The 141,436-nt window shown below is 46.8% G+C and overlaps 5 protein-coding genes across 17 annotated transcripts in view; 3 read left to right on the top strand and 2 right to left on the bottom strand.

Moving 5' to 3' along the window:
* Positions 1-34,750, bottom strand: part of LOC116871086 (protein DDI1 homolog 2) — a 37,594-nt gene extending 2,844 nt beyond the window's left edge. Inside the window, exons 1-9 of one of the 9 annotated variants that reach the window (XM_032863492.1) lie at positions 34,416-34,749; positions 26,723-26,852; positions 23,846-24,079; positions 21,844-21,970; positions 17,525-17,652; positions 14,202-14,330; positions 6,693-6,796; positions 4,560-4,749; positions 1,811-1,873 (exon numbers count right to left, since the gene is read on the bottom strand). In XM_032863492.1, the coding sequence (XP_032719383.1) occupies positions 1,857-1,873; positions 4,560-4,749; positions 6,693-6,796; positions 14,202-14,330; positions 17,525-17,652; positions 21,844-21,970; positions 23,846-24,079; positions 26,723-26,852; positions 34,416-34,553 (1,197 nt within the window). In that variant the 5' untranslated portion in view covers positions 34,554-34,749 and the 3' untranslated portion in view covers positions 1,811-1,856. Of the gene's footprint in view, positions 1-623; positions 823-880; positions 1,436-1,810; positions 2,220-4,530; positions 4,750-6,692; positions 6,797-14,201; positions 14,331-17,524; positions 17,653-21,843; positions 21,971-23,845; positions 24,080-25,074; positions 25,439-26,722; positions 26,853-34,415 lie in introns of those variants that run through there. The other 8 variants (XM_032863484.1, XM_032863491.1, XM_032863485.1 and 5 more) reach the window with 8 other exon arrangements.
* On the top strand, positions 17,793-18,152 carry LOC116871399 (ubiquitin-60S ribosomal protein L40-like; the record flags this gene model as incomplete). Its single annotated transcript, XM_032864077.1, has 2 exons — positions 17,793-17,883; positions 17,959-18,152. Coding segments are annotated over 2 exons (285 nt in total), but the record flags the coding sequence as incomplete, so codon positions are not given.
* Positions 34,751-53,590: 18,840 nt separating the features above from the next.
* On the top strand, positions 53,591-63,333 carry AGMAT (agmatinase). The gene is made up of 7 exons (XM_032863483.1): positions 53,591-53,862; positions 55,380-55,582; positions 58,631-58,679; positions 59,729-59,924; positions 60,699-60,878; positions 62,250-62,334; positions 63,098-63,333. The coding sequence occupies exons 1-7, from the start codon at positions 53,591-53,593 to the stop codon at positions 63,169-63,171; spliced, it is 1,059 nt and encodes a 352-aa protein (XP_032719374.1). The 3' UTR covers positions 63,172-63,333.
* Positions 63,334-65,912: 2,579 nt separating this feature from the next.
* On the bottom strand, positions 65,913-106,264 carry DNAJC16 (DnaJ heat shock protein family (Hsp40) member C16). 3 transcript variants are annotated; one of them, XM_032863480.1, is made up of 15 exons: positions 106,126-106,264; positions 103,954-104,138; positions 100,183-100,249; positions 98,176-98,518; positions 87,663-87,847; positions 85,621-85,725; positions 84,788-84,946; positions 73,387-73,517; positions 71,839-72,022; positions 70,790-70,972; positions 70,559-70,635; positions 69,056-69,136; positions 68,853-68,951; positions 68,113-68,283; positions 65,913-67,610 (listed from the first exon to the last, which is right to left on the bottom strand). In XM_032863480.1, exons 2-15 carry the CDS (start codon positions 104,118-104,120, stop codon positions 67,211-67,213), a joined length of 2,352 nt encoding a protein of 783 aa, XP_032719371.1. In that variant the 5' UTR covers positions 104,121-104,138; positions 106,126-106,264; the 3' UTR covers positions 65,913-67,210. The 3 variants fall into 3 exon arrangements, with proteins under 3 accessions (XP_032719371.1, XP_032719370.1, XP_032719373.1); XM_032863479.1 differs by lacking the exon at positions 106,126-106,264 and adding an exon at positions 105,966-106,080; XM_032863482.1 differs by lacking the exons at positions 103,954-104,138; positions 106,126-106,264 and adding an exon at positions 105,966-106,073.
* A 1,813-nt stretch (positions 106,265-108,077) lies between these two features.
* CASP9 (caspase 9) lies at positions 108,078-122,402 on the top strand. Of its 3 annotated transcripts, none has more exons than XM_032863477.1 (9): positions 108,078-108,270; positions 110,141-110,534; positions 113,266-113,300; positions 114,194-114,370; positions 114,812-114,901; positions 116,099-116,246; positions 119,359-119,538; positions 120,170-120,279; positions 121,850-122,016. In XM_032863477.1, the coding sequence occupies exons 1-9, from the start codon at positions 108,139-108,141 to the stop codon at positions 121,937-121,939; spliced, it is 1,356 nt and encodes a 451-aa protein (XP_032719368.1). In that variant the 5' UTR covers positions 108,078-108,138; the 3' UTR covers positions 121,940-122,016. The 3 variants fall into 3 exon arrangements, with proteins under 3 accessions (XP_032719368.1, XP_032719367.1, XP_032719369.1); XM_032863476.1 differs by having other exon boundaries at positions 110,141-110,537; positions 113,269-113,300; XM_032863478.1 differs by lacking the exons at positions 114,812-114,901; positions 116,099-116,246 and having other exon boundaries at positions 110,141-110,537; positions 113,269-113,300; positions 121,850-122,402.
* Positions 122,403-141,436: the final 19,034 nt, after the last annotated feature.

Raw genomic sequence — 141,436 nt, 5'->3', positions numbered from 1 at the left:
TTCTATTTAATTCATTTCTATCCAAACTTCCTGAAAATCAGGATACAACTACGTCAGTGTAGAGGCAAAGAACAAAAACAAAACTAAAGGTCAAGCATATTAAGTCCAATCATCACCTTACCAAATAGGGCAACTTTAGAAAGGATTATCTGTTACTTTATCAGGTTAGCAAAGTACAACTAAGTGAGAACATTTAAGTAGTTTAAGGGCACGGTAGGGGGTGGGCCTGGCAGTGGAGGGAGATAGGTGGGAACAGGTTTTCACCATTTTCACCAGGCAAGGACAATTTAGACAGACTGCAAAGGACCGAGTGCTCCCAGGAAGGCAGGCTCAACCACCTCGTGACACCATTAATCATGAACTCTAACGCCTTCGCCACCGATCCAGTTAAACATCCACCTCCACGCAATTACTGTAAGATCTTTAATTAAATGTCAAAGGCTGGTAACAAAAATTACTTCCACAATACAATCTATCAGGGCAGATGTGACTCAAATGCTTCATGCTGATTAACATCCAATATGGGGGGCCTGATCTTCCGAGGTCATGAAGCAATCCAGTTAGGATTCAAACAGCTCTAAATCATGAAAATGGTTCACAGCACGAGCAGATAAAGCACTCCCTACGTCAGAAGTTACTGACTTCTTGCAAAACAATCTTCTAGCTTAAAGGTAAATGGCGATTAATTTTATTTCTCAATCTCTAAGGCTGACTGAAGGAGGTTCAATTGTGAGTTAATGCTGACAGAGAAGATGCGTTACTGCCCAGTGTCCGTGTGAGTGGCATGGGGGATATGATACCGGCCTCCGGGCACTGGCATGCCAGCGAGGACAACTGTGTGAGGTCAGGAGAACATGGCCTCCAGGTGTCTGGTACTCATTAGGAAAGCAGCACACAGTCCTCCTGCAGCCGAGATGGTCGGTCTCACTGGCCTAAGTCCTAACTGTAGGGGAGCACTGGGTCAGTACTACAGGGTAGAAGGGGATGAGGACAATGGATATTAAGACGAATTAAACCATGCCTACTTTACCCCACCTTTGTAAGGAAAAAGGAAAAAAAAGAAGAAATTGAGTGCTAGGTATCTAATTACAACCAGCCTGCAAACCCCTATGAAGTCCCAGGTTGGGAGTTTAAAGAAAGACTGTCTTTCTTCCTCTTGAGAAATCAGCCGGGATGCCCAGGCTGCCGTCTCCCAGATTTACTCTCCAGGGAAACAGGGGGCACAGCGCCTCCGGGAGAGAATGTGTCAGGCTAGGGAGAGACAGAAGAGCCAAATGTCAGCTCTTCTTTCTGGGAGAATAAAACCTCAATCCTGCCCGCATCAGTGAGCCTGTGTCACTAGACAAGTCAGCTGGTCTAGGCTTCCATTTCTTCCACAGTGGACTGGCAATTTCTACCTGTCTCTACCTCTAGGTGGCCGTGTGCAGTGCTAGGAAAAAAAAAAGGAACTTTTCAGGTTTTCCGAGGAAACAGACTCACAAAACCCGATGGTGTGGTCCTCCCCAACGACAACGCGCTGTGGCGCTGACATTCTTGATCTGATATGTCCACCACGGCCAGATGGGCCCTGTTTTGCCTGGGGTCTCCCTCCCCTCCCTGGGCTGTTCCAATGGCTGAGAATTCTTTGCATAGGAAATCGTGCTCGGATATGTACGTGTGCCAACACACAGATGCATATACAGGCTAGTTGTAACCAGATTAAACAAGGTGAAATGGATGGCAGAAGCTAAATTCCAAAACTGCAGATACAGAGACTTTCAGACCACAGACGATAACTGGATGGAAGGCTTAACGTGGGGTCTATAAATACCTGGTCTGGGGCCCACTCCAGCTGCAGTACACACACACTACATGCATCATGGCTTCTGACGCTCTGTTTGAATTAGGAAACAGACAAGCAAACTTGGGTTAACAATGCAAACCACACAGCATGCAGGGTTTTGTCTCCATTCCTCTGCCACCTTTACAATCAGGAACTGGTAGAGTCAAGCTTGGGGAATGTTTCCGTAGTCTGGCTGGTTTAATTCTCTCACAATACATAAAGCAATGTGTCAACTTCAACAGATTTTTCAATAGAACTTGGAAAGAAATGAACTTCACACACCCACACACATGGAATTCATGGGCAGACATGTGGGATGGGTGGAGAACAGACTCAGAGATGGGATCACACGGCATGGAAATCTTAAAAGGTGAGCGAACATTTGTAACTGTCACTTCCCAAATTTCCTTCTCAGATGAGATTTATTTTTAGAAGAAAAACAACTCAAAATGGATTATCCTGGGCTATCTTGCAGCCCGTTTTTAGAAGATGTATTAGATATAGCTCCTATCCGGGTTTATTGTCCCATTGATAGAAAAGATAAAGACACTCTGGTGTAAGTACCCACGAAAGAAACAGTTTTTAACAAAAGTACTTTCACCTACTATGTCCAGAGTTTTGATTTTGAGGATACCGGGAAGTCGGTGTTCCAAACAAACAGGACCTGATGTAGAATTATTTCACTATTTAAACATTACAAAAATTAGCACGAGCCACATATCGTCAGTAACAAAAACAGCACATGGGCACAAAACCCATTTTTTAAATCCTTTTTAAAAGTTTTTATTTTTTTATTTTGCTTTTAATATCCTTAAAGTAATCTCTAAGCCCAACATGGGTCTCAAACGCATGACCCTGAGATCAGGAGTCTCACAGTCTACTGACTGAGCCAGCCAGGCACTCCTCCTTTTAGTCTTTCCAATTGGTACATTCCCTTCACTATGCCTGAAAATACCCGTGGTTTCTATTTTAATTTCCTAAACTTTTTATTTTAAGAAGGTAATTACCCAAAGAGGGTAACTGTTAGTAGGTTAGAAAGCATTGCTATCATCAGCTAGTGCTTCTCAAATAAAAACACCAAACTGTGGGGGGAAAACAGAGATTTCACAAGATGGTTATACACCTTCATTTTATGAATACCCAGTATTATGACTAAGCTGACAAAGTTACTAAAACAGGTAAAACCTTCTAAGTGGGTATGTCAAACTCAGTCAAGCTTGCCTTGCAAGGAAGACTAAAACTATTAATTTAGTCTCTGTCTCGTTCAGAATTCTCCCCTTCCTGCAAAAGTCAAGTCACAACCAAAGCTGTACTTTACATATAAGACTCAAAGGTGCCAAAAGGTGTAGTGGAGTGTATTAAGAACAAGGCCAGCTTGGAAAACTGTCTGCAATCCACACCCATTTTAAAGAGGCTCAGGTCTAGACCTCTGGGTGTTCTCTAAGTGAAAACACTGGCAAAATCTGGTTGTTTATTTTGTAAAGATCCTATCTTTTTTTGTCGTTAGAGGACAGCTATTTCCCCGACTTGTAGCTCTAATACATTTTACTATACCAGAAAACACAGCACATGGTATTAGTCACTGATGAATGATTACAGCTCAAGACTTTAAAATAACCCCACCTTGAAAGTTAGTTCTCTTCAGCTTCTAGAAAATGTATCCCAGAGTCACTATTTTATAACAGATGGGGAAGAATTATGCCATGGAGGTAGATTTCAGCAAAAATGTGTTCTTCCATTTAGCCCAGAAAACGTGGCTTGGTCTTTAGATTTAAACAAGCCACGACAACTGAGACTTATGAAAACATGATTAGGTATCCCCATGTCAACGGCTAACCCACTGTTCTAATTTGGCCCAAGAACGCACTATGCAATCTCATTAATAGCATAAACACTGTAGTTTGATTAGTGCTCAATTATGCGTCTTTGTCGTCGGTTCCTCTATGGTGGCAGCACTTTCAGTAGGTATTAAAGAGGCCAAGACTGCTCAGTCACCAGGACAATGTACACTTCAAAGGAAAATGGGCCCAAGAAAAGGAAAAATAATTTTCAGGGAAACTGTAAAACTCAAAAGGAAATGGTCTGCTTACTGTATTTTTTTTTCTTTTTTAAAGTAGACTCCATACCCAGCATGAAGCCCAATGTGGGGCTTAACTCACAACCCTGAGATCAAGACCTGCACTGAGATCAAGAGTTGGACCTTCAACCGACTGAGCCAGCCAGGTGCTCCTATAGTAATTTTTGTCAGGAAAAAACAAACTAGGGAAGCCTGGGTGGCTCAGTCGTTAAGCGTCTGCCTTCAGCTCAGGGCATGATCCCAGGGTCCTGAGATCGAGCCCCACATTGGACTCCCTGCACAGTGGGAAAACTGCTTCTCCCTCTCCCACTCCCCTGATTGTGTTTCCTCTTTTGCTATGTCTCTATCACATAAATAAATAAAATCTTAAAAAAAAAAAAAGAAACAAGATTTTTTAGGAAGCCTACCAAAATGTGCCTAAGCAAAGTAACTCCCTGATGCACCTACCTAGTGACACAGCAATGGGTCTGTCTAAACACCGAGGTTTCCTGGATTCAGAGATAGGAGAAGGTGGTGAGAGGACAAGGAACACATCCATGACAGGAGGATGACACGGATTAGAAATGGAAAAGGCCCCCATCCCTCTGAAGCTCCACCCTCCCCAGCCCACGGACCAGTAACAAGAAAAAAGTCATTCGAGAGCTTGGCCGCTGAAGATACCTGCGTCCTCTACGGACTTTTGAAGAGCTTCTGCTAGTTCATGGTCCGCAATCTCCTCCGGCCGCACGTCCTCTCGCCCAGCCCCGTATGCCAACCGGGCACACTCCGGTAACTCTCCCTCGGGGAGGAAGGTGGTCTGAGAGCCGGTGGTGCCGATCACGAGCACATTTTTCTTGAGGTCAATGGAACACTTAGAAGGAAGAAACCAAAGACTGAGGACAGTGGATAAAACGCCATGCAAAAAAATTATCATGAATTTAAATATTTAAGTTTTATTTCATCTTGAAATATTTTAAGCATTTAAAAAGTTCATAGCAGAATCATCTTCATAGGACACAGTTTACTTATTCATCTAACCCAAGCTCTATTCATTTTTGAACTTAAATGTAATACATGTTCATTGTAAAAATTTGGAAACACGCCAGGCATAATCAGTGGCCCCACTTTTTAGAAACATGTAAGTGAGGGGCGCCTGGGTGGCTCAGTGGGTTAAAGCCTCTGCCTTCGGCTCAGGTCATGATCCCAGGGTCCTGGGATCGAGCCCCGCATCTGGTTCTCTGCTCAGCGGGGAGCCTGCTTCCTCCTCTCTCTCTGGCTACTTGTGATTTCTGTCAAATAAATAAATAAAATCTTTAAAAAAAAAAAAAGAAAGAAAGAAAGAAAAGAAACACGTAAGTGATTTTCTTATAAAGCTGAGACATACTATTTATACATTCACATTTACATTACTATTTACATTTTGCTTATTGCATAAACTACAACTTATATTTAAACTCTATACCAATGGTTTCAAAAGTGGTATATGGGCAAAGCCATCTCTACAAAAGTATTTTTTCTTTTTTAAGATTATTTATTTATTTATTTGACAGACAGAGATCACAAGTACTCAGAGAGGCAGGCAGAGAGAGAGGAGGAAGCAGGTCTCCTGCTGAGCAGAGAGCCTGATGCGGGGCTCCATCCCAGGACCCTGAGATCATGACCTGAGCTGAAGGCAGAGGCTTTAACCCACTGACCCACCCAGGTGCCCCAACTGTTCTTTATTTCATATTTATGCTACCCTTTTTTTTTTGTCTGTATATCTGTGTATTTGACATAGCACAGTACACACATACATGTTTCATATCTATCAAGTTGGAGAATACTGGTCTACACCATGACTAACAAGCAGAGAAAAACAGTGACAAGTTAAAAACTAGGTTTTATTAACACATGCATTCACTCATCCCTTCCACTTAAAATTCTGCACCTTAATTAGACTATTCATGCAATGTTTTATAGGAATTTAGTAATAAAAATCTTTTTAAAGAGTATTAGTGACATAAAAATATTGACTAGATGTGAAATCTTGCTGTGAAAAATCTTACTACCCAGTGGACACTAACTGCATCTTCAATCAGAAGAGGTTATCTTTAAACAAATTGTTAGGCTTCAGAGTGGAAATACAAATATCACTGCAAGCTAATGTATTTACAAATCATTCTCCCTGTACTAAAGAAGCATTTCCATTCCCAACATCTCACGTACACCTTCCTCAATCCCACAGCTCTTCTGCCTAGCGAGTAGGGACTAAATGTATACTTGCAGCAGAAACATCACCATCATGGCAGCCTTTGTGGCTCAGTGAGTTAAGTGTCTCACTCTTGACTTTGGCTCAGGTCATGATCTCAGGGATGTGAGATCAAGCCCTGCATCAGGCTCTGTGCTGGGTGCCGGGTCGGCTTAAGAGTCTCTCCTCTTGTCCTTTGGTCCCTCCCCCACCTCTCAAAAAAAATTACCATCATGTGTTGTCCAGATCCCTACGAACCCAACAAAAATTACCTGAGTTCCTATCAGAAACTAAAAATAACACACGAGAATAAAGTTGCCCAAATAATCTCAAACAGATGGCAAGATTAAAAAGATTCAGAGGGGAAAAAAAAAAAGATTCAGAGAGATTTCACAAGAAGAAATTCTATTTCCACTGATACATAATTTCAAACCATGCATGATGACATCCTCCACTTAGGACCTTTTCAGACTGGAGAAGCCACGGCTTTTCAGTTTTCCAGGATACACAACCGAAGGAGACAACGCGCTGATAACCGCGTAACACACGAAATGCCGACCCCGAGATGGAAGCAAAGCCCTGATTACCTGATGCCGCTTTAGCATGTCCAGTCCCAGAAGCATGTCCATGGGCTGCTCCTCAAGTATAGAGAACGAACAGGCCAGGAAATCGCCTTCAATCTGAACCTGAGCTAAAGCACATTAAGAAAAGAGATTATGGATTTTTATTTTAATCTGACTGACTTACTTATTTATTGTCACTGATTTTTGCTTCAAAAGCCTCACACAAGCTTTTGGAAATGTATCTACCATTCTGGGCCTTGCGTCCTGTAATCAGTCACAGCCAAGGCAAAGCATGAAACAGGTGAGTTAAGTATGAAAATCCAGTAAGCGCAACCATCAGTTTGAAAGCCAGTGAAGGCACCAGCTTGTAAAGTGGATAGAGTAGAACCACGGAGAATATCCGGCTTGATGCAGGATACCATCAGGACACGTGGTCAGCTGGTAAGGACAGCTGGCACTAAGGATGGCGACGGGAATCAGTTCCTCCAATATTAACCGCTTGCTTCCTACACTTACAAAAGGCTTTCTAAAAGGGAAATAAGGGGCGCCTGGGTGGCTCAGTGGGTTAAGCCTCTGCCTTCAGCTCATGTCATGATCTCAGGGTTCTGGGATCGAGCCCCGAGTTGGGAATCCCTGCTCAGTGGGGAGTCTGCTTCCCCCTCCCTCTCTCTGCCTGCCTCTCTGCCTACTTGTGATCTCTGTCAAATAAATAAATTAAAAAAAAAAAAAAAAGAATTAAAAGGGAAATAAAATCTGTACACAAGTTAACCTCCAAAAAGCAAAATGTTTATTACTGCCTGTTATAATCAAGTCTGTATTTGCAAAAGTTGAGACAAACCAATGCCTGTCTTTGCCTGGAGTCTCTTGCTTTTGCCTCTTTCCTTTATTAGTTCTCTTACTTTATATACAAATATATACATACATACATACACACACACACATATATATATATATATATAATTACTTTGTTATTAAGTATATCTTTTTTAAAAAGGTCTATTTATTTTTTGAGAGAGAGTGTGCCAGTACACATGCTGGGGGAGAGACAAAGGGAGAAGCAGGCACCCCGCTGAGCAGGGAGCCAACTTGGGACTCGAACCTAGCACCCTGGGATCATGACCTGAGCCAAAGGCAAGCTCTCAACTGACTGAGCCACCCATGTGCCCTTGTTCTTATGTGTATCTTACAAACAGAAGAGTATATGAAATGTGTACAGTATAAAGCATAACAGAACAAAGATCGATGCATTTATTTCCCAGGTTAGGAAACACAAAAAGCAGAAGTCCCCTACATCTTCCACTGATCACAACTAAGTGACTTTTCCAACCTTCACTACTATCCTGGTTTTTGTTTTCCTCATTCCCAGCTTTTTAAATAATCCTTACCAAGAAGATATTTGCAAACGACATATCAGATAAAGGGCTAGTATCCAAAATCTGTGAAGAACTTATCAAACTCAACACCCAAAGAACAAATAACCCAATCAAGAAATGGGCAGAGGACATGAACAGACATTTCTGCAAAGAAGACATCCGGATGGCCAACAGACACATGAAAAAGTGCTCCACATCACTTGGCATCAGGGAAATACGAATCAAACCACAATGAGATACCACCTCACACCAGTCAGAATGGTTAAAATTAACACGTCAGGAAATGACAGATGCTGGCAAGGATGTGGAGAAAGGGGAACCCTCTTACACTGTTGGTGGGAATGCAAGCTGGTGCAGCCTCTCTGGAAAACAGCATGGAGGTTCCTCAAAAAGTTGAAAATAGAGCTACCCTACGACCCAGCAATCGCACTACTGGGTATTTAGATACAAATGTAGTGATCCGAAGGGGCACGTGCACCCGAATGTTTATAGCAGCAATGTCCACAATAGTCAAACGATGGAAAGAACCTAGATGTCCATCAACAGATGAATGGATAAAGAAGATGTGGTATATCTATACAATGGAATACTATGCAGCCATCAGTAGAAATGATATCTTGCCATTTGCGATGACATGGATGGAACTAGAGGGTGTTATGCTGAGCGAAATAAGTCAATCAGAGAAAGACAGTTATCATCTGATCTCCCTGATATGAGGAATCTGAGAGGCAATGTAGGGGGTTTGGAGGGGTAGGGAAGGAAAAAATGAAACAAGATGGGATCGGGAGGGAGACAAACCATAAGAGATGCTTAATCTCACAAAACAAACTGGGGGTTGATGGGTGGTGGGTAGGGAGAGGGTGGCTGGGTTATGGACATTGGGGAGGGTCTGTGCTATGGTGAGTGCTGTGAAGTGTGTAATCCTGATGATTCACAGACCTGTACCCTAATACTACTAATAATACATTATAAATTAATAAAAAATAAAACAATTAAATGATAAATAATCCTTACCAGTTCTGTATGATTTCTAAGCAGCATTACTGTTTAACTTTGTGTTTTTGAACTACTACTTGCTTCTTTACTCAGAAAGTATTTTTGAGATCTATCCCTGTACATAGGACTCTGTTTCTTTCTCTACAAATCACCCCTTAGAGTACTATAATGTCTAATAGACCACAACTGATTTATTGATTCTATTGCTCCGGGACTTTCTGGATTGCTTTCAGGTTTATGCTGTCATAAGCAATGTCCCCTGAATATTCTGGTACTTGTCTCCTTGTGTGTATTCAGTTTCTCTGACAGTACATATACATATCAAAGAAAATAGAATCAGAGAATTCTAGGGGACATTAGGCTCAACTTTGCTGGGTGATGCTGAATTATTTTCTACAATGTTTTTAGCAGTGTATAAAACTTCCACTGCCCCACATTCTCATCAACATTTGGTATTATCAGATTTAAAATCTTGCTAATCTGGCAAGTAAATTTTCTATTTCCCTGACTAATAATGAACAAATTTTCATATATTTAACCATTTGGGTTTCCTGTTCAATAGCGCCTGGGGCATCTGGGTGGCTCAGTCGGTTAAGCATCTGACTTTGGCTCAGGTCATGATCCCAGGGTCCTCACATGGAGTCCCACATCAGGCTCCGGCTTGGTTCAGAGTCGGCTTCTCCCTCTGCCCCTCCCCTCTACTCCTGTTCACTTTCTAATTAGGGAAGAAAAAAAAAAAAAAAGGTAGTGCCTGTTCAGTCCTTTCTGTAATTTTTTTATAAAGTTTTTTTTTTTTTTTTTTTTTTTTTTAAGCGGGCTCCATGCCTAGTGTGAAGCCCAAAGCAGGGCTTGAACTCACGATCCTGAGACAAGACCTGAGCTGAGATCAAGAGGTGGACACTTAACTGAGCCACCCAGGCACCCCTATACTGTCTTTTTCACTGAGATGAAGGACAGAAAACACACACAGAATGTACATATTCTGAATCTAAATCCTTTATTAGTCCTATGTGCTATAAAAATTCTTTCCTACTTTATGTTTGTTCACTTCCTTTATGCCTTTTGATAAAAGTTCTTAATCTTAATATGGCCAAATCTGTCAAGTAATTTCCTTCTTAACCTTTAAGGAACCCCTTCCCCAAGCAAGATATTCTCTTATATTTTCTTCTAAAAGCTCTGACTTTGCCTTTCACATCACGGTCTTTCATCAACCCTGAACTGACATTTGTGTGTGTGAGAGACAGGGTCCAAGTTCCGATTCATTTTTTCCACATGGATACCCAGCTGTATGATACCCAGCACCTTTCCTGAAAACTTCCCTCTGCTCTGTAAGATTGCCTCTCTCATTTATCAAGGTTCATGTAAACGTGGGTCTGTTTCTGTTCTAGTACTTTGGTCTTGACATCTAGAAGGGGAAATTACTCCAGAGTATCTTGCCTATTCCTATAATAAACAGTCCATATAAAATTTTAAGTTAGCACATCATGTCTCACAAAAAAACAAAAAACCTGCTGAGATCTTAAGGGTATTACAATGACTCTGCTCTTGACAAATGTGGGAGAATTACCACTTTTGACATCCTGAGTCCTCTTATCTGTGACATAGCTCCCCTTTACTTAGATTTCCTTTATAATTGTAGGTTTTCTTCCTATCATAGCCACAGCTGCGAACGCCACAGCTTGCCCATCCCCAAGGAAGGAGGACACGAGGGACTGGTACTTACTTTACTTCCTCCTATCATCTTCCTACTTAAAAAACACAGAAATTCTGAGAATTCAGACTCGGAAGCAACCACTGTGTGACAGTACAGGTCCACCGTGTGTAGGGACGTATATGCAAGGAAGGTGTTTAAACTATTCTTAGTCTATACAAATCAACAAAAGAAAACCCAGAAGCTCTAATAGACAAATATATTACAAAAGAAAGAGAGCAATGGGCAGAAACTACCACTTGCAATAAAAGAAAAGAAGCTTACAATGAAAAAAAAAAAAAACAAACCAGCCTTTTTTAATCTGTACAGTAAGGGAGTAAAAACTAAGAATCCTTGATTGTATAAGGACCTCAAGATGAACACTGATTCGGCACCGGGAAAGCCACTCTGGTATGGGTTAGAAATACATCAAGGGGGGCGCCTGGGTGGCTCAGTGGGTTAAGCCTCTGCCTTTGGCTCAGGTCATGATCTCAGGGTCCTGGGATCGAGCCCCACATCGGGCTCTCTGCTCAGCGGGGAGCCTTCTTCCCCCTCTCTCTCTGCCTGCCTCTCTGCCTGCTTGTGATCTGTGTCTGTCAAATAAATAAATAAAATCTTAAAAAAAAAATTAGATTTAAAAAAAAAAAAAGAAAAAGAAAAAAGAAATACATCAAGGGCCTTTAAGGATTCATAATCTTTGATTCAGTAGCTTCACTTACGGGACTCTTGACTAAGAAAAAATTAAAATGTGCATAAAACTACACAAAAATCCAATGCCGTATTACAATAATAAAATATTGGGGGATAATTTTATCCTAAAAGTTGACCATTAAACCCATACAAGAGAATGCTATGCATCTGAATGATGCTTATGAAATACACAGTAATAGTGAGGAAATGTTATTTTTTCATAAAATGGTGTAAGTTTCTATGTTATATGACCACTTTTTTTTTTTAATGAACTCTTTTCTCAGCACAACTGTGAGTGTAAGCTGAACTTTTTTTTTTTTTTTTAAGATTTTTATTTATCCATTTGACAGAGAGACAGAGATCACAAGTAGGCAGAGAAGAGGGCGGGAGGGGGGGGAGAAGCAGGCTCCCTGTTGAACAGAGAACCCGATGCAGGGCTCCATCCCCAGACCCTGAGATCATGACATGAGCCAAAAGCAGAGGCTTAAACCACTGAGCCACCCAGATGCCCCTATACGACCACTTTTTTCTTTTTTTTTTTTAAAGATTTTTTATTTATTGGACATAGAGAGAGAGATTTCAAGTAGGCAAAGCAGCAGGCAGAGAGAGAGGGGGAAGCAGGCTCCCCGCTGAGCAGAGAGCCCGATGCGGGGCTGGATCCCAGGACCCTGATATCATGACCCGAGCTGAAGGCAGAGGCTTTAACCCAGGTGCCCCATATATGACCACTTTTTTTTGCAAGAACAAAATGCATGGAAAATAAGCCAGAAGGAGATTAAGTCCAAATGGTACCTAATGGTTGAGTCTCACTCAAAAGGATTTAAATTATTAAGAAGGGGCTCCTGGGTGGCTCAGTGGGTTAAGCCTCTGCCTTCGGCTCAGGTCATGATCTCAGGGTCCTGGGATCGAGCCCCGCATTGGGCTCTCTGCTCGGCAGGGAGTCTGCTTCCCTTCCTCTCTGCCTGCCTCGCTGCCTACCTGTGATCTCTGTCAAATAAATAAATAAAATCTTAAAAAAAAATTATTAAGAAAAAGAACAATTTTGGTTAGAGATGAAGGACTGAACACATGTATTTACCTCCATTTACTCCTTAAAAATTTACAATAAAATTTTTTTTTAAGGTACAGATCACTAAGGACAAAAAGCATGGACACAACAACTGAAACATAATTTTGGAACAGAAAGCAGAGGACAGTAAGGAAAACAGGGAAGCAAGCCAGTTCGTATCTCAGAACTCCCCAGAGGCGATGAATAAGGACCTGTGCCAACAGGGTTAGAGGTGGGTCCAGAGCAGGAAGACTGGTCAAAGTCTCTATGGGAGGCACAGTTAGATCTTGGGGTTGTCTCTGCTCAGTCAGGTGATTTCCTCCCTTCACCCACAGCAGACCAGGGGTTTATTTTCTCAAGAGGGCAATACAGAGGTGGGCACAGAGGGAGACAGAGATAGAGTAAGCAGGTAACTGAAACCCAGGGGGATGAAGTGTAAGTTTACTGAGCTTCTAGCCCTCTTCTCCCTTTCAACTTCCAGATCCCCCACCAACCGCCATGACTGCCCTCCCGAGTCATCTTCCAAATAGCCTTCTGGTGTCCCAGTCTTCACTATGAGCAGATGCCAAGGATAACCAGACGTTTGAGAAAAGCATCTAACACAGAAGTCAAATAAATGCAAAATGTAATAGAAAGGTTGGAAAGCAAGGTTGAGGAAATCTGGCAAACAATTAACACACCCAGGACACATGAAGAGAGAAAGAGGAAAAGAAAGAAAACGAGAAGATAAGCCCAGGATAGATGGATTATTCCACGCAAGCAACAGACATCCAGGAGGTGGGAGGGTGCAAGGAGTGAAAAGGACGCAGCACAGTGGAAGACAGATCTACACCTGAGTACAACCCTGCAAAATTTCAGAACACCGAGGTCAGAGAAGAGTCTGCAAGCTTCAGAAATGGAAGAGAAATCTTTTACATAAAGGATTAAGAATTGGGACAGCAGCCAGCTTCTCTACAGCAACACTGACAAAAACTGTGGAAAACAAAGATGATTTCCAACTTAGCCAGACTGGTAGAATACAAGGAAAAAAAGACAAGCTCTGATATTTAAGGACTCAGTTTCCTTCCTTACTTTCTCTTGGGAAGCTACTGGAAGCTGTACTCTAACAAACTGAGGAGCAAGAGTACAAAGAGTGAGAGAAGGGACGTGCGTGATCCGATCTAACAGCAAGGGGAAAGCAGCCTTGGAGACCCAGGAAGGGAGCTTCTGTGACAGCAGCTGTGGAGCAGCTCTGGACACCAGTCCAGTCTCCAGAAGAACCGTCAACAGGACGAAATGCATAAGGAAGATTTACACAACTAGGTAAGTGTTTGGGGATTGAGTAACACATAGAATCCCAAATGACCAAATCCCAAATGACTGAAACAAAAGAATTATTACAAGAAACACAATACTAGACACAAACGGAAAAACAATCACTTTCAATTAGATGGCTCAGCTCTCTACAGTATTTACATATCAGTAATAGCACAACACACACGCTATTTTGAAATATGGAGGCAGGCACCAAAAGAAATGAGCTAAAATAGTTGAAAGGGATTCTAAGGAGCAGGAACACGGAAGTACACAGTGACTGATCTTTTTATAACCAGCTAGAACATGTACATGTGTAATACAGACAGAACAGAGGATTTAACATTTCTGGGGATTAGGCTTGCCAGAGCAGATATACCTATGTAGAATAAATTTTTAAGAATCTGCTACTCTGAAAAGACTCCCGCAGTGCCTTTGCTCACCTAGATGTACCCTTCCAATAATCTTCTGGGTGCCCACTCCTTTGGCGATCCCTGCCCACCGACGGTCCACCAGCCTCATTATGTTACACCTTTCTGCACAAGCTTGGCTCATAATAGTCATCTGGGCACCTGGAGGTGGAGGGAAACATCGGAGAATAAAAACAAAGCCCACACTTGTGTTAAGATTAAAAAATGCAGCCTGAGAAAAGGGCAGAGAGCAAATACACCCCCAGGCTTTTGTCTGAGTACAATTACTCACACCTAGCTTAAGCTAGCCCTTAGCTGTTCCCACCACACTGAATTCAACTTTCAATTCCACGCTGGAATCTGAAACAGTATAGAAACCTGGCAGGGAGCGAAAGAATACTTTGTTGAAATGTAATAATTGGATGACATTTTAAAACTTTACAGACAGAAAAGCAAAACCACCTGGAGGGGACTTCCAGAAAGTCGAACCAGTGTCTACAGATAAGGAACGCTAAGGTAAGCGCCACTTCACACTCAGATCCATCTTCACCAAGTATCTCTAAACATCTTATCAGATTATTTTTACTTCAAACTCTGGGACAGTGTAATTTACCAGCTGAAACCTGCCGTCTCTCGAACAAGGAAGAGCGGAACTCCCCAGCTCTGCACCAACAAGCATGCCCCAGGGCAAGAGGGCAGTCAGGGTCCTTTCCTGCGTGTGTTCACCCGTGCGGCGAGAGGGGCCCGGGCAGGAGACAGACAGTCTCTGCTTCCCCTACATGTAGTCCTAGTCTCCCACGGACTCTAGTCTATCGCCGTGTGCTGGACATTTCCTTCTCGAAGCCAGCAGGTATAAAGCCCTTTCTCCCCCAAGTAGTGCTCACCTCGGATTTCTCTTACCAATGAAGTTACTTTCCTGCAACATAAAACTCGGCACTGTTCACGTGTGACTCCCTGTCTTTCAGCCTTCTCCCCACTCTCAGACTCTGCTCCAACCCTGTGAGTAAGTTTTATGCAATTTCTATTTCTGACCTTCCTTCTTCTAATTATAGCAACCAGTGCAGCTCACCCCCTATTCCCCTCACTAGTGGACAATTTCTCTGGTTTCCAAACCACTCTGCAGAGGTATAATTTAAAGCAAGGAAATAGTTCTGACTCTGACCCTGAGGGATGCAGAATTTCCAGATCTGTCACTGTTTTTAGTCTTAAAAAATCCTCCACGCTCCTCCTCTTTGTGAGACCAGCCTCACACCCCCTCGCCACAGCTGCACAGTCCACCTCATCCCGGCCAAAGTGCTTCTGGCTGCTACAGACCGATGTCTGTGTCCCCCCAAAACTCCTACGTTGAAACCATCACGTTCCTAATGTGACTGCATTAGCAGGTGGGGCGTGTGGGAGGGGATCAGGTCATGGAGGTGAAACTCTCCGGAATGGGATGAGTGTCCTTGTGCAAGAGACCCCAGAGAGCGCCCTCACTCTTCTGCCATGTGAGGACACAGAGAGAAGGTGAACGTCTGCGACCTTGAAGTGGGTCCTCAGCAGACACTGAACCTGCCTGTACCTTCGTCCGGAACTCCCCAGCCTCCAGAACTAGGAGAAGGAAACCTGTTGTGTATAAGCCCCCCCCCCACCCCCAGTTGATGGTATTCTTTTATAGCAGCCCAAACAGATGCAGCTATCAGCCCTTCACTCTGTTCTAAACCCCTCACTTCGACAGGAGCCAGTGTTCCCTCTGCCTCTCACTCCCGCTGACCCTCCTGCAGAGAGTGCCCCCCCGCCACTTTCTCTGAATCCCACTCATGCTCAAGGCCCAGGTCAAACCGCGCCTCCTCTGCAGCTGACTGGCCTTGCCCAGTGCTCTCCCCTCTCATTCAATCCCATCACCTCCCACTCACTTTACTCACGAGGTACCTGACACTTTATGGGCACTAAAAGCTCTTGGCATTTAAGGAAGGTTAGAGTCAAGAAGGTCCAGCAAAAAGGAAAGAAAAGAAAACTGGAGAAAGCAATCTCTCTTTTCTTCCACGCTCCCCTTTCTACTGCACAAAAGCTACTTATTGTTGTAAAGTAAGCGAGCCCAAGACAAGAAGGGCTCCTTTCAACACTCTCCTGCCTTTTCTCAAGCCTCGGCTCCAAGCCCCTTCCTCTGCCCGTGGAGACAGGGCAGTTCCGATGCCCGCTCTGGGGGGAAGCCACGCCTGAGCAGCCCAGACGGCTAGCCAACATGCATCTGATTTTTGCGGTCACTGAGCTGTGGTATCAAACAGATCTGGGGCTGAATCCGAAGTCCACGACTCACGGGCTCTGTCTACCTGAAGAGCGACATCACCCAAGTTTTCTCATCTACAAAACAGGGTTAATAGCTGAACACAGCTCCCTGGGATAACCTGAAGGTTAAGTGAAATTAAGATGATCTATTTTAAGCAGCGAGTGTGCTGCCTGGCAGACGGTAAGGGCTCAGTAAACGGTGAATGTTACCCTTAGGGTCTCTTATGTACGCATTTGTCTCTCGCATTCACACGAGCCCCAGGAAGCTCCAGTTGGGTGAGTCTTCCTCCCAAACCCTCCGTGCAAGTGCCCCGCCTACGGCATTCAACAGACACTTTTTAAACTGACTGATCAGCAAATGTGCTTCTCTCAGGAACGTATGTATCTCAAGACACAAACACCTAGCATGAGCTCAGATAGCTGTGGATGAGCGAATGCAGGAAAGTCGTACTTGAACAGGGCCTTTCACTACTCCAGGAGCTCATCCCACCACCTCACAGGCTGAGCGAGCTACCCAGGATTAAGACACATGAGACCAGTGAGCCACACCCACGAGGTGCTCCGCATGGTCTGACTGAAAAGCAGTTACTACTGCGAGAAAAGGTACCAGCTGGTACAGGCACTGTTCACAATCTCAGGTGGGGAACTCCCTGTCTGCTGACCTGGCGGTCAAGTTCTCTCAGGGCAAGAGCCCTGATTCAAACATGCTTCGACTTCTCGCAGCTCCCGGCAAAGGGCTGCCATACAGACCATGCTGACGTACTGGTCTGACCTACACCCCACATAGCTGCCTCTCACGGCTCCTTCTTCTAAACCCATGTACTCGCAAACTTCTTACAGAGGTATCCCAAAAATTCAGGATGCCCAATCAGGGGGTAGGAAGATAAAGGACATACCGCATGATACAAAACCAATGAAGAAATAATTAAGAAATAAACCTGTTACAAACAAAAGGTGGGCAAGTGAAGTGACCCCCAGGCTCGCTAGCAGTCCAGGCTACTGCCCGCTTTCACAGGCACCAGGCCCCCCCTTTCCCCGTGTCAGGTCAGAATGTCGGACAGACAGGGAGACAAAGACCAAGACGTCACCTGAGTCAACGAAGGCTTTCACAGGGTGTCCGTTCACTTTGCAGTTAATATAAAGCATCACTACTTGGCCAAAACTTTCAGGAGCCTCTTCCATAGCTATCGTCATGTTTTCCTCAATGTTCTGTTGCCTGTAACACACCAAAACCAAGCACAGTAAGCTCATCATTTCCAGGAAGGGGAATCTGTTTCAAAGTCACAACATTCAAAACAGACTTGGCTTTCTCTTCAACGAGCGGCTGAGCAGCAGACGCAGAGATGCTGAACTTCGAGAAAGACCCTGGCGGGCAAGACCATCACCCTCGAGGTTGAGCCCAGTGACACCAGTGAGAGCATCAAAGCCAAAATCCAAGTCAAGGGGAGCATCCCACCTGAGCAGGGTCTGGTTTTATGTGCAAAGCGCTGACGGACGGACGCTCTGACGATAGCAGCCACAGAGTCCAGCCTGCGCCTGGTGCTCTGTCTGCGGGCCGGCGCCGTCGAGCCTTCCCCCCGCCAGCTGGCCCAGACACACACCAGTGGCAAGATCATCGGCCCCCAGCGCTTTGCCTGCCCACACCCCCACGCTGTCCACCGCCGCAAGAACTGCGGCCACACCAGCCCCCTGAGCCCCAAGAAGGAGGTCAAATAAGGCCACCCCACCGGCTCTTCTTTGCCTGCAGGGCAGCCTCCTGCCCGAGCCCCAAGGCCTTGGAACCTCCATAGTTTTCCTTTCACTAAACTGACTGGGGGAAAAAAAACCAACCCAACATCTGTACACCTCTTTTGCCGCTATTATAGCAGCTGAGTCATGGAAATGGAAACCGGTGCTCTCTCCTGGAACAGGTGAGGCGGTGAGATGCAGCTGGCAGCAAATCTGAAGGCCTGCACATGACTTTCTCACACCAAAGAGTTCTGCTCCCTTTCTGAGCTCAGAAACAGGAATAAACCTCCGGAGTATAAGGGTCACGACATTTTAATTCTGTAGAATATGAGAATTTCACAAATGCTTCAATTTTAACAGAGGATTTACTGGACATCTGGGTACATTTCCCATGTCCGGTGCATTAGAAATAGTTGGCAAATATAATATATGGGTGTTAACGGTCTGCACTGTGTCTCTGCTTAATCCTCGAGACTGGGTTTTCTACCTGTAAGTGAGCGTAGCAGTTCCGACTGTAGTGTGGCTAAGAGGTGGAGAACATCTAGAACACAGTGTTGACAGAAGAGCAGATGCTGAGCAAATGCTGAGCAAATGTCTCTCTAGTTACCTGCTATCGCTCAGAAAACCACACACACACACAGAGCACACAGTTCACTTGTCTGTCAAACCATTCCTCCGAACACCAGACATATTCTCTTCCCACATAAGGATATAAAAGGGGGTTCTAGCTTTCTCCAACCTCCCGTACCTTCATTCCCAACCTCCTTTTAAAAACACCAAACGCAAAAACAAACAAACAAACAAAAAAACACCAAATGCTACCAACATTAATGAGAACAAGGGCAGGGGCTGGGCCACGTACCTGAAGACTGAGGCACAAACAGAATGGGGCCCCAGACTGGGGATAAATTAATACCAGTCTGGACCACCATCTGTTTGTGTGAAAAAAACCCCATGGCATGGGGCGCCTGGCTGGCTCAGCGAGTTAAGCCGCTGCCTTCAGCTCAGGTCATGATCCCAGGGTCCTGGGATAGAGCCCCGCATCCGGCTCCCTGCTCAGCAGATAGCCTGCTTCTCACTCTCCCTCCGCCTGTTGCTCTGCCTACTTGTACTCTCTCTCTCTGTCAAATAAATAAAAACCTTTAAAAAAAAAAAAAAATACCCCCATGGGAGTGCAGCCGCATTGCTGGTCTCCGAGAGGTCGCATCAGGTAGGTCCACGCTGGCACCGCACTGGCACAAATGAACCCTTGCGACAGAGACAGCAGGGCCTGCAAACCCTGAAGTATATCCTGCCTGGCACTCCATGGGAAGCTTGCCAACCCCTGCTCTAAACTGCGGTGCCTGTCCTTTTCATAGTAATACTCCCCCTCAACTGAACTGATCATTTTATCAGCCATTCTGTAATAATACACAAAATTTTTCAGGAAATTGAAGGCACGCTTATTTAATCTAGGGAAATACGCAAGCTCGCGTACCCCAGTGCAGTTGCGCCCTGGGTAATCACTGGTGCAGCGTACCAAAGAAAACTGCAGGAAGCACTTGACAGAATTACACGGCTCTTCTCTGATGCCACATTCTTAAATTTAGAAATGAACTAAAATTAGTTGTATACTCCTGACCTTGCATTGACTCCAACCAAGTTAAGTTTCAGCAAAATCAGATTCTGAGATAATACCAGTCATTTTGGCTATTCTGGGCTCTAAATGTGGAGAATCTCTTAAGAAGCACAAGGTATTCTTTAAAAGAGTGTACACGGGGCGCCTGGGTGGCTCAGTGGATTAAGCCTCTGCCTTCAGCTCAGGTCATGATCTCAGGGTGCTGGGATCAAGCCCTGCATCAGGCTCTCTGCTCAGCGGGGAGCCTGCTTCCCCACCCCCCGCCTGCCTCTCTGCCTGCTTGTGATCTCTGTCAAATAAATAAATAAAATCTTAAAAAAAAAAAAAAAAAAAAAGAGTGTACACATTACCTCAGTTCCTTAATCTTCCCCCACCCCCTGCAAGACACACAAACATGCCCCCTCTCACTGCTACTCTGCCAACAGGGCAGTGTCAGGGTTTGGCTATGATGCCTCCCCACTTTCCTTCCCACTGCTCCTGCGTCCTGGATTGAACATGTCTGTTCTTCAGAATTATGTCAAGTTCCCTTAGAGCTGCAATGGAGTCTAGTTCAGAGAACACAAATGTCTTTCTATTTCTCTGGGTAGATTTAACTAGTGAGTTTTTTTTCAAAGATATTCATATACTAATATACTGATGCAATTAATGTGGGCACTTCATCAAAAAGAACAAGAATGGCTTGGGGCTGTCAACTGATTCTGACAAATAAATTTTCCTGATTTCAGATGTAGTCAGAGAAACAAAAAATAAAATAACCATTATTTGACTTCCAAGCTGACAGTATAATATAATGACCAAGTTGGGCTTCATTCGAGTAACAAAAGACTATGACTGCAAAGAACATAGTTCTTCATATACGGCAGTCCCCCCTTGTCTGCAAGGGATAGAGTCCATGACCCCCGATGGACACCAGATACCACAAAGAGTACCAAATCCTACACATATACTATGTTTCCTCCTGTGTACGTACACCTACGATAAAGCTTCATTCATCAGTGAAGTACAGTGAGAAGCAACAATAACTAATAATAAAATAGAAAAATTGTAATATTCTGTAGTAAACATTCTATGAATGCATCTCTCTCAAAATACCTTACTGTACTGTACTCACGCTTCTCACGATGATGTGGGATGATAAAATGCCTACGTGGTAAGATGAAGTGAGATGAATGGCATAGGTTTTGTGACATGGTATGAAGCTACTACTGATCTTCTGATCTATCTGCTTGGAGACTATAGTTAACCACAGAAAACCAAGAACACGGAAAAGGCAGGGAAGACTATACTAAGGCCTTCACCATTTGCAACAAAAACGGAATGGGGGTGGGGCGGCGGCTGTCCTTCCATTCTAAGGGGCTGAAGAGCATCTAGCTCGTGACTAGTAATGTGCCCAAGGCTGGCATCAGCATCAGTGTACCTGCTCTGGCCCTACCTCTTAAGATTCTGATCCATCAGATTTGAGGGTAGAGCACAAGCACCTACAGTTTTAAAGCCTTTTATGTGATTTTAACGTAGCCCCAGGTGAGAACCACAGCATTAGGGAAGCTAGAGCTGTCCACTGAGGCCAGTGCAAGAGCTGCAGGAGGCAAACAGACCTAGGACCACAGAGTTCCATTTGTCCAGAGATCGCTCTCTGATCCAAGATTGCACCCAAGCCTGGGTTTAATTTAACTAGGGCTCACGCATTATGTCTAAGGACGGAGACTGCAGTCAGGCAGCCTGTAGAGCCGCCCCAACAGTCTCACCAAGCAGGGGCCACTGCTCAGTCCCGGAGTCATCTACCTGCAGCTGCTCTGCTGACGCACTGTGGGCCAGTCCCGAAGTCTTTACTCAACTTTTAGAAGAGAACGTCATTAAGTTAGGTACTTGTACCACTGTCATATGTTGAATCAACGCCTGAGGAAAACGGAAGAGGAAAGAAGACCTAAAAGGCCAAACTGCTCTCTCAAATACAAAAACAAGGAGGCTGCTTCAGAGCAGATGCCCGACTGACACCGGCTCACCTGTCATTTGGGAACTCTAGATTCTCTAAAGCTCGCTCTTTAGGAAAAGGGTCATTACCTTATATCTTCTTCTATTTTTGCCTGAGCTTCAAGATCAAAAGGGTCAGCAGAAAAGAGACGAATCCTCTCTTGCTCTCTCCGGGCTCGGTCCTGCTGCTGCTCCACCAGGACCCTAGAAAATTTCTCTACAAAAATAAGGGAGAAAATCTTGAGTACCGCTCTATTTCCATTCTTCATTAGTGCTCTTCCAGATCAAACAGTTTCTCAAGATACAACTTTAAAGATGCAGAAAGGATGCCTAAGAATTATTTTAAATGAGCAATTACATTACAAATACATTGCTATTTTCTGAGGCAAGACTACCTACGTCACCTGAATTTAATATGAAGTACGTCACCTAAATTTAATATGAAGAAATTAAGTCTTTGCAAAAATCATTTCTTCCTGTAAGAAGTTATCCATTGTAGTGTCTTTACCCAGAGAGAACAATATTTCAATTGAAATGAATGGAAGTGACTATCTGTGTGGCAGATAATGGCTGCGTTGCTTTCTTCCCCGGCTGCCCTTATGAACCTATTACCTAGAGATAAAACAGCATGACAACAGGGGATGTTGTCCGTGGTATTGTAATAGTGTTTGTGTGGTGACAAGCAGTGTGTCTGCAGTGAGCACAACGTAAGGCACAGACTTGAATCACGGTGTTGTACACGTGAACTACAGTAACGTTGTGTGTCGACTATATTTCAATTAAAAAACAAAAAACCCATCACCATCACCACCACCACTGAAAACCATGCGCCACAACCCTGTTTTTCCTCTAGTTTCATTCCCTTTATAACACCCTCTGCCTTAAGCCAATTAAGTTAAATGCAAACTACTGTTAGCCTACCTATCTGACCTGGTGAATAATGGGCAGCAAAATGAGTGAAGAGGAAATAGTGCTTGCTAGAAAATGTGTGTTACAAGAACCACCTTAATTTTGCTATTTCTTAAATGAGGATGCATAAAAATGTATAAACTTCAACTTGCCATCATCATGGTCTTTGGCGACTAGATCTGCTACATAAGAAATTAAAGACACCAGAATAATGGTCATATGAACTATTAACACACACAACATGAATGAATCTAAAACACATTAAGCTGAGCAAAAGAAGCCTGACATGAGAGAGGACAGAGCGTACGATTCCATTTACATGAAGATCGAAACCACAATTATCAGAATGGCAGCAGCCCATCAGGGGAGGAAACTGACTTGCTGCAGAGAATATATTGGAACTTCTGAAGAAAAACGTTCTGTATCTTGACTAGGGTGGTTACGTTGAGTTTGCCAAAACTCAATGAATTGTATACTTAAAAAAATCTGTGCATTTCTGTTAGGTAAGTATTACCTCGATTTAAAAGATGGTCAACTGAAGAATGAGCTATTAAGTGTCTGTCATGTTTTCGAATTTAATCAGTACCGTTTCATAAGCCCAAGAATAAAACTAGAGAAATTTACAGAGAAAAACTTTATTCATGAAGCTAACTAAAAATAAATGTTCTATTTAATATAAGAATGGATCAAATACAGTTCCAAACAAGCTGTTGGCAACAACCCTGTTCCCATTAAACTTGGGGCGGGAGAAAATAAAAGGGTTCATTCCCTTTTACCATACAGGCTGATGGCACCAGACATGTTTTCTGTAACTAAAAGCACTTCACCTGGCAGCAAGCTGGGTTACCGGGGTGCTCTCAAACTGAGGGTCTAACTGAACAGGTTAAAATAGGAGTACCTAGGTCATGCGCTGTGAAAACAATTTGAAAAAAAGGTCAACGGAGGAGGCTGGTCAAGCTGGATTTCAGAACTCCATGCAGATGTCAAATTCTCTCGCTACTGCCAGTAAACTCAGCCTTTGACATTAGCCCGGATCTACCTCTCAGAGAGCACCTGGTAGGTTCAAGCAATCGTGTGACGCGGAGGCTTGAACACACCAGCTGCCTGAGTTTCTCCGCACGTGCTGCGACGGAACTGCTTCCGCTTGGGTCAGCTTGCCAGTCTTCCGTACGTGTAAGCTTACCAAGGTCTCCACTGAGCAGAGCATCTGCCAAGGGCGGGTTGCGTTCCTTCAGCAAGGACAGCTCATGGGGGTTGGCCAGCAACATGTCTCGGAGCAAGGCCGGATTGTCCAAGCCCTGAGGAGATGAAGCTATGTCTCCAGGAGATGAGTGGGAATGCTGTGCTGGTGGCTGGCGCTGACGGGAGCCTGACGTGCCGGGCACGGCTATACTACGGAAGTCTATGCGGGGTAAGTCTGTTGGGGAAAATCGGTTCAAAGTTTACTTCCAGGGACTCCATCAAAACAAGCATTTGAAGGAACAGCACTTGCTGGTACATGGCATGTCGTAAATGGTAACTGTAGACATCTGACCTTGGCCCTGCTCCCGCTCTCAACTGACCGCAGTCTGGGTGAACCCACAGGCAAGAATAGAAAAGGGGGTGCCGACAGTGGTAGTAACCCTAGATTTTTGGCTTATACAGTACCCCGGGAGAGATGACAAGTTTTACTTATTTGTGCTTTTAAAACATTAAAGCTAGTCTCAATAAACATAACCACATAATTCTGAATGTAATTCTTGAGGAAAATCCCAGTCCGCTTTGACATGTTTCAAAGAGCCTGCACACCCTGGGGAAAGAATACTATACAATCCAAGGGACCTGAATCCATTTTAGATGTAAAATTCTACAAGTTTCTGCTGAACACATTCATCGTCGGAATTTATGCTTTCATCTGGGCATCACTGCTAACTCTTACGCCCTGGGGAGCGAGCAGGTCCAACTGTTTTACAGGAGAGACAAACAGAAGAAAAGGAACATGTTCAGGTCCTCTCTCAGTGCTTAGGTCACCAAAAGATAGAACAGAGTGAAAGGCTACAACTCCCAGGTTCTAAAATCCAGGCTGGGCCGACCTTATTAAAACGAAAGGAAAACAAAAGGGAGTCTTACACAAAGGACCCACATGTTATATGATTCCATTTATATGAAAATGTCCAGAATAGGAAAATACACAGAGACGGAAGGTAGACTGATGGTTGCCCAGGACCAGGAGGCTTGGGAGGCAGATGGGGAATGACTGCTAATGGGTACAGTTTATTTTTAAGGTGATGAGAATGTGCTACAGTTGATTGTAGTGACGGCTGCACAACTTGGAATATACTCAAAATCAATGAACTGTACCCTTTAAATGAGTGAACTTATGGTATATGAATGGCATCTCAATAAAGCTGTTACTTAAAAAGGAGTTTTTACCTTAGCAAAGAAAAAGTAGAGCAGAGCGAGAATGGGGCGCTAGAACTGAGTGGATCTGCATCTCCTCAATCCCAAAAATGTATCTGAGGGTCACTCCTGTCCCAAGTCTGAGGCCGTCCTGAAGCGTACGGGACATCAACAGAAGGAGGGAATCCTTAAATTCCAGCGTCAGTTTCTGCCTCTTAGCACGGGTTCAACTAGACACTTTCTCCAAACAGACCTCAGCGGGCAGCTAGTAAATGTTTATGTGTGCATGTACACGTTTGAGGGAGTTAATCTATACCAACCGGCAAAACAGAGGGGCGGGCCTTCTCTGTGGGTCAAGAAATTTTATCTCTAACCCTGTTACACTTATCTTGAGAGTCCATGCGCTTCAGAGTAACTCTGAGAAACCTGTTTACCTGATAGACCAAGATCCTCTCCCCACCCCCACCTACTGGCTGTCTGGTCCACATGGGACAGTGCAGGGAAAAAAAAAAAACAAAACAAAAAAACCAGTCACTTTCCAGAACTAACCATCTCACCAAATTAACCAAAGGCAGACTTGGTTTTTGTTGACCGGCACGTTCGAATCCCAGCTCTTTCTAAAGTTTAACAGTAGCCCCGAGGGACTCCTGTAACCCCGATCCGGGAGAACAGTGCATCATGGTCTCTCACAGCCCCAGTTTCAAGCTGAATGGAAGCACTGTGTTCTGAGCTGGGGTTTGTCATCATCACCCAGACACCCACCAGCTGTTACCACAAACTATAAAACCAGCCGTCCTAATGATTAAAAACTGTTGAAAGAAATCTATCCAAAGATAACAGGGAATGGAAAACACTATTACATTTCATCAAACAGTTCCCTCTCATAACCCTGTCAACTTTCTACAGATCAGGAACCCCTTTGAGCATCTGAAGAAAGCTACGGACCCTTTCTCCATCAAATGCACACATGCTCAAAGCTACCCAATTCTGTGATTCTTTCAGGGACACAGAATCACTCTAAATCCCAATGCACAGATTCCAGATTATAAACCCCTAATCTGGATGGAACATCAAGATAGACAACAGCTTTCTTTCACAGGATTAACATGGCTGGCAGGGAAGGAACAGAATTTGGTGGTCTGGTGGCTTAATGCTCATAAAGGTCAGTATAATGGGAAAAAATACCACATTTTGTTCCCATGTCTTCATTTATTAGCTACATAACACTGAAGACATTACTTAAAATCAGAGCTTCATCTATTAGTGATAACAAATTATAAAGAGGAATCTTTTCCCCCACAACAGTAATGAGCCCACGTAACGGAGGGGCACGTGCCTGGCTGACTGCCAGCAGCAGGCCAGGCACAAAGTAGCAAAAGTCAGTCAGGAATCACGGGCAGAGGTGCCTTCTAAGTCCCTCGCAAGGATAAAGTTATTATTGATAACAGTAGAAACGAAGGTTTATCGCGGACGCGCTGTGTGCCAAAGGTTGCGAGTGCACTATTCTCACAGCCTATCTCACAAGCTGGTGATGAAACCGACGTAGGAAAGTTAACACATCCGAGGTTACACAGCAACCAAGGGGCAGTCAGAGCCTGTACCCTGCACTCTGAACCCGAAGGCAGTCCACTGCTCCGGCCCATGTCACACTCTCCTGATGCTGGTGTCAGGGATGTCTTACTTGGGAACTGCACTGGAGGTCGAGGGTCGGCGTTCTCCTTCTGTCGTAAAATCACAACGTCCCCATCTTTCAAGCCGTAGGAAGCCAGCGATCTGTGGTTGTCTGTGAGAGGTCTTTCAGCATAGACAATCTACGACCAGAAAAGATTGTACAGTAGAAAGCACTGAGAAGTAACACGGCACAAAACAGGAAGACTACATCCAGCGTCCCTTTTCATCAGACGTCAGTCCCTGCTCAAAACCCCCCAGTGGTTTCCAATCACACCTGGAACAAAAGCCCAAGTCCTTCCCGTTACCAACTAGGCCCAAACCATTTGGTCCCTGGATCTCCTTCTGACTTCATCTCATACTGTAATTGCTGTTCCCCAAATAACACGATCAATTTCCCTCTGGGACTGTTTCTCTTGCTCTTCTCTCTACCTAAGGAATGTTCTTTTCCCAGTCATCTCCTTTTAAAGCAGGCTCTATGCCCAATGTGGAAATTGAACTCACGACCCTGAGATCAAGAGTTGCATGCTCTGCCGACTGAGCCAGCCAGGTGCTCCCCAGTCATTCTCTCTTAAGGTCTCTGATCAAACATTACCTTTTCAGAGCCCTTCATTCATCAGTCTATTTAAAAAGTACCCTCAGGGTGCCTGGGTGGCTCAGTGGTTAAGCCTTTGTCTTCGGCACAGGTCCAGATCTCAGGGTCCTGGGACTGAGCGCCACATCAGGCTCTCCACTCGGTGGGGATCCTGCTTCCCCCACCTCTGCCTACTTGTGATCTCTGTCAAATAAATAAATAAAATCTAAAAAAATAAAAATAAAATAAAATGTACCCTCACCTCTCATGCTATAAATCTAGCTCCTAAAGATTTTTTATTTATTTGACAGAGATCCACAAGCAGGCAGAGAGAGAGGAAGGGAAGTAGGCTCCCCGCTGAGCAGAGAGCCCGATGCGGGGCTCGATCCCAAGACCCTGGGACCATGACCTGAGCCGAAGGCAGAGGTTTTAACCCAGTGAGCCACCCAGGCGCCCCTATAAATCTATTTCTTTATTGTCTTTCTGCCCCCACTAAAACGTAAGCTACTTGAGGACAGGATTTTGTTTTGCTCGCCATATCTCAAATGTGTGTGTGTGTGTGTGTGCACGCGCGCGCGCGTCATGAGAATTTCAAACATGGACTCTCCTAGCAGCTTTCAAGTACGTGATACAGCACTGTTAATTACAGTCACCAAGCTGGACATGACACCCAGTGTGTCCACTTCTAAATGATCCTGCATGACAGGATCCTGCATGACACCGGCACGTCCACGAGCTTTCCAAATACCACCTGCTCTGCATCCCTCCTACCATTCCCAAAGCTCGGTCACACTTACAACTGGAAGATGAAAGGGGAAGAAATTCAGAAAAGAACTAAACACAGATGGCAAAAAGGATCAGGGATGTACTACTAATAAAAACATTTTTATGAGGTGCGACCAAACACTGAAGAAAACCTGAGAGCAGAAACGCAGACAAAGCACCACGTGCAGGAAGCACGGGTACGGAGGGCACAGGGTGCTTTTGCCACGAAGGCACACGAAACCTACTCCACACTGTCACATGCTCCAGTGGGGCATTCGGAGCAAATCCAGGCTTTGAAAGGCTTTCTCCCTAACGACTGACTCTGCACCAGGCCACAGGCCAACGGAGGAGCCTGAGTCCTGTCCTGGCTCTGAGAGGGGCCGCGTCCCTCAGCTGGTCCAGGCTTCACAGTCCCCATTTGTCAAGCAAGCAGGTGGGGCTCGAGAATCACTACAGCTGTCCCTTCCAGGTCTTTCTGCCCCACTACCATCTTACAGCATTTCCTCTTGTGTCCTCAAAGCTTTCACAGTCAGACTGCCTGACACGGAACCTGAAAAGTACAGACTTGTACGGGGAAAAACGAGCTGTCGTATCTGCACCGACGTGAGGAACAGAATGAACAGGAAACCAAATTTCCCAAACCGAGTACTTCTGAGGATGCACAAGAAACTGATTTCAGAGTCTGTAGGTGCCGATGCTTTATAAATTCTATACGTGACTAGAAAACGTAATGTTCGTTCTTACCCTCGACCTACAGAGTTCAAATATGCTACAAGAGACCGCAGCATCATTCCATCAATCCAGTCACACTCTCTGCTTCTCCCTTATTTAAGCGCCACACGCTAAAGGTACGACAGAATCAACACAGACTGTTTGCCATACAACCTGAAAGTCCGATCGTAACGTGTGGGATTGCTGGGAAAACTACCGGAAGTCTGAAGGGACAAGGGTCACGGGTCGGGATGTGCAGCAAGAAGAGGCTTGCCAAGAGAAACGCCACGCAGGCAGCTCTTACAAGGTGGCAGCGACACTGTGAAGCCACCACAAGGAAGGGACCAAGTGGTCCACGGCCCACTCCTTAATTTTCCGGGTACAGAAACTCAACTATCAGTATATTCAGAGATACAGTCAGTGGACACATTCTAACTGGACTTATAAAAGAACATTTATCAACAACAGGAAATCGAACTCAGCAGCATCAGAATGCTCCAGGCCACCAGGTCACTGGAGTCTCTTCAGCCTGAGGAGCCACAATCAAACACGACTGCTGCGTGCACTGCTATCAGAACGGCTTCCCGAGGTCTCCCACTTACCAACGTCCTCTCATGAAAGTGTCGTTTTATGAGGTGGGCCTTATTGGTCCCATTTTATGGACAGGGAAATGGATACAGAGTTCAGTGACCTGAGACTACACAGCTATTAAGAAGAGAACTAGGTCTGGAACCACGTCTGCCTGACCATAGAGCCCATAATCATCCCTAAGGACCACATACAGCTTCCCCAAACCTAAGTCCAAAGTGGCCTGGGGAATCACTGGGTGACCTGAACAAGAGCTAGCAAGCCATCCACTAAGGGCCTATCCTCACCCGAGGGATCTAAACCCTGTCCACTGCTCACTGCATCCCCTGCCCTGAACTCAAGAAAGACCGCTCGCAACTCCTCCCTCTTTGGCCTCCCACCTTGTAGACACCGTACATCACTCCGTACAGTGTTCCTTTAACACAGTCTTTGCTCAGCAGACAATATAATTTTTTTTACAAAGTAAGACAGCCTCATCTAACAATAGGATCCAGGTAATAACCAGCACCAAACACGTATAGGAAGTGTGGAATACTGCTATCTGCCCCACTTCCTAAAAATACTCGACTGGAGAATGTGGGTGAGGAGCAAAGACCCTTCACACTGACAGAGCAGCAGGCGTATTCCATTTGAGTCAAGGACACAAATGAGATAAACAAAAGCTTAGCTGAAATTGTAACTGCCACAAAGAACTGATTTCTTTTTGTTAAGACGGGTTTAAAAGTCTAAGAAAGACAATCTTTTTATAGCTTAAGTCCTAGAATAAGTCTGAATGATCTTCTAGCTTAATAGGAGAATATCAGACCAATGGTTTCAAATTTCTACCAGTCAAAACAAAATGAGTGTCAGTAATGGCACTGGTGATCTTCCTACCCGACCACTCAACTCAAAGGCCACAAAGCTAAAAATTCTAGTTTTGCCAGTGATGAGAACATCAAACAGGAAAACTGATACTGCTTCGAGTCTCTAGCTGTGGAAGTGGCCCACCTGCAAGGACTTACTCCAGCAGGGTCACCCTCGAGATGGAATTCTCCTCTCAATGAACATTCAACAACAGTATGATTAAAACAACTCCAGGACCTGTAAGCATGATATCAAACATTTCCCGGTCTCTGAATGAGAGCCTTCAATCAGCAGAAATCGCAATATGTTTCTAGCAGTAAGGACCAGACACTGGCCTCAAAATCTTTGGACTCACATCTCCAATGGCTACATAATAGTATCTACCAGTAACAGAAAGCCCATTGTATGTCAAGTGATCTACATAAACTATTTCATGCGACAGCTTGACTTTTACAGCCCTGCTGGAAAACAATTTGGCAACAGTTACCAAGAGCCTTTCAAAAGACCTGGCAATTCCATATCTAAGAAAATATCCTGAGAAAATAATCAGAAATGGGGACAAAGCCTTAAGTATATAGATATCCATGAAAATGATACTCGTAACTGCTTCCAATTTTCCCCAACTCAAATGCTCAGCAATAAGGAAATTGTTAAATAAATTGTGGTACATCGATAGGATGGTATATGATATAGCCATTAAAATAAATTTGAAGAATTTGATATGCGATGGGAAAATGCTGACAATGTAGTGTTGAGGGAACAAAGAAAGTTGAAACTGTTAGTGTAGTTCAGGGCATTGTGTTTAAAAGATACATATGTAAAAGGAAGTAAGCACAGAAAAAAAAAAATACACTAAAAAGTAAACTGCAGGGGCGCCCAGGTAGCTCAGAGGGTAAACCGTCTGCCTTCAGCTCAGGTCATGATCCCAGGGTCCTGGGACTGAGTCCCACATTGGGCTCTCTGCTCAGTGGACAGCTTGCTTCACCCTCTCCCCCCATGCTCATGCTCTCTCTCGCTCCCTCTCTCAAATAAATAAAATCTTAAGCAAACTGCAGTTATTCGGGGGTTATGAGGTAGTAACTTACTGTCCTTATCTTTTCCTGTAAGTTACAAATTCTCTACAATGAATATGTAGTATTTATGAGGGGGGAGGGCATGAAAATTACCTGCGAAAATAAACATGTCCAAACCAGCTACAACAGAAAATTTCAGTTTCCACGGATTTAAAACAGTGTTTTACAAACCACAAGTCATGCTGTGTACAGAGCTGCTTTTCCAGGATCATACAGTCACTGCTATTATTTGGTATTTAAATATGCCTTTCATTTGAGAATCCTTACACATTCCGCACACATCTTTACCACATGCCACCTACAGGGGAAATTATAATGATGTTTCAAAAATACAAAGACATTAATTTAAAGTGAAGCTGAGTTCTGATAATTCTTTGAAGTTTGCCCAGCCAAGTCTGCATCAAAGTATCAAACAGAGCCATGACGGGCTTCCAAGCCCGCACTTGTATTAAGAGACGGAACATGCCCAGCTTTAATCACATGTACGAGCAGAGATCGTTTCTAGTCTAAATTTGTTATCGTCACATTATAACTACTATAATCAGACCAGAGCTGTTAAAAATTAACACCTTTTCCAAGTGCATACTTAGGCCCTACTGAGGCTGGTGTGGAAGGCTGAATTCAAAACCAGTGATCCTCAATGCAGGGAAGGCAAAGCAATTCTTTAAATATAAAGGAACAGAGCAGTATTGGAATTTTCATTTCCATTTATTTGAGTTCATCCTTCCTTAAATTCTATCTTATGGTTGTTCATAACAGACACAAGGTATTCCTTCATGTGTATTACATAACGATGTTTCCAGTTATAAACATATATGTGCATATATATACAATGTGTATCACATGTGCTCATAATGTTTGTAACTTTTTATATATCACAAAGATGTATGTTCTAAAACATTTTACTCAGAGGGATACATCACCAAAAAAGTTTGGAGATCAGTGGTGGAGATCTTGATGGGAAAGAATAGTCAGGAACATTAAAATGAAAAAAAAAAATCCCTTTAAAAATGGAGGAGAAGGAATGAGAATGGAGAAGGTAACTAAGAAGAGAGAGGTCAAGAGACCAAGAGAACTGTGAAAGGAAGAAAGGGAAAATGAGTAACAGGGGAGAATCTGGGAGGTAAAGGGGTGGGAGAGGGGGTCTCGCGTTAGTGACATTTTTGTAGGTAAGAACTATAACGATGCTTACTATTATGATTTGGTGAAGGGAAATGACTCAAGTGTCTGGGGTGGATCCTGTTCCTGCCCGATGGGCAAACAACTGAAAAGACAACCGACCACCAGACATCTTAAAATAGATCTGTGTTAGGTTACAATGGAGCCAACAGGAACAAACTTGAAACACAGGAGCTGTTTACCGCTCAGTAATACAAGGTTCACAGTACTGGGAGCCCAGGTTTGCATATGCTAATCTGGCTTGGGAAGGAAGTAAATGCCCAAAGGTGACCTAAGGAATAAGAAAGAAATCTGGAGTCAGCCTAACTGTTCAGTGACTGAGGTATTCCTCACACCCTGCGCTGTGCCAATCTGACACACTCTTCACTCAAAACCAGCAGGATTTGAGGCAGCGCCAACCTTCATCTTCTTCCAAGTCCTAATAACAACAAAATCAACTTACATCTTAATTTTTTATTTCCCCCACCAGCTGGTGATTTTAACCAGGGTGAGAGAAAAGCCACCTTCAAATATTTTAAGAGTTGAGTGTTCCTCTCTAATTAAACTGTCCTTTCCTAGCTCTCCACTTGAGGGATTCACTGACAGGAACTGGTTCCTCAGTTTTTGTGGATTAGCTGTTTACTGAAAAAGGCTCAAAGAATCCCTTTTACCAAGTTCTTTGTAACTTTCATCAGTCGGCCTATTTGAGTGACACTTTGCACCTTGAAACAAAATCTTTCTTGATACTCAGTTTTACGCCAAGGTTCCAAAGTTCACATACTGTAAAGGAATCATACTTGCTTCTGAACAAAATACTGACGCATCTGTTTACCATAACACAGGGCAAAACACGCTGTAGTTAGGCAATAGTTTTGGGAACTATTTCATAACTGCAGTAGGAAATCAAGATTTACATTCTGGGGCCTTGCAGGACTTCTATAATTTTCTTAATGTTCAGACCATGTCCTCCAAGGTCCACTTATCAAGTTAAGATTTAAACGTTTTAGCGTGAAGGCCAGAGTTATCGTCACCAATTCTGTTTGGGGGGCAGCCTCAAGGCATTTTGAGAATAAATTACTTTGCTTATTTGAAATGTTAGAGCAGCTGAACTTCCTTCCAGCAGGGTATGGAAATGAAACAGGCGAATCACACCCAGAATACACTAGGCCGTTTTTACAAAAATATCCTCATAAAGCAACGAACTTTGAACCCAGCCAAACTCTGAGTTATGGCCTGAAATAAAGAGAGATTCTGGCCTGCTCCCAGCGAAGAAACCAGAGCAACAAACAACTTGAATTGAACTAATAACTTCCCCCCTCCCTTTGGTGGGGGGAAGGGGAGGAAATTGCCTTTTTTTTTTTTTTTTTTTTAAAGAATTTAACCAGAAATGCCATGTGGTAGGGAAAAGGGAACAGGGCATTTCCAAATGCCTCAAAACAAGGTAATGGAAGTCTCAAAACTTTTTCTTTCACTTAGAGTGCAAACCTCTACATTTAAAGGTAAATTCGTTTGCTTAAGCAGGAGCCCGCTCCAAAAAAGCAGATGCACAACAACCTACCACAGTGATCCAAACTGGTATTTCTGGTTGGGGAAGCAGGATGTACGAATTCCTGCAAACCTCGAGCTGCTGCTTCTATTCTACGCTGTTCATAATGATGTAGGTCCACACCACCCCAAACGAGGGATTATTAGGGGAGAAAGGGCCAGAGAGCCAGAAGGTGGGGCGGGCCGCCCAACTGTCCACGCGCCCCTCGGGCTGCAGTGGGTGCGTCTGCGGTCAGGTTCTCCGCTCCCTCCCATGGCACCCCACCCCACGCTCGGCGTGAGTGGGGGCAGCCAGCGATTCCAGCTCCCTCCCGGACGCGGGGGCGGGCTGGGAGAGGCCATCCTGCTCCCGCCACCCCCAAATTCTCACCAGTAGCAAAGGGAGGGCGTGAGACCCGGAGGCAGGAGGGTTAGCCCCGTAGGGAGACTCTGCTCGCTGCCCGGCATACCTGGCTCTCCGCTGCGGGGATGCCGGACTCGAGCTCGCACAGCGCGCGGAAGTTGTGCAGCTCGAAGTCTGCGTCGACCTGGAGGGAAAAGGTCACCTCGGAGAGGTCCCTCCGCACACAGTACACGGTGAGCAGCATGGCCCGGGCCCGACCCAGCTCGGCTCGGCCCGGCCTCGGCGCTGGGCTGCGGGGCGGCGGCGGGGCCTGGCTGGTGCTGCGGGCGAACGGCGCGAGCTGCTCGCTCGCCCGCTTGCTCCTTCCCTCCCTCACACACGCTCAGTGACTCACTCCCTCCCGCCCTCACTACCAAGCACGGCCGCCGCCACCCGCCTGCGACTCCGTCTGCTTGCTTGCCGGCCTGCCTCCCACCGCTGCCGCCAAGCGCGCCAGCCGCCGGCGCCCCGCCCCGCCGCAACGCGGCTGCCGTAAAGCCCGCCTCGCCCTCTCTGCCTTCGCGACGCAGAGAAGGGGTGGGCCGGGAAGAGGAAGCGGGAAGCTAGAAGAGGATTGGAGGGAAGGGAAGGCTTGGGAAGCTAGGGAAAGGAAGGGCGAGAAAAGGGGCGGGAAGGAAGGGAATGAGGGAAATCGAAGAGTGATTTAAGAGTTGAGGTCGGTGGTGGAGTCGCGATCTCATTCACCCAAATGAGACATTTATTAAGCGCCGACCAGGTGGATACAAAAATGGGTAAAAACACAGGTCTTTCTTTGCCCTTGTGGAACTCTCACGCCACTAAGCAGAGAGTTCTAAAATGTATTTTACCAAGTAGAAATTGAGGCTTAGAAAGATTATTCACTTCCTGTCCCAATGATTCAGAGTTAAAACCGAAATCATGACCCTGTCTAGTGTACAGAACCGAGCTTACTCTGGCCCCTGCCTTCTTCTCCAGACCTGCCTCCTGAGTCCTTCCTGCACTCTGCCCACCCAGCCACACCGGGACCTTTGGTTCCTCCAAGGCTCCATTCCCCTGTCTGGCAAAGTTTTCTCTCTACTCGGGACTGTCTCCTTCCTACATCTAGCATCGCCCCCAGCGCCTACTGCAGAGCCTTTATGGGGCACAGCTCAGAACCTACTCGATAAAGTATTTGCTACTTTAATGGCCTGTTCATGGCCACATGGCTGATGACTGGATAGAGGCCCAGAACATGAGGATAAGGTCACAAAAACCGATCCAACAGTAGGCATCTCCCTACTTAACACCGCCCAATTCCCCATCTGTGGAGTAGGGACCCCTCTTCTGTTGTAACAGGAGGGAAGATAGAAACAGGAAGGCTGTGGATGCAGGTTAAGTAGGTAGGTTTGGTGGCAAGAAAGTCAACGACCATCGGAAGACTTCCCTCTGTGAAGGATGGAAGTTCATCTGTGGAGAATAAAGAGAAAAACTGCAGGGGCAGGGGGTGGAGAAGAGTGGTTGTATCAGCTGCAGAACGCCTATCAGTGATTTAAGCAAATAAAGGTTTATTTTTCTCACAGGATAGGAAGCCAGGAGGTAGAAAACTGCATCTGTTCAGTGACTCAGTAATATGGGGGCCTCTATTTCTGTAAATATTTTGGCCTTTCCTGGAGGGTCATGATATGGCTGGCTGCCTCCACTCCATGCAGCATTTTCTTGTTTAAGGCAAGAACTTGGCCAGAAGTCCTGCAGCAAGTTTCTACTTACACCTCACTGGCCACCATTATGCCACACAGATGCAAGCAAGAGTAGGAAAGTAGGTGTTTAGCGTCTCTCACCTCTTTAAAGGACATAGACAGGAGAAAAAGGTTTTTGGAACATGTGTTAGGTGAGACCTACATAGTCTACTACTATCTACATAGACCTATGGCAGAGGATATTTGAAATATCCATTGCAAATTGAAACAAGTTGAACAGAGAAATGATGTAGAATTGTCAGGTGGTGTCAAGGATCCAACTGAGGTTTGATTAATTTTTCCGTGTTACATCTTTTTTCTAGTGGTGCTCAGGTGCCCGGGTGTGACAGATTCTATTTTCCAAAGATGGCGACGATAATATCTCCCATCTTACATGTTCTTCTTACAATGTGACCGTAACATTCCTCCTATTAAGAGATGGGGTGTATGTTCCCCCATTTGAATCATGGCTGACTGACTCTGGTATAAATGTCATTGTGTGCCTTCTGAGGCTAGGTTATAAATGGCAATTTAGCTCCTGCCTGGTTCTCTGGGAACACTTGGTCTTAGAACCCAGCAACCATGCTGTGTGGAAACCCAAACTACATGGAGAGAATATGTGTGGATGTTCCAGGCAACAACCCAGCTGAGATCAAAGTCAATTCCTAGGAACACCATCAAAGACACTTTCAGTTGGTTTCAACCCCAGACATTGAGCCGTCTCCAGCATGTGGGTCTTTCCAGCAGAGGTCTCAGACGCGATGGGGCCATCTCCACTGTACTCTTTTTGAATCCCCGACCCACAAATCTGTGAGCATAATACAATGATTATTTTGCTTGATTAAGTTTGAGGTGGTTTGTTACAAAGCAACAATAAATGGTACACTGAATACAGTCTCTTTATATATATATATAAACATATATGTATACACACAAGTATATGTATATGTACACACACACACACACACACATATATACCTACCACATCTTCCTTATCCATTCATCTATCAATGGACACGTGGGCTGCTTCCATAGTTTGGTTGTTATGGTTTTTTTTTTTTTAAGATTTTATATATTTGAGAGAGAGAAAGAGAGCATAAGCAGGAGGGGCGGAAGTGGGAGAAAATCTCAAGCAGATTCCCCACTGACTGTGGAGCCCAACATGGGGCTTAATCCCAGGAGATCATGACCTGCCATCATGATCTGAGCTGAAACCAAGAGTTAGATGCTTAACCGACTGTGCCACCCAGGTGCAACAAACACAGGGGGCATGTAGCCCTTTGAATTACTGGTTTTGTATTTTGGGGGTAAACACCCAGGTGTGTGATTACTGGATTGTAGGGTTGTTCTATTTTCTTTTTGAGAAACCTCCTCACCATTTTCCACAGTGGCTGCACCAGTTTGCATTCCCACCAACAGTGCAAGAAGGTTCCTTTTCCTCCACATCCTTGCTAACCCTTGTTTCTTGGGGTTTTGCTTCTAGCCATTCTGACAAATATGAGGTTGTATCTCATTATAGCTTTGATTTGCAATTCCTCAATGATGAGTGATATTGAGCCTCTTTTCATGTGTCTTATTGGCCATGTGTATGTCTTCTTTGGAGACTTGCCTTCTGCTCATTTTTTAATTAGGTTATTTGTTTTTTGGGAGATGAGCTGTATCAGTCCTTTATATATTTTGGATACTAACCTTTTATCAGATATGTCATTTGCAGACATTACTTACACAAATTTTAAAAAAAGTGGTAAGAGAGAGGGGTGCCTGGGCGGCTCAGTCGGTTAAGTGTCTGCCTTCGGCTCAGGTTATAGTCTCTGGGTCCTGGGATCGAGCCCCATGTCAGGCTCCCTGCTCAGCAGGGATCCTGCTTCTCGCTCTCCCTCCACACGCGTTCCCTCAAATAAATAAATAATTTTTAAAAAAGATTTTATTTATTTATTGGACACAGAGAGAGAGAGAGAGATTACAAGTAGGCAGAGAGGCAGGTGGGGGGGGGGGAAGCAGGCTCCCCGCTGAGCAGAGAGCCCAATGCTGGACTTGATCCCAGGACCCTGGGATCATGACCTGAGCCAAAGGCAGAGGCTTAACCCACTAAGCCACCCAGGCACCCCTAAGTAAATAAAATCTTAAGGAAAAAAAGTGGTGACAGTGGACATCCTTGTCTCGTAACTGACCTTAGGGGGAAAGCTCTTGGCTTTTCACCACTGAGTATGATGTTGGCTATAGGTTTTTCATATACAACTCTTATGTCAAGGTATGGGCCTTACCCCTTTTGGACTCCGCTCAAATGCTTCTTGAGATCTGGTTCAGAGTGTGGACTCTCACTTCTCTCATCACTCTATGAGGTAGACTTTGCATTTCCAACATACAAGTAGTAAATGGTGGTTCTAGGATTCAAACCAGGCAATCTGACTTGAGTCCACACTTTTTTTTAAAGTTTACTTATTTATTTAAGTAATCTGTACACCCACAAGGGGGCTTGAACTCATGACCCAGAGATGGAGGGTCGAATGCTCTTCTTGCTAAGCCAGCCAGGGACCCCACAAGTCCACAATCTTAACTACTACTTTATATGGTTACATGTAAGACCTCATTTCATGCTTCTAAAAGCCCACAGAGATAGGAACTACAGGTTTCCCTTGCTCTCTGAAAGTAGATGGTTCCTACGAAACCTTTTGTAAATTGAAATGGTGCAAAACAAAGAAGTGACTACCATTTTCAAACAGAAGATCCTCTTCAGATTTCTTTTGGTTAGTGAAAACAAGTACTAATGTAGGTCTTTCGTAAAACTGAAGTTTCATAAACCAAACTTTTGGATGGCAGGGGAATTCTGTATTTGTATTCATTCCCATTTCAAGGATAAGGAAATTGAGGTGTGGGAATTTTAACCAACTTGCCCAGGTTCACACAGCTAGTGAATAGCAGGTTCTCCAAGTTGTAAAAAAACAAAAAAACAAAAACAAAACTAAACAAAACAAAAACCCCAATCTTTAAGAACAAAAAACATCTATTTTCAACCTTTAACTAGAGCACCAGCATTCTGCTGGCACACTACACTTGAAGACACCTGGCTGTGTTCCAAAACCCTTTCAACACCATATGGTCACCACCAGCAAAGTTTCTGCCTACTTCTAGGTTCTTGCCTAATTCTTCTCTACTAGGAAGAACAGATGGGTAAAGGCATTTACCCTATTTGATTTTTAAAACTCCTACAGTTGGTAGTGCCTGGGTGGTTCAGTTAGTTAGGTGTCTGCGGCATGTCAACTGAGAGCAGACAGTGCTCCATTTTATTCATTTTACCTTAACACAAAAACTTTCTCATTTGGTTTCCTATTTCTTAGGCCAGGATCATGTGCAGATATAGAATGCAATGCCTCTTCCCTTTCCTGCTTATCGTTCCTAAAGTCTGGAGGCATTTCAGTTCCACTAAATTCTAGGTCAATTCTTCCTCTTCATTTCCAGTGTACCGTGTACTCATTGGGTTATCAAAATATTGCAGGTAATTATGGTTGTAATTTCAAGCACCATAATTTGCCTACTCAGAAGTTTGTAGCTAGAGATCAAAATGTACTTTGATTACCAGAGTCAGCCCGGGCAAAAGTACAAAACAGGACAAAGTTTGTCCTTGGCAAACTCAACATGATGCTCCTTCTTTGGCTCCCTTTCTCTCCACCTGTTCCTCTTCATTCTCATGGGTCCTACTTTCTTCACTCGCCTTTTTAAAACCTGCTCTCAAGAAAGGAGCTGGACCAACTCACACTAAGGTACTAATGACTGCTGAAACTCTGTCTGGTCTCTCTTTAGGTAGTTGCATTTTAATAGGGATAAAGGTATCAATCATCAGCTACAGATTTCTAGGCTTCAGCAGAGATTTTGGTAGGGAAGGCAAATTTTCCCAAGAACCTCTGGATTGACACAAGCCTAGTTCACTATTCTGTTGACATCTGACCAGGATTTTATTGATCTACCCTTGATATACCTGGTTTAATACCCACCTTGATAGTTAAATTGCTTTCCTATTTTTTCCCTTCAGGAAGCTCCTGTTTTGTTTTTTGTTTGTTGTTTTTTGTTTGTTTGTTTGTTTTTTTCCCATGAAAAACATGTGTCTTTCTTCTTGGAACACCACATCATAGTTGTGGAGAAATCTCAGGTATCATGGCTGAGAGTAGAGAGCCAGCTTTTAAGATATAAAGTGGAAACAAAACATTCTCATTGGGCACTGCCAATGTGAGAATCATTACAACAGCAGGGATATGTTCAAAGTCTTTTAGCCTCTTGGAACAACTTTGGTCCACCTGCCATAATCAGGAATAGAACCATATTGGACATAGACCCTTCATTAATTTCTTCAACTATTCTTAACATCTACTGAATGCCAGATATTGTTCTAGGCACAGCAGGGAACAAGACAAAAAGCCTATCCACACGGGGCTTACATTCTAGTAAGAGCTTACATTCTAGTAAGGGGTCACAAAGAACATACAAAATTTGTCAGGGGGTGATAAATGCTTGAGAGGGGAAAAGAGCAAGCAGATGACAGGGAGTGTTGGGAGAAGGGTGAGGAATTTGGGCATGCAGTGGTTGTTACTTCGCGGAGGGTGGTCAGAAAAAGTCTGTCTTATAAGGTGACATCTGAGCAGGATGAAGCAGAACAAAGGAGTAAATCATGTGGACATCCACGAATACTCAGCACAAGTAATAGCAGGTCCATAGACCTAAATATGGAACTATACCTGCCTTGTTCCAGAAAGAGAATGAAGAACAGCATTTCCAGAAATCAATGAATGAGGAGGACAGTAGATAGGAACCCATGGGACCAGATTATGTGGCAAGTGATCCTAAGGACTTGGCTTTCACTGACTGAAATAGGAAGCCACTGGAGAATTTTGAGCAGAGAAGTGACATGATGTAACGCGTGTGTCAATAGATCACTTTGGCTGGGGCACCTGGTTGGCGGGGCCCGCGGAGCATGTGACTGTTAATCTTCGTGTTTTGAGTTCAAGACCCAGGTTGGGTGCAGAACTTACCGAAAAGAAAAACAAAGTCACTTTGGCTGACTTGCAGAGGAAGGTGTTGGTGGGCTAGTTAGAACCAGCAATAGAACAAGCAATAACCAGCGTTACAGACCTTGGGGAATCTGACCAGGGTGCAGGTAGTGAGAAGCTGTCAGATTCTGAATTTATTTTGAAGGCAGAATCTACATGACTTGCTGACGCACTGAACACAAGGTGTGGAAAGAAAGAGGAATCAAGGATGGCCACAAGTGTGTAGGTGTCAATATTCCAGAATATAGATAGTATTTTAAACTCCTTTGCGGGCTAGCGTGAAATTTATTAGAAGGAAAGAACAGTATTGCCAGCAGCCTCCTGGCAGTTTTTTAAAAAGAGCTGGGCCATCCCAATTATCTCAAATCCCTTTCTTTATTTTTTCTTTTTAAGACTTTATTTATTTATTTGACAGAGATCACAAGTGGGCAGAGAGGCAGGCAGAGAGAGAGGAGGAAGCAGGCTCCCCGCCGAGCAGAGAGCCCGATGCGGGGCTCGATCCTAGGTCCCTGGGACCATGACCCGAGCTGAAGGCAGAGGCTTTAACCCACTGAGCCACCCGGGCGCCCCTCAAATCCCTTTCATATGGGACATTTTTTTCGGTCAGGGCTCACAGGCTTGTCGCGGGATCCCCCGAACCCTGGCCTGCACGCAGGGACCTAGGATTTATGAACTGACATGGGGGGAACTAGGCTCTGAGAAGCTGCTCAATTCTCTGAACTCACAGTGGCGTTGTACCTTTCCGATAACTACCTCGGAGAGACTCTACCCTCGACCCCCGAAGTGATGCCTCTTACCCGAGATGCAGGATCTCTCTTCTAGCCAGTGCTGAGTATGACAGCCTTAAATAATGAATAATGAATATAATAACCTTAATATCCCTAAATTTCACCCCTTATTAAATATCACAAATTTCACACAACTTTTTCTGTGCCCGCAGGAGGCAGACTTCAGCATCTGACCGAGTCTTATTCTCAGGAAAGGCTCCTGCACGACCAGACAAGCCTCACGACCGCCTCTGGAACCGTTTTATCACTTCACTGTCACTAGTGCGGAAAGGCCCCAGCTGCCCCTTTCGTCACCCTCTGACCACCCCATCTGAGGCCCCGGCCGAAAGAAACCCCAGGTAAACAGTGCTCTGGCCGTACGACCACCGCGGTCCCACAGGCGGGCGGAAACGCGCCTGCGCCGTATCACGTGACGGTAGCGTAACCTTCCAGGGAGCGGGGGGGGGTCTAGTCACGTGACGCAGCCAGGCCAATGCCCGGCGTCCGCACTCTGGGCTCCTGGTTGCTAGGCGACCCCCGCCCAGCTCCCGCGACCTGGATTTAGCGCGGAGGTAACGTCGGACGCCGCAGGCGGGACCGGGCTTTTGGAAGTGCTGCAGGCTGCGGGGGCGTTTCGCGGCTTCCGCCTTCTGTGTGGCGGAAGGCCGGCTGGCGGTGTCCAGTCCCGTGCGCCCTTCGGGGCTCCAGCACGGGTATCCCGGCGTCCGCGGTCCTCTGGGCCCGAGCGGGCGGCCGAGGGGCCGCAGAGCCGCGCGGGCTAAGCCCGGTCCACTCGCAGGCTCCCCGCCTCGGCCTGCTCCGCTCCGGAGAACCGGCTCAGCCTCCAGCTGGGGCGGAGGTGTGCTTGAGGCAATGGCGTTGGGAGAAACTGGTGCCTGGTGAAGTCCCAGGCGTGGGTGGCCTCTGTCAGGGCTTAGGCTTGTCCTGGACCAGAGAAAGGAAATGGGCGGTGGACTCTGTGCACTGCTAATGCGTCTTGACCGAAAAGATGGTGCCTTGAATAGTGGTAGGCCGGAGGATAACAGATTTCCATTAAAAAGAAAAAAAAAAAAATCGCAGAAGAGCCAAATACTTATTTAAGAAAAGTTTGTGGGGCCCCTGACTGGCTCGGTCGGGGGAGCAAGCAACGCTCCATCTCGGGTGGGTCCTGACTTCCAGCCCCACACTGGGTGTAGAAATTACTTTTTATAAAAAGAAAAGTTTATACATTTGCCTTTCTTTTAAAGGCTTTGTCTTTGAGATTTCTAATAACAGTGGCAGTCTTTAGCTCTTCAGCAGTTTCAGTCCAGAAATACTTGTGGTGGGCTTGGAAATTGTATGTGGCTCGGTTCTAAAAGTTTAAGTGTACTCTTTTCTGTATTTCCCATGACGCTACTCAGTATTTTAAAGATAGAGAATACAGTTATAATAATCGTTTTAATGTCTTTGCTGATTCTCCCATCTGTGTCACTTCTGGGTCCGTTTGTACTGGTTGATTTGTGTCCTCCTGGGTCCCATTTACCTTTCTCTCTACTCGCCTGGTAATTTTATTTTTTAAAGGAAGAGTATTTTATTTATTTATTTATATTTTATGTATTTATTTGACAGAGAGAGATCACAAGTAGGCAGAGAGGCAGGCAGAGAGAGAGAAAGGGAAGCAGGCTCCCTACTGAGCAAAAAGCCCGATTCCGGGCTCAATCCCAGGACCCTGGGCACCATGACCCGAGCGGAAGGCAGAATTGCCTGGTAATTTTATGATGTGATGACAGATATTGTGACTTTTACCTTTAGTGCTGGATATTTTTGTGTGCCTGTAAATCTGGAACTTGCTTCTGGGGTGCAATAAGTTACTTGGAAATAGTTTGATTCTTTGGGGTCTTGCTTTTAAGATTTGTTAGGGCCACAGCCGTGCTAGTTGTAGGGCTCATTATTCCCCCTGAGGCAAGACCTTTATGAACGTTCTTCCCAATGCCCCATAAATTATGAGCTTTTCTAATCTGGCTAGTGGGACTAGGCACTATGCCCAGCCTGGCGGGTGCATGAAGCACCTTTCCCTCTAATCCTTTCAAGTGGTTCTTTTTCCCAGGCTCAGGTAGTTTTCTTACTTGAATGCCCTATCCAGGACTCGGTAAATAGCAGAATAGGGCCCTCTACAGGTCTTTGGGGTTCTCTCTCTCTCTGTGTGTGTGTGTGTTCTCTCTGATCCTCTGTCCTGTAAACTCTACCCGCCTTGGTCACTCTGGACTCTGTCTTCACAACTCAAGGACTCCACTGAGCTCTGCCTCAGCTTTCCTTCCCTGCACTGTATGTAGCCTGTAAGCTCAAGGTAGTAAACCAGGCCAAGTATTAGGGCTCACCCTGTTTATTGTCCTTATTGGGGATTATTATCCATTGTGGCTTTATGTACAGTGTATTGAAAGCCACTGTTTCGTATTTTTTGTCCTTTTTTGGCTGTTTTAGGTGGGAAAGGAAATCTGGTTGCTGTTTCTTTATCACGACTTCTGGAAGTTGAAGTCCAAATATCACACCCATCTGGGAAACGTTTGTGTCTCAAAACTTTGAATCTTGGGGTGCCTGGGTGGCTCAGTGGGTTAAGCCTCTGCCTTCGGCTCAGGTCATGATCTCAGGGCCCTGGGACCAAGCCCCGAGTCGGGCTCTCTGCTCAGTGGGAGCCTGCTTCCCACCCCCTCCTCTGCCTGCCTCTCTGCCTACTTGTGATCTTTGTCTGTCAAATAAATAAATAAAATCTTTAAAACAAAACAAAAAACTATTGAATCTTGAAACTCTTAGGTTGCATACTGTTGGGCTCACAATCAATTTATTCCAGAAGAAGACCAATATTATCTATCTTCCTATCCCTACAGACTTAACCAATAGCCTCTACTTGGCTGACACTCAGTGGAAGCTGGAGTGCTTGAATAAACTATTTTGAGCAAACAGCTGTCGGTCAGCTTATGGTGTTTTCTTCCAACATTTGTTGATGGGCTTTTGCAATTTTCTTCTTGCCTGCCAGCAGCAAGTGAAAGCTAGGCAGAATGGAAATTTCTGGGACTTGTCATTCATGACTGTAATTATCCACAAAAATGCACCTTTTAAAAAAGTTTATTTGCAGGCATGAGGAAACTTTTAGGTATGAGGAATATGTTCTAAAACTGGGCTGTGGTGATGGTTTCACAAGCTGACAAAAAGTCATTGGATTGTACACTTAAAAATAGGTGAATTTTATGGTAAATAAATTACACCTAAACAAAGCAGTTTTTTAAAAACACTATTTTATTTTATTTTTTTAAGGATTATTTTAGAGAGAGAGAGTGCAAGCAGGGGGAGGGGCAGAAGGAGAGGGAAAAGGAGAGAAGCAGACTTCCCCTGAGGGCAGAGCCAGACTCAGGGCTCAATCTCATGACCCTGAGATTATGACCTGAGCTGAAATCAAAAGTCATGTGCTAAACTCACTGAGCCACCCAGGTACCCCTAAATCAGTTTTTCAAAAAGTTTATCTTGAAGATTTCCAAGGCATTTTTAAAATATATATATGTTTATTTTTAAATATATAAGGGGCACCTGGGTGGCTCAGTGGGTTAAGCCTCTGCCTTCAGCTCAGGTCATGATCTCAGGGTTCTGGGATCAAGCCCTGCATCGGGCTCTCTGCTCAGCGGGGAGCCTGCTTCCTCCTCTCTCTCTGCCTGCCTCTCTGCCTACTTGTGATCTCTATCTGTCAAATAAATAAAAAAATTTAAAAAAACCCTCCCCTTAAATAAACACATAATGTATTATTAGCCCCAGGGGTACAGGTCTGTGAATCATCAGGTTTACACACTTCACAGCACTCACCATAGCACATAACCTCCCCCAATGTCCATAACCCCACCACCCTCTCCCTCCCCCCCCAACCCTCTGTTTTGTGAGATTAAGAGTCTCTTATGGTTTGTCTATTTCCAAGGCATTTTAAGGTGAAAAAGAAAGTTGCCAACCACTTTATATAAGCTAAACCGAGTTTTGATTTTTTTCAAAAGCCTTCTATGCATTGAAATACAACCTTGATTAGGTGGGGGTATACAACAATGGACTGTCACTTTGTACAATACACATGTATCACTTTTGTAATCAGAAAAAACTAAAGATTTTAAAAGGAAGATCAAAATTTAAAAGAGAAAATCAAGCCAAGGATGACACCAAGAGAAAAAAGCTCGATTTGACCCATCCACAAGGCAGTGAACAGGATGTTCGATTAGAAATCAGAAGGTCTGAATTCTGTTCTCATTCTGGTCTTTGAACTCTGAGCTAAGACAAATTATGTAGCTGTTGGCTATTGTTCCAGAGACCAAGTTTGAGTAATGAAGTGAGTATTTGAAGTGTGGATCATAAGTGTCAAGAGTGGAACTCTGAAACAATTCTGATAGCAGCTATAGGAAGGATGTCAAAAATTCTCTTAACTGTCCAATAAATGATGAGACTCACTCCCTACCACTCTGACTGAAACCTTTAACAGGTAAGACCATCTCTCATCCTGGATCCTGGGGAGGAAGTGGCCCTGCAATATACATTGACATTACTGTCTTAACACTCCAGTTTCCTTATCAAGTATTAATGTTTTATTTATAGGATAGTTGAAAAGACAAATGAAGTAAAATACATCACGTGTTGAATATAGAAAGAAACTAGGATGGAAAAGTAAGTCATAATGAAACAGAACAAATACTTTATCATCCCATTGACTTTATGATACTGCAGGAAACATTGTATCATACCTGCCTTATTGTATGAGAACTTTCTCTGTACTTCAAGCATTGGCCCTTATCCTCCAAGCATGTATAACGATGTTTTCTTGGTTTGAATTACCAGGATGAGTTGGCTTACAGATGGCTTTGTCTAAACAGCATTTCCCCACGTGTCCCTGAGCTTTGTGTCAGTCTGGGACCTTGTTTTTTAGCTACAGTTGCTTTGGTCCTCAATTACTGAGTATTCAGTTTCACTTGTAACGAGTCCGATCTATTACCCAGAGTATATAGTTTACAGTTAATAATCGGCCCCTGCATTTATCTAATGCCATTCCCACCAAGGACCGGATTGACCATGTGCTTTTAGCTATGCGTCATCACCAGAAGTCAGGAGAGGTTCGCTCCTCCAGCCTCTGCTCTGCAGGCGAAGGAGAGCTCCTCAGAAGCAACTGACTTCCTGAGGGAGGCAAAGAGGACTGCCATCTAAAAGAAACTCAGGGGAAAACTGGCTCGGGATTGAAGAAGTCTCAACATTTTTCTTTAAGAAAGAATTAAATGGTGCAAAGATCACATGAAGCTAGCTTACTGTGTAATAAAATTGTGGGCTTGGACGCCTGGGTGGCTCAGTTGGTTGAGCATCCAACTCTTGATTTCAGTTCAGGTCATGGTTTTGGGATTATGAGATCCAGCCCCAAGACCAGCTGTGTGCTCACCGCAGAGTCTGCTGGAGGTTCTCTCTCCCTCTGCATCTGGCCCTCCCCTACACTTGTGCTCTCTCTAAATAAATAAAATCGTTTTTAAAAAAATGTTTTGGTCTGATTGAAATCAGGGCGACTAAATGACTCTGCCTGTCGCCGGATGGAAGAACGAAGGAGTGCTCTGTCCATTTCCTGAAATTCCTCTTCCTTATGAGACCATCAGGCAGAAGTTTTCTGTGCCCTCTCGTGGCTTGACTTGGAAACTGCATGATGGTGATCTTCAAACTTCATCGGGTGGGTCTTTCCTTACATAAATTCATGCTCTCCCCTCCCTTTCTTTTGCCCCAGGAGGCTTATTCGGACCAGGGAGAGGCCCAGCCGGCCACTTATTTGGCATCCGGATAAAAGTGGTCCGATCAATCAGGCTCCAGATGTCCGTCCAACAGGCGAATAGACCATCAAACAACCAATCTCATGTTCAAATAGTACATGTTATTTTCGAGGTTCAAAAATGATGCCATGGGGCGCCTGGGTGGCTCAGTTGGTTAAGCGTCTGCCTTTGGCTTGGGTTATGATCCCAGGGTCCTGAGGTCTTGTCCTGCATCAGGTTCCCTGCTAGGTGGGGAGCCTGCTTCTCCCTCTTCCTCTACCTGCTGCTTCCCCTGCTTGTACTCTCTCTCTCTGTCAAATAAATAAACAATTTCAAAAGAAAATGATGCCATTAATGGAAGTAACTCCATGTGAGTGTGTGAAGTATTCTCAGAACCATTGTTGAGTGTGTAACTTTGTAGGTAAAATAAAGAGTGGGGATTCTGACAAACTTGGGAGAAAATATTCTGAACCTGCTAAAAAATATCTATTTTTCTTTAAGGCCAGGGGACAAGGAAGTATAACAGTGTAACTGTGTGACAGTGAGTAGCGTGTCCCCGAAAGCCCCCGGCCAGGTGTGTCGGGAAGGCTGGAGTTGAGGCAGGATCATTTCTAAGCGTCTGCAAGCACAGACCAGTTTGTTGACTCCTTCTGTGGAACCCTTATACCGTTCTTTAGGGCAAAGGGAATCCATGCAGACAGCCGAAACGTACACAATGTCTTCCCATGTTCTCTGGCTGTTGCAGTTTTTGGCTGAAACAGCAATCAGCCTAGAGCTGCCCTCTACAGCTTCCAGAAGATCCACTCACTCACCCACCAAACATTTATCCTGTTACTTGTTTTCTGAGGCACGGCGATTAGAGGCTGGCCAAAAGGACGAAGCACATGTTGAAACTTAGAGTGTACTAGAATGGTGTTTTGGAATCTTTTTCCTGTCAGGGCACACACAGAAAAATCGTACAATTTGTATGTCGCATTGAGGTAAATGTTGATGGTGGGGAGTGGATTTAGGGATCTGTATGGGATTTGGTTAAAAAAAATATATATATATATATACACTTTTTATTTATTATGTAATTATGATTTGGAAAATTAAATGAAAGTATTAGCATTAAATATTGAACTTACATAAAATTTCCAAATAAAATATTTTCAAATTTTAGCTTTCTCTGTGAATGTGACTTTTTATCATCAGGTTTTATGTTTGAATTGGCTAGATGCAATAACTACCAAGACTTTTCAAGAAGGATCCCTTCAGGGGCACCTGGGTGGCTCAGCAGGTTAAAGCCTCTGCCTTCGGCTCAGGTCATGATCCCAGGGTCCTGGTATCCAGCCCCACACTGGGCTCTCTGCTCCGAGGGAGCCGGCTTCCCTTCCTCTCTCTCTGCCTGCCTCTCTGCCGACTTGTGATCTCTGTCTGTCAAATAAATAAATAAAATCTTAAAAAAAAAAAGAAGGATCCCTTCAAGGGGCCCCTGAAGGGCTCAGTCAGTAAAGCATCCAACTCTTGATTTCTGCTTGGGTCATGATCCTGGGGTCATGAGATTGAGCCCTGTGCTGGCCTGGTGCTGGCGGGGAGTCTCCTTGAGAGTCTCTCCATCTCCTTCTGCCCCTCCCCTCACTCGTGTGCTCTCTCTCTCTAAAAATAAATCTTTATTTTTTTATTTTTAAAGATTTTATTTATTTATTTGAGTGAGAGAGAGCACGAGCTGGGGGACAGAGGGAGAGGGAGAAGCAGACTCCCCACTGAGTAGGGTGCTTGACACGGGGCTCGATCCCAGGACCCTGGGATCATGACCTGAGCTGCAGGCAGACACTTAACTGACTGAGCCACACAGCCGCCCCAATAAATAAATCTTAAAAAAAAAAAGAAGGATCTCTTCAAGTTCTTGATAGCCACGAACAATTGGAAACTCAAGTAAGTAATAAAAATTTAAAATTTTAATATTAAACATTTACAAAATTTAGATTTATAGAAGCATCTTATTTTTCTTTCATTAACAGTTGTACAATTGAAATTTCTTGCAATAACAATCAGTTTTCAATCCAATCGAATGCTTTCCAGGCAAGCATTTCAAACGAATGACAGCTCTGATTTAAAGCACATTTCTTCAGAACAAATACTTAAAATATCCACCTGGTATGAGCTGGCATGTGTTATTTGTGGCTAGCTGGCCTCTGTTCTGACTGGTCGATGCCTGTGCCATCTTAGAGGTTAAATATTTTTAATACCACCCCGCCATCAGCATTGTTCAAGCAGTCGCTCCGAAGTTAGCTTGGACCCTGTTTGGACAACAGCCAAAACTGGACAGAAATCTGATGTTAAGTAAAGACGGATCTGGGTCAGCTGTCTGGGGCTGCTCTGGCCCAAACCTCCCAGCATTGCTGCTTGTCCTCCTTGGGTCCCTAACACCCAACTCTTCTAGCGGGGCCATGAACCCTCCTCTGCAACGGACAGCAGTGCACTCTGCAGCTGGCCTCGGAGGTCGATGCCAGGTAATGCCTGGCAAGCCGCAAATGCTGCTGATCCTGCTGCCTCCTTGCGGGGGTCACAGAGCAGGACGTCAGACTCCGAGGGGCTCTGCGTGGCCTGCATGTACCTAGAGGTGCCTGGCCTTGCTGGTGGCCACAAGGACCATGGGATCTTTATGTTATGTACACCTCCCCCCCACCCGCCCATAACCCCTACAAACATTAGTGCCCTATGACCACTAGTTAGGAAACTCAGCAGTAGAAAAAAATAAAACATACAATGACGACACGACCTGGTATTTACCAACTGTTGGTTTCACAGAGCTCTTACGGTGGACCTCGTTCAATCCTGATCAGAACAATCAGAAAGGTTTATCATTCCATTTGGCAGAATAGGAAATGGGTTCAGAAGGGTGAATTGCTCAGGTTGACATGCTAAGTTCATGCTTCCCTGACCCGATACCTCGGGGATGTACACATGGGTGTGCCGGTTTCAATAATGTCTGTTATTGGAGTGACAGTTTCACTTAAAAATTTGGGGGGAGCAGGGACACCTGGGTGGCTCAGTGGGTTAAAAAGCCTCTGCCTTCGGCTCAGGTCATGATCCCAGGGTCCTGGGATTGAGGCCTGCATGGGTGGGGGGGGGTCGTCAATGCTCAGCAGGGAGCCTGCTTCCCCCCACCCCGCCTGCCTCTCTGCCTACTTGTGATCTCTGTCTGTCAAATAAATAAATAAATAAAAATCATAAAAAAAAATTGGAGAAGGGAGCAAACTGGTAAACAAGATCAAGTGTTTTTATACTAATATAAATGTGTGTTATGAAACAGAACGAAATGTCACAAATTTGCAAGTCAGGCATGAAACATCAAAGAGACATTGTGCTGGGTGGGGAGTCACTTTGAGCTGTTGCCCCAAACCCACAGCGGGTTTTCTCCTGTTATGCGTCATTGAGATACACGGAGGGTGGAGCTAGGATTTAACCTTTTCTGATCCCAATTCCTCTACTTGTTCCCCAATGAAAACAGTGAGAATTTTAAGTTTTAAGAGTTCCAGAGAGAGCAGTTTGAACCTGGGCTTCAGCAGAACATGGGGAAGGTGGAGGCGGGGGTCGTGGGAGAGAGAACATTCCAGGCGAGGAGATGGTGTGAGCAAAGGACCGGAGGCAAGAAAGTGAGGGCTGTGTAAGGTGAACGATGGCTCAAGGGACAATCACACGCAAAGGTATGATGGGAAGCCGGATTAGAAACGTGGATTGGGGGCGCCTGGGTGGCTCAGTGGGTTAAGCTGCTGCCTTCGGCTCAGGTCATGATCTCAGGGTCCTGGGATCGAGTCCCGCATCGGGCTCTCTGCTCAGTGGGGAGCCTGCTTCCCTCTCACTCTCTCTGCCTACTTGTGATCGCTCTCTGTCAAATAAATAAATAAAATCTTTAAAAAAAAAAAAAAAGAAACGTGGATTGGCTTCAGGAAGCATTATCGGTCTGATGGGAGAGTGGAGACACCAGGTGGAAAGCTAGAGGTGGGAGGCTGGGACCACAGCAACAGTAGAGAGAGTGAGTGGGGGGCTTGCCTGCAGGAAACCACGGGGACTCACTAAAGGCTGGGACAGAGAGCAGGATCAACAGAAGGAGGTGGAACTTCGCCTGCTGAGCCACAGGCCACCTGAGCTGCTGTCAGAGCATCTGGGTGGGGAGTTAGAAAATGGGCACCTGGGGTGGGGGGTGCCTGGGTGGCTCAGTCGTTAAGTGGCTGCCTTCAGCTCAGGTCGTGATCCCAGGGTCCTGGGATTGAGCCCTGCATTGGGCTCCCTGCTCAGTGGGAAGCTTGCTTCATCCTCTCCCTCTGCCTGCGCTTGTGTTCCCTCTCTCGCTGTCTCTCTGTCAAATAAATAAATAAATAAATAAATTCTTAAAAAAAAAAACAAAAAAAGGACAAAAAGAAGGCAACTGGAGCCTGTGGCTGGGATTTGGTCTGTGAATTACCTGCGTCCAGGTAAAAAATGTCACCTTGATATTGAAAGAGACCGCCCTCAGAGACGGAGCCATTCCGAGAGCAGGAGGGCACACCTGATGGGAGGTTTAAAGGAAGGACGAGTTCAGCAGTAGCGAAAGATGGGACCGGGTTGGTGTTATTATCACACAGTCCGGCATGCAGAAGGCACTCAAATATTTGTGAGAAGAATGAAAGAATAAACCAGGGGCGAGAAAATGATACATCCAGGACAAACCAGATGAAAGAAATGGTGATACAATCTGCCCCTAGAGCTGTTAAGGGATTGTTGCTTCTTTTTTTCCTGGAAAATACTCTTCAGGCTCTTTCAACACTGGCTCTTAGAAGACTTTGCCCCCAGCCTGCAGAGTGGAGGCCGTAGGTGGTGCGGGGTTTAAGGTACGACTTGGGTATGAAGTTTGCAATTTAAAGCCAACTCAGGCCTTTTCCATTCCATCTCAGTTTCCAGAGATTGAAAATGTGTACTTCCACCGCCTGGCTCACGTGACTTCATTACATCACTTTTTCCTTTCGCTGGTGGTTTCTCCCCCTTTCCCCTTAGAAATAAAGAGGATTGCAGATTAGGGACTTCCCGGTAGTGTGACCTTCACTGGGGGGGCGGGGGGCGGGAGGGGCGCTGTGTGTGTGTCTCTAAGTCCAAGAAGATTATTTAGAAAGACTCCACTTCCTAAGAATCTTACCCAACATTTCTTTTCTTTTTTTTTTTTTTTAAAGATTTTATTTATTTATTTGAGAGAGAGACAGTGAGAGAAAGCATGAGCAAGGAGAAGGTCAGAGAGAGAAGCAGACTCCCCGTGGAGCTGGGAGCCCGATGCGGGACTCGATCCCGGGACTCCAGGATCATGACCTGAGCCGAAGGCAGTCGTCCAACCAACTGAGCCACCCAGGCGTCCCTTACCCAACATTTCTTAATAAATTATTTTAAAAAAATGCATTTCCAGGGGTGCCTGGTGGCTCAGTCCCTTAAGTCTCCTACTCTTGATTTCAGTTCAGGTCCTGTTACGTTCTCAGGGTCGTGAGATCGATCCCCGCTAGGGGCTCCGGGCTCAATGCAGAGCCCGCTTCTCTCTCCTTCCGTCCCTCCTCCCTCGTTGGCGCCCTCGCTCTTTCTAAAATAAATAAATCTTTTAAAAAGTGCATCGCCTATTTCTCTTCTTTAGAAAGAAGTTTTTTTTTTTTTTTTTCCTTTAAATCTTTTCACTTTTAAAAACATTACTCTGATACGGAGAAGCAGGGACCAAGGGCCAGTTTTGGGGTGGGGGGCACAGACACCCGGGCGGTGCCGCGGCCGGGAGTGGGGAGGCCCGGGCCTGGCTTTGTTTACCGAGCGAGCCAGAGGCCAGAGTCCAGAGAGGGGGCGGGGAGAGAGCGGCCCCTCGCCCGCCCAGTTCCCCAGGCCGCCCGCTCAGTGAGCGCGCGCTGCGCGGCGCCGGCACAGCCCGCGGGCCTGGCGCTGTGCGGACCGGGCGGGTGGTATGCTTCGGTGGATTGCGTCCCGGGGCGCCCGGGGTCTGGGGGTCGGCGGGGGCGCGCATCCTGCCGTGGGGCTCTGCCACCCGGGCCGCAGCTCCAGCAGCCGGTCTTCCGATGCGCCCCGGAACCAGCCCCCCAGCTCCGAGTTCGTGGCCCGGACGGTGGGCGTCTGCTCCATGATGCGACTGCCGGTGCAGGCCTCTCCCGAGGGGCTGGACGCCGCCTTCGTCGGGGTGCCGCTGGACATTGGGACCTCCAACCGGCCCGGGGCGAGGTGAGGTCCGAAGGATTAAGGGACAGGTGGCTGGACCGCCCGATGGCCACTGGGCGCGCAAGACAAAGGGACGGGCGCCTCCTCTCACCCAGGGTGGGGTTGGAAGCTGGTGCTCGCTCCGGGAAGCTCCCAATCGTTGTTGGAAAGACCGTTGATTTCCCTCCTCCCGCATCGAGCAATGGTGAGGGCTGGTCACGGGTGTCATCTGTTGGTGACCGGAGCCTTCTCCACACACTGATTCCTGAGCCTTGCTGGGTGGCTGTGGGGCTGGGGGTTGGGGTGGGGGGAAGGCAGGGGACATTATTTCTGAGAAGAGGGGAAACTGAATGCCCCTTCCCCAAACCTCTAGATGTCACCTGATCAAGAATTGCTCAAATACAAGGATTAAAAAAACAAAAACAAAAACAAAACATTTTACTATTAAAAAAATTTTTTTTCCGTTTTATTATTTTAAAAGATTTTATTTATTTGACAGAGATCACAAGTAAGCAGAGAGACAGGCAGAGAGAGAGGGGGGAAGCAGGCTCTCTCCTGAGCAGGTAGCTGGATGTGGGGCTCGATCCCAGGACCCTGAGATCATGACGTGAGCTGAAGGCAGAGGCTTAACCCACTGAGCCACCCAGGCGCCCCTCATTTTATTATTTTTAATCTCTAAAAATAACACAGTGTGTGGCTGGAATTTGAAACCCCCCGGAGATCAAGAGTCCCATCCTCTACCTCCATCAATTGAGCCAGCCAGGAACCCCAAGGCATTTTTTCTAAGATGGAGGCAGTGAAAGTAAAATCTGTTTTCCTAGTGAGTGAGCATCAGCTAATTTCTGCTTAGCTCGGCCCCTTACCGCGAACATGGATGCCGCCATTTATTAAATGTCTCCTAAATGCAAGGCCCTTTGCAGAGATGACCTTGCTCCATTCCTCCAACAACACAGTACATGATTTTACAGATTAGGAAATTGAGGCTCATGGAGATTAAGAAATTATCTAATGTCATTTAGTAAATTGTTGATGGGTGGGTCCCTAAATTCGTACCTTTGATGTCTTCAAGTATGCAGCCTGGGGGGCGCCTGAGTGGCTCAGTCCTTAAGCATCTACCTTAGGCTCAGGTCATGATCCCAGGGTCCTGAGATTGAGTCCCGCATTGGGCTCCCTGCTCAGCGGGAAGCCTGCTTTTCTCTCTCCCACTCCCTCTGCTTGTGTTCGCTCTCTTGGTGCTTCTCTCTGTCAAATAAGTAAAATCTTAAAAAAAAAAAAAAAAAAAAAGAGTATATAGCCTGGATCAGTGGTTCTCAACCAGGGGACATTTGGTAGTGTCTGGAGGCCTTTTTGGTTATCCCACTTGCTACTGGCATCTAGTAGGTTACGGATCAGGGAAGACATCCTACAAGGATTGGTTGCCCCCCACCCAAAGACTCATGCACAGCCCCAAATGTCAGCAGTGTAGAGGTTAAGAAATCCTGGCGGAGGCAGGACCTCTGACCTTTCTGGGGTGGCTCACAGGATGATTTTTCCTTCTCCAGATTTGGACCCCGGCGGATCCGGGAAGAATCAGTGATGCTTCGGACAGTCAACCCTAGCACGGGGGCCCTCCCCTTCCAGTCCCTCATGGTTGCAGACCTAGGCGATGTGAACGTCAATCTTTACAACCTTCAGGATAGCTGCCGTTTAATTCGAGAGGCCTATCAGAAAATTGTAACAGCTGGCTGTATTCCCCTGACCTTGGGTAATGGCATCTGCGGGGACAAGTGCAGCTCTCTGGGCTGGGAGTTCATTTATCTCAGGCTTGGGTGTAGCTGCTCCTTCAGGGGAAGCCACTGTGAATATGGAGACAGCTGGAAAGAGAATGTTTTTTTGTTTTTTAATTTTCTTTTTTTCTTTTAAGATTTTATTTATTTATTTGACAGACAGAGATCACAAGCAGGCAGAGAGGCAGGCAGAGAGAGGAGGAAGCCGGCTACCTGCTGAGCAGAGAGCCCGATGCGGGGCTCGATCCCAGGACCCTGGGTTCATGACCTGAGCCGAAGGCAGAGGCTTTAACCCACTGAGCCACCCAGGTGCCCCAGAAAGAGAATGTTTTTGATTCATGTGTTTTAACCCCTGGGGAGAGGCCGTTTACATTTTTGGACTCATGACTGACAGGGATGGACTAGGGTGAGGCAAGTGAGGCATTCACCTTGGGGGGTTCGCAAAAAGTCAACAATAGATATGATCGACTTCACCCTTTTGAGGCTCCAGTATGGTTCAGAATAGCACTGTTACTGATCCTGTCTTTTAAAAAAAATTTTTATTTTATTTTTTTTAAGATTTTCTTTTTTTTAATTTGACAGAGAGAGAGAGATCACAAGTAGTCAGAGAGGCAGGCAGAGAGAGGGGTGGGGGGGAAGCAGGCTCCCTGCTGAGCAGAGAGCCTGATGCAGGGCTCAATCTCAGGACTCTGAGATCATGACCTGAGCCGAAGTAAGAGGCTTTAACCCACTGAGCCACTCAGGCGCCCCTTAAAGATGTAACATGGAGGGGCACTGGGTGGCTCAGTCGGTTGGGCGTCCGACTCTCGGTTTCCATTCAAGTCATGATCTCAGGGTCCTGGGACTGAGCCCCGTGTCTGGCTCTGGGCTCAGTGCAAAGTCTGCTTGTCCCTCTTCCTCTGCTCCTTCCCCTCTCCATCTGTGCTCTCTCTCAAACAAATAAATCTAAAAAAAATTTCTTATCCTAGATTTTTTTTTTTGGCCTTGACCTTGATTTATAAAAATCAAAATAGTTACATCAAAAAATTACATCAAAATAGCATTTATCTTAATGACTCAGTTTTTTGGTGTCCCTTAAATTTTGCATCCCAGCAAGTTCCTCTCCCCACCTCAGCTTTGTCCTACCCGTGATTCCAGGCCTCTGGAAGGCTCACAATAGAACCTCACTCAGCTGTGGCTTTTTTAACCATTTCAAGGACATGCTTTTCTTTTTCCTTTCTTTTTCTTTCTTCCTTTCCTTTCTCTCTCTCTCTCTTTCCTTCTTTCTTTGAAAGAGAGGAGAGCACGATAGAGTGTGCACGCCCCTGCGCAGGGGTAGGGGTGGAAGGGGCAGAGGGGAATAAGAGAGACTCTTCGGTGGGCTCTACAGTGAGAACAGACCCCACTCAGGGCTGATCTCACAGCCCTGAGATCGCAACCTGAGCTGAAATCAAGAGCGGGCGCCGACCCAACAGAGCCACCCCAGGCCCCTCTCAGGGACATACTTTTTTTTTTTTTTAAGATTTTATTTATTTATTTGACACAGAGAGAGAGAGAGACAGTGAGAGAGGGACCACAAGCAGGGGGAGTGGGAGAGGAAGAAGCAGGCATCCCACTGAGCAGGGAGCCTGATGCAGGGCTCGATCCCAGAACCCTGGGATCTCGACCTGAGCCGAAGGCAGCTGCTTAACGACTGAGCCACCCTGGTGCCCCTCAGGGACATACTTTTAATGACTTTATTTGAGAGAATGCTGCTAGGGGGTATTTCTTTCTCATCAGGGTCTCTGTCAGCCTATAGAGCATCTTTCCCTCTGCTCCCACTTACATTTCTTTCTCCTCCAGTTCACAAGTAGTTAAATGACACAGGCCTTTTTCTAAATCTCCAAATGTATTTTTGCCCAACGAGAGGGCTGAGCCTGCAGAACCTGGTGGTGCGGAGTGCGGTTTCTGGATGGCTCGGTTTGAAAATCTCAGCTCACCTCTCATGGGCTATTTATGCTTCATTTCCTCACTTGTAAAATGGAATATAACATTACCAGCATCTCCTCATTGTTTAGCACGAGGGGCGTATACTGAAAGTGCCGACAACGTGTCCGGCATCGTGACTGGCGTATTTTAAGCTTCAATAAATGTTAGCTATTGTTGTTATTAGTAGTGGTCTACGGTGATGCTTTTCTAGGCCTGAGCTGTCCTGTACAGCAACCACTAGCCACAGATGGTTATTCAAGTTACAGTTGATTATAATGAGATAAAATAGGAAATGCGGATCCTTCTGGCATGAGCTGTATTCCAGTAGGCTCGTGTGGTTAGTGACCGTCATGTCCAGCGTCCAGTGCAGACGGAGAACATGCCCATTGCTGCAGAGTTCTATTGGACAAACCTGTTCCAGACATCGTACCTGTATGCTTTCATCTGTTTCCTCTTTTATTCTATTTATTTATTTAAAAGATTTTTATTTGCCAGAGACACAGCGAGACAGGGAACACATGCAGGGGGAGTGGGAGAGGGAGAAGTAGGCTTCCCGCCAAGCAGGGAGCCCAATACGGGGCTCCATCCCAGGACCCTGGGATCACGACCTGAGCCGAAGGCAGATGCTTAACAACTGAACCGCCCAGGTGCCCCTTATTTTTTTAATTAATTAATTAATTTAATTTTAAAGATTTTATTTATTTGACAGAGAGAGTGAGAGAGAGCACAAGTAAGCGGAGCGGCAGGCGGAGGGAGATGGAGAAGCAGGCTCCCCCCGAAAAGGGAGCCCGGCATGGGGCTCGATCCCAGGACCCTGGGATCACGAATGGAGCAGAAGGCAGACATCTAACGGACTGAGCCACCCAGGCTCTCTGTTTCCTCTTTGAAAGGACTATGTAATCCCAAACATCCAGTGGCCATCTTCCCACAGCTGAATAAGATCTCACGTTAGCTGAGGTTATAGCTCTTTGGTCTAATCAAAAGAGTGGCACAACTGGGCAAACGGAAGACTGCTGTCAGTAATACATGGTCCTCTCCTCTTACCCACGTTCCAGATGTTTTCGTCTTCCTCTTTGCAGGTGGAGATCACACAATCACATATCCGATTCTGCAAGCGATGGCAAAAAAGTAAGTCCCGAGCGTCTGGGCGCGGACAAAGGTTTTGAGATTCAGGAGCTGGGGAATGAGTGTTTTGCCGCTAGATGGTATCACGTGACCTCTGCTGGCTCAGGTTTTTTGGGGTGATGGGAAATTCCCGACTGAGTTGCTTCTGTGGATCAAAATGAAGGTCGAGCTCCCGGTGTCTCTGTCAGTCACCGGCTGGGAGCCAAGACAATTTATTATTAACACTTGTGGCTACCCTTGCTCGCCCTAGATCTGCTCTGGTGCGTGTGCTCAGCGTGTGTCTCTGTCTTTGGAAGATGGGCCCCTCGTGAAATACACAGCCCCTGTTAACTCCGCTTTCTGTTTGGCTTCAAGGCCCAATACACAGGGGTATTGCTTTTTGAGGAGAGGCCCTGAGAGGGCCCCTTCCCCAGAGAATGAGAAAATGGATTTTCCGGTCCTGCAGGTCTACCAGGGACGAACTAACTTGGGTTAATTAGTTTGAAAAAGAGGCAGAAGGGCCAAAGCGGCGCAGCTCCAGAATTCATACACGGGAAGGATATGTGGGTAGCATCTTCGTCGGTGGTGGGCGGGTGCAAGTCTTTTCTGGAAGCTCTGCTTGCCTGGCATTGATTCAGGTTGTATGTTGCTTTCCGGTGGCTGGCGGGGCTGTTGGAGATGATGGCGAGAGAGTTGGGTTGAAGCTGCTTCTTGGTGCCAAGGTTGGAGAAAGGGTGGCTCTGATGGGCTCTGCCAAGCTCACCTGAGCCTCCATCCTTCATTCTTATCCGTCTGGGCCTCTCCGGCTCTAAGTGAAGAACATTCTGGGTGATAGGTAGGTACTTAGTTGCAGCTAAAGCAGTGTACGTGTCTGTCTTCTGCCGGACTTCTCTGAGCTGATTATTCTGAGCCGCTAAGTGATTTAAAGACAGGAACCAGCTGCAAGGCTGGTCATTGATGCCAGGTCGCCTGTGGCTATGAAAGGTCAAGTGTGGAAGTGTGGGGAGCCTGGAGGGGGGCGGTGCTCTGGCCCCAGAAGGAGGCCTGGCCTCTGAGCTGCCTGTTGTCAACAGGCATGGCCCCGTGGGGCTGCTGCACGTGGACGCTCACATGGACACGGCTGACACGGCCCTCGGAGAGAAGCTCTACCATGGCTCGCCCTTCCGCCGTTGCGTGGACGAGGGTCTCCTGGACTGTAAGCGCGTGGTGCAGATCGGCATCCGGGGCTCCGCCATGACCTTGGATCCTTACAGATACAGCCGGAGCCAGGTGACAAACCAAATGCCCCTTCCTCTGCCCCCAGCCTGCAGAGCACATTGCTCTGTGGTGCCCATTTGGTGGTGGCTCTGGATTGCACAGGGGTTTTAATAACCCAGTTCAGAAAAACAGGAAGGGAGGCTGAGTTTGCACCAAGAGGGGCACGTGGAGCAGAGAGGAGAGAGGATGTGAGTGCATGAGGCACAGGACGCCTCTCATCGCCGGGGTGGGGAGAAGAGCAGAAACACACCAACCTCGGCGCTGTGGCTGGCTTCAGAGAGAGCAGAGGAGGTCCAAACCCAAGGCCAGGGGCCATCTTTCTAGTTCTCATCCTCCCCCCGCACTGGCCAAAGGTAAACACGAATGACAAGAGGCCAACAGGAAAGACCCAAGTCGCCTGCTTTTAGAGCGTGAAAGGGCCCTTTTCCTGGACCGAGCCCTTCAGGGGGTGCTAAGTTCCTAAGTGTTTCGTGTTACACTTTCCTATGCTTTGCTTTTTTTTTTTTTTTATGATTTTATTTTTTAAAGTAATCCCTCACTCAAGCTCTAGCCCAGCCTCTCTGTGATCCCATCTCCCCAGGTCTGCTGTGACTTACTTCCTGCTTCCTCAGGGCCGTCGCTCCTCCCTTCCTCACCAGTAAAGTGGGGATGGCAGTTCCCTCTTCATGAAGATTGGGGGTCCGATGTCGTGTGTACAGAAGCGCTTCGTGTGGGGCTGGCACATATGAAATGCTCAGTAAATGACGCCATGCGGGAGGCTTGATGTCCTGCTCTTGACTTCCTCAGGGCTTCCGGGTGGTCCCGGCCGAAGACTGTTGGATGAAGTCCCTGGTTCCTCTGATGGGGGAGGTGAGGCAGCAGATGGGAGGCAAACCCATCTATATCAGCTTTGACATTGACAGCTTGGACCCTGCCTATGCCCCGGGGACAGGCACCCCTGAGATTGCCGGTCTCACCCCGAGTCAGGTAAGTAGCTTCCACCAGGGACAGTGTCTGGGGGGGAGGGTTCTTAACTCCCCACTTCCCTGGGACTTGCGGTGGGTGAGTCTTCGGGATCAGGACAGGATTTTAAAAGCTGAGGGGTTAGACCTTTGTTCTCAGGGCTGCTTGAAGTTTGGACCCTCTTGTTGAGTGAGGAGTGGACCAACTTTGGCAAGGGCCCTCCTTTCCTCTCTGGGATTGGATAAGTCTGTTCCTTGAGCCTTCTGCCTCTGATCCACGTATGGTTGGCTCGGGGGGACATATGCCAGTATCCCCGCTTAAAAACGCTAAGTTTCTCTTTCTGGGGCTCCATTTAAGAAGTGCTCACGGTGGGATTAACCGCCTACCATGGATGCTCAGACCTTTTAGAAACACTCAAATAAAGCTCTCTGAAGGTGGGCTGAGTGTCAGGAAACGGAGGCAGAATCGGAGTGTGGTTTTAATTCGAAGGTGAGCTCCAGGAGGATCAGGCTCTTGCCACATGTGCTCCCCTGTCCTTAGAGTCTAGAAGGGTGCCTGACATAAAGAGGAGGCATTCATAGATATCTGGGCACCTGAGGGAAGACCGCTCACACCTGAGCCGTGACCTTATGTCCTCTAAGAAAGGGGGGCCTGTGAGCAACTACCTCTCAAAGCCATTCTCCATCAGTTCCCCTCAGAGATTTCTAAAACTCAACCCTCATTCCTCAGCTTCTCATTCTGGGCTTTTCACCGGCAGAATGGAAACTCTTTTAGACAAAGTGAACCCTCACTTATCCTGTCTGCTGGCCACACCTAACTACTGGTATTTCTTTCCATCTCCGTGTCTTTGCATGTGTCTTTCAGTCTGGGCTGCACTGCTCCTACCTAGCTGCTTGGCCAATTCCTTGCGCTAAGTGCTTCCACTGCTGGGGATGCCTTACCCCAGCTCTTGGGGCTGTTTCGTGTTACACTTTCCTATGCTTGCTTTTTTTTTTTTTTATGATTTTATTTTTTAAAGTAATCTCTACACCTAATACAGGGCTCGAACTCTCAACTCCAAGATCAAGGGTTGCACGCTGTACTGACTCAGCCTGCCAGGGGTCCCTACACTGGCTTTTCTTGAAGCCTTTAATGCATGACATTGAAGTGATTGGTGGCTTGTGTGTATTCTGTCCCACAGTGGACCCCTTGGGAGCGGGGGCTGTGTCTTGGCCATTTGTGTCTCCGTGATGCCCACCAGTGTGCCTGGCCGTCGATAGATGCTTATTGTGAGAAAGAGATAGTTCCAAGTCAAAGGGTGGGCGTGTGTTGGGAGAGAGGCACTGGGACCTCTTTGGTTGCTTTTCGCTGTGAGCGGTTACTGCTGTGGACAACTCAGGCTTGGTCTTGGGACAGGCGCTGGAGATCATCCGGGGTTGTCAAGGCCTGAACGTGGTGGGTTGTGATCTTGTGGAAGTTTCGCCGCCCTATGATCCTTTTGGTGAGTAAGCGAGAATACTGTGATCTGTAGGCAGCTGCTGGTTTAAATGATATTAATGTACTTGATAAGTAGAAGATGGATGGGCCCTTTTGTGTAATTTGGGGACCTGCTGAGTATGTTTTGCAGCGAAGAAAATAAACCTATTACTGCACACCCTACAAACACGAGCTAATTAACAAAACCCCTGGGAGGTGGCTATTACTGGCCCGGACAGCAGAAGAGAAAGAAACCAGCCGATAGTTTATTAATAGGGTAGCACCGTTCTACCTTTCTTTGATAGTTCATTGAGAAGCGAATTGTCGAGGCATAAGTAATATTTATTAATATTAAAGAAGTGGGAGGTTGGGTGGCTTAGGAGAGAAATTCAAAGCAGATGCCATTCCAATAATTTTGACTTAGAGAAGCTTCCAGACTTAGGCCTGTTAGCCTCAGAGGGTAGGTGATAAATACAATAGACACCATTATTACAGGTTTTCCTTGGGTGGTGGGGTGGGGTGGGGGCTGGAGGGAGGCGGTGGTGGGATTCTGTTCTCAGGGTAAACAACGAACCGTATAAATTTCAGAAGGCTCTTTCTGAATGACGCCTGATGGAGCCGAGTACCAGGGAAAGCGTGTCCACAGGGTGGCTGGGCAGCCCGGAGAAGAGGGTGGAAGAGGGGGCGAATCTGGAAAGGCAGCGCAAAGGGAAAAGGGTTGAGTACCGAGAGTTTCGGCCTTGGGAGCGGCCTGCCTCGTGTTCACCTTCAGTTCTGTCTCTTTGTAGGCAACACGGCCCTGGTGGCCGCTAACCTGCTCTTTGAGATGCTGTGTGCTCTCCCCAAAGGGACTGTCGTCTGAACCTTGTGCTCTTCAGGATACAAAGGTTGTGCTGATGACAGTTCTTAAGAATTTATGCGCAAGGGATCTGAGTACTGGAGAGTCCATACCACTAGAACTTTGTCTCTGGGGCGCCTGGGTGGCTCAGTGGGTTAAAGCCTCTGCCTTTGGCTGGGGTCATGGTCTCAGCGTCCTGGGATCAAGTCCTGCATCAGGCTCCTGCTCAGCGGGGAGCCTGCTTCCCCACCCCCTTCCTGCCTCTCTGCCTACTTGTGATCTTTGTCTGTCAAATAAATAAATAAAAATCTTAAAAGAAAACACAACTTTGTCCCTGGAGGCTATAAAATCAGGGCATTCAGTAGAAGCCTCATCCAACAGCTAATATTTCTGTGGAGTTTGAACAACTAAAACTAGAGAAGCACTGTACTGTTTTGATGAAAGATGTTGGAGGAGTAAGGGGAAAAGGGAGCCCTTTTCAGTGCTTCTTTTTAAGTGATTCTTTTTAAATCAGGAAAGCGTTCATGTACATGAGAGGAGCCTCTGGTTCAAGATGATCTAAAAATTGCATAAATGAAATAAAAAATGCCCTATGACGTAATACTGTATACAACCCCGTATTTCTCCAGTTTCTTCCCTTACACGGTGGCTCCTCCTGAGGGACTCAGGGCTGTATCTGGGTTTTAGGACCACCATGAACATAAACAAGAAGTTTGAATGAAAGTAACATGCAGATCCTAATAAACTTCCTGCTCAAAAGCCCATGGGATGCACGGAATGTTTTTTCAGCCAGACATCTTTTTTCAGCCAGACATCGGGTGGCCTCCAGAGAGCCCTTGGGGACATTTCCTTAACCCTCTCCCTGCCTCAGTTTTGTGTTATCTACTCTTGGAGTTGATGCGCCGTGACAGTAACTCCCGAAATTGGCTGAGAAGATTCACGCGTGGGTTGAGTTACGCGCAAATTCGGTTTGCATCAGTAATGTGTCCGCGAGCAGATCATCGTCTCCCAATGCAAGAGCGACACGTAATCATCACACATTAAAATAGTTTATTTCTGTTCTCCAGTCTGTAATATTCTCAAAACAAAAATAACATCAGCTTCAGTGCCTGTTCACAATACAAAACAAAAACAACATAAAAAAAGACACCATTGGCCAAATAAGTTATTTGTTCCTAAGAGTATCAAAAGTGCAAAATATTCCCCTTCTTTTCAGATCGGTCTCTGAAGTTCCATCCTTCTCCTTGACAAATGGAACAGACAGATTCAGCAGCTGCCACACTGCCTTTGTTCTCAAGGGGTAAGGTCAGGCATTTGGACGGGAGCGATATTTCATCTGCAAAGATATTCTGCATCAGCTTTTAAAGAATTTTACTTAGGAAAAAAGTTGGACTGTTTGCTTCTAATCTCTTTTTCCCAAACAGAGCAAATCACTTAAAAAAATTCATATTTCATTTCTTTTTAAATCAGGAAAGCGTTCATGTACTGAGTGAGGAGGAAATCAACCTATTGATTTGAAAACTACGACCAAATTTTCATGGTCAGTAAGTGACGGCAGAGAGAGAGAGAGAGAAACCGTGGTGCCCAGCGGAAGTCAGGGCAGTCCTGTTCACTGAAATGCTGCTGACTCAGAGCTGACAATCTCTTAGACAAATTACGCCACCTGCACCTGAATGATAAAAAAAAAATTGTTAAGTAGGTGTATATTCTACAAAGACTTGTTTTAGGTCAGTTTTCACCCCCAGCTGCCAAACATGATACATAGGTGATATCAACCAGAAAAGCCTACTTCTAAAAATAAAACAATGTTGTCAGTCTCAAGATATTCAAAGACCAAGAAATGAACTTAAAACCAAAATTACGTCTGTGTGATTACACATGAGAGAAGGAGAAATGGTGGCATTGGCTGAGCATGTCAATGGCTCATACATTTGACAGAGAAGTAAAAAGATTCATGGAAACATTCATGAGGAAAGGCTTGGGTGGTCAAGGGCAAAGTTCACTTTAAAGTAGAACCTTCCTAGCATCCTCTCGGGGGATATATCTTCTAACCCCAAACAGACCTGTGAGATAATTTTTGGACTGCAAAATTCACCGGGAATGTTTTTAATCCTCTCTATTCTCACTTTACTTTCTTCATACAAATGGAGGGTGCAGCTTTCTGTCTAAAGGTGCTTTTTATTTTAATGAGAAACATTTTTAAAAGGAACAATCTGGGGAGGTTTTGGTTTTCAGAAATTAAGGTCATGGATCCCTCCCATTGGTACCAGAAATTAAAAACCCACCACTGAACCAGAACACAACTCACACCAGCGACTTGGCCATAAAAGACCCAGAAAATAATTTTGAGGCTGGTGCATCAAGGAACCAAATGAATCCCTTCATCACGCCTGCCTGGGCCAGGTGCCAGGAGACACAGCGACCAGAGTAAGCATCTGGGGGGGCGGGGAAAGCCTGGCAGTGATTTTTTTTCTTTTTCTTTTTTTTTTTAAATAAAGCTATAGACTCCATGGAAACGACAGGAATTCCTGGGCTTCAATAATTTATTACTTGCTACTGTAGCTCAGTGTTCAAATTATTCAGGATCCAAATGGCTTAGTTTAAATTAGCATTGATGATTAAAGAAATACTGAGTCAACGTCCCATCACTGATTCTGACACTTTGCTTTACAAAAGGGCAATTTGCTTTGACATCTCAACTGGTCGCTCTCTAAGGCTGTTCAAACTCCACTGGTGGTTTTGGCACCCCACCCCCTCGAAAATGCAAACTCTCTAACTGGCGGGTGTGGTCCACAGCACACTGGGGCTCTGGAAGCCGGGATGCTGGCGGGAGGGCGCACCCTGTTACCGGTGAAGCAGTTGTGAGTTAAGAGTGAAAGCAACTGAGAAACCACAATATAGGCCAGAAGCTCAAAGGAAGCCTTTTGCCAAACAGGATTCTAGAACAAGTCTTTGCTTACTTGTCACAAAAGAGGGCTCAAAGTTACAGGACTTTTGGGGGTAACAGTGTTCGAAATACATTGTTGAGAAATCTTTAAGTTCCTTGATACAAAGACATGTCTGGTATTTTACTAAAGAGACACCCTCGGAGGGAAGAGGTTCCTGGAGCCTGACGCCTGTCAGGCGGGCATAAGGTAGGTGTCTTGAGTTTAACATCTACTGGCTTATAGCAGCTTATCTCTAAGTCCAGAGAACGAGACTACAAATTATGGCTCCTAAGATTCATACCCTACAACTGACAGAGGCAGAAAGGCTTGTGAGACAGACACGTAAATGGCTCAAAGTCATTACAGTACTTCTTGCCGTGCGGATCCCTCCCTGGCTACGCTGAGCGCTGGGGAGGCGGCCGATGGGGACACCCCAAGGGGTCACTTCTGTCACTGCTCAGCCCTCCCTTCTCCTGTCTCAGGAAGAAAACCAAACTCACATGCAGGATCCCCAATTGCCCCTAGCCTTGTAAAACCGTGGCTGACAAGCTGCTGCAGGGGGATACCCCCCAAATACACTTTTAGCCACTGGCTACCGGGAAAAGGACCGATTGTGAGATTGCTTGGAACCAGGCCTCTTTCAGGATGCAGGGCCTAGAAGCTGCTGTGTGGGCTGTCGGTCCCACTGATACCAGCATGCGCCGGGGCGGAAGCACAGCGGGGGTGGGGGTGGGGACCCGACCAGCGCTCCAGGCTGGAGGGGTTCCATCAGGCCCTGCTGCTGCCTGGAGCCCTGTGCGTCTCCCCCAGCACAGAGACAGGACAGGGGAGGGCGGTGTGAGCACAGGACAGGGATGACAAAGGAAGAGGGGATGAGCAGTCTACTTTAAATAGTGCGGCATTCAAATGAAGGGGAAAAAAACCCAAAGCAAAATATTTTGATCTAGGGAATTCAGCTTGAGGTGTTTTTCACTCCTAGGTTAGAACAGGACAAAGGAAAGATTCTTCTAGACATTGTTCCGGAAGAATAATCTAGAATCTATTCTCTGTCCGTGGTGATAGGTGGAGTCCTGAAAAGACCTGTTCCCAAGGGCCTATTAAAAAGCCTGAAGAGTTAAAGTCTCTCTTGAGCTCCCTCAGTCTAGCTCAGGCCACGATGGGATATAAAACCTCTGTAAGGAGCCTTCAAGCAGGCGCTCCATCCATAAGGACAACTTGCTCAATTTCCCTTTGATGGGCCTGGGTCCAAGGCCACAGGAAGATTTCCCTCGAGATTCGCCCAGGTGGAGGGAAGAGTCAAGGTCGCTGCAGGACCCCATGGCCTCCTCCTCTTCCACTGCTTTCTGGGGCTTGAAGAGGCAGAAGTACTTCTTGTGGCCGTTCAGAGCCAGCACGTAACCCGTGTAGTCGCGCTCCATGAAGTGCTTGTCGTACTGGTTGGGGATCGGGGCTGCGTCCTGCGCAAACTCGAGCAAGTACTCCAGCCACTCTCTGTGTTTATCCAGACTCAGGAAGGAGAAGTGCAGGCAGCTGCTCCTGGTGGAAGGACACAGCACGTTTAGTGCACAGCCCGCAGCCCGAACCGCGGGGAACACAAAGATCTTTTCAGATCTCAAATACGAGGAGGGACACTGGGTGTCGGACGGGGCCCCAATTCGGGAAGAATGGAGGATTCCTGTGGGACGTGAGGGGTTCTGCGACGGCTGTCAGAGTCCGCTCCGGACCCCGTGCTGGGTGCCACTGCATGACTTTCAGTGCCTGGCTTCAGGAAAACACACGAGAGCTAGAGGACAGAGTTCCCTGAAATGCTCAGGGAAGAAGACTCAGGGAAGAAGTCAACCTCCTTTGTTCGGAAGCACCAGGACACGAAGTCGAGGGGAGAAAGGACCCCTCGTGATGGCTTTGGTTTCTGGGCTCGAAAGGTCACAGCCGACATCTCATCGCATGCATGAAGCCCCTCATGGTCACAGAGGAAAGGACGACCTTCTCCTCGGTCCCCTCCTCCCTCTGCCTCTCCCTCTCTCCCACACGTGCTTACCCAGTGAACATGTAGACCTCCAAAGCGAATTTCTGCAGGAGGCTGGTCTTGGTGGAATTGGACAGGATGAGGACCACGTTCATGTGGCCTGGCCTCAGGCGGACCAGGTTACTGGTGTAGGTTACATCTGTGAGCTCAGTTACCTCCACGAAGCCTTTTTTAGGAATCTTGCTGTGGAGAAATAGCGAGGAATTAAGACAGTCTCAGGACAGGGGAATGCCATTACTTTGAAAAGAAACAAGAGGAAGAAAATGTTACGTTCCAACCAGACTAGGGATGTCATTTAATGTTCTGGAGCCTGACACGTCGGCGGGATGGGGACGGTCCCCGCTTGGTGGTGCTGGGCCTACAGAGGGCCGTTCGGATGCCGCAGTGCAGCTGGTGGAGAAGCGGCTTTAGGACAGGGTGAAGGGGAGCCGCATGGTTATGGTGACACAGGCTTCTCTGCTTTTGGGTCATCTAGCAACTCGGACCCGCTTTGCCCCCTGTTCCCATTATCATGGTTGAGACTGAGGGCCTGGAGGCACTGAGCAGCATCTAAGTAGGTCCTGTGTCTAAAGGCCTCGGGGTTTCAGTAAACACTACCCAGCAGCTGACTCTTCCCTAAATTCCCATCTCACACACGAGGAGGGGACCCAGAGAGCCGACAGACACTAGGTACTCGCACACCGCGCTCTCGGACTCTGCGGCCTGTGGCTCTCCTGCCTGGCGGGGGGGTTTAGTGTCCTGTTAAGAGAAACCTGCTGTTTTCTTTGGTGAAGCTTGGCTCGGTCTTCCCGGCCTTCTCATGGGCCTCCTCTTTGTCCGGAGGGTTGGATTCTCGCTCATCATTCGAGTCACTAAAGTAAGAAACAAGGAGTTTTAGGAAAGAAACAGTACACACAACCCCGAGGTTTGGGGCCCACCCTTGAGAAATTGGGCTGGGAACCACGGAGCCGTTTACCTGAAAGCCTGAACGATGACGGTGCCGAAGAGGATGAAGAGGGCAGAGAAGACCAGGGACAGGAGAGGCATCATTTCCCGCCTGAAACGGAGTTAACAAACTCTGGTCAGCCCCAGATGGGCTGCTGAGCTCTGCCCGTGAATGCTACTGGGTTTCTTTTCCGTGGCTCAGGCAAAACCAAAAAAAACCCCAAACCAAAGGCTTTCATATCAATAAACACGTTATGGTTTCATACAAGTAAGGTTTTTTTGTTTTTTTTTTTTTGGAGGGTGAGCACGGGGGTGGGGAAAACGAGATTTTCCCTCACTGTTTTAATCCGGATTGCTTATTCTAAGAGTCTGATTATCTTGTCTCAATAGAACAAGGTGTGCTTGGTAAGTTCCGCAGAAGGAAGTGACAGGATTTATGCTGTGAACGTGGAAGAACATTCTGATATCAAGGGTGGTGACTAGAAAGTCTGTGGAAATGTTTCCCTTACTTTGATTATTGTTATTTTTTTCCCCTGGCTGGAATAATTCAGCCGTGGCCCAGAGGGGTGGAGGAGGAAGAAAATGTTGACCTTTCATGACGTTCTCTAGGACTGGTGCTCTAAAATTTTATTCACCCACAAACACTCCTCAAAGGCCTGCCATTTTTCAGGAGCTGTGCCGGGTGCCAGGAATCACAAACATGAATGAGAGGAGGTTCTGCCCTTCAGGAGCTCACGGTATTATTGGGGGTGGGAGTGGGAGAGCCCTTCGTTCTCTGGTTAACTCACTGACTGGCTTGTACATCTCTACACGGGCCTCCACGTGTGTCGGGCCCTGGGCTGGGCACCAGGGGTGCAGCGACGTAGAAGACAGGCCCAGGGGTTAAGGGGCAATCAGCAAACACACACAAAAAATAAGAGGGGGCAATCAGCAAATACGTATCCCTCTGTTTGCTGCTCTCTGTCAAATGAATAAATGAAATCTTTATTTATCTTTTTTTTTTTTTAAGATTTTATTTATTTATTTGACAGACAGAGATCACAAGTAGGCAGAGAGGGAGACAGAGAGAGAAAGGAGGAAGCAGGCTCCCTGCTGAGCGGAGCCCGATGCGGGGCCCAATTCCAAGACTCTGGGATCATGACCTGAGCCAAAGGTGGAGGCTTTAATCCACTGAGCCACCCAGGCGCTCCAAAATCTTTATTTATCTTTAAAAAGACTTTATTTGTTTGACAGAGAGAGAGCACACTATCAAGGGGAGTGGGAGCCAGATATGGGACTCAATCCCAGGACTCTGAGATCGTGATGTGAGCCGAAGGCAGATGCTTAATAACTGAGCCCCCCAGGCGTCCCCAATAAATAAAATCTTAAAAAAAAAATAAAAAAGATAAAGGGAACAGTCGTTGAAAACATGTAAACATTCTTGCACTTGCCTGTATTGAGTATACACTGGAATCAAAGAAAGACAGATTCAAGAGAAAAACAGTGGTTCTGCTATCGATGGAGAAAAAGAAATTCCATCTAGCAATACTCCTACCAGTTGTTGTGAAATATGCTGTCCCAGCAGTCTGAGATGTAGTCAGAAGCAGAGTAGACCCACCGGAGGAGAAAGATCTAGGGACAGAGAAAATGTGGGATGGTGAGGGCTGAGCCCCAGAGCCTGGGGCAGAGAGGTCCTTGCCCAGCACAGCGTGCTGCCTGCCTCTGCTCTGGCTCTGGGAGCTTGCCAGCCCTGCCCGGTGCCCCCTCTCCTGGGCCACATGCTTACAGGCGCAAGTTCGTCCGTCAGGTCAGGGAGTACAGCTTCCGAGGACAGCAGAGCCGGGTCTCTGCGCAGCTGGTCGAGGTAGCCCAAAAGTGTGAACTTATCGCTCTCACTCCCTGTCCAGGGAGCCTCCAGCGTTTTATACACCACCCTTCCTCCCGTGGTGCGCCTCTCCAAGATAGACACCTGGGGGAAAAGGCCGGAAACCGTTACAAGTCTTCAAGTTTGTTTGTTTGTTTTTTTTCTCAAGGAGGATGGTAAAAAGGATCCAGTGAAGGCACCAATAAGCTCGAACAGGAATATGGATGAGTATAAAGTAAGTGCACGAGATTTAAGTTCTTTCTGACAATGGACACCATGTTCATGGTGACTTTCCAAAGTTTCTATTAAAAGTTAAAGCTCTTTCTTGTGAGTAGACTTTTTCCTGTAACTTCTGACTTAAAAGTGTAATAAGGAACTTTGAGTTTTTTAGGACGATTTTCCATTATTACCAAAATGATGACAAAGACAGGGAAAAATTTAATGCTTCTGTAGAGTGATGACAAAGGAGGGGAAGGGAAGAGGGATCAATTAAAATGAAATGAAAGAGGCAGAAGGAGGGAGATTTTACTGCCTAAGGAAGATTTTACAAACTAGGTATTCTATTTTTTTTTTTTTTTCAAGTAGTGGATGTGGACCCCAACACAGGGCTTGAACTCAAGACCCCGAGATCAAGAGTTGGACACTTAATCAACTGAGATACCCAGGTGTCCCTTACAAACTAGGTATTCTAAGACTACACCTGCCATGGGGAAAAAAAAATTGTTGAAAACTGATTGCTCTTGAACCTCTACTCATAAGAAAGATGCTTTCTGGGAAGATCTAATGCTGAAAATCTAGGGGGTGAAATCACTAGGGTAAAAGATTGTTTCAAGAGTAGGTCTTCAAAATAAGTTCAGAGTTTTCTGGATTTCTTGCAATCTGTATTCAAAACTGTCAAAGAAGGGAGAAACAGAGGTCAGGTACCACAAGTGTGTCAAGAGCTTGGACTAAGAAGAGAATCCATGACTCACCGCTGATTTTCCTTGAAACATATCACTGTCTGGTAGTAAGGTGTTGGCAAACTCCTGCTGCCGATTGCTGTAGACGTGCACGAATCTCACTGTGTCTTGTGTGTTTGCCAAGGCAAAGGACAGGAAAGCCTCAAAGGGTTTACTCAGCTTGGTAGCCTCGGGGGTCAGTAAAACCACACAGTACCTGCACAACGACAGAAGAGAAGACTTTATAATCCATCTCCAAGGCTGAGGCTAGAACAAGAGAAGGTGAAGAAGAGGCTCGCCCGTTTTACAGAAGCGAATACATTTTACTAATGGAAGCTGTACGTCAGAAGTCTCTGACGAGAGACGATTTCCAAGTCATCAGTGACCTGCTTCTCTTCTAGACTGGTGACAGCTTCCCCAAACCAAACGTTATCACACTTGGGAATTTCTTTTGTGGCAAAGGCCTCTGAATCCTTCCAGAAGCCGGCTGTTCAAGTGTCTCCACAACAGGCAGAACTGGTCAGATCTGTCTTGGGCCATTAGCCGGATTGCACAGGAACACGTCACCTCTCAGAGGTGAGCAAAGACGGGCTGTGCCATATGGTGAAAGGGGTCAGGGCATTCCAGGCAGAGAGAACCTCAAGTGCAAAGAGCCCCGGATGGGGAGAGACTGGACCCAGCACACAGTTCCAGGAAGATCACTGGCTGCTGTGTGGAGAACCGCCTGGATGGCCCAAGAGGGGAAGAGAATGGAATGGAAGCAGAGCCTGGCTGGGAGGCTAGCATGGGGGTCTCCAGAGGTGGCGGTAGTAAAAAAGGTGAGAAGTGCATGGATCTGGGATAGTTTCTGAAAGCCGTGTACACAATCTCTGAGTCCATGAAATTCTTCTTTATATCGAATTCAAGTCTTTCTTCTCCCTTAGTCTTATAAAGGAATCAGAAATATCTGGAAACATAGGGAAGTTTTCCCATTTTAATCAATATTGGAGTTGTATTTTCAAATACGATGACTAGAATGTTTTCCTTCCTTCCATACCTAGACACGTTGCATGATGAAAAAGTCCTACATTTAAAGCTACTGACTGATTAATCTGAAAGGGGTCTAATAAATATTTCCTTTGTGTTTCTAGACTTTTTAGATACTCTGTATGAGTAAGTATGCCTCAGCCTTCCCATTCCCAGCTAATTCTCTCGACCTTTCCTCAGTGTCCTACACTTTCCGAAAGTTAGTGTTTTCCCAGCCCCCTACCCTAGGCCTCCAAAGGCTCGCTCTGCATGGAACCTTCTACTAGAAACAGTGACATGTCCATATCCAGACTTCTTCAGAGGGACCCAGGCTCTCCCTGACAGCTGGCTAAAGTCTACTCATCCGTTTGGCCTTAGCTAAAGGGTTATGAATGAGGGAGATCTTCTCTGACCGCCCCTGGGGCCAGGCTGGCACCCTGGATACTTGTACACCCCACTACTAACATAAAGAGTTAAGTTCTGACATCACAGGCAGAGGTTTAATTGCCCGGTAGAGAAGTGTGACATGTCCACTCTCCTGCGGCGACAAGCAGAGGCAGAGCCTGGCATCCTTACTTCCTCTGTCGGTGAGACCGCTTCACGGGGCAGAGCTCATGGAAGAACTTCTGGCTGGTGAGCCTGGCTGCCAGCAGATACTTGTTTTGGGTGATGAAGTCATCAATGACCTGTTTCTTCATACCTCGGGCCTGCAGAAAAACCAAGAAAACAGTTGATTTTTATGCCCTTTCGCACTGCAAATGAGCTTTACTCAAAGCTTAAAAAAAATGTGGCTGACCCATGATACTGTAACAGCGGTGTATGGTGACAGATGGTAGCCACACTCGTGGTGAACACAGCATACAGAGAAGCTGAATCACTTTCTTATATATGTGAAATTAATGTCACACTGTATGTAAACTATACTCAAGGAAAAAAATTATTAAAAAAAAAAAAAAAAAAGAACTAGAAAAAGAACTGACCCGGGCTAAATTATACATCAAACAAGACAGAGCTGTGTGAGTAAATAAACACTGGTGATCTATTTCAACAGTTCAGGGCTGGAAACAACGACCAAGCTATTTCAGGCCAAAGGAAAATCAAGTGCACTTTCCAATGAAGTATTTTTGTATATGGTTATATGCTGGCAGATTTAAAGAGCCTTTTTTTTTTTTTTTTTAATTTGACAGAGATCACAAGTAGGCAGAGAGGCAGGCAGAGAGGGAGCAGGGCAGCAGGCTCCCCGCTGAGCAGAGAGGCCGATGCGGGGCTCGATCCCAGGACCCTGAGATCATGACCTGAGCTGAAGGCATAGGCTTTAACCCACTGAGCCACCCAGGTGCCTCTTTTTAAAAGATTTTTAAATAGGCTCCACCCCCAATGTTTGGACTCACAGCCCTGAGACTCAGAGTCACACACTCTACCAACTCAGCCAGCCATGTGCCCCTAACAGGTCATTCTGAATTCCAGGCAAATTGACTTCCCTTTAAGATGGAGAGCAAACTGAACAATTAAAAATAAACTCCAAAGTGACTAAGTATAAAAGGCAGACTATAAAACTATATCATGGCCACTTTGTTATCACTAATTTTGGGGCATTTTGGAGGACTGAAATTATACATCCAGCAGGTTGTCTGACCACAACCTAGGAATCCACATAAAATGTCAACAAGAATATCTCTACATGTTAAGGAACACACTCAAATCACCTACTTACCTAAGAAGAGCCTACTAGATATTAGGAAAATACTCTGAATTTTTTAAAAAAGTATTTATTTATTTGAGAGAGAGAGGGAGAGAACAGAATGAGTGGGAGGGACACAAAGGGAGGGAGAGAGAATCTCAAGCAGATTCCCCACTGAGCGTGGAGCCCGATGTAGGCCTCAATCTCACGACCCTGAGATTATGAGCTGAGCCAAAACCAAGAGTCGGACACTTAACCAACTGTGCCACCCAGATGCCCTGTGAATCTGAATGACTCATGAAAGTACTGTTTATAAACCCTGGGGTGCAGATAAAGCCATACTTGGAGGGTAATGTTACAACGAATAAAACAGAAAAGAATTTAATGACCTAGATGCCCAATCAAGAAGTTAAAAAAAAAAAAAAAGGGAACAGCAAAAATATGAAAGGGGAAAGAAGGACATAATAAAGATAAAAACAGAGATCCATGGGGCATCAGGGTGGCTCAGTGGGTTAAAGCCTCTGCCTTGGGCTCGGGTCATGATCCTGGGGTCCTGGGATCGAGCCCCACATCGGCCTCTCTGCTCAGCAGGGGCCTGCTTCCTCCTCTCCCTCTGCCTGCCTCTCTGCCTACTTGTGATCTCTCTGTCAAATAAATAAATAAAATCTTTAAAAAAAATAGAGATCCACAAAGCAAAACAAACATAGAAAAAGGAAAAGAAATAAAGAATTAACAAAGCCAAAGCTGGCTCTTTGGAAGAGCTAATAAAATGGACAAACCTCTGGTAAAACCCATGACGCAAATGAGGAAGCACAAAAAAACCACTACTAAGGGTGACAAGGAGGAATCACCAGCTATGTTGTAAAAGTTAAAAGAAAAAGTCACTTAAATTCAAAAATTTAGAGGAGATAGAAGAATTTCTAGAAAAATACAGCAGTATCTGAAAAAATAGAAAGCTTAAATAGTTGCGTAACCGTTAAAGAAGGTGAACTGGCGGCAGTCAGAGATCCTTCCTTAAACACCAACTCAAGGCCCAGATGGTGTCACAGATGGCTTTGATGAAACTTTCAAGAGGACAATCCAATCTTACATAAAGTCTTCCTGAGAATAGAAAAAGGGACAACGCTTCCACCTCACTTCAGGAAGCAAAGCCTCACACAGGCATCAGGAGAAAGAAAAGTCAGAAGTCAACCTCATTTCGGAACACAAAGGCAAAAATCCTCAACAAAATATTAGCAAACTGAACCCAGCAATATGCTGAGAGCATAATACGAATCATGATCTTGTTGGACTTATCTTGATGAACTCAGGTTTAACTTTAGAAAATGAATTAATGTATTTAGCACATTTTAGAAGAGGAAAGAATAAAGAAAGAAGAAAAATCAGGATAATCTCAATGGCTGGAAATGGAAATGGAAAAATGGAAATGGAAAAATCCATCTGATAAACACTAATACCGTTCAGGTCAGCCGTAAATAGAAGGGAACTTCCGTAACCTGATGAAGGTGGCTACAGAAAGCCTTTTGAAAGCATCATACTGGGGACATGGAGATCAAGAACAAGGATGCCCTCATCACTACATTTCTTTTTTTTTTTTTAAGATTCTATTTGTTGGTTGGTTGGTTGGTTGGTTGGTTGATTTATTTATTTGGGTGAGGGGAGAGAGAGAACGCGCATGCTCGCACATGATGGGGAAGGGGAGTAAAAGGAGAGGGAGAGAGAGAATCTCGAGCAGACTCCCTGCCAAGCATGGAGCCTGACACGGGGCTTGATCCCAGGAACCTGGGATCATGACCTGAGCCAAAATCAAGAGTCAGATGCTCAACCGACTTGAGCTACCCAGGCCCTCCCTCCATCACTACATTTCTTTCTTCCTTTTCTTTTTCTTTCTTTCTTTCTCTCTTTCGTTTTTTCTTTCTTTCAAGATTTTATTTATTTGAAAGAGAGAGCGAGAGAGAGCACAGAGGGAGAGGCAGAGGGAGAGGCAGAGAGAGAAGCAGACTCCCCGCTGAGCATAGAGACCAAAGCGGGGCTGGATCCCAGGCACATGGGATGATGACCTGAGCCGAAGGCAGACGCTTAACTGACTGAGCCACCCAGGCACCCCTACTACCTTTCTATTCCATGTCACACCAGAGGTCACCAATAAAGTAAGAAAAAGAAAGAAATAAGGGCTGGATAAAAAAGAAATAAAACTGCCATTAATCTCAGATGATATGACTGTGTATTTAGCAAGCCCAAAAGATGGTACAGATAAATCATTTCAATCAGGAAGAGAGTTTAGCAAGGTTTTTGGACACAAAGTCAGTGTTTAAAAATCAGTTGTCTTGGGGTTCCTGGGTAGCTCAGTTGGTTGAACATCTGACAATTGGTTTCAGCCCAGGCCATGATCTCAGGGTTGCAGGTTCCAGCCTGTAGGGCTCTGTGCTCAGTCAGGAGTCTGCTGGTGATTATCCACCCTCTCCCCCTGCCCCTCCCCCCACTCATAAGCACACTCTAAAAATAAATCTTTAAAAAATCAATTGTATAGGGCGCCTGGGTGGCTCAGTGGGTTAAGCCTCTGCCTTCAACTCAGGTCATGATCTCAGGGTCCTGGGATCGAGCCCCACATGGGGCTCTCTGCTCAGCAGGGAGCCTGCCTCCCCCTCTCTCTGCCTACTTGTGATCACTGCCTGTCAAATAAGTAAATAAAATCTTAAAAAAAAATTAATTGTATTACTTAATACCAGCAAACAGAAAATGTAGTAAAAAAGATACCCTTTCAATACCATAAAAAATACAAGGTATCAAGAAATAAGCTGGAAAAAAGGTACGATCTTCATAGAGAAAATTACAAAAGCTTATAGTGGTATATTACAGAACACCTGAACAAATGAAAACATATATACGACACTCATAGGTGGGAAGGCTCAATTTTGTCAAGATGTGTATTCTCCGCAAATTTATTTATTTGTATTATTATATGTGCTGCTGAAGCGAGCACTATTTATTTGTATTTATTTAATTAGATTTTTAAAAAAGATTTCATTGACTTATTTGACAGACAGAAACACAGCGAGAGAGGAACCAAAGCAGGGGGAGTGGGAGTGGGAGAGGCAAGGGAGACAGGCTTCCTGCTGAGCGGGGAGCCTGATGTGGGGCTCGATCCCAGGACCCTGGGATCATGACCTGAGCCAAAGGCAGATGCTTTAACCACTGAGCAACACAGGCAACCCTCCCCACCCTGATTTCAAGTCTCAGTACAAAACCAGTAAAATCCCAACACACTTGTTTGCTTTGATGGAACTTGACAGAATGTAATGTGTATATAAAATGTACAAAAGACCAAGAATAGCCCGAGATGCTTTTGAAGAAACTTCCCCATCCTCCTAAAATCCAAAAAACAAAGTGGGAGGATTTGCTCTGTGAGTTATCGATACTTTTTCCAAATGGCTAATACCTAAGTAAAAAAGCCAAACTACAAAGCTTTTAGATGCTCTATGAAGGGATTATCTTTATTACCTTGATGTAGGGGAAGGTCTCTTAAATAGTAAACAAACAGAACTAATCAATCATAAAGGAAAATGTTGAGAGGAGTGAATATGTTAAAAGTAAGAACAGGGGCGCCTGGGTGGCTCAGTGGCTTAAAGCCTCTGCCTTCAGCTCAGGTCCTGATCTCAGGATCCTGGGATCGAGCCCCACATCGGGCTCTCTGCTCAGCGGAGAGCCTGCTTCCTCCTCTCTCTCTGCCTGCCTCTCTGCCTACTTGTGATCTCTGTCAAATAAATAAATAAAATCTTTAAAAAAAAAAAAAGGTAAGAACATATATTCATCAGAAAGACACCAAAGGCAAGAATATGGTCGTAGCAGCACTGGTCAGATCATTAAAAACTGGGAAGAACAAAGTCTGTCGGCAGCAGCCAGGACAGAAACACTGTAGCCTGTCCACACCAAGACGCAGACAACAGGTCTGAACCTCACAAAACAAGCTGACAAAAGCCAGACACGAGGTATGCGCCACATGATTTTAGTTGTACAAATCACTAGCTACACATCATTAGCAAAAAGGCAGACAATTCAATAGGAAAAAATGGGTAAGACGCTTGACCTGTCACAAAAGGGGAAACCCAAAAGGCCCATCATTAGCTTCCTTGTGATGAAGAGAAACGCAGGGCAGAATCACAACGAGATACCATGAACCAGTCAACTCGAGAAATTACACTGAACTAGTGTAGGTGAGGATGTGCAGCAACGAGACTTGCACACGTGACTGGCTGAAATCTAAACCGGTAACATCACTTTGGAAAACACATAACCTAGAAAAGCTGGAGATGTGCAGACCCCAGGACCTAGCAATTCTGCAACCAGACATACCCAGGAAGCAATGGTTCCCAAAACGTTTTGGTCCCAGAACACACTTACGCTCTGTTTTTTAGTCTCCATGTCCAACATAGTGCTTGAACTCATGACCCTGAGATCAAGGGTCACAGGCTCTACCAACTGAGCCAGCCGGGCACCCCTGGACTCAGTGAACTTTAAGTACTTTGTTAAATTCAAGTTCACTGATCACCTTGCCCTGAAAATGGATCTTTTACTCATTTGGAAAATATTGGTTCACCGATCTTCCAAATGCTGACAAATTTTATTACACATATAAAAAAAAGCACACCACACTGATGAACCAATCTCATAAGTTTCGAGAAGCTCACAATGGCTGATACAAATTTTTCAAATTTCGAATGTTCTTGGAAGCCTGAATTTTATCACTGGCAACAAATACTGTGAGTTGCTTCCCTTGAAGTGCTAGGCTCACTGTGCTCACTGTTTAGGAACTATCTGCCCCAAGCCCAAGTCGGAATAATCCTAGTTGTCGGTCAGTCATTCTTTCAAGTAAAAATAACATTTCGTTAAAGAAGGCGCTAGCTCAAAACTCAGAACTCCTGAGTTAAGTCATCACACCAACGCTTACCCACCAAACAACAACAGCCTTCATACTCTCCCAGGCAGCATGTTTCCTATCCACTTCCCATTTTGTCACACAGGATGTTCAAGACACCCCAAAGATGAGTACTCGAGAGCCAGTCTATTATTTATTAATAAAATTAATCACGGGCACCTGGGTGGCTCAGTGGGTTAAGCCTCTGCCTTCGGCTCAGGTCATGGTCTCAGGGTCCTGGGATCAAGCCCCGCATCGGGCTCTCTGCTCAGCAGGGAGTCTGCTTCCCCCTCTCTCTCTGCCTGCCTCTGTGCCTACTTGTGATCTCTGTCTATCAAATAAATAAAAAATAAAATAAATCCCTGTTACTGCCTTATCAAGGGCATTAAGCGGTAAGTTTTTTTTGTTTGTTTTGTTTTAAAATTTTTTTTTAAAGATTTTATTTATTTATTTGACAGAGAGAGATCACAAGTAGGCAGAGAGGCAGGCAGAGAGAGAGAGAGAGGGAAGCAGGCTCCCCGCTGAGCAGAGAGCCCGATGCGGGACTCGATCCCAGGACCCTGAGATCATGACCTGAGCCGAAGGCAGCGGCTTAACCACTGAGCCACCCAGGCACCCTTGTTTTTGTTCTCTGTTTTTTTTTTTTTAAGATTTATTTATTTATTTGACAGAGATCACAAGTAGGCAGGGAGAGAGAGGGGGAAGCATGCTCCCCGCTGAGCAGAGAGCCCGGTGCGGGGCTCGATCTCAGGACCCTGAGACCATGACCTGAGCTGAAAGCAGAGGCTTAACCCTCTGAGCCACCCAGGCGCCCCTTTCTGTTTGTGTTTATGGTGAGTGCTTAGGAGTGAAAAACAGCAGCTTACTGGTGGTCTGGGGCCCAGGCCTGGGTTTATGCACTGGGATGTGACTTGGCTGGTGCACTGGGCTGCGCAAGGGGCCGCACATGGGGCCGCGCTCTGGCAGTTTCACTCACTATGGCTCTCGTACCATCAGCATAAGTGTCAACACAGAGCTAAAAGACAAATTACGTCTTTATGTTATTAGGAAGACTGTTTTGACCTCACAGACTTCTCACCCTCACCCCAGGGTCTGTGAACCTGTACAAACTGCTGTCCTAGAGAAACCCAGATAGACTGAGACGCCCATGTTCATGGAAACATGGCTCCTAAAGCCCCAAAATGCCCATCGAGGGAAGAAAGAATCAAGAAATTAGCACGTGGCCGTAAATCCTGCAGCCCAAACACAACACATTCAGAAGTGCGCCACGGAACAAGCGGGGCCGCCAGTGTCACCTACTAAGTCACCTGCCGTGGGGCGGTGCTGGTTTCAGACCCACAGGAGCAAACTGGAAAAGTATCCATTGTGCCAGTAATTTTTTTTTTTTAGAGAGCAAGAGACCGAGCGTGTGTGTGTGCACAGGAGGACAGAGGCGCAGAGGGCTACAGAGAATCTTCAACAGGCTCTACCCACAGCACCGAGCTGGGTGCGGGGCTCGATCTCACAACCCTGAGATCATGACCTGAGGCGAAATCAAGAGTCGGATGCTTAACCGACTGAGCCCCCCAGGCGCCCCTGTGCCAGTAATTCTGTAAATGTATCTGAGTTACGACTTCCCCCAAGGGACAAATGAATCATTCTCAAGAGGAGAAGCTATTCCTGAAAAGCAATTTCGGAAGTCTTCATAGATAAATCCTGAATTGAGAAGTTCTTTTCCTTTCTTCACCGCTGGCATGTTTTCTTCCTGACTCTCTCAGCTCCTCAGCGGCCACGGGGCAGGGCACAGCCTTTTTAACTGCCTGCGGTTGCCCAGAAATCTGTCCTTGGCCCCCTTCTCTCCTCCCCTCACCTACTACCAATGCCTGGGAGATGGCTTCCCACTGGGGACTTCTGCCTCTCACCACTCACTGAGGAGCTACAGACCTCCCTCCCCAGCCCACTAAGACCTGGATCCCTACATCCCACTGTCCGGTGGACACCATCCCTCAGACTTCCCGTAGGCCACTCGCGTTCTGTACATCCACAGCTGAATTCATTACCTTCTTCTAAACCTGCCCTTCTCGCTTTACTGTCCCCTTCCCCCATCTGGTTCTGCCTCACGCCATGTCCTTCCCGAAGTCCCAGCCTCAAGGGCCCTTGCCCTATGTTCACATCGGAGTGAGTCACCCAGGCTGGTGGATGGAAATTGCCTTCAGGCCTCTCTCCTTCGATGGAGTCGTGAGGACAAAGACTAACTCTGGATGTCAGAGCTCCTCTGTATTCCCTCCACAACAGGCAGGCAACAAAATGTTTATGAAGTGAATGAAAGAAGCGATTTTTTAGAACTTCTCATTCTAGCTTCCTTTAAGAGAGGATGAGTCAGAGGCTTCCTACTGCTTTAAAAAAAAAAAAAAAATATATATATATATATATATATATAGGGGTGTCTGGCTGGCTCAGTTGGTAGAGCATGCTGACTCCTGATCTGAGGGTGGCAGGTTCAAGCCCCACGTTGGGTGTAGAGATTATGTGGAAAAAAAATTTTAGAAGAAAAAAAATTAAAAGTAACATTAAAGAAATAAAGTAATACATGTTCATGAAAGGGATTTTTGAAAACCCAAGTATTAGGATAATATGTAATTTTGCCATCAAGAGATATTTCCGGCTTTTTCCTACGTGCGCGCACACACACACACACACGTCGCAAAATCGAGATCAGTGTTTAGGCGTGTCTAGAACGGACATCTACTGAGAGCCTTCAGTCTGTGCTACGTCTACGTCAAGTTTCATTCTCCTACAGACCTCATCTAAGTGATTTTGTCTGCGTTATTAGTTAACTACTGAGGAACTCGGGTCTGAGATGACCAGGGAGAGGGTTCAGACCCGCTACAGACTTGCGCCTCAATTTTGTATCCTGCTTGCTCCTTTCAACATTATGTGACGGAAACTGTCCCCATCAGTAAGTGTTCTAGAACTGCCGTTTTAATGGCTCAACGGCTATATAGTAGTCCCTGTTTGGTGCACACCAGTAATTAGCCTACTGCTGGATACTTCTATTTTTCCCCCAGTGAAACTGGTTACAAATGATAATGTCTCTGTAATTTTGGCCTGAATTCCTTTTCCCTGAGGACAGATTCCTAAAAGGTAATCTCATCTCCCTTAGGTCTTTACGCAAGCCGCCTCTTAGTGAGGCCTTTCTCGGTCATTCTGTCTTAAAACATGTGAACCCGCTCTCCCAACTCCCCATTCCCTTTTCCAGCTTTATGTTTCCCCTCGGCTCTTCTTCCCTTGACAGGCCACCATGGGGTGATGCTATGCCCATTTTCTGTCCCACCACTAGAACGCATGGTAGACCTTGGAACAAGGAATTTAGGTGACTTTGTTCAGGGCTTTGTCCCCAGCGCAGGGCAGTGTTTGGCCCCTGCGAGGTACTCAGGAGTACTCTTTCCGCGAATGAATCCAGGCAATTGGCCTATTATCACCTAATTGCTTTTCTGAAAACTTCTGAAGCTTCCTCCAGCTCCGCAAAAGACTGCCCGCTTCTCTCTACTCTCAACTGAGTATCTTCTCCTTGAAAATCTTGAACAACGTGATGGGAGGAGAAGAAAATGTTAAACTGGCTTTTCTTGATTTGTCAGATTTAATTTTTAAAAGTGATTATTAGGGGCGCCTGGGTGGCTCAGTGGGTTAAAGCCTCTGCCTTTGGCTCAGGTCATGATCTCAGGGTCCTGGGATCAAGCCCCACATTGGCGGGGGGGGGGTCTCTGCTCAGCGGGGAGCCTGCTTCCCCCTCTCTCTCTCTGCCTGCCTCTCTGCCTACATGTGGTCTCTGTCTGTCAAATAAATAAAATCTTAAAAAAAAAAAAGTGATTATTAGTCACCCGAGTCTCTTCTCAGAATTTTATTCATATTCTCAGCCTACCCTGCTTGGGGAATTTTATTAAAATTTTTTAAAATCGAGGTGAAATTCACATAACATAAAATTAGCTATTTAAAATATCACTCCGTGGCATTTTGTACATTTACAGTTGTGTAACAATCCCCTCTCTCTAGTCCCAAACATTTCCATCACCCCGAAAGAAAACTCTATACCCATTAAGCAATCACTTTCAGGAAGTTTTGTGTTGATCTCTTTGATTAGAAGAAGCTCATGAGAAATTAAAGATAATCTTTTTTAGATCGGTTATAAGTATTTCCCTTAGCTTATTGTTTAACTTAAAATTTTTGAAGTATTTACATACAAATTTTAAACTTATACAGAAATTAAGATTTTCCAACAAGATTTTTAGCCCTTATCTTTTTTATTTTTAAAGATTTCATTTATTTATTTGACAGAGAGAAAGCGACAGAGGGAACACAAGCAGGGGGCATGGAAGGGGGAGAAGCAGGCTTCCCGCTGAGCAGGGAGCCTGATGTGGGGCTCCGTCCCAGGACCCTGGGACCATGGCCCGATCCTAACGACATAGACACCCAGGCACCCTGAAGCCTTCTTTACCTTAAGATCAGATATTCACTTATATATTCTCTGAGTTAGTTTACAATGGTTTTCTTTCATTCCTTTTTGTTGTTTTATATTTAATTTCTAAATTTATTTTAGAGTAAGATTACTGATTTTCTGACAGGATCACTTTAGAGATAAAAGGTGATGACTGTTTCTTATTTTATTAAAAAAAATTTTTTTAAAGATTTTATTTATTCGTTTGACAGAGTGAGACGCAGTGAGAGAGGGAACACAAGCAGGGGGACTGAAAGAGGGAGAAGCAGGCTCTCCACGGAGCAGGGAGCCCGATGCGGGGCTCGATCCCAGGACTCCAGAATCATGACCTGAGCCAAAGGCAGATGCTTAACGACTGAGCCACCCAGGTGCCCCTAAAGATTTATTTTTAAGTAATCTTTATACCTAATGTTGGGCTTGAACCTACAACCCCGAGACAGAGGAGAGTCACATGCTCTATGTCTAAGTCAACTGGGTGCCCCTCTTATTTATTTTACTTTTGTGGCAAAATCTATAATAAGAATGGACCATTTTAACCCTTTCCAAGTGCGTAATTCTGTGGCATTTAGTACATTCACACTGTCCCGCGGCTATCACCCCCACCCACCTTCCGAACCTTTTTATCTTCCCAAATGGAAACTGTCTTCATGAAACACTAACTCCCCTATCTTCTTCCCTCAGCCCGGGGCATCAACACCATCCTATTTTCTGTCAAAAGACTATTTTTTGAGTAAAACAGACCCAAACTGGATAAAAACCAAATTTGTTTTTAAATTTCATGCCTCTGAAGGAAGAAATGAAAAACGAATTTCTCCTTCTCACTGGCTCTGTTCAGCGTCGCCGTTTATTTCTAAAGGCCCAAGACACAATGTGAGGGCGACCGCAAGCCAGGGCGACTCCCACGTACCTGGATAACGTCTGCAGGCTTGTTTATGTGTTCTTTAAAGATCAAGATGGTGGGGGCGTAGACGTTGACATTGTACTGTCTTGTCATCTCTTCGGCCCCTCTCAGACCGACGTGTACGTATCCAAATGACAAGTAATCTTTGTATGCAAAAGCAGTCAACTGTTAGGGTGTAAGAGAGAGGAAGAAATTTAATTGGTGGCAGGATCACACAAACCAAGAGAGACCCACCCGTTCACACCACGGGTGGAGACGACTCCTAGCTTGTACAGCCCCACTCGGGCTGCTAGTGCACTTGGAGGAATTCTAGAGCCCGAAAACTGTACCCAGAAAGCTAAACACAGGGAATTTTATTTTTTTTCACCGATGGAGAAAAATATTCAGTTTCCTGAGATACACACTGGGTTGCAGGCATGGAGTGTTTGAGGAATTACCTCAATTATGGAAGATGGCAGTGAGGGTGAGAACGGTTAGGTGGGACACTTTGCTCTCCCATCCATGTCACGGGGCTAACGGGGGCTGGGGGAGGAGCCAGAAGTGCTATGGAGGGTCACCGTGGGCAAAGGTTATACAACCTCTCAGAGTTTCGGTATCTTGGGTCTATAAAACAGGGATGCTATCTATACCCGTGGGCTCTTCCAAAGATTCTAGGCTGGTATGTGTGTGGAACGCACACGCACGGTAATGGCATCAGGATGTGGTGTACGGTGGTTAAGGCAAATTTCGGGTCTTCACACATTTCTCTTTGAGTAAGCTCTTACTCACAAAAAGGACAAGCAGGCCACAAGTTCCTTCCACCAAAAAAAGAGCAAACATTCCCCCAGCACCTCATATACCTTGTACAGCAGCGGTACGACGGGCATCTGGTCAAACAGAAGCACGTGAGGCTTATTCTCTTGCTGCCAGCCAGAGAGGAATCGGACGTAATTTTTATTTGTAACCTTAAATGGAAGAGAGGAGGTTGGTTTCAGTAGTCAGTTCCCAACAAGTGCATTATAATGTAGTCAAGAGGTAATGAAACAAAATCAAATAAGTGTAAAACACTGTTTCATAAGAAAGAAAAAATGCAGGGGCGCCTGGGTGGCCCAGTGGGTTAAAACCTCTGCCTTTAGCTCAGGTCATGGTCTCAGGGTCCTGGGATTGAGCCCTGCATTGGGCTCTCTGCTCAGCAGGGAGCCTGCTTCCCCCCCAACCTGCCTGCCTCTCTGCCTACTTGTGATCTCTATCAAATAAATAAATAAAATCTTAAAAAAAAAAGAAATAAAAAATGCAGACTACCATTTTTTTGTCTTTGTTTGACTAAAACGGTTTAAAAGAATAGTTACTGATTTCATCTTTTCATGTTCCCAGTCCTACAGACTGAAATCAACAATCTTTTCTGGAATGATTACTGGGCATATTATTAAAAAATCAAACTTCTGAATTACAGACATGTTTCTTAATCTGTTACAGACTGTCCTTATTCATCTATTAACCTGTGGAAGATAATGCCGTGATTCCTCTTTTAAAATGACTTAAAAGAACCCACTCAGTCTATACGTTACACGATTTCATTTATTACCACGTGAATTGGTACTGTTGTGCTTCCCTGTTTATGGCTGAAATAATCCTAATGAGAATAAAAAAACATGGATAAATAAAAATTTTTCCTAGAAATTTTTCATAGTTAAAGAAGGTTTATCTTTCCATTCTGCTTCCACCATGATCTCTAGTAAACCTCAATCTGGTCATTTCACTCTCAGCTCAGCCCCCTTCAGTGGTGCCAGCACCTGCAAACGAGGTCCGAGTTCCTGACCAGGGCGGCTGGGCTCTCAGAGGCCCTGGCAGTGAGATGCCAGTAAACCCTCTTCTGCTCACTGGTGACTACCTCAGACAGAGCTAACTGTTTCACGTCCTGGACCTCTGTCCACCTGCAACTCATTCGCTTTCTCTGCTCACCTGGAGAACTTAGTGCCGGGACTGTTTCTGCCAAGAAGCCTTTCCCAGCTCTCTTGGGCAGCCTCTCGGCAGGTCAGATGGAAATAAGCACCCACTAGACTGGGATCTCCTTGAAAAGAGTCCTCAACATTACAGTGACTGGCGGAGAATAGGTATTTCGTAAATGTTTGAGGACCCATCCAGACAACCTGTGATCGTTCTAGGAGCCTCCAACAAGTATTTCTTCTGTGGATAATGATCCTGGCGGGATAGTCTATGCATGGTGCATGTGGAAATAAGATGGAATTGTTGGTATGTTCGCTCTCTCTGGTATAGTTAAAGGAATGAATCGCTAAAGCAAACAAGAATCCTGTTCTAGCTCCTTTGATCCCTAATCTGAGATCCTGGAGGAAAAATGCTTCTTAAGTATAAAGATAAACTAGTGTGTGCTCTTTGTGCCTGGCTTCTTTAGTGCAATTCTTGTTTGTGAAATTGACTCATCCTTGCCTTACGCTAAGTTCTGAAAAGTTGCAAAAATGCTTGACTTCGTGGAATCTTGTGTTTTCCACGGATGTGACTGTTAAATATACAGTCAAATGTAACCTAATTTGAATCCTTTCATAAGACAAATACCTTCAAATGAAAAAACACACGAGTCAGAAAGAAATCTTTCATCCCATGTCGTGATCTAATTTTTGGTTTAGAAAATGAGAGCTGCTGTCACTTCAAGCTCAGATCCCCACCACTGTCAAAGTGTGTCCAGTGGTTACTAACAGGGAGGGAGTCTCTCAGTCTTTCCGCCCTGTTTCAATTTTCAGTCTCCTACAGATTTCGTTGAGACGATTTCGGCTGAGTGATTAACACACGACCTTGCCCTCAGGTCTGAGATGACCACAGACAGAGGTCAGGGCCGCCAGCGGTCCCAGGCACCTGGTAACCTACTGCTCCGCCAGGTACTTACTTTCTCCACCAAGTTCCCTGGAAGAAGATTCTCTACAAACTGTCGCAGGTTCTCGCGGACGACCGCGTTATGGAAGAAGGAGATTTTCCCATTTATGATTCCCAGGATGGAGGGAGTGCTGTGCGCTCCCAGGTGATGGGCCAGGCGTCTCTCGTACCCAGCATGGACCACGCCGATTCCTACACCTGCAAAGTGTGGAAGACCTACATGAGGCTTTTTTATGCCCCCGTGGTAGATGAAGGAATGCTGCTAAGTGATTTTTTGGCGTGCAGTTGAAATCCTGACCTAGGAGGGGAGGGTATCTTTCCTAATAGACCGATGAGCATTTTTTTTTCACTGCTGATATTCTAAATCCGTTCAGTTGTATTACTGTAGAATAATCTGACAATATTTAAGAGCTACAAATCTTTGTATCCTTCAGTCCTGTTATTTCAAATTTTTGGAGATCGTGAGAAAATACTTCAAAAGAAAAGAAAGCAATCTGCTCACGGTGCTTCTATTCACAAGGAAAAAGACCTGTAAACAATCCAAGGGTTCAGCAATGGTTGGAAAAATAACTACAATTTATCAAGAGAAGTCAGTCTTCTCACTCTTCAGAGAAATTCTCCATTTTATATAAATTAATTTGTAGAGACAGATATTAGAAAGTATACATTCTCAAAAAGAGAAAGAAATTAAAATCACTCAGAAGTCAAATCCCATATAATACTGTTAATAATTTGGTATCTACCTGTACTTTTTCTTACCTAACACGAGTATGGACACACACACTTTACAAAACAGGGGCATCTGATACTCATTTAATGCTTGAGTAACTTCCTTGTTCCTTCCTCCGACCATGGTATCTGGCAAGCCAGGTCCTCTGCCAAACACCGAGGTATATGAAATATTCTTAGCCAGCAAGGATGAGTCCTCTCTTGGATGCCCAACAGACTTCTCAAGCTTAACATTTCCCAAACCCCACTCCTGCTCTCCTCCCCCAGGCCCACCCCACGCAGGCCTCCCCTGGTCACCCACAGGGCTCCTTCCCTCCTATCACTTGCACGGAAGACCCGAGTCGTCATCTACCTCTCGCTGCTCACACCCCACGTCCAATCTGTCAGCAAGTGCTGTTGGCTTCGTTTCCCAAACGCGCCAGGAATCTGTTTGTCTCCACTTTCTTTAGATTCTTCTCTGAGTCACCATCTTTCTTCCCTGGTTGTGCAACACCCGCGCAACGTTACTGTCTTCCCTGGTCTCCCCGTGGCCTGTTCTCAACATACTAAGCACACTGTCTCCTCTAACACACAAACGCAGATCATGGGACGCCTCTGTCCAAACCCTGCAAAGACTTCCCATTTCACTCAGAGTAAAGGCTGATCTACATGAAGGGCAACAGGCCCTTTGTAATTTGGCCCCTGGTCCCCTTCTAACCTCCCTCTCCTCCTCCTCCTCGTTTACACTGCTTTAGCACCCAGCATCCTTCTCTTCTGTAAACACGCTGGCATGTTCCTGCCTCAGGGCCTGGCACTGGCTGTTCCTTCCGCCTGGAGTGCGTGCCTCCCCAACATCTCTTGAGCTGAGTCCCTTCTTTGCCAACTCCAAGCCCTTTTCCATGAGGCCCACCTGGCTACCATGTTTGAAACCCCCCCCACCACGGGATTCCCCCTCAACCTGATCACTTTCCCTTTTTCCACAGCACTTCCCACCTTCTAACAAATCACATACTTTGCTTTTTTCTGTCACTTGCTTGTTGTCTGTCTGCCCCTGCTAGGACGTTAAGGCAGGGAGCCTGGTTCGGTTCACGGATGTATCCCAAGCACCAGGCCGGAGCGTGGCATGCAGCGGGAGCTCATGGAAACCGCGCCATCAGTCTGTCTGAATACTGAAGTTGCTTTTGGCTTTCACTATTACAAGGAATATTTTAATGGGTACCCTTGTATATCTTTGTGTACAAATCTTTGTGCACATATCTTTGTGCACATGTGTGATTTCCTAATTAAATTCCAAACATGGGGGCACCGGGGTGGCTCAGTGGGTTAAAGCCTCTGCCTTTGGCTCGGGTCATGATCCCAGGGTCCTGGAATCAAGCCCCGCATTGGGCTCTCTGCTCGGCAGGGAGCCTGCTTCCTCCTCTCCCTCTCTGCCTGCCTCTCTGCCTACTTGTGATCTCTGTCTGTCAAATAGATAAAATCTTTAAAAAAATAAAAAAATTCCAAAAATGGAATTGCTGGGTAAATGGCAGGGATCACAAGCTTAATGCATTAATGAAAGATGAAACAATTCTATCTACAGGGCACCGACTATGACCCTTGGAGGATCTCGAGGGCAGGTAAGGAGGAACCCTGGATGTCACATGGGCCACCCCCTCCTGCTGCAGACAAAGAGTGAACTTTGGAGAGATGACGCGATCCCAGTTCGTGGAGCCCATAGCACTGCAGAACCAGAACCCAAGCTGAAGGATGTGCCAGATCTAGTACATGACACCATACCACACTACAGGTATTACAGATAACTACGAATAGTTCCATTCAACGAATGCAAGTGCGTGTGAAAATTTGGCGAGAAGAACAATAGAGCAGGCACATACACTGAGAGATTTGGTCTTATGTAAAGTCAGAAGAACATCACCTACGGATGTCGAGCGGCCCCACAGCAAAGGCCCAAGGGTGGAACGACCACGTCTCAAACCCCTTCTAAGTGAGGCAGCGCGGCAAGAGCTTTACAGACATGATCACTTTTCATACTCGCCAACATCCCCAGTGGTCATGCTGTTACCTTCATGATCCCCGGGCCGGGGAGCAGAGGCCAACTGAGCCGGCATCACAGTTAGCGCGCAGTGGGACCGCGGTCTGAACCCAGGCCCATCTGAGGGCGAAGCTTGGCTCCTTCCTGGATTGAGAGACTGACCTCTTCCACCCTAGGTTCCAGACACTGGAGAGATCGATTTCTTGGAGACTGACTCACCCTAAATGATCTTACACAGACCTGACGCCAATTCATTATCCGATCCCAGGCATACACCTTTCTAGTAACTGCGCCATTTAGGGTGCCCTCTGCCAGGTTTCAGGACATACACAGACCAGAATTAGTAATCAGAAAGGTGGCTGGTGGGCCTGGAGTTGGATCGAGAGATGAAGGCAGTCCTGAGAGCAAAGGGAAACTGAAAAGATCTGCTGTTCCTGCTGCTCTTCTCCAGGATATCCCTGGGGCACCCTGTCCCAGCCCCGTGGGCTGCCTCCTCAGCCAGGCCCTCCTTGTCTGCCCAGTTGCAGCCTGTCACCTGGGCCTGGCATTCTCTGGTGCCCTTCCTGCCTTACCAGGCTACAGCCCCCGTTGTTGTGCTCTGTGATTTACTTAGTGGTGTGTACTCACGAGAACAGAAGCTCTCGGAGTACGGGGAGTTTTGCTTATTTTGTTTACTGCTGCATCCCTAATATCTAGAACAGTTCGTGGCACTTAGCAGGCGCTCAGTTAAAAAAAAAAAAAACCACAATGAATTACAAATCAGTATTCACACTCAGATCCAGATTCAAGCCCAATTCTGCTCCTCATGAGCCGTGTGACTTCAGGCATGTCGTTTCACCTCTCTGTGTCTGTATCCTCGTTTGTAAAATGAAGGTTAAGTTGTTCTGTTGGGACTAAATCATGTAACGTAAAACAGAACCTAAACCCCAAGCCTGGAATATAGTAGTGACCTAACTAATTACAAATGTTATTATTAAGTTTTATTTCATCCAGACCATGATGAAACCTGAGACCGAGACTGTGTCTGTGGGGGTGGGATTTTTGCCTCGAGGGGCTGATCTCCTCCTGCAGAGTGGGATACACTCAGCAAACCCTCGCTCTCTCTGGCGTCCTCCCGCCACCTCTCCCCCGCCATCAGTATAGCTTCTTTCCTGGTTAGAACAGAATACAAGCGGTTAGGCTTCGTTTCTTCTACTTAAATTACTGTCAACTCCTTACATACAACCGCGTTGTTAAATGTGTTTCCAAATCTATAAAGGCCATTTTCTTGGATCATTTCTGCAAAGGACTTCGACTGTTACTATCATAATCGCACTTCTAAATTCTGGAGGAATTTTACCTCTCTTCTATAGATGAACTAGCATATGGATTAGAATAGAATAAAGAATGATAAATATTTGGTGTTTCAATTGGTGGTATCTTCCCCCTGAGAAGATATTTAATAAGAATTCAGATCTCGGGGCACTGGGTGGCTCAGCTGGTTGAGCATCTGCCTTGGGCTCAGGTCATGATCCCAGAGTCCTGAGACGGAGCCCCGCATCAGGCTCTCTGCTCAGCACAGAATCTGCTTCTCCCTCACCTTCTGCCTCTTCCCACCATTGCTGCACACACACGCACACTCTCTCTCTCATGATAAATAAAGTCTTAAGATTTTATTTATAAATACTAAATTAATTAATAAAAATAAATTAATAAAATCTTAAGAAAAAAGAATCCAGATCAAACCCTCCACCCTTGCCACCCAAGCTGGGAAGGAAGAGTGAGAAAAACAGGCAACACTGTTATCCCATGGAGACTCCGGTTCGGAAGTGACCAGTAACGGTTGGGGACTTGGGGTCTCTGAGTCACAGAGACCAACACAGTCTCCACTGTCCTTTGCCTTCGAATTTTCTACACTTCACAGTTCAGGGTCCATAAAGCAAGCTCCGCTAGGTCGACAGCGAGTCAAGTCCACGTATCCTTATCTTGATTGAGCACAGCCTGGCTAGAGGACAGAGGGACAAGCCCCAGACCCAGAAAACATGAGCAGTGAATTGAAAAGAAAGGCAAAGCAGATGGGACCTTTTTAGAAACATTTGATTTTGATACGGATTGATATTTCTGGCTAATTTGCAGATCCTGGGTAATTAAAAACTCTAGCATTTCCTTCTCTTTTTGAGGTTGTAAGAAGTCTTCCTTCTGTACAGTACTAAACATGTCCACGTCGCACCTCTATTTTGAGGTACCAATGGTACTCACTTCCATGAGATGATCCTAAATGTGTATCACACCTTTTAGGGAAATTCTTTCTTTTTTCCTCTATAACATAGACACATTCTTTTATTTTTTAAGATGCTATTTATTTATCTGAGAGAGAGAGAGCACAAGCAGGGGGAGCAGCAGTGGGAGAGGAAGAAGCAGGCTCCCTGCTGAGCAGGGAGCCCTATATGGGGCTTGATCCCAGGACCCTGGGATCATGACCTGAGCCAAAGGCAGTCGCTTTAACACACTAAGCCACCCAGGTGCCTCTAGACATGTTGATCTTTATTTCAAGTTTTGCATGTGTCTTAAGGAATGGTACAGAGCCAACTGGAGGAACAGGCCAGCGTTCAATCTGACTAAACACAAACCCATCGATAAATTATTAAGAGGCAAATAATGTGAAATAGAACAAAATCAAGGACAATAAGCTAAAGCAAATTTTTAAAAAACTAGTATCTAGGTAGACCCTTTTCCTAGGCAGTGTAACATCATTGCATACTTAACAATTCCTTAAAAAGAGAGGAATTGCTCCTTCTTTTAAAATAAGAAGTCGTAGGGCACCTGGGTGGCTCAGTGGGTTAAGCATCTGCCTTCGGCTCAGGTCATGATCCCAGGGTCCTGGGATTGAGCCCCGCATCAGTCTCTCTGCTCAGTGGGAAGCCTGCTTCTCCCTCTACCACTCCCTCTGCTTGTCTTCCCTCTCTTGCGGTGTCTGTCTCTGTCAAATAAATAAATAAATAAAAATTAAAAACAAAAAAAGTCGTCATGGGGCATCTGGGTGGCTCAGTCGGTTGAGCACCTGACTCTTGGTTTCAGCTCAGGTCATGATCTCAGGGTCATGAGATAGAGCTCCGTATCGGGATCCACGCTCAGCGAGGTGTCTGAGTGAGGTTCTCTCTCCCTCCCTCTTCCCCTGTTCACACTCACACGATCTCTCTAAAATAAATAAATAAATCTTTACAAAAAATCAGTGAGAAGTCATGGTGAATACGGTGCAGGGTTGTTCAAACTGGGTTGCCCTAAAATGGTATTTGATTTTTTAAGCCTCGCAACCTCCCTGACACCCTGGTCTGTCTGCACCCCTCCCGGTGAGCACGTGGAACACTGCGATGATTCACCTGTGTCTCCCACCTGAGTCTGCTGGTGCAAGGGCCACGTTTTACTGATTTCTGAAGCCGTGCAGGCATGGTGGTTAACCGTGACCCCTAGAGCCGTGCTCTTGGGTCTGTATCCCAGCACGCCTACTTGTGGATAGTGTGGCCTTGATTAGTTCCTTAACCTTCCTGGGCCTCGGTGTGCTCATCTGGAAAACAGGGATAGTAACAGTCTCTCCCGCACTGAGTTGCTCTGGGGATAGAGACAATCCTCACGACGCACCTAGCACAATGCCGAACAACTGAAGCTCAATAAAAACTACTCTAAGTTATACATTAACGGCCAACACAGTACTTGGTCCATCAGGAAGAGAGTGTACAATGAGAACATGCTTTCTTTCTCATCCCCCACTCACTCCGGCAGCGCTCCATTATTCTGTAATTGCAAATGTGATTCTGTACTTGCAAATGCCAAGTGTGCATTCTCTGGGTACATATTTTCTCTTCAGCTAGACAGTAAACTCCTCGAGGTCGAAGGCAGCACTGACTACTCTGGTCCTCCTCCCCAGGGTGGCTGTCCAGACACGTGGGCTACATCTGCAGACTAGCCTTTACCACGCTGCGTGGCCGTGGATTCCACCTAACTAGCTGCCACATTTCCCCCGGGGTAGAATTGTTCTATTTCATCCATCCACGGCAATCCAGGCACTTTACGCTGTTCTCAGAGAAGGTCCGAGCTTCCCCAGACCCCTCAGCTGATCTTTAAGATGGTCTGTTCTTCTCTTTTTTTTTTTTTTTGAGAGATTTTATTTTAAAGTAATCTCTACATAAAACATGGGACTCCAACTCACATCCTGGATATCAAGAATCACCCACTCTACCAACTGGGCCCATCAGGTGCCCTAGTCTGCTCTTCCTATTAACTCAGAATAGGAACATTTTTGGCAGGGGATGGCTCAGTTGGCGAAGCACTGGACTCTTGGTTTCGGCTCAGGTCATGATCTCAGGGTCGTGAGACTGAGCCGCGCATTGGGCTCTGGGCTCAGCGTGGAGTCTGCTTGAGATTCTCTCTCTCCCTCTGCCCCTTCCCCTGCTCACTCTCTCAAAAAAATAAATCTTAAAAAAAAAAAAGAAAGAAAGAAAGAAATACTTCGGGCAGTATCTGTCTGAAAGGGAAGTGCTGCCTCACCGGGACAGGGGAATGGCCACATGGGCCTTAAGGATCTCACCGCGCTGCCACCCAGCTGTAACCAAGCGGACTTTGACTGTTGGGAATCTTCCACTAATCCAAATGTTCCAAAGAGGAAAGTGGTTTATAAACCAAATTGATCTGATACATTTGGTCAAAACCAGCCTTCCAGGGAACTTTGGGGGTGGAGCGGGGGACTGGACTAAACCCTCCATAAATGTCACTTCTGTGAATCTAAATTCAGCTTCTTCCATCCTTGTCACTTGAGTCCTGACCTACTACAATCAGACAGCACGACGACCCAAAAGAATAGCAAGATCTTCCATCATCTAAGATTTAAGGTCATTAAAAGGCGGTACAGGTACAGCATGGCACACAATGCATGGACTTACAGTCAGACTACTGGGGCTCGAAGCCCAGATTTGCTGAACACCAACTGTGAGACCCTGACAAAGTCCCCAACATGAGCTACGTGTCTGTAAAAGAGGGATGACAACAGCACCTGCCTTAAACAGCTGTTGTTTCATAGGAGTTGATACTTGTAATTGTGCTTGGCGTACATTAAATTCTCCGCAAATAGGAGCTAATATTATTTTCACGTCATCATGCACAGTCCAACCGGAGTTACTATTTAGAACAATTTCTCAAATCCAGCTCTTCCCTGCATTGTCTGCCCGCCCGTCCACTGGCTCAAGTCAGAATGCAGCATCCATCTCGACCCCCTCTCTCCCTTTTTCTTCGTTTCTCACATTCGGATGGTTTCCAGGAGCCAGGTTCTTCAACTTCCACGATCCTACCTCTCAAATATCTTACACTTGTCCACCTCTCTGTTGCCTCTGCTCCTACTCTGGGCCAGTGGTTGCTGTCCTGCCAGGGCCGGTGACCTCCCTGGCTCCTCTTCTGACCCTCTTCAATCCATCCTTCAAGCAGCTCTAACAGCTTCCTAAACCATGGATGTGATTAAATCACGCCACCATGTGACAATTTTTCTTGGCTTATTACATACTGTAAAATAAAGTCCAGCTTCTCGAGCCTGGACTTTAAGGCTCCTTACTCCCTGGTCCCAGCGAGCTCTTCCTGCTTCCTCCCCCTCAGCTACACCCGAGTCACATCCTGCAACTGCCTTTCCCATGGACACTGTTTCTTTGGCTGCCCTGTTCCCTCTGTTTCCCATCCAGCTTTGAAGTACCTTGTGAGACTTCGCTAAACATAAGTCAGAAGTTGGTGCCTGCTAGTCAGTGAGTTGAAGAAAGCAGACTCATGTATTTGAAAATGATTTAAAAATAATTATAAAATAGTGTTTAAAAAAATTTTACTTTGGTAAACCAGAAAACCTGGTTTGTCAGCCATTCCCTAAGGCTTACTTTATATTTGTGTTTAATATAAATTAGAAATTAATAGATATTTTTCTCATTTAATCTTTGTATCAAATCTGGTTTGACATTATTACATTATTACATCCGTTGTAGAGATGAGGAAACGTGTGTCAAGTAATTTGTCCAAGGACACAAAGACAGTAAATGACAGAGCTCGGACATGAACACAGCCGGTGGCCCGCTGGAGCAGAACGTACGCTGACGCTGGTCTGTGTGAGTCCGAAGCCCCCGGATGGGACACAGGTAACCCCTGTGCTTCGCTCCCTCACTGTTCACCGGGCACGTTTAAAATAGAACGTTGGGGACGCCTGGATGGCTCAGTGGGTTAAGCTTCTGCCTTCAGCTCAGGTCATGATCTCAGGGTCCTGGGATTGAGCCCTACATCGGGCTCTCTGCTCAGCAGGGAGCCTGCTTCCTCCTCTCTCTATGGCTGCCTCTCTGCCTGCTTGTGATCTCTGTCAAATAAATGAATAAAATCTTAGAAAAAAAAAAAAAATAGAACGTTGGCTCTGACCTGAGTTTGGTGTAGGCACACTGCCGTCCTAACTTACGCACTGGTTTAACATTTCTGTTCTGCTCCTGGGTCTGAATGTCGGCGCCTAGACGAACGAGGTTAAAGAGGTTTCAGTATACCACCTAGTGTGGCATAAAATGCCATTACGTTTTCTGATGAAGAAGCTGTTCAACCCAGGGGCTTCCGGCTGATCTCAGCCTCTCGTTCTCTCATTATGCACCACCAACAAGCATCAGCTGACTGCCCACCATGTGCGTGACACTGTGCTAAACTTATTTCCTCATCTTCTTCCAAGAACCTCTTTACTCAATCTCATGAAAGCATTTTGGCAAATTGGAGTGCTTCTGAACCACAGGTTGAAAATTTGTTTTAGGATAAATGAACTGATGGTTTTCATGGGTACATTCTCTCCAGAGACATCTCGGCCCCTGGTCCCTATGATTGAGTTTGGCCTTTCTTAGCTACTCAAGAAGAGGTCTGCTAATGCCTATAACACACAACACACACACACACAGACACACACTTTTAATTCCAACTTTTAAGAGTCATTAAAATAAATACCCAGCCTGGATCGCTGGCATTTTCCCGGCACAAGTGGTAACTATGAACACAGGAAGGGCTAATCTGTGATCCAGACTGGTAAGGCATGACCATTATGGTCATGGATGGAACTGTGGCTCTTTGCCCAAATCCATCTGTTGAAGTCCTAACCCCCAGTACTTCAGTATGTGACTGTATTTAGAAATAAGGCCTTTAATGAAGTAATTACGTTAAAATGAGTTAGTAAGCTTGGGCCCTGATCCAGTACGACTGGTGTCCTTGTAAGAAGAGATGAGGACACAGAAAGAGAGAGACACGAGAAATGTGCACAGAGAGACACGAGCACGTGGGCAGGCAGGGAGAAGGTGGCCACCCGCAAGCCGTGGAGAGAGGCCTCAGAGAAAAAACAAACCTGCCAACACCTTGATCTTGGACTTCTAACCTTGAGAACTGTGAGAAAATACATTTCTGTTGGTTCGTGGTATTTTGTTAAGGCAGCCCTAGCAACTCCAAGCATCAAAACTGATGTTTGAGGGCTGCTTTGTTCAACCAATAATTTTTTAACTTCTCCTATGTATTAGTCTCCCCCAACTTGATGTTAGGAAACTATACAGAGGCTTCAAGGCTAGGTCAAGGCTTCAAATTAGTAGTGCAAAATGAGAATGGCGGACACATTTCTTTCTCTGAAAATGTGTCCTTGGAAAAAACCCCAGGCATGTGAACTTTTGAGGAGAAATCTCACTGTTCCTTCTTCCCAGGAGCCCATACAATTCAAGATATAAATGTTACCTTTTTCTGTACAGACACCTTCCAGCCAATAAAATGATCTTACCCAATCCTTCCAGTTCTTGAACTACCTCTTTCCAAACAGGCTCGATGTGGATACAGCTGAAGCACCAGTCTGAGGTGATTTTGATGAGGTAAGGTTTCCTGAAGCTGTCTGGAACCACATCATTCACGTAATGTGAGAAGTGCAACAAATACTTCTCGTCGATGGAGTCCCGCCGCTCAGAATTAAAAGGGAAATGAAAAAAGGATTCATCGAAGTAAAAATTCTCATGGAAATGGCGGAAGCGATACTCTCGCTGCTGCTGCTGCTGCTTCTGGTAGCCCTGGTTCTCTCCGGCATCTCCATAGTGATCATAGTTGGATCTCTTTTCTTCATTGGAAAGAATCTATAAGGAAAGCAAAAAAAAAAAAAAAAAAAAATAGGAAATCTATGAAATGGAAAAATTTTCACCCAAAGGACTATCCTGTGAGCAGCACGGAAGACACGGGAAGAAAAGAAGCGTAAAGCTATAGCACGGTTAGACATTCCGAGAGCAGTCGCCAACATACCAGGAAACTTTTCTCTCAATAGAAACATCCAGTATTTCAAGACCCAAAGACTTCAGTCCTTGTGTTCGTCTTGCCTTTAGAGATTTTGTGTTATCAAAGTATCGACACATCAGTAAAGCAAATGAAACTTAACATAATGTTGACCATAAAAAAACGGACTAGGTCATGCCACTTAAGTTGGAGTAACTCCAACCAGGACAGGACAAGCTGTGAACACCAAAACGTTGCCACAGCACCGAGTGCAGGGTCTTGCACGTGACCTTTGTTTTAACTTAGAAACGACTCCGAAGTCTAAAATTCGAGAAGCTGTTTCAGGATGAGGTTCTATTCTACAAGCCAAGCGCTGTATCTCGAAGAGCATCACCCGACACAAATCAAGGGAGCCGCGGACTTCTCTTTTGTGCACATTCCAGACCAAGCTACTTAAGCTGCTGTGTTGGAAAATTGTTGAAAATCTTGTGTTTCCACGTACTTGGAAGCTTGTGCCACTTTAATAAATACGGGCCCATCAGTCTTTCTTTAATATAAGCTCTAGTACATATGCTGCTGAGATGAGCACGTGATAAAAAAGTTTCGGGGCGCCTGGGTGGCTCAGTGGGTTAAAGCCTCTGCCTTTGGCTCAGGTCATGATCCCAGGGTCCTGGGATCCAGCCCCACATCGGGCTCTCTGCTCAGCAGGGAGCCGGCTTCCCTTCCTCTCTCTCTGCCTGCCTCTCTGCCGACTTGTGATCTCTGTCAAATAAATAAAATCTTAAAAAAAAAAAAGTTTCGACAAAGGAAGTAGAGACCTACGTTGAGGAATTCTGAGAATTTTACAATTCCAATTAAAGCCTTTAAAATAGGCCACTTTTTTTTTTTTTTTAAAGAGCTGAAGAAGTATTCAGGCACCGATTTCAACATATTGGATGTGGCTAAATAGGCTTTCTTTCTTTCTTTTTTTTTTTTTTAGATTTTTATTTATTTATTTGACAGACAGAGATCACACGTAGGCAGAGAGGCAGGAAGAGAGAGAGAGGGGGAAGCAGGCTCCCCGCTGAGCAGAGAGCCCGATGTGGAACTCGATCCCAGGACCCTGAGATCATGACCTGAGCCGAAGGCAGAGGCTTAACCCCCTGAGCCACCCAGGCGCCCCTAAATAGGCTTTCTTTTTTTTTTAAAGATTTTTTTTTATTTATTTATTTGACAGAGAGAGATCACAAGTAGCCGCAGAGAGAGAGAGAGAGAGAGAGAGAGAAAGAGGAGGAAGCAGGCTCCCCGCAGAGCAGAGAGCCCGACGCGGGACTCGATCCCAGGACCCTGAGATCACGACCTGAGCCGAAGGCAGCGGCTTAGCCCACTGAGCCACCCAGGCGCCCCCTAAATAGGCTTTCTTTACCATCATCTAGAAACTAGGTCAAGGACACTGGGGGTGTGTGCCCTCTCGAAGAGGTCATTACAAAACTGGCCAGTTAAAGAGTATTTAATCAAAGCTAATGGATGCATCACAAGTTTGACACAGTACCTCATAAGCCTTGCTAATTTGGATGAACTTGTCTTCTGCTCCAGGATTTTTGTTTTTGTCAGGATGCCTGAAACAAAAACGGGCAGGCAGTGAGCGTGGATTCAACGTTTTACACACAATTAACATCCTGTACACACAGTTCACTACATCAGAGGCGAATGCAAGGCCATTTTGTTAGACGGTTTCTTAAAAATAAATGGTAGAAGCAATCAGTTGCTTCCCATGACCATCATAATTAAGTGAAACTTTGGAACCGGCTGTTTCTACCCAAAACGCTTCAGCGGGGCACAATTTCAAAGCACCAGGGAGTTCGGCAGCGTCCCACAGAGGAAAGGTGTGCTGTGGGCATGTCTTTACCTGGTTCCTACACACTGCTGAAGCTGGCTCCAGGCTAATGTCACTGAGCCCTAAGAGCTGACTTCTCTTCCTAGGATGGGGGCAGTTCATTCCAACGTTAGAATGTCATCTAGGAAGGGATTTCTTCTGACCAGTCAGGGAGACATAGGAAACAGCTTTTCTGACACACCGTGAACTCATTTAGTGACAACCATGTTCCCAATAGCATTTGGCTCCTGATGTTCAAATGAGAGTGTTTCAGTTTCGTTATTGCCCTGCTTGTCCCTTTTTGCCTAAGGTGGCCTTTTGCCTATAAATGGATAATGATTTCCAGGCCCCATGTTTTAAGAGGTGAGAAAAATCTGCAGTTTATGCAAAGTGATTTAAATTTCTGTTAGAAATAATGTTTGCTATTTTCCATAGCCGGCAATCAACTGTATCCATTTGCGGTCATTGATTATTCTGTTATTCTGTAATATACCCGTGTTTATGCCAATTTCAGTTTTAGAGATTTTTAAAGTCCTGAAACTAGGGGCTAGGTTTTACTTCCTTAGGATCCCCCAAGACCTAAGTCAGAGTTTTATACCAACTGATTTTTCAATGTTCTTTTTGTTAAGAGACTTTAATACAGAGTGTATTCTTTATGTAATCACTTTGGCTAACTTTTAGTAAATTTCCTCTAGCAAAGGTTCAGGAAAGAGAAACCATCCACCGGGAAGCAAATGACTACTAAAAACAGCACCAAGTACATTGGAATAAAGAAAACTTATAACTTGATCAACTTATTCTGGCAGGAACATGTTTGAATGAATTAAACCACATATTCTGATTTCTCTAAAAATAAACTGCAAATGGCTGACTGTTGAATTTAGACATCATTCCTCCCTTAACTATCTAGTTTGTATTATGGGTATTAGTGGGAAAAAAATGTCAGCTGGGTATAATGAAAATAGTATGACAAGGAAACAAGATGGTGGTTCCAAAGCATGTTTCTGGATGATAAAAAAAAAAAAAATGCTTTAAATATTCAGACTTAAGCTGAAGGCTGAAAAGAGAAAAATGATACAATCACACAAACGAAGATTGAACACATAGAATGTGGTAGGGGAAGAAGGATTGGAAGGGGCTTTTGAGGAGACTGAACCAAGGAAAGGGCTGTGAGGGCGGCTGGGTTAGAATCACAGATCCTGACGCAGACAAAACCAAGGCCAGAGAACAGGGAGGAAACCACAAGACAGTTTCAGGTTATAAGGAATATTTTCCTAATTGCAGGACACTACCACAAGGTGGCAAACATGTAGGGAAGGATAAATCCGGCTCTAGGAAAGAACTGCCCAATACTATTTTCAGTATGTAGGAAACATGTCACCAACCGCAATATGATACCCGTTCCTTAAACCTGGGAGTGAAGAAAATACTGTACTTGGTATCTACTGACTGTAGAAAAAGTAATACAGAAAAGTCGTAGACAAATCGTTTTACCGTTCCAGTGACTGACCGTGTTAATACTCATTTGCTTCCGATCAAACTTTAGGAAGCCTTTTTCCTGGGGTGTCAGGGTGTTTATCGGGCCAGTGTAGATGACAAAAGGGAAAGCACCTATGTGAAAACTTAATTATTAGGAGAGAAACATAGTTTTTCTGAGATGAAAAAGTGACTTGAAATGATTTCACCAAGGAAAGGGAAATGGCTCATTTCAGTGCCCATGAAGCCATCATGAAATGAAACCAAAGGTTATAGGGATAAAACAGTGCCGTTGCCAAAACAGCAACAAGGAGTAACACAGTGAAAATACAAAGGTGAAGTAAAATGCTAGACTTTCCCTGGATGATACTCCCTATACTTCTGAGGTGATGAATGACTCCTAGAGAGAATGTAATTAAGGAAGAGAAGCATATGACTCCTTTAATTAATAGCATAACACCCTTTTCAGCTCTGGAAGACAGAAAAGTCAAAGTTGTACATTTTAATAAATCCCACATACTCAAGCGATCATTTCTGCTTTTAAAATGTTGCCAAAGGCCCATACTCTGTCCAAAAGAATGTGGCTACCTTTCAAATTTATTGCAGATTTAGGTATTTTGCTTTAAATATAAAGAGGCGAGAGTCTGAAACAATGTGGAAAGCAATTTTGTTGTAAAGAGAGTCCCTGGAAAGAGGCCACACATAATCAGACTGTGTTTTTAGTACTGAATTCTGGATTCTCTGTGATTGGAGTTTGGTTTAAAATATTTATGTATTCAAAACACTGTATTTTAAACTACATTTTACCTTTATCGCAACCCGTTTAAAACTAGGCTCCTTCTTTCACTGAAGAATCATGGTGTCAGGCAGAGGCACACACAGAATGCAATGTCATCTGCACGTGGCAGCTTTGCTCCTACATAACTTCCTGCCCGCCCCAACACTAACCCACTCACTCTTCCGTCTACTCAGATGGGTAAGGGATTAAAAAGTAAAAAAAGCAATCAACTACCTATTGGCGCAGGTCAAGCTATGGGGCCCAGAGGTAATAAAGACTTTGAAATGGTGAGCCCAGATTTACCCCCAGGTAAGAGGGACAGCATACCTCTCTCATAGCGTAATTATAAGGTATAAATTAGATAAATAATATAGAACTGGGAGCCTAGCATGCAGTAGGTATGTGATGATCTTTCCCATCCCAAACCTGCTTTTATATCTATGACTGGCTCCCCCAGCTTCTAGTCACCTGTGCCCTTCCCATCCTCTCCCCTCCTGCTGTTCCCCTCCAGCTACACAATCCAGATACTTCTACTCCTTTTGCACATCCAAAGCATTGATGGAAAAAACTGCTGACCTCTGTAGGTTTTAAATTTATTGCTATCCTGCTAATTCACATATACTCTTTAGCAAATACAAAACCTATCTAGGCAAAATGATGATTTTTCTACATTTCTACAAAATGATGATTTTTAAGAGTAACGTACTCGGTTCCTGAATATCGTAAAACTGAGGGCAAAAAGCTCTTACTCTAAATTTTCTTGAAAGCTTAACATAAATAGTTTAGAAAACAGGATTGGAGGACGTTCCCTTCCGCAAGGACACTTAGAAAGAGTTACTTTGTGAATAACACAGCGTGGGGATGGTTACCTGACCTATGGTTGATTACATATATATTTTAAAACTAAAGCTCCCTTCTATGTTAACATTCAATATGCTAGCAGCATCTAGGGTAATCTTTTACGCCAAAGAATTTTTAAAAGGGGGTTTCCCAGCAACATAGGCTTTGGATCTCATCACTAAAAATTAGAGAATAACATGAACATTAGTTCTCCCCAGTGAAATATTTTAGACAGATGTATATTTACTGAACATAGAAACAGAGACAAATAAAAGCTAACCATAATTTAGGCTTCATTCCCCTGCTAAAACTGCTTAGTTTATATTAAACTGCTATTTCTTTGTTTCACCTACCATTCCCGGGCGAGCTTCTTATAAGCCTTTTTAATATCAGCCTGACTGGCTGTTCGGCTGACCCCTAGGACTCTGTATGGGTCAAAATCCAACGCAGACAGAATTTGCAGGATGAGAACCAGAACTATCAAGAACTGCCAGGAAATGCTCAACTTTTTCACTTCCATTTCTCTTCCTTTCCAGAGCTGAAATGATTGAAGAGGCAGTAAGTTTCAGTGGTAGAAACCTGGACAGTCTTACTTTTTTAGGTAAAGGGATAAGATACAGAGATGAAAAACAAAACCAACAAAAGCTCTTCGGCAGGAAACGCGTCAATCTGTTTGACCAGGTCTTTTAAAATCAACCATCTTGCTGCTACTTTTGAACATACCATACATAAGAACTATTATAGATGGAAAGATGAGCAGTAAGAATTAACAGCAACTTTCCAGACTCCTTGGGTTAGAAAAGCTTTAGAAATGACTGAAAATGAATGAGATGAAGAAATGATAAATAAGCCAATGGGGGAAAACATACATAGGAAAATCAAGGCAACTACATCTCAAATACACTGTTTCACTTAGTCTGACAATAATACTTTAAATTTAAAAAATAAGTGGCTTAAGAACACTTCACTGAGTACATGCTAAATAAATTCATGAGATGGTAAGATTTGCCAGGTGCAAAACTATGAAACTCAATAGCTGTGACATTCTTGGGGTTAAATAAGTACAAGTAGGAAAGTGAGATACTCTTAAAAAAAAAAAAAGACGACAGTTATGACATTGTGTACCCCAAATCTATTCTTTCTCACCACACCCACTGGACCAAAAAAAAAAAAAAAAATAGAGACCAAAGATGAGGAAAAGCTGGTGAGAAAAAATTTAGTTTTCCATGTGAAGGGAGGTTAATGGCAAAAGCTGTAGACCAGGCAAGGTCTTCAAATGTTAAAGATCCATGTCTGGGGAGTGCCATAACTGAATTCACTGTGGGTTCAGAAAGAATCCTGGTTGGTTAATGAACAAGGTAGTGCTGTATTGCACGGACATTTACAGTCCAGAAGTATGATCTTTGTTCTATCATACGTTCAGTTTTCAAGGGTCATATTTATCTTGACTTCTCATGAATTACTCAAGTTTTATGGTTCAAGTGTCTAATGTGACACCTGACTTAAGGAAGGCAAAGCTGTTAACAGCGGTGCATTTTGACAAGTGGAAGTCTCAATAGTGCCTGGGAGTGCTCACAAAATTGACCCATTTGATGGCCAATTTTTAGGACTGCATGCATACTGAGCAAAAATCCTAAACCAAATCAGTCTCTTTCTTGTTAAGGCACCCTATAACCGATTCTGTCCTATAAAACCCCGCACAGAGCGCTGAAACTCGGGAAGGTGAGTTACTGGTTAAGCACGCAGGCTCTGGAACAGGCTCATATTGGGATCTGTCCTCCACCACTTTATGACCTTGGGCAATTTACTTAAACTTGCAAAGCCTCAGTGTCATTCATAAATGGAGGTGAATTAATACCACCTTGAAAGGATCAACAAGGGAGTTAAATGTATGTAAAGGATTTACTGAACATAGGGTCAACAGTCAGAAAGTGATACTTATTATTTTTCCTATCACGCAGTGCAATCGCTGCCTTATTCCACCGTGTCAGTCGCCTCCAGAGAGCAGCCCGAGGCGGGGGGCTGTGAAGTTCTTTGGCTGGCAGTCTCGAGCTCGACTGTGCCCGCCTCGGGGCAGAAACCACCTGCCCAACAGGTAGGCTACCGCCCGAGGCAGTATCCCCCGGTCCAGGTAGCGGCTCCCGGAGGCAAGCTCCAGGTCTGAGCTCCCGCCGGAGGTCGCAACCCTCCAGGAGACGGCCGCCTCCCCCGCCGCCCACCGAGAGCCCTGGGCAGGGCCCTGTCGGCTCCCAGTTTCCCCCGGGCCCGGGGGAACCGGGAACGAGGAGGAACTGACGGGAGATCCCCGAGCCTGCCCGGCCCCGCCGCGTCCGCGGCTCCGCGCGTCACGCCGGGAAGGAGTTACCGGGAAAGGGCACCGGCCCAACCGGCTGCGGCGTCGGTGCTCCACTTAGTCCGCCGGGCCGGGAACCTCCGGTCCGCACCAGCGCTGGCCGGGACCTGGGGAGGGGAGGGGGGCGGGAACGAGCGGGAGGGGTCACGTGACACTTAAAGGCTCGGCTCACCGAAGGCGCGGACTGAACGGGTCGACGACTTCTACTTTGCGAATCTGTTTTGACCCTTGCTACCCGCCGTCTGCGCGTGGACCTGGCGCGGTTGCCATAGGAACGAGGCGCGCTCTTTGGCAGGATCCAAAGGGATGATCGTGACCAAAGAGGCCAAAACGTGCCTCCTAGAGAGGCGAAGTCGCGTTGCATGATGGGATGCCCCAAAGACATCCACGAGTCAGGGAGGAGTTTCCCCTCCTACCAAGAGATGGCCCTCATCTGGCAACAGTTGCTAGGGTGGGGAAGCAATAGCTGGTCCCTGTTTTCTTTAACCCTATTCATAGAATCCTAGAGCGTCAGAGTTGGACGGGACCTTGGGGAGCCTTTCTAGTCCGACTCCTCCTTATACTGATGGGGAGACTAAGGCCCAGAGAGAGGCAGGGACTTGGCCAACGCCTAGAATCCAGGACTCCCAAACTTACCTACCAAAGCGAGCTCCGCCTTAGAATGTACCAGGGACTGGCCTCAGCACGGGAAAGGGATGTGTGTGTGTGGCGGGGAGGGAGAGGTGAAGTCACAGGTGAATTAGGTACACTTTCATTGAGCCAATGATATAGGTTCCTTGGGGATATAAAGATAGAGATTTCATATCCCCCCGCCCTGTTTCTGTTATTTAAAAACATTTTTCTTTGAGTTTATCACCAATACACTGTATCTTTTATTTCTTTATGTTATTTTTTATATTTCTTATATTTGTTCATATTGTCATCGTCTGTCTCCTCCCACTGGAATGTAAGCTTCTAAGGGTAGGGCCTTTTATTGTGTTCACCTAGATCTTCTCGGTGCCTGCGTAGACAGCACAGGCAGGATCTTAACAAATATTTGTGGAATAAACGAATGAATGGGGCTGAGGTTTTGAGACTCAGAGAATGGATTCTAAGGTGGACTTGAGTCGGGTTCAGGTGAATTTTGACTGCCTTGTGCCTCTTACTACCTCTGGGACCTTGAATGGAGACCACTTTCCTGAGCCTGGTCTATAAGATGGGTGAAAGGAACACTTTTTGGTATATTCCTTTGGTAGGATTGTAGTCAATGAGAGAACGCAACGTCAAGTGACTAGCACAGTGGCTGAGACTTAGCAAATGCTCAATAAACAGGAGCAATTATTTATTTATTTGTTTGACAGACAGAGATCACAAGTAGAGAGGCAGGCAGAGAGAGTGGGGGAAGCGGGCTCCCTGCTGAGCAGAGAGCCCGTTGCAAGGCTCGATCCCAGGACCCTGAGATCATGACCTGAGCCTAAGGCAGAGGCTTGACCCACTGAGCCACCCAGGCGCCCCAAACAGGAACAATTATTTTTTGAAGTGTGGAAGTGAGCTGTACAAACTGGGAGTTCGGAGAGTAGATTTCTGCCAGTTTTGGGTGTTTAATTTTTTTTTTTTCTTTGTAGGCGGTACTAGGGTGGGACGGAGGGCAGAGGGGGAATTTAAGACCTTGGTTGGATGAGACAGGCGAGTTTGGAACAGTAAACTACGACATCTGGGCACGGGACTGGGGCAGGAGAATTAGTTTTATCACAGGTGGGGAGGGGGCTAGAGGACACCGTACCCGCGAAGGCCTTGAATGGGGCGGGACAGACCATGGCTCCAGGTATGGGTGTCCCGCTTACCAGCAGTGTGATCGCCTCCCGAGTTTTTGTAAAAGCTGAGTGCTGGTGCCTTCTGGCTGGGGGTGGGCGGCGCGGACTAGGGGTGCGCTCTGGGGGCGGGGCAGAGACGCAGGGTACGCCTTCGGGGCGGGGCGGCGGCACGGGGATGTGTCCTGGGGGCGGGGCGCGGAGGCTGGGCCGCTGGGGGGGAGGTGGTGCGGTGGCGGGGCCTGGGGGCGGGACCCACGGGGCCGAGGGGGGATGAGGGGGCGGGGCTCAACGCGGGGGCCGGTCCCAAGGCGGGTCCTGGGCGGCGGGCGGGGCGCGGCGGCCGAGGCCCGGAAGCGGACCGAGGCCGCCCAGGTTCCCGCGGTCTGGCTGCCATGGACGAGGCGGACCGGCAGATCCTGCGGCGGTGCCGGGTGCAGCTGGTCAACGAGCTGCAGGTGGCCCCGCTCTGGGACGTTCTGCTGACCCGCCAGCTCTTCACGCCCGCCATGATCGAGGATATTCAGGTGCGCCCAGTTTCCCGCTCCGCGCGCAGACTTCACGTCCCAGCTGGGGTCAGGGGGGCCGCGCGGAGAGGGTTGCTGAAGCCTCAGGATGACTTTAAGGCCGAGCTCCCACTCTTTCCTTCCGATCTGTGCCCTCAGTACCCATTCCCTTTGGGGAATCATCCTGTGGGAACCCCCTTTTACCTCGCGGCGTTGAGCCCACTGGTTCGTCCAGCGGAACCGTGCCATCCCAAAAGCCTTTTCCTGGCTTGGAGAGAGTGATGCCCCGCCCCGCCCCGCCCCGCCCCGCCCCGCCCCGCCAGCAGGCCCTGTTGGCTGCAGCAGCACTGTATTTCTGCCCGGGAAGGAGGCCTGTGTTGTTGCTTTTCATGGAGGTTCAGGGCACCCAGCTGGAGGGGTTGAGTCACCCTGCCTGGGTCCCTGGCTAAGTCACTGATCGTCTTTGAACGTTAGTTTCCTGGACTCTGAACTGGGTTACAACGGTAGTAGCGTGCGAACCAAATGAGCTAATGGATGTGGAACTCTAAGGTCAGGTGCAGAGCCAGGGCCTAGCTGCCTGCGCCCTGCCCACTTTGGCCAGCCTCTCCTGTGCTAAGTTTGTTTCCTAAGGGGTTTTGGAGGTGAGGGGCCTGATGCAGGGAATGGAGAAAATAAATATGCGAGGTTCTCTTTAAAAGCAGGGGGAATCTAGGAGGTATTTCCTACCAGGAGATGTGAGTGGCTTTCCCGAGGCCCCTGCCCTGGGGGCTGCTTGCAGACCGAGTGTCGGTTTCCTCCATCATCATCCAGGAGCTTGACCTGACCTAGTGAGGAAGTCTTTAATAGGATAAGGGTCATATGAAAAATTATCAGTGAATAATAATAAATTAAAAGGAGTCTTATGGGCATCTGCTCTGTGGCCTGTACTAAAGAGTGGAAATGGTTGAAGGCCATCTCTGTGCCTTCAGATACAAATTCAAATGCCCACAGAGGCCCAATGGGTGGGCATTGCGGTGGGCAGCCCCCCAGCTCCACCTCAGTATGGTCATTCCAGAATGCTGGCCCTGTGTGGCCAGGTTTTTAAAGAGAAGCTGAAAATCCTGATTTTGATGTTAAATTCCCTGATTTTAAATGTTAGCGACAAATTCAGATTTTTATTTTATTTATTTATTTTTAAAAGATTTTATTTATTTGACGGAGAGAGAAATCACAAGTAGGCAGAGAGTCAGGCAGAGAGAGAGGGAAGCAGACTCCCTGCTGAGCAGAGAACCTGATGCGGGCCTCGACCCAGGACCCTGAGATCATGACCTGAGCCGAAGGCAGAGGCTCAGCCCACTGAGCCACCAGTGGCTCCTCACAGCTTTCTTGGCGTGCGCACACAAAGGCCTCACCCCGCACCACTGTCTCCCATTCCAGCTTACATTTCTCATTTCTCTGAATTCACTCTTCACTTCCTAATGTTCTCTGGGGTCTCAGCAAAGCTTTACATCCCATGCTGGAGGCCTCCCTGGCTTCCCAAGTCTGAGTTGGATTCCTCTGGACCCTCCTAGGCTCACGAGCTTTCCCACCTGACACTTCTCTCTTTGCTGTGTCACTGTTGATTTGTGTGTTTGCAGCCCCCGCTAGATGTCAGCGTCTTGAGGACTGATACTGTCCACTGCTGTATTTTCAGCACTTAGCACAGTGTTGGGCTCATCAGAGATGCCTCCAAAATACTGAATGAATAGATGAGCAAAGGCTGGCAGGTGGCACACACTCAGTGTAATTGCACGCAGAAGTTTTGCACACGTGCCCAATTGTTTAGACCTATGCTAGATGGGAAATGGGGGGACAAAGTGAGAGTCACAGGACATTGTGTGGATAATAGTGCCATGTCTTTCTTTCCAAACAGCATGCAGGCTCAGGGTCTCGGAGCGATCAGGCCAGGCAGCTCGTCATAGATCTAGAGACCCGAGGGAGTCAGGCCCTTCCTTTGTTCATCTCCTGCTTAGAGGACACAGACCAGAACCAACTGGCTTCAGTCCTGAGAGCGCGTCGGCAAGCGGAAAAGCAGAATCCAGAGGCTGTCAGACCCCGGAACCCCATGCCTGTGGTGGTTGGAGCAATGGGCCTCACACCAGAGGATCTCAGAGGGAAGCAAGGTCCGTCAAAGCTGACTCCTGGAAAACTTGCTCCAGTGGTGCTGGGGCCTCAGCAGCTCTGGCCAGCCAAGCTCAGGCCAGAAGTTCTCAGACCAGAGATGCCCAGGCCAGTGGACAGTGGTTCTGGACGATTCAGTGATGCCTGTGAGTACCAAGAGAGTGGTTAGTGGGTAGTTGGACCTTTGAGGTTAGTGACCTTGGATATCCAGATCTCTCCCCAGGTGTGGGAAGTTCTCAGCCATTATTTTCCTAAATAAGCTTGCTGCCCCTTTCTCCCTCTCTTCCTTCTTCTGGGACCCCAATAATGCATAGATGTTTCTTTTCTTTTTTTTAAAGATTTTATTTATTTATTTGACAGAGATCACAAATAGGCAGAGAGGCAGGCAGAGAGAGAGAGAGGAGGAAGCAGGCTCCCTTCTTAGCAGAGAGCCCAGCGTGGGGCTCGATCCCAGGACCCTGAGATCATGACCTGAGCCGAAGGCAGAGGCCTTAACCCACTAAGCCACCCAGGCGCCCCAGATGTTTCTTTTCAAGATAACCCATAGTTCATGTAGGCTTTCTTTTAACCCATAGTTCATGTAGGCTTTCTTCATCTTCTTTGTTCTCTGCCGATAATTTCAAAAGACTTGTTTTCTACTTCGCAGATTCTTTCTTCTGCAGGATCGAGTCTGATATTGATGCTCTGTTGCATTTTTAATTTGATTCATGGCATCCTTCAGCTCTAGAATTTCTGTTTGGTTCTTTTTTATGATTTCTATCTCTTTTGTTCATGTGTTATTTTCCTGATGATGTTGAATTGTCTTTGTGTGTACTCTTGTAGCTTAGTGAGCTTCCTTGAGACCGTGATTTTGAATTCTTTGTCAGGCACATTGCAGGTTTCTATTCTCAGGGGTCAGTTTCTGGAAAATTATTGTACTCCTTTGGTGGTGTCCTATTTCCTTGATTTCTCATGTTTCTTGAAGTCATGTGTTGGCTTTGCATTTTTTTTTTTTTAAAGATTTTATTTATTTATTTGACAGGCAGAGATCACAAGTAGGCAGAGAAGTAGGCAGAGAGGCAGGCAGAGAGAGGAAGGGAAGCAGGCTCCCTGCTGTGCAGAGAGCCCGATGCGGGGCTCGATCCCAGGACCCTGGGATCATGACCTGAGCCGAAGGCAGCGGCTTAACCCACTGAGCCAGCCAGGCGCCCCTGGCTTTGCATTTGAAGGAGGAGTCATTTGAAGGAGTCCTTACTGACTGGCTTCTTCATTGCATCCAATCTTGGATTATTTTGTACCAGCGGTGTTTTGGAACATCTCTGCTTGATTCCTGGACTTCCACAAAGGCAGTCTTACTTGTGGGTGATGGTCAAAATTGGTGTTCATTGTTGGGGAAGACAGTAGGAAACTCTTATTTGTGCCATTTTGATGATGTCCCTCTCTCACTTTATGGATCGATACTACTAATTTGGGGAATGAAAGAATTCCTCAGTTGTGGATACTAGTTATATTGTCGGGGTGCCGCAGTATTTTGAAAATGAGTGATAGATTCAGATTTAAGGCTGTGAACTATAGGATTCTTTAGGCAGGTAAAACCACTTCCAGTTAAAAAATGGACATGAATGCTTTTCTGGCATGGCTTTAAAACTCTTGAGAGAATAGTTCCCAGCGAGGGGTCCCAGCCCTCTGTGAGCAATGAATGGCACAACTGTGGGATCACGAGAATAGGCTCCAGTACCGCTCACCTTGCACGGCAGCTCAGAGATAGCCACCAAGTTCTCTTTGTTTAAGAAGAAAAATCCTACTACCTTACAGGCTGGTGGTCAGTGCTCTTCTTGCTAATCAAAATGAAAACTCATTTGACACTGAAGGAAAAATGATCACCTTTACTCATTCTGCAAATACTTGCTGAGGACTTTCTGGGTGCTGGGCTCCACGGGTTCTACAGAAGGAAGTGTCCACTCTCCTAGAGCTTCCCTTATGCCTTTCTGTTTTAGAATTTCATGTGAGTGGAATCACGTCATGTATACTCTTCTGGCTCCTTTCCTTGGCATAACAACACAGCGTCGTATGTGTCTGTACCTTGTTCCTTTTCAGGCTGTGGAGCATTCCCGTGTATGGCTTTTTTCCTAAATTGTCTATCCATCAACTCATTGAGGAACATTTGGATTGTTTCTAGTTCTGGGCATTAAGACTATAAGGCTTTAGGGGCGCCTGGGTGGCTCAGTTAGTTAAACATCAAACATCTGCCTTCGGCTCAGGTCATGATCCCAGAGTCCTGGGATCGAATCTTGCATTGGGCTCTCTGCTCAGTGGGGAGCCTGCGTCTCCCTCTCCCTCTGCTTGCCTCTCTGCCTACTTGTGATCTCTCTCTCTCTCTCTGTCAAATAAATAAAATCTTAAAAAAAAAAAAAAAGTAATGCTTCAGTGGGGTTGCCTGGGTGGCTCCGTCGGTTAAGCATCTTACTTCAGCTTCGGTAATGATCTTGGGGTTCTGGGATCGAGCCCTGCGTTGGGCTCTGCACTCGGCGGGGAGTCTGCTCCTCCCTTTCCCTCTTCCACTGTTCCTCCTCCCCACTGTGCACGCGTGCCCTCTTTCTCTCCACTAAATAAATAGAATCTTTAAGGAAAAAAAGGAATGAGGCTTCGGCGATCATCCACAGCCCAGTTGTTTTCTGCTCACGCACTCATTTCTCTTGTGTCTGTACCTGGGAATGGAATTGCTGGTCAGAGGGTAGGTGTGTGTTCAACCTCACTGGAGACTTCTGAGCTGTTCTGCAAGGTGGCCGTGCCCCTGGTCTCCCACTAGCACTGCCTGATGTTCCCCAAATTCTTGCTCTTTTATACTCAATGGCGCCCCTGTTGGGCCAGCCATTCATGTCTTCTCTCTCTCTCCAGGCACTCAGGAGATTTCCAAGCAAAATGCTGATTTGGTGAGTCTTCTTGTGACCTGGGGTCAGCTGCCTTGGCTTTGGGCTCTTCTGCTCTACACATCCCAGGTCCTTCCCTCTGCAGCTGTCCCAGAAGCCCAGGGAACCGAGCCCAGCTGGCGGGAGGGTCCCAGGCCCTCTACAGCTCTTCCCGGAGCCGACTGTCCAAGCCTCCCTGCTCTTCCCTTGACTGTGAAGTCGGGGGCTCAGACCTTACGTGAGGCAGCTGTCAGAATCGGCTATGGGACCGAGTCACTCTCACTCATAGCACTTGTTGTGTGAGTCCTGCGTGCCGGTCCTGGGCTCCATGCTGCGATCCTGGGAGTGGACCCCTTGTGTTTCTAGTCCTTGTGCTAGACCATCAGCCTAGCAGAGGCCACGTACACAAAGAAATAATCTCAGTCTAAATGGTGTTAAACTGTGACAAAAAGGACGGGCTACTGTGAGGGAGGATTCCTGGGGACCTGGGGAGCCTGGCTGGGAAGTGGTAGCCGTCCTGAGGGTGGGCCGGGCCACGGGTCTGTCTGCTGCAGGAGCCACCCACACGGTTCTCGGGGGCTCCCCTGGATGGACAGTCTGTCCAGTCCTTTTAGGGCAAATGCCTCTGGGTGTTGGATTTCTAAGCTGAGGGCCACTGTGGGAACTGGTCTTCTCTCCCAGGTTCGCTCTCTGTGTGCCCTCCTGCACATGCTCACGCCCGTATGGGTTGCAGTCTGTGTGCTTTTGCCCCAGAATGCCAGGTGTAGACGCTGCTCCCCTGTCAGAGGGCGGGCAGACCCCTCTTCTCTCCCCTCTCTCCAGACTGCCAGCTGCATGCATAAAAACCAGGGGCTCGCCTTTTCTCCTGAGGGGGGCCAGCGAGCGCCCTGCTGACACTGGTCCTTGTGCTTGGGCAGGCCTACGCCCTGAACGCAGACCCCTGCGGCCACTGCCTGATCATCAACAACGTGAACTTCTGCCTCGAGTCGAGGCTTACGGCCCGCACCGGCTCCAACATCGACTGTGAGAAGCTGTGTCAACGCTTCCACTTGCTGCATTTCATGGTGGAGGTGAAGTGCGACCTGACGGCCAAGGTAGGGTTGAGGTCCACGGGGAGAGGTGGGGGCGGGGTGGGGCAGGGTCCCGCGACCCACCTGACGAAGCCCAGCGACTCCCTGAGATGAGCCCTGAAGACTGGAGCACCAGCAGAGCCAGCGTGGCTCCGGGGGCGTCCCAGGTCGGGTCGCAGCCTCCGGGCGACCTGGTTGAAGACGGGTCCACCCCTGTGTCTCTGGACTTTAGCTTCCTCATCCAGACAGCAGGAAGGGGATCCCCTCCTCGGGTCACTGTGAGGAGTGAATGAACCATGCCCGAGCCCAGCACCTTGTCGCCAGGAACGGTGGCTCTTGTGACTGTCGGGGCAGTCCTTACGGCAGTGTTGGCCGCGGGAGCAGGGGACGTGCTCTGCCCAGGTGGGCCTGGCGTGGGGACCCGATCCGTCCATGCTCTGCCTTATCTGCCACCTTCTCTCGTAGCAAATGGTCCAGGCTTTGGTGGAGCTGGCGCGGCGGGACCACAGCGCCCTGGACTGCTGCGTGGTGGTCGTCCTCTCCCACGGCTGTCAGGTAGAGGTGCTGGCTCCTTGGGCAGCGGCCTCCGAGCTGAGAGGGAGGCTGAGCTGAGAGGCCATGACAGAGCCCCGGTCTTTCCTGGGTCCTGGCTTTGTGGGAAGAGCCATGGGGCCCTGTCTTTCCCCTGTTGGTTTCCTGGGAGCCATCTGGCCCTCTGAGGAGTTGGAATCTCCTCTGGGAGGGTGCCGTGTTCCTGGGAGAAGCCATCTGGGAGAGAGAGGGAAGGAGGTTCTGCTCACCAGAGCTCCCACCCTGGATTTCGTTCAGAGCCGGGCATAGCACACAGGAGCTCCCAGCTCCTCCCTCCGTCCTGCTCGCTGTGGTCCCAGGTCCTTTGCTGGGTGTCAGGACGCTGGATCCACTCAGGGCTTGGCCATTAATGTGCTAGGTCATTGTGGCCCAGCCTCTCTCCGTGCCTGGGCCTCAGGTCCCTCACTCATCTTTTCATGTGAGGGTTGGACAGATCAGAAAGGAGGCCTGTAGTCCCGCAGGGGGTTGCATAGTGTTTTCAAAATTGGGAACTTTGTCATAGAAATCAGGGTTTTCCCGCCTCTCTTGGAAAACCACAGTGGTCTGGTGTTACTAGGCCACATCCTCACAGAGCGAAACTCCGGCCTGTAGCTGGGCAGGGAGTGCCCCCTTTTCATTCGTGGTGTGACCCCCAGACCAACAGCATGGTCTTCACCAGGAACTCATGAGAAATCAGACTCTCAGGCCTTGCCCCAGACCTCTTCATGGAGAGCCTGCACTTTGACAGGGCCCCACATGCAGAAAGTCTGAGAAGAACAGAACAGTGGTTCTCAATGCTTAGCTGCATCAGAGCCTCCTGAAAGACCATGTTGCTGGTCCCCACCACCAACGTTTTGAGCCTGGTCTGGGGGAGCCCAGGACTCAGGAAGCCTTATGGGTTCCCGGGTGATGCTGATGCCACTGGTCCAGGGACCACAGTTTGAGAACCACCGATCTAGAAGAAGCGGGCTGCACTCTCCAGTTAGGCGGTTTTAGGCACGTGAGTCTGAGACCTCCGGAATGTAGACTGGCTGGACCCATCCAGAACCAAACTCTGTCTGAGTCAGGCTTGTGCCCCTGGCTGGGACCTTCTAAACGCTTGGCCCCACAAAGCCACTGGAGAGTGTGTTGGATTCTTACCCCGGCTTTTTGGTTTTGTAACCAGGATTCTTGGTCTCCTAGGCCAGCCACCGCCAGTTCCCGGGGGCTGTTTATGGCACGGACGGATGTCCTGTGGCCATCGAGAGAATTGTGAACATCTTCAATGGAGCCGGCTGCCCCAGCTTGGGAGGGAAGCCCAAGCTCTTCTTCATCCAGGCCTGCGGTGGGGGTAAGCAGGTCCTCAGTCTCCCTGCCGATGACTCCAGTGGGAGGAGCCGTCCCCGCCTCCTCTCCAGCCCCTCCTGATGCCCAAGGGGTCTGTCCGGGCAGTCAGAGGGTCCCAGACATGGCCCCTTTGCCCGAACGGCTGCACCTGCCTTTGTCTCAAGTAGGCCTCAGCTTTGTCTGGCCTGTGGAGGTTAGAGCCTCTGGGGCTCCTCTTTCATTTTTCTTATCATTCCTTCAACCTGCCTCAACTAGACCCTCTTTCTACTGTCCCAGAGAAAGGGAGGCCAGAGCCAAATTACTAGAATTCCCAAGGGCCCAGGTATTGGAGATTTCAGTAATATTATGTATATATATATATACACATATACATATATACATATATATACACACATATGTGTATATATCCACATATGTGTATATATATACACAAACATATATACACATATATACGAACATATGTAAATATATATATATCTTTTTTTTTTTTTTTTTTTAGAAAGAGAGCACATGAGCAGGGGGTCGGGAGGGGCGGAGGGAGAGGGAGACAAGCAAACTCCCTGCTGAGTGGGGAGCTGGACGTGGGGCTCTATCCTAGGGCCCTGAGAGCACAACCTGAGCTGAAACCTAGAGATGAATGCTTGCTTAGCTCGCTGAGCCCCCAGGCGCCCCAGCAGCATATTCTGGATGTGTTCATCTGTCCCATATTGTTCCATGTTGGTGGGGTCAGGTGAGGGGCCGTGGGTTGTCTAGGAGAGCAGGCTCTGGTCACATGACATCTGATAAGTGTTTATTGAGTAAAAATTATTGTGAGCTGTGATACCTGGCTGTGTGTTAGGTGCTGGGGATACAGGATAGACAGGGTCTCTGCCCCCTGGAATTTGTAATTTGACTGGAATTGCATCAGGTCACGGTTGTGACCCATGCTCGTAAGTTGACCATGAGTGACTGGGAATGCCAGGTTCCATCTTGGTGGTTCCTTGCTTCCTACACAAACATGGGCTGGTTTATCTCTAGAAGCCTTGGCAAGTGGAGATAAGAACAGAACCTCCTAGCGTCGCTATGAAATATCTTGCGTATTACAGCACTTAACACGGTGCCTGGTTCATTCTTGTAGCTGCAGACCTGGACTCTCCCCGTCCCCCTGGCCCCAGAGGACCCTGTGTCGCCTAGGAGCCCCCTGCCCCCCATCCCCAGAACAGTTACCTCAGAGTTATGGTAAGAGGAAGGTGGAAAGGCTGCTGCTCTTGGGGTTGTAGAAATCCGCTCCCACTCATCATTTTTATTATGATCCCAAAGTAGTCAGCCGTTGTTCTTACTCTGAAGCAAATGGTTCTTCCTTCTTGTGCGAAGAGAGGGAAAGGTGAGGTGGGCAAGGAAACCATGGACAAGGTTGAGCTGGGACACAGCTTGCTGGGAAGGTCACAAGTAGCTGGTCTCCTGGCTTGTTGCGTCCTCATTGTCCCCTCTCAGCAGCACGGTCACTCTCCGGACTCCTTAGCTGGCCCGCGAGGTCTGCAGCCTCTGTTCTGCCCTCACAGCACTTTGTCCTTGTACTGAGATGGCCTTGCCCCCGGTCAGCTCTCCTGGGGGCAGGACCAGGCCTGTCTGCCCCTCAGCTGGGTCCCCCCAGCCTGGCACAAAGCCCACAGCATGGTTGCATCTTCTGTGGATCCTGATTATTTGATTTTGAAATAGCAAAATTTTGAGCAAAATTTTAAATAATATTGATTCCCTTCACTAAAAACAAACCTCCCCCCCCCCCCCAAAAAAAAAAAAAAAAGAAAAGAAAACCCAACTCCGTGGAAACAGCAAGGTTTCAGAGCTGGAATGCGTGATTGTGAGGCTGCCTTTGGAACTGCGATCCCGGCTCGGCCCCAGGTGGCAGTGGATCTTGTGTGCAACGCGGTGGCCACATGGGGGTGGTAGGAAGACCGAGAACAGAAATGCTGACCTGCCCACAATCTGGGGACACAATCGGGGTGTCTCCTTGTTTACAGGCATTTGAACATCTGCCCTGGATTTTGGTGAATCTTGGGTTGCTTTTGCAAAATACACTGTTGTTACAATTTCAGAGTTTTAAAATTTTTGGACAAGTCCCGCGCCCCTTCCATCAGAGGTGGCACACGCCCCAAGGCAGAGACACGCGCCTCGAAGCTGGTAGCGCTGGTGTGGCCTGTCGGGAGGGGGTAGCGTGATATAGCGTGACCCGGCCCCATGCACTTGGCTGGAGCCAAGCGGCCTCTGCCGGGCCGAGCTGTTTACTTTGGGGTCGCCCCTCTTCAGACTTCCAGGGCTCATGCTGAGAAGGCAGAAGGGAGCAGTGTGCTGCAGGTTGTGGATTTTTTTTTTTTCTTTCTTTCTTTTTTTTTTAAAGATTTTATTTATTTATTTGACAGAGATCACAAGTTGGCAGAGAGGCAGGCAGAGAGAGAGGGGGAAGCAGGCTCCCTGCTGAGCAGCAGAGAGCCCCACGTGGGGCTCGCACCCAGGACCCTGAGATGACCTGAGCCGAAGGCAGAGGCTTTAACCCACTGAGCCACCCAGGCGCCTGCTGTGTGTTTCCTCTTACGGGGAAGTGAGGGAATAATGCGGTTGCTGTGCAAGGGTTTGTGGGAACACCGTTTTCAGTTCTCTTGGGTGTAACTCTTGTAACTTGTTTTTAAAGCTTTTTAAAAAAGTTGCTGCACCCCCCCCCCATTTTTCCTAATGAATGTATACAACTTTTGTCATAGTAAAAAGTAAAGGTTGGGGGACACCTGGTGGCTCAGTCAGTTAAGATCCAACTCTTGATTTTGGCTCAGGCCATGATCTCAGGGTCGTGAGATCGAGCCCTGCATCGGGCTCCATGCTCAGTAAGGAGTCTGCTTGAGATTCCCTCCAGTTCCCTCTGCCCCTCCCCTGCTCGCCACCCGCACCCCCCCCCAAATTAAAAGAAAGGCAAAGCTTCTGTTTTTGTTTCTTGCTGAGGTTTGCTCAGCCCTGGAACCCTGGCTGCAGAGGGAATCCGGTGGTCTTAGGCTGGGCCAGGCCGGATGTCACCAGGAAGCGAGGAGCAGGAGCTTTGGCCTGTGGGTGTCAGTGATAAGTGGTGTGTCTGTCTTTGGTTCCTGCAGAGCAGAAAGACCATGGGTTTGAGGTGGCCTCTGCTTCCCCCGAAGACAGGACCCCAGGCAGTGACCCCGAGTCAGACGCTGTCCCATTCCAGGAAGGCCCGGGCCCCTTTGACCAGCCGGATGCCGTATCTAGTTTACCCACACCCAGTGACATCTTTGTGTCCTACTCCACCTTCCCAGGTGAGTGCGTCAGGAGAGCACCTCCTTCCAGCTGGCGGGTCCCCTGCTCTGCCCTCGAAGCAGCTGTGCTGTGAAGGAAAGACGTGGGTGTGAGTCTTGGCTCTCCCTCTTGCTGAGGGACCCTAAGCAAGTTCCTTGGCCTCTCTGAGCCTCAGCTCGGTGGATGCAGGCAAGGCACTGAGGAGGCAGAATTTAAGGGCGGACCTGCTCTTGGATTTGTAGACCTCACTTGCCTCTCTCTTGTCTTGGTCCTGTCTCGGTCTTCTCATCTTTAAAATGGGAATAGCAGTTGCACTTCAACGGGCATCCTGGGGATTCTCGAGGTGGGTAGTGCCTCGCTGAGAATGCTGACTGGCACGTAGCAGGTGTGAACACGTTAGTCTCCTTCCTTTCTCAGCCCTTGGGTGAGTCATGTGACTTCTCAGAGCCTTGTTACTGGGAAAGCAGGAATCATGACCGGAGTCCCAAGGTGGCGGTGAGGGTGAGATTAGGTCCTGTCCGGGATAGTGGGCAGAGATGTGGGCCGCTCCTGCGGGCCGTGTGAATGGGCCTAAGTCCAGAGGCAGCACCAGCCTGCACATGGTGGGGGGGTAGGGCTCCCTAGTAAAGCTCATCCTGTCTGCTTCTGCAGGCTTTGTTTCCTGGAGGGATACCAAGAGTGGCTCCTGGTACGTGGAGACCTTGGATGGTGTTTTTGAGCAGTGGGCTCACTCTGAAGATTTGCAGACCCTCCTGCTCAGGGTGAGTGTGGCCTCCCTCTGGGGGAGGAGAGGGAAGGCTGCTGGGAGGGGCGTGCATCGTCCTCGGGGGAAGGCGGGAGGGTCCAGCAGGGCCCCGGGCCCACACCAGAGGATCCTCGTGCACCTTGGCTTGCCGGGAGAGTTGGTGCTTCTGCTTCTCTGAATTGCAAGGTGTTACTGTTATGGTGACATTGGCCCGTTCAGAGGGCTGCCTTCCTGGCTCCTCTGAGGTCCCAGGCTGACGCTGGGATCCCCGCTGGCAGGGCCAGTCCTCAGGGCAGGGCAGGATGGCGCAGTGGCCAGAGCATGGCGTTCCTGAAGGCGGTCATGGGGCCTGCACCCTTCGCCACACCGTGTACTCTTTCAGGCTTGACGCTTGAGAATTATGATTTCCTCAGTATATGCCCTTCTCAGGGCAGGGGGCCCGGTGAGAGAGCAGAAGCATGGCCTGATGGGTCCCCAGCCTCCCTCCATGGAATCCTCAGAACAGCTGCCTCCTCCACAGGTCTCAGAGCTCACGTGGGCCTCTCCCACTTGCTCAGCTGTTTTGTGTCATGAGAAGGTTCTAGAAGGGCTGGGGCCATGCCTTCCTCCTGGGGAGGCTGTGGCTCTGTGCTTTGCAGAGCAGAGCCAAGGACAAAGGAAAAGCAAGTGAAGGACTTGAGGGGGCCCCGTGTGCCGTGGCTCTGGGCCAGTGACCTCAGAGGCAGTGGGGGGCCGTGTGGGGTCAGGCTGGGAGTCCCTTGGGGCCTGATCCCTTCTCTCAACTCGTCCTTAAGCGAACCCCTCGATCTGATTGGAACTATGTGAATTTTTGAAGTTTGAAATTTTGAATTTTGAGTTTTCTAAACTTACAGTAGAGATATTTTTCTTTAAACACCCTCCCTCCCAACTTGAGGAGACTGCAGGTTTTTTAAGTAGTTCTAAAGCTTTTATGTATGGACGTATGTATTTATTGAAGTGTTGTTGACACACGTAGCGATGTTCTGTGAGTTTCAGGCACACAACACAGGAGCTGGCCATTCTGTACGTCATGCTGTGCGTACCACGATAAGTGTAGTCGCACTCTGTCATCATACAAGGTTATTACAATATTATCGACATATTCTCTATGCTGTACTTTTCATGCCCGGAAGTTTCTACCTCTTAATCCCCTTCGCCTATTTTGCCCATCCCCCCACTGCCCGGCCCTGGAGCATCGTTTACAACAGCCAAGATACGGAAGCAGCCCAAGCGTCCATCCACAGATGTGTGGATAAAGAAGACGAGGTATAGATACACAACAGAATATTACTCAGCCGTAAAAAAGGACGCGCGCTCTCCATTTGTGACAGCATGGATGGAGCTAGAGGGTATTAGACCCCCAACGTGAAATAAGTTAGAGAAAGACAAACAGTATAGTTTCACTCGTGTATAGAATCTAAAAGATAAAACCAACAGACAGAAACAGACTAGACACAGAGTACAAGCTGGCACTAAGACGGGGCTGGGTCAGTGGCCATTCCCACCCATGGGCCATGTTACTTCCATCGAGAGCGCTCACAGACCTCCCCGTGCTCATGTTTTCACAGGTCGCTAATGCTGTTTCGCAGAAAGGGTTTTACAAACAGATTCCCGGTTGTTTCAATTTCCTCCGGAAAAAACTCTTTTTTAAAGTGTGATGAGGGCCAGGGCCCCTCCCCTACTCACCTTGCTTTACTGTTCTCCCCAAAACCTTCCTGCCCACAGAGGAAGTGGCCTGGGCCCACGGCAGCCGAGGCCCCATCTATCCTACAGCCACGGTTGTCATTCTTTAAAGGGGTTTGTGGCCTGTTGTGGGTCTACTCTTTCCTCACTGGTGGCCAACAGGCTCTTAGCAGCTTCCACATTGGAGACAAATGACGGGATACAGAGGAAGAGGAGCGGAAGATGGCCAAGGACACCACAGGGCTCTTCTCAGCTGCCCTTTCTCCAACCAGTGGCTGGGGCCTGTCACTCCGCTGTCGTCACTAGAGGACGGCATCTCAGCCTCAGTACTATTGACATTTGGGGCCAGATAATCCTCTGTTGGGGGGCCATCCTGGGTGCTGGAGGGAGTTTAGTGGTGTCCCTGGTATCTGCCCGCAGACGCCTGTACGCCTCTTCCTGAGTAGCAACAACCAAAAATGTCTTCAGACATTGCCCGGTGTCCCTTGGTGGGACCCCGCTTGAGAACCACTGATCTGTAGGAAATTTTGGCTACAAACAAACCAGCATCTCTCTTAGATCAGCAAGTTTGGGGCTACTGGAGTCTGGACAGCTGGAGTCTGCGAATCCTAAATGAAGTTCTAAGTTACCAATTTTTCTTATGTTCCAGTATTCTTAAAAAAAATTTTTAAGTGAATATGGATAGCTTTTTTTTTTTTTTGCCTATTTCCCCCCTCATTTTGTTCCAACTGTTTGTTTTTCCTTATAAAGGAGTTTTTTGACTTTTTATTTCTATTTTTTTTAAAGATTTATTTGAGTGAGAGAGAGAGAGGGGAAGGGCAGACGGAGAGAAAGTCCCCAACAGACTCCATCCTGAGTGCAGAGCCCAACTCCAGGCTCAATCCTATGACCCTGAGATCACGAGCCGAAACCAGGAGTCAGATTCTCAACTGACTGTGCCACCCAGGTGCCCCAGATTTTGGCTTTTTTAAAAAAACGTCACCCAGGGCGCCTGGGTGGCTCAGTGGATTAAGCTTCCACCTTCGGCTCAGGTCATGATCTCAGGGTCCTGGGATCGAGCCCCACATCGGGCTCTCTGCTCAGCAGGGAGCCTGCTCCCCACCCCCCACACCGCCTGCCTGTCTGCCTACTTGTGATCTCTCTCTCTGTCATATAAATAAATAAATAAAAGCTTAAAAAAAAAAAGTCTCCCCATCTCTTACTTTATTTGAACCCCACCCCATCTTAGGAAGGTGACTGGGCTGGGAGCTGTGTCCTCGCGGCAATGAGGTCACAGGTAAGGCACCATCCCTGAGGTCTTGCCAGATCTCCAGACCGTAGCCAGTTCGTAGCTCTCAGGGCATGGGTGTGAGTCTTGTTTGCTGAAACTCACCAAGATAGGGATTCATGTAGTTGTCACCTCATTATTATTTAGTTCCTTGACCCTTCTAAGTCTGCACTAGTCGCCGGGACTTGTGGTGGTTCGTTATTTGCAGTCACCTGTGGGCCACATCCAAGCAGATAACCCAGTTGACCCAGCAGAGCAGAGCAGGGCTTGGCAGTTTCTGGCTTTCTCCCTCCTGAAATTCAGGCGAATCAGGTGGCCCTCTCTTGGGGATCCCTGGTGACCTTCAGGAGAACGGGATGTTACCACAGCTCTTCACGGACCTGGGGGGTTTCTTAGCCCAAGGTGCTGTTTGGGGCTCAGGGCCATGGGCCTACGGACATCCAAACACCAAGAGCCGAATGTGTGCATGGGCAGGTGTTTCGATTTCATTTGTTTCTCAGGGGGATCGAGAGCCCTGAAAGGGTTAAACCAGCGGTGACATATTTGCAAGGCACTGTGCTGCGTTGCTTTCAGAGGCCGGTTATCAGTGTCCGGTTAGCGGTGTCCGTGGAACCCTTCACCAGGCCAGTCCTGCCTCTCAGTGCTGCTGCTGGAGCTCCACGGCGCAGGGACTCGACTCTCGTGCGAGAGTGTGTGTCCAGTGGGTTCACGGCAGCCACAGGAGAGGGGACGATAGGGCACAGATGACAACGTCACTCGTTATGGTCGTAATAAAGAATATTACTGATCTGTCCCAAAGGACGACCTAGAGGGATGGACTGAGATGTAAAATGTGATACCGTGTTCGGGGACGGCGTGAAGAGTGAGATGCTATTTTTGGCTAGAAGATACTCTGTATGAACGTACACAGGTATATGATACAGGCATGTACGTAAAGTCCGGAAGACCATCCACCATGCTCTTAACAGTGATTATCTCTGGAAGGTGGGATCGGAGACATAAAATGAGGGGGACTTTCCTGTTTTACTGGGTACACTCCTGTATTCTAGTATTCTGACAAAGACTGTGTATTACCTTCTCAAATAAAAATAAACATTCCGCTGGTGGCTGCTGAGAATGCGAGTGTTGCTGTCATTCCACGAACATTTGTTGAAAGGATGAATGCCCTTGGCCACCTGTCCCCTGTCCCCACCCTGCTCGTGCGTGGCAGGTGCTCCCGGCTGCACACGGCACGCCCCAGGCTGGGAACACAGCAAGGTTTCAGCGGGGCCTCTGCAGCTGCTGGGGCCGCTTCCACCAGAAGACAGCTGCCTGCTCGAATGTGCCAGTCCTGGAGCCCATTACTGGACACGTGTACCTGCTCCCGCTGCTATCCCAAGAGCTGCGGGGGGCCTCTGCCCAGCCTCCCCAAGCTTGCCTTTCCTGTTGATCTCTGACATCTGGCCATGCTTTCGGCTATGGCCTGCTCTGTGGTGCCTCTGTCTGGCTCAGGACAGCTGATGCTGGGATAAAAAAGGACAGTTGCCCCCCAGCCCCTTCTTTGGGTCCCCAAGGTTGCTGCCAGGATCAGCTGCTCGGTGGTGACTCACGCAGCAGCTGTGCTGGAAAGGGCCCCGGGGTTTGGCTGGGGAAGTGTCCCTAAGCTCACCTTCCCGCCAGGCGGTCTTGCGCCGGGCTCTTTTGAAATCCTGATGGAAGCCTGCAGTCCAAGGCTTGGATTTTGCTTTGCCCCCAAGGGAATCACGGCTCCTGCACCCCTAACCCCCTCCAACCCCCCCATCCCCCGAACTGAGCAAACACAAACCACAGTGAATTTAACAGCCACACCCTTCTTTTTTTTTTACGTTTTTCTCCAGCAATCTTCTCTGGACTCTCCGGTGCCTGTGACCCCTTGATGGCAAAGGGCCACCAGCAGACAGACAAATGGACAGAGAGCCTGTGTGCGGTGATGAGTCCCAGAGAGGGCCACCTGCTCCTTTGACAGTGCGGTGTCCCTCCTGCGACCACGTGCTCATGGCTGTGGTTTCACACTGGATTTTTTTTTTTTTTAAGATTTTATTTATTTGACAGAGATTACAAGTAGGCAGAGGCAGACAGAGAGAGGTGGAAGCAGGCTCCCCGCTGAGCAGAGAGCCCAACGCGGGGCTCGATCCCAGAACCCTGGGATCACAACCCGAGCCGAAGGCAGAGGCCTTAACCCACTGAGCCACCCAGGCTCCCCTCACACTGGATTTTATTTATTTATTTATTTATTTTTAAAAAAGATTTTATTTATTTGAGAGAGAGAGAATGAGAGAGACAGAGAGAGCATGAGAAGGGGAGTAGGAGAGGGAGAAGCAGACTCCCCACTGAGCAGGGAGCCCAATGTGGGACTCGATCCCAGGACTCCAGGATCATGACCTGAGCTGAAGGCAGTTGCTTAACCAACTGAGCCACCCAGGTGTCCCTCACACTGGATTTTAAAACAAGAGCATCAGTTTGATTCAGTTGAACAGTTCTCTGCAAAATAAACTTAAAAGGCTGAAATCACGTGCCAGCTTTCCCTCGCTTCGGGCGCTATCACAAACAGCGCATGCAACTCCCCTGTGTTCTAGGCTTCTGTAAAATTGTAGAGGGGGTCCTGGTCTGGTTCAAGTCCATTTTACAGAAGAGCAAACCAAGGCAGTGGACGTGCCAGGAGGTAGATGGAAAAAAATGGCCCCGATCAGCGTGGAGCCCTCCTGGTCCCTCCCAGGAGCCATCACCAGACCCCATGCCTGCTCCTCCTCCCCCAGGCACCCCTCCTAGGCCGGCCTTTCCTGTGAGGTCTCCCTGCTCTGGCTGCTTCCATCTGCTGCTGATTATATCTGTGGCTGCTCCCCAGATTGGTGCCAGGTTTTTGCGGTTTTATTTTATTTTTTTTTTTAATAATTTTTATGGTTTTCTTTACAAACAAATGTGTGTCCGTTGTTTACAAAATTAGGAACAGAGCTGGCGTGGAGCTTACAGGAGACCGCTCTCTGGGGACATATTCATAATAGCAGTGGGACCAACTCAGTCCTGGTTTGCCTGGTCTCTCCCCGTCTAAAATGGAAAGTCCTGCATCCTGGGAAACCTCTCAGCCCAGGGCAAACTGCAGAGTAGCTGTAAAGGGAGTAATTTCTAGGGCGCCTGGGTGGCTCAGTGGCTTAAGCCTCTGCCTTTGGCTCAGGTCATGATCCCAGGGTCCTGGGATCGAGCCCCACATTGGGCTCTCTGCTTGGCAGGGAGCCTGCTTCCTCCTCTCTCTCTGCCTGCCTCTCTGCCTACTTGTGATCTCTGTCTGTCAAATAAATAAATAAAATCTTTAAAAAATAAAATAAAGGGAGTCATTTCTAATCATTCATGGTGCAGGGGTCTCCAATGATCAGGTTTTGGGCTTTGCAGATAAATATGTTTATAGCATTGGAGGGTAGGGCCTACATGCAGAAAAAAAGCAAAAATAAGATAAAATGCCCTCGGAGTCCTAAGGAAGCCACTCTTAATGCCTGAGGAGTATCCTTTGTTTTCAAGCTCTCTGGACAAGGCCACCCTCTAGGCATCTTTGACTCCCAGAGATTGCGGAGGCCCAAGGAGGGGGACCCAACTAGGGTTGCCTAGATCGGCAGCCTCCTCCAGGGGCTCCTGCCTAGCTCTCAGGAGGAAGGAGGGGGCTTCTCAGACCCTAGGAGGGCACTGTTCTTGTGGCGCCAGGTGAGCAGGACAGGGCCCAGGAGGCTCCGGGCTTCTCTGGTTCTCACTGAGGGGAACCACTCCATGAAGCCGGAGAGCCGTGTGACTACAAGACTGGGGGCTTGTGGTAGTCACTGCAGCGGAGGGAGGCCCCGTAGCTGACTGTGGCATACGCTTCCCCCTGGCCACTAATCCTCTAGCAGTAGGGTGTCCTGCCATGGTCCCCCTGAGGAAAGCCACAGTTCTGTCAGGAGGATCCCAAGAGTTTTGTGGGGCCATAGGAGTGGAGGGGGCTGCCCATGAGAGCCCCGTGTTTCCCACGTTTGCAGCGAATTTATATCCTGTTCCACCTGGGCTGTCATGTTCCCTGAGGCCAGCCAGTACGGTCATAGCTCAAGGCGACGCCATCATGACCAGGAGTGAACACTGGTTCTCTCTTTGTGCCTGGAACAGAGCTTGGCTCTTTATATGCTTTATCTCATTTAAATGTCACAAAACCCCGGAAGGTAAGTATTGTGAGCATCCCTGTGTCACCGAAGAGGAAAAAACAGACCCTCAGAGGTTGTGACTTGCCTGAGGCTGGTCAGGCAGTATGTGAAGGAGCCCCCAGTTGGGAAAGATGTTTTAGTGAGGTGAAAGTGAGCTTCCCCAGTGGCCCCAATGACACCGTCACCATCACCTCCATTATGAGTACCATTGCTACAAATGACAGGATTCGTAGTATTGTAATTCTCCACTTGAACATCAGTAGGCTTTTAAAATTTTTTTAACTTTTTATTAACATATAATGTATTATTAGCCCCAGGGGTACAGGTCTGTGAATCGTCAGGTTTACACACTTCACAGCACTCACCATAGCACAGACCCTCCCCAGTGTCCATAACCCAACTACCCTCTCCCTACCTCCCTATCCCCAGCAACCCTCAGTTTGTTTTGTGAGATTAAGAGTCTCTTATGGTTTGTTTCCCTCCCGATCCCATCTTGTTTCATTTTTTCCTTCTCTATCCTCCAAACCCCCCACATTGCCTCTCAAATTCCTCATATCAGGGAGATCATATGATAATTGTCTTTCTCTGATTGACTTATTTCGCTCAGCATAATACCCTCTAGTTCCAACCACATCGTTGCAAATGGCAAGATTTCATTTCTTTTGATGGCTGCATAGTATTCCACTGTGTATATATACCACATCTTCTTTATCCATTCATCTGTTGATGGACATCTAGGTTCTTTCCATCGTTTGGCTATTGTGGACATTGCTGCTATAAACATTCGGATCACTATGTTTGTATCTTTCGGATAAATACCCAGTAGTGCAATTGCTGGGTTGTACGGTAGCTCTATTTTCAACTTTTTGAGGAACCTCCATGCTGTTTTCCAGAGTGGTTGCACTGGCTTGCATTCCCACCAACAGTGTAGGAGGGTTCCCCTTTCTCCGCATACTCGCCAGCATCTGTTGTTTCCTGACTTGTTAATTGTAGCCATTCTGACTGGTGTGAGGTGGTATCTCATTGTGGTTTTGATTTGTATTTCCCTGTATTTCCCTCGTATTTCCAAGTGTTGTGGAGCACATTTTCATGTGTCTGATGGCCATCTGGATGTCTTCTTTGCAGAAATGTCTGTTCATGTCCTCTGCCCATTTCTTGATTGGATTATTTGTTCTTTGGGTGTTGAGTTTGATAAGTTCTTTATAGATTTTGAATACTAGCCCTTTATCTGATATGTTGTTTGCAAATATCTTCTCCCATTCTGTCAGTTGTCTTTTGGTTTTGTTGACCGTTTCCTTTGCTGTGCAAAACTTTTGATCTTGATGATGTCCCAATAGTTCATTTTTGCCCTTGCTTCCCCTGCCTTTGGTGATGTTTCTAGGAAGAAGTTGCTGTGGCTGAGGTCGAAGAGGTTGCTGCCTGGGTTCTCCTCAAGGATTTTGATGGATTCCTGTTTCACATTGAGGTCCTTCATCCATTTTGAGTCTATTTTTGTATGTGATGTAAGGAAATGGTCCAGTTTCATTTTCTGCATGTGGCTGTCCAATTTTTCCAACTTTTCAAAATTTTTCCAAATTTTCCATTTGTTGAAGAGACTGTTTTTTTCCCACTGGAATTCTTTCCTGCTTTTTCAAATATTAGTTGACCATAGAGTTGAGGGTCTATTTCTGGGCTCTCTATTCTGTTCTATTGATCTATGTGTCTGTTTTTGTGCCAGTACTATACTGTCTTGATGATGACAGCTTTGTAATAGAGATTGAAGTCTGGAATTGTGATGCCACCAACTTTGGCTTTCTTTTTCAACATTCCTCTGGCTATTTGAGGTCTTTTCTGGTTCCATATAAATTTTAGGATTATTTGTTCCATTTCTTTGAAAAAAAATGATGGTATTTTGATAGGGATCACATTAAACATGTAGATTGCTTCAGGTGACATAGACATTTTCACAGTATTTGTTCTTCTAATCCATGAACATGGAACATTTTTCCATTTCTTTGTGTCTTCCTCAATTTTTTTCATGAGTACTTTATAGTTTTCTGAGTACAGATTCTTTGCCTCTTTGGTTAGGTTTATTCCTCAGTATCTTATGGTTTGGGGTGTAATTGTAAATGGGATTGACTCCTTAATTTCTCTTTCTTCTGTCTTATTGTTGGTGTAAAGAAATGCAACTGATTTCTATACATTGATTTTATATCCTGACACTTGACTGAATTCCTGTACAAGTTCTGGCAGATTTAGAGTGGAGTCTTTTGGGTTTTCCACATAAAGTATTATATCATCTGCAAAGAGTGATAGTTTGACTTCTTCTTTGCTGATTTGGATGCTTTTAATTTCTTTTTGTTGTCTGACTGCTGATGCTAGGACTTCTAGTACTATGTTGAATAGCAGTGGTGATAATGGACATCCCTGGCGTGTTCCTGACCTTAGCGGAAAAGCTCTCAGTTTTTCTCCATTGAGAATAATATTTGCAGTGGGTTTTTCATAGATGGTTTTGATGGTATTGAGGTATGTACCCTCTATCCCTACACTTGAAGAGTTTTGATCAGGAAGGGATGCTATACTTTGTCAAATGCTTTTTCAGCATCTATTGAGAGTATCATATGGTTCTTATTCTTTCTTTTATTAATGTGTTATATCACATTGATTGATTTGCAGATGTTGAACCAACCTTGCAGCCCAGGAATAAATCCCACTTGGTTGTGGTGAATAATCCTTTTAATGTATTGTTAGATCCTATTGGCTAGTATTTTGGCGAGAATTTTTGCATCTGTGTTCATCAAGGATATTGGTCTGTAGTTCTCTTTTTTTGATGGGGTCTTTGCTTTTGGGATCAAGGTAATGCTGGCCTCATAAAATGAGTTTGGAAGTTTTCCTTCCATTTCTATTTTTTGGAACAGTTTCGGGAGAACTGGAATTAATTCTTCTTTAAATGCTTGGTAGAGGGACGCCTGGGTGGCTCAGTTGGTTAAGCAGCTGCCTTCGGCTCGGGTCACGATCCCGGTGTCCTGGGACTGAGTCCTACATCGGGCTCCTTGCTCGGCAGGGAGCCTGCTTCTCCCTCTGCCTGCCATTCTGTCTGCCTATGCTCGCTCTCTCTCTCTCTGACAAATAAATAAATAAATAAAATCTTTAAAAAAAAATAAATGCTTGGTAGAATTCCCCTGGGAAGCTGTCTGGCCCTGGGCTTTTGTTTGTTGGGAGATTTTTGATGACTGCTTCAATCTCCTTACTGGTTTTGGGTCTGTTCAGGTTTTCTATTTCTTCTTGGTTCAGTTTTGGTAGGTTATACATCTCTGGGAATGCATCCATTTCTTCCAGATTGTCAAATTTGCTGGCGTATAGTTGCTCATAATATGTTCTTATAATTGTTTGTATTTCTTCAGTGTTGGTTGTGATCTCTCCTCGTTCTTCATGATTTTATTTATTTGGGTCCTTTCTCTTTTCTTTTTGATAAGTCTGGCCAGGAGTTTATCAATCTTATTAATTCTTTCAAAGAACCAGCTCCTAGTTTCGTTGATCTGTTCTACTGTTTTTGTTTTTTATTTCATTGATTTCTGCTCTGATCTTTATGATTTCTCTTCTCCTGCTGGGTTTAGGCTTTCTTTGCTGTTCTTTCTCCAGCTCCTTTAGGTGTTAGGGTTGGGTTGTGTATTTGAGACCTTTCTTTTTTCTTGAGAAAGCCTTGTATCGCTATATATTTTCCTCTCAGGACTGCCTTTGCTGTGTCCCACAGATTTTGAACAGTTGTGTTTTCATTATCATTTATTTCCATGAATTTTTTCAAATTTTCTTTAATTTCATGGTTGACCCATTCATTCTTTAGTAGGATGCTCTTTAGCCTCCATGTATGTGGGTTCTTTCCAACTTTCCTCTTGTGACTGATTTCTAGCTTCAGAGCATTGTGGCCTGAAAATATGCAGGGAATGATCCCAGTCTTTTGGTACTGGTTGAGACCTGATTTGTGGCCCCGAATGTGATCTGTTCTGGAGAACATTCCATGTGCACTAGAGAAGAATGTGTATTCTGCTGCTTTGGGATGGAATGTTCTGAATATATCTGTGATGTCCATCTGGTCCAGTGTGTCATTTAAGGCCTTCATTTCCTTGTTGATCTTTTGCCTGGCTGATCTGTTCATTTCAGTGAGGGGGGTTGTTAAAGTCCCCTACTCTTATTGTATTATTGTCGAGAACATCAGTAGGCTTTTATAATATGCTAATCCTCATAGCAAATATTTATTCTTCTTTGACAGATGGGGCATTGAAGCCGAGAGAGGTCTCATGACTTGCCCGACTACTCTAATGAATAATTAAGATGTGTAATATTTTACCACATAAAAAGCATTTTCACATCTCTTTGGTCATCTCTTTTAGTCTTTACCAACTGTCTTTCCACTTTACAGATGAGGAAACTGAGGCTTTAGGGTGGCTTGTTCAGGGTTACGTAGCTAGTGGCTAACAGCTGGGACTAGAAGCCAAACATCTGGACCCTTCCCTGGCTGTTGCTGCCTCTGAAGAAGTATTTTCGGCCCCGGTGTTTTCTTCATAAATGAGCAAGTGTGCTTGCTATGCTTGTATCTTGATAAAGCTGAGACACCTCCCCTGCTTCTCACTTCCGCTGAGTTTCCATGTGTCTTTGATTTTGCAGATAAGCTAGTCAATAGGGCGATATTAATTTATTTGTAGGCATGCAAGTGGATATACTTCTGGAAAAATCTGATGATTTTGTGAGAGAAGGGAAGGTCCTCAGTTCCTTCTTGGTGGCCTACCATCATTTGATTTTTGATGGTTGGGGGGCTTGTTTTGTTTTGTTTTTAGAGCGGTGAAGAAGGAGCAGAGGCAGAGGGAGAGAGAAAATCTTAGGCAGGCTCCTTGCTCAGTGTGGAGCTCGACGTAGGGCTCGATCTCACAACCCTGAGATCGTGACCTGAGCCGAAATCAAGAGTCAGGTGCTTAACTGATTGAGCCACTCAGGTGTCACTGACTGTTGGAGTTTATGTCAAAGGGAGACTTAACACTCAGTGAGATTGGGTGGCTTGTGAGGCAGCAACGTTTTTGTTGGGAGTGGAGCACCTGGTGAGGGTTCTGGGGGTTTTTGTGGAGATAATAGAGTGAATGCTATTTCAGATTCTGACCTTGGGCCATACAAAGGGACTTCTCTGTCTGATGTCATGTGGTCCTTATAACCCTCATTTTATCTTAGTGGCAATGACAACAGCAAACACACGGCAATTACCAGGTGCCAGGCACTGGTCTATGTGCTTCCCATGGATTCTCTCCTTCATTTCTCTTACTTACTCTTAATCCCCATTTCACGGACGAGGAATCTGCATCGTGGACAGAGGCTAAGTAACATGCCCACAGTCACACAGCTAGGAAGGGGACACGCGGGCTTTGAACCCAGGTAGTCTGACTTCTTATCAGTCTGTGCTTTTCTGCCTTTCCCAGGCAGCCACCACTTCTTCCAGACACTCTGGGACGGTGAACATCCAGAGAGTCCCTGACTGGACAGGGGTGACCTGGCCTCCTTTCCCTTCCGACGCTTGGACTCCGGTGCTCACCTACTCTGCAGCCTTCCCCAGTCGGTGAGGTAGCAGGCATAGTCGTTGGGTTCCAAACTGCCCACCTGGCTCTTGTTGGCCAGGGTTGGCCAGTTCAAGCTGGACAGTGTCATTCCTGGGTCGGTAAAGAGCCAGAGCACAAAGAGTTGACTGTTCCTGTCCCCATTTTATTTCTGATCTAGCCCCCCCTGGTACCATTGAATCCCCCCACCCCCTCAGCCAGGCTGACAGCAAGTCTTCCTTCTGCTGGCGCTACGAGGGATCCAACCCCAGGACTGCATTTTTTTTTTAAGATTTTATTTATTTATTTGACAGACAGAGATCACAAGTAGGCAGAGAGAGGAAGGGAAGCAGGCTCCCGGCCAAGCAGAGAGTCCGAAGCGGGGCTCAATCCCAGGACCCTAGGATCATGACCTGAGCCAAAGGCAGAGGCTTTAACCCACTGAGCCACCCAGGTGCCCCCAAGACTGCATGTTGTCTCCGGTGGAGCTTGAAGCCCTGGATTCCTCCATGCATTTTCATGGGACTTCTCAGAAGGGGTGGTCTGGACAACAGCCACAGTGGATCCTCCTCCTGGCCCCGTCGGTGAGGGAGGGAACCTTCAAGACAATGCAGCCCAGTACCCCCCCCCCACAACCCCGCATGTGTCTGTCACTTCACCGGAGACCCAGAGTGAGAACCGCCCACTTGAGCCCACTCAGTTTTAAGTCATTAAGTTTTGGGGTGATTTGTCACCCAGCAGTACGTACCTAGGAGGGTGACACAGGTGGATAGGACAGATAGTGACGGTCCTTCATGCTGATGGGCTTCTCAGTTTTGTTTTTTTTTTTAAGATTTTGTTCATTTATTTGAGAGAGAGTACACACAAGCAGGGGGAGCAGCAGAGAGAGAGGGAGAAGCAGGCTCCCCACTAAGGAGGGAGCCCAACTTGGGACTTGATCCTGGGATCATGACCCGAGCTGAAGGAAGGCAGATGCTTAACGAACGGAGCCACCGAGGGGCTTCTCAGTTCTAATGTGTGTTCTCAGCCATCCCTCCCACAGGGTCAATTCATGTAATCTCTGTTCCCGCTGGACTGCTCTGCTCCTTGCCCCAGGACCACGGTCCCTGCTGTGACCAGCCCCTTATCTTGGCAGTCCTCCTGACCTGGAGAGCCCCCCTCTCCACTCCCTGTCCCCCACCTCCTCCCCATCTCTCAAGGCCTCCCCTGACACATGTTGTGTCATTTCATAGCGTTTCAGTGTCTTGTCTGTGTGTGTCTCACCTATTTGACAAGTCCCCTTGAGGGCAGGGGCCGGCTCGTGCCTCGGAGACCCCTGTACCCTCTGAGCCATTGTGAGCGCTGGATTGCAGTGGGCTGACTCGGGGAAGGGACGCTGAGGGTTCCGGCTTCAGGGCTTCCTCCTGCTCTCTGTGGGTCTGCGATGACGAGTCTTCTGGGAGATCTGGCAGAGCGGGCTCTCTGGGTAGCCATTCACGAGTGGCACCTTGGGCAACAAAAGAGGTCGTGTGTGTGGGTGAATCCCGCAGATCTGAAGGGATGGCTGGAGATCCTTCTGGAACTGCAGACCCGCTCTCTGGCCTGGGAAGGCAGGCATTACAGGCGCCTCTGGGTTCCGGGAAGGGGATATGGGAGAGCTGGGAAAAGGGATGATGCTCAAAGGTATTGAGGGCCCGCTGAGATCAGGCTCTCGGCCAAGTACATCACACCTCACTTAAGGCTCCATTCTACATCTGTTACTTCGGGCAAGCTCTGTAACTCCTCTAGCTCACGGTTTCCTCATGTGTGAAACAAGGATAATGACAGTACTTATGCTAAGTGTGCTTGAGGAGTAAGTTAGCTGGTTTACTAGCACAGGGCCTGGCACAGGGGAAGCACTGAGCGTTAGTTTGTATGATTGACAGAGAACTCACTGGAAAGACATCCTGGAGTGCAGGGTTTCTGGAGGGTTGGCGACCCCCCCCAACATTCCCATCTATCCCAGCGGAAGACCCAGTTGGCTGCGCACAGACGCCAAGGTCACAGGGGCGTGGGAGTAGAAAGGGGCGTCCCCCTAAGCTGCAACGAGCTGCTCAGGTTTATGGGTGACCCTAAACTCACAGGGCTGGGGGTCTTGTGTGTCTCCCTCACGGCTATTTCCCTGATGCCTAGAACAGGGCCTGGCACATAGTTGGCGCTCAACAGGTGTTTGCAGAATGAAGGCAAGAATAAACCCATGGGTCCGCATTTTGTTTAGTGCCACCTGGATCTCAGGATTAATGATCACGGAGGAAGCCTAATGGTCCAGCTAACATCCCTTGGCCCTACTATGTGCCCCTCCCTGGGCTGGGGCTAGAGACTCAGGGCTGAGTCAGGCACAGCCCAGTCCTTGCAGAGTCCTGGCTGCATCTCTAGTGCGGCGAGCCAGGTGCCTCAATGGGGCTTGTACCATGACAGCGGGAAAGGGCAGGAGTGAGAGGTTGATTCTTCCCAGATTCTCTCTTGGACAGAAGACCTTTCCCTTTCTCCCCCTCCCTCCCTTTCCCCACTTCCTGGGGCCATTGCCCACTGTCTCGATGGCTCAGATGCACCCCCCAGTGCCCATACACCTATACTGCACTCTTGCTGCACCAGCACCCGCTCCTGGGGACCCATAGGATTAGCGGGCAGGAGGCTCAGGCGGCTCTGACAGTCTTTGCCTCTCTCTCTCCTGGTTCCTGGCCCCACTCCCTCTCCACGTGTCTTTGGGGCTGACTCTGCCTCCAAGGGGTCAGAACTCCTTCCCCCTCCCTACAGAAGAAGCAAAGGAGGGCAAGGGGTTGCACTCACTGCCTCCTGCAAGAATTGCTCCCTCCCCCCAGCCTTTCCACATCTGTGCTCCTGGCAACCTAACCTACAGGTGCACTCAGACAGAAGGTGCCCTTTCCACAACTGATGGCAGTTCCAGTCTTCTGAACACTCCAAGCTTGGGGATCTTGATGCCAGCGAGCTGGGCTCATCAGTGGAGAGGCTGTGCCTGCCCAGCCCTATGGGGTGGGGCCCGGAAGAGGTGGGAGAAAGGGGACCGAACGAAAGGGTCAGCCTCCGTGGTCCTTTGCTCTCTCTGGCCCCCCATGGGCAGGGACACTCCAGAGACCTGGCTTTGGACAATGTTGGGATGGGTGCAAGTAAGCCTGGGAATTTTTCTTCCCCAGGCACTATCAGTTCATTATAACATAATAATTCTAACTACATAATAATTATAACCACATCATACTAACTATACACTATAACAGAAAATAAAACTACAATAATATAAACTGTCTGCTATTATGGGGAAATGAATTAGACACAAAGAAAATAGGAGTCGTTTGCCCTCAGGGACATTTTCTAATTGAATCTCCGACCTCTCATTTTTAGGGGGGAAACTGAGGCTCGGGGAGGAGTAACTGGTCCAGAGTCTCACCGCTAGTTAGTGAGAATCCAGAACTAGAAGTGGGACTCCTGACTCCCGGCCTCTATTCTTTCCCTACCCCCTCCCAGAGCTCATAAATTAGGTGGAGAGAAGGGGCGACTCTGGCAGTTGGGGGGTTCCCACTGATGTAGGTAAGCAGAGGTCATTGGGGGGAGGAGGACAGGTGAACAGTTAATGTCATAGAGTCTTTTCTTTCCCTCGTGGGTCTTTTTTTCTTACTTTTTTTTTTTTTTTTAAAGATTTTGGTTTTTGTTTATTTTAGAGATAGAGAGAGAGAGAGTACAAGCAGCGGGAGAGAGAAGGACAAGCAGACTCCATGGTGAGCACAGAGCCCTGTGCGGGGCTGGATCTCACGACCCTGAGATCATGACCTGATCCGAAATCAAGAGTCAGATGCTTGTGCACCCAGGTGCAGCCCCCCTCCTGTTGTGGGTCTTTGTAATAGTGACCACTCACGTCACTGAGCCCTTACTAAGTGCCAGGCCCCTTAATGCATCATCTCATTTAATCACACTCAACTGTCTGCTTTTTTTTTTTTTTTTTTTTTTTGGCCAGGGATGACATTGAGTCTTGGAGAAGTCATTCAAGTCGCTCATGGGGACCCATTTCCAGATCCAGAGACCACATCTAGTACCCTCAAGAGGACAGGACATGGGTCTCCTCCTAACAGTCCCCTCATTGCCCTGGCCAGGCTCCAACTTGCAGAGATGCGCACTGACTGGCGGGATGATCAGGCCGGTGTTTGGGGAATAGTGGTCCCCTGATGCAGCGGGCAGCTGTCAGGGCCCAGCTGTTGGACGGCCAAGACCTTGGGCAGGTGCCATGTTCCCACCACTGAGCTGAAGTGCGTGCACTCTGGCAGCACCCCCCCGGGGGGGGCGGGGGCTCTCAGCTCATTTGAAAAGATATTATTTGTGGGCAGCGAAGTGTGGCCAAAAGAGCAAGGATTGAACCAAATGTAAAACCCCACTTTCCCTCAGGCTAACTGGGTGATTTGGAGGCATTTATATAACCTTTCTGAGCCCTCGTTACCTTATTTGGAGAATGGAGCTCCTGGCACCCATGGTGCAGGGCTCTTGGGATTATTAGTAATCACAGCTAATGCTTTGTCTCATCATTTGAGCCTGACCATGTAGGAGACACTATTCTGAGCTCAGGATGGGAATCAGCTCACATGATCATTGCAGCAATCCCAGGAGGCACTACTTTTGTTCCCATTTCACAGATAAGTAAACTAAGGCAACCCATGAAAATTTACACGATACAGTCCATGCTCTAAAGGCTGTTAGATATTTTTAATATAACCCACTGGGAAAGTTAAATTGAGTTGCTCTGGTCACACAGCTTGTGGAAGAGGGATTCGAGCCCAGATTGTCTGGCTCCAGAAATGTGGTTTGGAAACTATACATGTTACTTTAGTTCTAAGCACCTAGCACTTATTTTTCGAGTGCCTGGTGGATTGTGACCTAGGGCCACAACCCTGGGTGAGTGCAGAATTGCTGAACTGAGTTATATGAGTCCTGGCTTTGTTTAAAATCTTGGTATTTTGTTCATCATGGGTTATTTTTGCATTAAGTTTGATTTTAAAATTACATTTAGTATTCATTTTAGTTACTGAGTTGTGTGGTACCCCCTTAAATTTTGCCCCAAAATGAGTATCTTGCTGGTCTCATCCTCGTCCCCACCCTGCTTGACCTGCCCACCCAGCCCAGTTAAAAAAAAGTCTCCCAGGGCAGCGGAATCAGGGAATAGGGAGAGGCTCTTCCAAGACTAATTGGTTCCCAAGGCAAAGATTAATTTGTAGGAGCCGTGCCAACTGGTCCAGAGGGTGGGGCAGTATTTTCCTAGGCAGCAGTGGCTGGTTCTCAGCACAAAGGTGACCTCTGCCCTGGGGGTGGTGGGGCTGGTAGATGGCTCCTCTTCCAACTTCCCAGAGAAAAATTACTGTGGGAGCCTGAGAAAAGGAATAGCGCCGGCACACACCCAGAGCCAAGTTCTGCATTGTGAAATATCACGCCTCATTCTGGGGCTGAAGCCCTCTTCATGGAGAGGCTGGCCTGGAGGTTGTCCACTCACCCCCCTTTCAGCTCCTTTGTTCCCAAAGGGCTCCCACTGTCATTATGTAAATTGAGTAAGCATATAGCTGATGAAACGGGAGTTCCAAAAGCGAGTTGTGATTTATGCAGAAACGAAATGAAACGCTTGGAAGAGACAGGATAACCGTGACCTTAAAAAATCACTACGGGATTAGGTGTCTGTGAGAAAGCTGAAAGCCTGGAAGGAAGGTCGTAAAAACCTGGAAGAGCTCATGCAGGTTGCTTTACGAGGGTCTCAAAGTCATGGTGCTACTTTAAAGAAATGGAATTATGAATGATGTATGACGGCAGTGGTTTATAGAAGACAGAAAGCGAAGAACTCAAAGGATTGGCAGACGCATCTATTTGTGAGTTTTAAATTAAAATAAATGTTTAATTGTAATAATTTGTAATGGATGATTTGTAATAATTTCTCTCTAACCAACTTTTCACTTACGCTGTGTCAATCATATCAGATAAGAGAGATTTTCCTGTATTTGTTTATGTCAAACATATATCCTTCGGGCATCCCACCACTAACAGGTCCTAGTAACTTGTGTCTGTGCTGCACCCAGCATTTTCGTCTCAATATCACTATGATTATTTCACAGCAAGGAAACATTTAAGTTCATTGGTTTAACATCAGTTAGCCTGTAGTTGAGAAGTCATTTGCATAAGCGTCACTGATTGGTTCCTTAAAGCAAGGAACATTTGCATAGGTGGTGTGAATGGTCCATAGACTAATAGTACATTTGTAAGCCAGCCTGTGGTTGGTCACTAGGGTAAGACTCTACTTGTGAATTTACGCCTCATTGGTAGTGGAGTGGGGCAGCTCCTTACCCAAGCTGGAGAAGGCGTCTCTCCCTCCAACTCCAAGGTTGACCAAGGCCACAGACATGTATTTTATGGGTGAATTTTTCTGACCTTTGCAAGTGCCATAGACCCCGTAGTGGGGGGCAAAGAGGTTATGTGAGGTCATTAAGTGCAGGGAGGGGAGAAGTGGAGTGTGGGTTTACTCATCTTCTAGGGCCAGTTGTTGGGCCATTCCCATCTTCACTTCCAACCACCCTGGGCGGTTGGGGCCCCTGAGTGGGGAGCCCACAGCTTAGAGTTCTAAAAAGAGAAAAGGTTTTGGGTTTAGGAAGTGGTGACCCATTCAAACAATATAACCTACACTTCCTGCATTCCCAAACCCCAAAGGAAAAAAAAAATCCTTGTTCTGGAAGGATCCCAAGAAGTCATAGAGTCCTGTCATAGAGTCCTGCTTTGAAACTTCCATCCAGCTTTCTTTTAACCACAGGACTGAGTCCAGTTGTGGGCAGGGAGGGCCCCAATCCACTGGAGGACTGGGAAGGTATCTCTGGGTGACAGGGCTTACCTCCAGCCACCAATGCAGACAGTGGTAGGGGCCTGATCACGGAGCGTCTGTAGGAGTCCTGTAAGTGTGGCTCGGCCTAAGACTCTGGTGTTGAGTGGGCTTAGAGGCCAGAGATACATTAGGAGTACAGAAATTGGGGATTTTCTCAAAGCCAAGTGGAACAAAGGGCCCGTGTGCAATTTTTTCCCCCCCATTTCTCTTCCCACCTGTCATCTTGGAAATACTTTGAAAAAGATGCCAAAGGTGGATATTGAAATATGGGTTCTATTTGCTTGTAAGAGATTATGTTATGTGTTAAAGAAAAAGGAAAAATATTGGTTGTCGGTCCTTGGAGTTTTGTTTAAAAAAAAAAAAAAAGATCAGGTTTGCATGCTGAAGAAATGGCACCCTAGGCGATTCCCAGTGGGGCTGACATTCTCCGCCAGGGGACATCCGGCTGTGTCTGGAGACATTCAGTTGTCATGGCGGGGCCTGGGGCACTCCTGGAATTTAGTGGGTAGAAACGAGAGGGGCCCACAATGCACAGGGCAGCCCCTCACAAGGGATTATCCCACTCCCAATGTGAATGGTGCCAAGGTTGAGGATTTTGTTCTAGGCTGTGCTGGGGCTCACCGTGTGACCTTGTGTGAGTCACGGAAGTCTCTAGGCCCAGGGCCTGCCCCTTGGTGAAACAGAGAGAGAGATGTCGCAACATTGTAGCAAGGATTTTAAAAACACAGGGAATGCATTTGCATGAGAGGAGTACAACATAGATTTGCACAATTGGGGGTTGGCAGCGCCAGTCCTGGGGTAAAAGAGAGCATGCTGGCAGAGGAGGGCTTGGTTGGGATGGATCAAGGTGTGTTTCACTGTCTGTTCCCAACACAACAGCAGTTTGCTCCTTCTCTGATACCTTCATCTGCCAAATGGGGTCAAAGCAGGACTTTCTTAGAAAGGGAGCTGACACTTGCCAAACACCACATACAGATGTCAGATGAGTTTGCATGTCTTATATAAGCTTTATAAAACCCTGCAAGAGGGTTCCATATATGAGACAAGGAAGCTGAGGTTCAGAGAGGTAAAGTGACTTACTTGCCCAAGGTCACACAGCTCCTAAGGCAGAACAGGAATGCCAACCTAGGCTGATTTGTTTTCCAAGTCCCTTTACTTGATGCTACTGGTGATGGTCTTCTGAGTCTCGTCCTGCAATAAGCCCCTTGTTTTTGGTGGGGGAAGGGTATAGAGGATGAAGGGTTTCCTCACTCTTCCTTTTAGACTCTCAGCCTCCTTGCTTGTGGTCAGAGCCTGGTGCCAGGCAGGCCAGTGACCATAGCCGGAAAGTAAGTAGACGTCAGCAGTGAAGACCTGGGCTTGTCCTCACTGAGTCGGATTTGAATGTTCTATCTTGGGCAATTCATTCATCTTATGGGCCTGAGTTTCCTCAGTCACTGTCTGGGTCCTATTACCCGTATGAGACTCCTCTGCCCTCTGAGCTCAGGATGGATCTGCTTAACTCAGGACTGACCTCCTAAGCTCAGAAAGTCCTAGAGACTTCGACCTGTCCGTGTCATCTTTTAGAAATCAACTAATGAATTGCAGGAACA

The sequence above is a fragment of the Lontra canadensis genome, unplaced genomic scaffold, assembly GCF_010015895.1.
Source record: "Lontra canadensis isolate GAN:19392208 unplaced genomic scaffold, GSC_riverotter_1.0 scaffold25, whole genome shotgun sequence".
NCBI classification, from domain to species: domain Eukaryota; kingdom Metazoa; phylum Chordata; class Mammalia; order Carnivora; family Mustelidae; genus Lontra; species Lontra canadensis.
Note: the sequence above shows the minus strand (reverse complement) of the source record. Positions and strands in the feature narration are given on the sequence as shown.

What these genes read in the sequence shown, in the direction of transcription:
- AGMAT (XM_032863483.1), top strand. Translation starts at nt 53,591, where the DNA reads ATGCTTCGGTGGATTGCGTCCCGGGGCGCCCGGGGTCTGGGGGTCGGC. An exon ending in ACAGATACAGCCGGAGCCAG is followed by an intron (nt 59,925 to 60,698) that starts GTGACAAACCAA and finishes TGACTTCCTCAG; the next exon opens with GGCTTCCGGGTGGTCCCGGC. An exon ending in GCCGCCCTATGATCCTTTTG is followed by an intron (nt 62,335 to 63,097) that starts GTGAGTAAGCGA and finishes GTCTCTTTGTAG; the next exon opens with GCAACACGGCCCTGGTGGCC.
- DNAJC16 (XM_032863480.1), bottom strand. Translation starts at nt 104,120, where the DNA reads ATGGAAGTGAAAAAGTTGAGCATTTCCTGGCAGTTCTTGATAGTTCTG. An exon ending in AAATTAGCAAGGCTTATGAG is followed by an intron (nt 98,519 to 100,182) that starts GTACTGTGTCAA and finishes CTTTCCTTATAG; the next exon opens with ATTCTTTCCAATGAAGAAAA. An exon ending in AGCCTGCAGACGTTATCCAG is followed by an intron (nt 73,518 to 84,787) that starts GTACGTGGGAGT and finishes GTTTTTCTGCAG; the next exon opens with GCCCGAGGTATGAAGAAACA.
- CASP9 (XM_032863477.1), top strand. Translation starts at nt 108,139, where the DNA reads ATGGACGAGGCGGACCGGCAGATCCTGCGGCGGTGCCGGGTGCAGCTG. An exon ending in TCCTCTCCCACGGCTGTCAG is followed by an intron (nt 114,902 to 116,098) that starts GTAGAGGTGCTG and finishes TTGGTCTCCTAG; the next exon opens with GCCAGCCACCGCCAGTTCCC. An exon ending in GTCCTACTCCACCTTCCCAG is followed by an intron (nt 119,539 to 120,169) that starts GTGAGTGCGTCA and finishes CTGCTTCTGCAG; the next exon opens with GCTTTGTTTCCTGGAGGGAT.